Source organism: Hylobates moloch, unplaced genomic scaffold (assembly GCF_009828535.3).
Source record: "Hylobates moloch isolate HMO894 unplaced genomic scaffold, HMol_V3 SCAFFOLD_9, whole genome shotgun sequence".
Classification (NCBI taxonomy): domain Eukaryota; kingdom Metazoa; phylum Chordata; class Mammalia; order Primates; family Hylobatidae; genus Hylobates; species Hylobates moloch.
Genome location: NW_026652284.1, coordinates 11,461,125 through 11,584,175, shown reverse-complemented (window position 1 = coordinate 11,584,175; position 123,051 = coordinate 11,461,125). Strand labels below are relative to the sequence as shown.

General features: G+C 51.0%; 1 protein-coding gene and 1 non-coding gene across 8 annotated transcripts; one reads left to right on the top strand and one right to left on the bottom strand.

The window, feature by feature from the left end:
* Nucleotides 1-21,817: 21,817 nt before the first annotated feature.
* TNFRSF8 (TNF receptor superfamily member 8) lies at nt 21,818-102,851 on the bottom strand. 7 transcript variants are annotated; one of them, XM_032758961.2, is made up of 15 exons: nt 102,410-102,851; nt 82,361-82,448; nt 70,184-70,300; nt 62,879-63,031; nt 57,782-57,872; nt 57,234-57,397; nt 55,433-55,549; nt 51,739-51,891; nt 43,817-43,910; nt 43,368-43,480; nt 40,592-40,693; nt 40,408-40,461; nt 30,793-30,818; nt 27,635-27,842; nt 21,818-23,782 (listed from the first exon to the last, which is right to left on the bottom strand). In XM_032758961.2, exons 1-15 carry the CDS (start codon nt 102,470-102,472, stop codon nt 23,538-23,540), a joined length of 1,788 nt encoding a protein of 595 aa, XP_032614852.1. In that variant the 5' UTR covers nt 102,473-102,851; the 3' UTR covers nt 21,818-23,537. The 7 variants fall into 7 exon arrangements, with proteins under 7 accessions (XP_032614852.1, XP_032614853.1, XP_032614855.1 ...); XM_032758962.2 differs by having other exon boundaries at nt 27,635-27,839; XM_032758964.2 differs by lacking the exon at nt 102,410-102,851 and adding an exon at nt 102,245-102,305.
* On the top strand, nt 88,870-88,973 carry LOC116813950 (U6 spliceosomal RNA). Its single transcript, XR_004371074.1, has one exon. It is a non-coding gene; the product is annotated as a U6 spliceosomal RNA (small nuclear RNA).
* Nucleotides 102,852-123,051: the final 20,200 nt, after the last annotated feature.

The window sequence follows — 123,051 nt, the reverse complement described above, 5'->3', positions numbered from 1 at the left end:
CCCTTCTCACAGTGAGAAGACTCTGCACTTCCCTGCTCAAGTCTCCTGCCCAGGCAGTGGGCAGATGAACAGAGGCTGGGAGAGAATGTCACCAGGGAAGCTGCAGGGCCCTGAGGGGCTGCTGAGACCAGGCCCAGGACAGCTGGCTTCCCCAGGATTTACATCATGACCAAGCACCCATTCCAGCTGCAATCTGTCCCCCCATCCCCACTTTGAGTGCCAGCCCTAATACGGGGCCAGCCCTGCGGGGCCAGAGCACATTCCTCCAGCCCTGGATTACGGGGGTCCGAGCCCCCAGCACATAGGGCATTTCTAAGGGTTGGGGTGGGCTGGGTGGCAGGAGGCTATTCTGTTCCCCGTCTTCTCACTGCAGGCTGCCTGAAGAAGTACAGAGACCCTCGCTCTGGGCCACCAGCCCCACAGTGGAGCCTGCAAGGATGGTGCTTCTCGGAGCTGAGTGCCGAGTGAGAAACTGGGAAGTGACTCCCTGGGGATGGAAAACCCCACCTCCTGACCAGGAGGCTGGGAAATCACCTGGTTTCCACATGTTTCTGTGACATGGACCACACTGAGGGTGTGGCTGGTATGACCCACAGACTTAACTCGGCAGAGCCGCTGGACAGGCATGCAGAGCTCTCCTGGCCCTTACAAGAATTGCCTGGGAGCAGCTCCAAGGACTCCCTGATCCCTAAAATAGAGCCGAAGGCAGGAGGGAGCTGTCACCTGGTAGAAGCAGGGGACAATAGTTCTCTCTAGTTGTCCCACACACACCTCAAGATTAATGGGTCCAACAGACTCTCCGCACCCCCACCCCTCAACAACCGGCTCCCCCTGCCAGTTTCCCTATCCCAGTGAATGGCACCATCACCTCCTGAAGGTGGAGATCCTCCCAGGCTTAGGTCCCATCCTGAGAGCGAATTCAAGCTTAATCTCTATGCAACACGGGGCTTCTCCCCTTCTCCAGGCCGACCCAGGCTTGAGAGCAGGCGACTTCTCTCTGAACTCTGCCAAGTGCAGTTCTTGACTCCAGGGTCAGGCCCAGGGGTGAGGGTTTGGGAAGGAAAGGGCACAGTGTTCCATGGCAGCCAAAGTTGTCACCCATCTGGCATTGGGGACTTTGGGGACAGTTTCCAGCTCATTCTCTCTGGGGCTCTAGAGCAGGTTTCTTGGAGACCTTCTTACTGACTCCACTGGCCACAGCTCCCCAGCACCAGAAATGCCTGCACCTCCTGCTGGCCACAATTCACCACCCCCCCTTCAGCTCCTACAGGATGGTGCCCTCCTGGCTTCTCCTGCTGAGGCCGCCTCCCCTACTAGGAAGCACTTTGGGATGGAGATGGTCAGGCTGGCCCCCTCGCTGGGGTCCATGGTTGCCCTGCCATTTGCTGCGCACCTATAGCAGCCCAGCTAACTCTCCGTGCACCCTGGCTCGCTCCAGCAATGCTGGCTCAGGTCCATCCAGCCACAGGCTCCTTTATTAAGCACCTACTGTGTGCCAGCCCTGGAGTGCTGGGGACTCAGCAGTGGACAAAATAGACAAGAATCTCCCATCTGTGTTGTGGTCCTTAAACTCCTGGGATATGAAGCTCCCAGATGGGTCCCTCGCATCCCCTCCTGCTTGGCCCAAGGTAAGAGGAAGTGCCCTCTCCTCTCCAAAGGGCAGCAAGGGGCACTCAGCCCAATGGATCAATTGGGATCAATCCCTCCTTCCCCAAAATCCTCTCTCTCGGCTTCTCCAACCCCACATCTTGTTTAGGCTAGGGGTGGCGATGGCCAGTTCTGGCTGAACCAGTTTCTCTCTCCACATGACCTGCACACGTGGTCTGGGACTTTTTCTTCAGTGTGGGGGGTGGGGGATTGATCTTGACACTCACCATATTGTACCTGCCACTGGGGAATCTGGTAAAACTCAGTGACAGCAGAGGCAGTGTGGAGGGCCTGGACTCTCTCCTTCTGCCCCACAGCCCAGCCCTGGCTCTATCTCCCACCCATGATGCTCTGGGCCTCCCAATGAGTCTCTGGCCTTCAGTCTCTGTCCCCGAATCTGCCTCTCCATGGAGTGGTCAGGCCCAGCCCTGCAAAGCATAATCCACTCATACCACTCTCCTAGCCCAGGATTTCTCAACCCAGAGATCATTTTACCCCCTCTCCCACCCCAGCACATTTGGCAAAGTCTGGAGACATTTTGGGTGGTCACAGCTGCAGGGGGCAGGGAGAGGTGCTGCTGGCATCTCGTAGGTAGAGGCCAGGATTCTGCCAAACATCCCACAACGCGCAGGACAGCCTCATCCACAGAGAATTATCCAGCCCAAAACGTCCAGAACGCCGGGGTTGAGAAGCAACCTAGCCCATGGCTCCCCATGGCCTTTAGAACTGATTTCAGCCTCCTCCACAAGACAGAGGAGGCCTTCATGTCCTGCCCCAGCTGGCCCACCAGGCAGAGCCCCACCACGAACCCCAGCTCTACACGCTAACTCCCTGGGCATTCAGGGCAACTCTGAGTTCCCACCTCCATGCTTTTGTCCATGCACGTTCCTCTGCCTGAGGTGTCTTTTCTTCTCTGTTTGTTTGCTGATCACCTACTTGTCCTTCCAGTCACAGCCCCACTAGCGCTCTTCTGTGAAACCACCCTTGACCACACGCCAGCAAGCTGGGCAGGATAACATGGTATGTCTACAGACTATTAGCATAACACTTACTCGGTATTAGTTGCTTACATGGCCCTTGCCTCTCTTAGTAATTGTGATACTAGCGGTTATGGAAAGATGACTTACACACTTTGTCTTGCACCAGGTGGGGGGCAAGCTTTATGGTATGCTTATCCAGCTAATACGGGGTACAGCGGGTTCAAACCTGGTTTGGTGGCCTCTCCATAGCCAAGGGGCTCTTCTCAGCATGGAGCTCTCACACTGCTGAACCGTGTGATACCCGAGGGTAGGGGGACTTGCTCTTGGTCCCCTCTATTTCCCTTGATTGAGCCCCTTCTTGTGCATCTCCTGTATGTTCTAGCCCAGGAGATACCTAACAGGAGGGGCTTGATAAAGTTGAAGTGAATAAGGACCAAATACAGGATGAAGGGTACGCAGGAGGCGATGAAGGGATGAAGACTTGAGAGAATGAATGAATGAATGAATGAATGGGTACATGGATGTCCGGGTCAAGGCTCAGGAACCCAGTCCAGCCCAATCACTCCCAGGCCCTACATACCCAACCCAGACTCCCAAGTCATGCATCTGGTAGACTCCCAGCCCCACAATGCAGAAAAGTCCCCATTTGCTCCTTGTTGACAACACAGACTTCAAGCAGAGATAGAACTGTGGCCCTCAGGTCCCCAACTCAGGGGCTGCATGTGCAGAATCTGAACTCTTGGCCGGATGCTCCCTGGAGCCTCTCTCTCCTCACTTCCCAGCTCAGTCTACAGCCCTCGGAGGTCCCCTGCCATCTCCCACCCCAGTAGGTGGATGGCTGCCCTCCTGCAAGCGAGGGTGGAAGAAGGCAGGGCCGCGGGCAGGCCACGTGTGCGAGGACAGCCGGTCTGTCCACTGACAGTGATTGAACACCTACTGTGTGCCGGGCATTCTAGTGGATCTTTTGGAGGAGTGGCTTTCCAGGTTCAACCAGCATAAGAATCATCTGGAAGGCTTGTGAAACATGCAGAGTCCTGGGCCCCACGCCCATGTCTGTTGAGAGCCTAAAGATCTGGCTTTTTAATGGACCCCTCGGTGACTGAGGGGCACCTGCTGAGAAACCGTGCAGAGGGTTGAGGTGCAGCAGGTGCTGTGTGTGGCTGAGGGCGGTTTGGAAGGCTGAGCTGTGGTTGTGCTGGGAGGGGCTCTTTCCACCATGGGGAGGTCTCCATGCAATATTCTTTTTGGAGTGAGCTTTCAGAGCCAGCCAAAAAGCCAACTCCTTCTGACCTGGCCTCAGGGTCCCATTGGGAATCTATCTTACAGGGTTGCTTGGACAGCGGGAGCCCTACTCCTTCCCTACCAAGTCTGGCCCACAGCCAGGGCAAGTAACCTTTTCTTGTCCCTCTGTCCTGCTTATCTCAGCGCCCTGAATGTGCGGGGCCAGCCCCTTGATGACTCATGTCCTAAAATCACGAACAGGAAGTAGCATTTGGTGTTAGCCACAGCCCTACAACTGCCTGCTTCATCTGGCCCTCCCACCGGTCCTCCTCCCTTCCCTGGGGCCACATCTTGGGCTGAGCTGGCCATACCATGCTGTGGGCTGGGAGCACCGAGAAACACCGGCTCCTGTCCCCAACTCCTTCCAAAGAAGAGGAGGGCCTAGGGGTGCATCTCCCCCTCTCTCCCAGTACTCAAAGAGGACCACAGGCAATTTGGGGAAGGAAGCCAAGAGAACCTCCAGGCCTCCTCCTCTCCTTGCTTCACTAAAACCTCCCTATTCTGAGTGGCCTCTTCCCAGGACTCAACCCCAGAATCAGCCCCAGACCTTCTGGAGAAGACCCTTGGTTTCTAAACCCAGCAAGCGGGACCAGCTAAGACTCAGGAATCCCCATTCTAGCCCCCTTCCTGTGTGACCTTGGGCCAGTGCCTACCCCTCTCTGGGCTTCAGAGTCCTCATCTGTAACATGAAGAGTTGGATTTCAGGGGAGGCAGGCTTGTTTCACCCTATATGCAGCTCCACTTCGTGATGGCTGCCTAGGGCTCTGTGTTGAGAAGGACTCTGAGCCTGGGCTCTGCAGGAAAGGATGCAGGATGGAGCAGCCCGGTGTGCCCTGGGCGGGAAGGGGCTGGCCTCAGCGCAAACACCTGGCCTTTGCCATCTCTGGATTAGACCAAGTGTCCCTCTTGTCCTGAAGTTGTGTGCAGTGGGGTGCAGATGTGTGGGGTGGGTGCACCAGATGTGTGCGGTGGGTACAGCAGATGTGTGCGGTGGGGCACAGCAGGGCTAGGCTTGACTCCAAACCCCTGCCTTTATCGGCACAAGGCAGGTCTTGCCTGACCTGTGGGAATGATTGCCCAGGTAGGGGGTGCACAGTTTGCCCTTTATGCAGGGCCTTTTCCTGACGGGAAATTCTCCTTTTCATCCTGCTGCAAACCACGCTGCTGTATTTTACACGCAGCAGTAACATGTTTTTTTTTTTTTTTTTTTTTGAGACAGGGTCTCACTCTGCCACCCAGGTTGGAGTGCGGTCGCGCAATCACAGCTCACTGCAGCCTCAACCTCCTGGTCTCAAGTGATCTTCCCACCTCAGCCTCCTGAGTAGGTGGGACCACAGGCACATGCCACCATGCCTAGCTAATGTTGTATTTTTTGTAGAGACGGGTTTTCGCCATGTTACCCAGGCTGTTTTCGAATTCCTAGGCTCAAATGATCCTCCCACTTCTGCCTTCCAAAGTGCTAGGATTATAGGTGTGAGCCACCATGCCCAGCCTTTTTTTTTTTTTTTTTTTTTTTGAGACAGAGTTTCGATCTTTCGCCCAGGCTAGAGTGAAATGGCTTGATCTTGGCTCACTGCAACCTCCGCCTCCCCCAGCTTCAAGTGATTCTCCTGCCTCAGCCTCCCAAGTAGCTGGGATTACAGGTACCCACCACCATGCCTGGCTAATTTTTTGCATTTTTTTTAGCAGAGACGGGGTTTCACCATGTTGGCCATGCTGGTCTCAAACTCCTGAGCTCAAAAGTGATCCACCCGCTTCAGTAGCCTCCCAAAGTGCTGGGATTATAGGCATGAGCCACCATGCCCAGCCTTATTTTATTTTTTAAGTTGTATTCTAGTTACACTTTGTCTTATTATTTTTAATAGTAAAGAAGGGTTTCACTATGTTGCCCAGGCTGGTCTCAAACTCCTGAGCTCAAGCGATCCACCCACCTAGGCCTCCGAAAGTGCTGGGATTACAGGCCCCACTGCACCCAGCCTCCCAGCAGTAACCTTTGTAACCCTACATTATCTTTGTTTAGATTTTTTTTTTTTAGAAATTAAAAAAATTAAAGCATCATATAAAAAAATCCATATTCCACTACCCAGAACTGACCAGTGGTAACAGCCAGCGTTGCCCTCACTCCTCCCTGACCCCTCTGGCCTGGCCGCCCTTGCTGGAACACACAAAGCGTTCTCCCACCTTGAGGCCTTCGCACTGGCAGTTCCCTCTGCCTGGATCACCTTTCCTCCAGATACCTGCATGACTCACTTCCCCTTATCAGTCTCTGCTCAAAAGCCACATCCTCAGAGAGGCATCCCTGGCACCCCGCCCCCGCCCCCCCCCACCAAAATAGCTGCTTTACTTTTCTTAATAGCAGTTGTTATAATTTCTCTTTGGATCTGTTTATCATCTGTTTCTCCCATGAAGGCAGGGACCTTGTCTGTTTTGCTCTCTGCTGGGTCCCCAGCACCTAAGAAGCTGCACAGATATCAAATATTTAGTTATGCAACCTCTGCCTCCTGTTCAAGTGTTCTCATGCCTCAGCCTCCCAATGTGTGATTACAGGATGTGCCACCATGCCTGGACTGAGTCTCGCTCTGTCGCCCAGGCTGGAGCGCAATGGTGCGATCTTGGTTCACTGCAACCTCCGCCTGCCAGGTTCAAGCCATTCTCCTGCCTCAGCCTCCTGAGTAGCTGGGATTACAGGCACGCGCCACCACGCCTGGCTAATTTTTTGTATTTTTAGTAGAGACGGGGTTTCACCATGTTGGTCAGGCTGGTCTCGAACTCCTGACCTCGTGATCCACCCGCCTCGGCCTCCCAAAGTGCTGAGATTACAGGCGTGAGCCACCTCACCCGGCCTTCAATTAGATATTTTTAAAAAAATAGTAGGCTCTCAGTAAACATATGTTGATTATTTTTTGCTTCAAATACTTTTATAATTCAAATGGAAGTCCTTGACACCCAGCCAAAGTTGTAGTCCCCTTGATTCAGCCCCCGAAAGAGCAATTCCTCTGGGTTTGTGGTGTTTCTCTCCAGTCTGTTTTCTGCTTCCACACACCAATGTAGAGTGTTATTCTAGATACACACGTCTACATCTACACAAACGATGAAACACCAGGTGCACCGTCCTGCCCCTTGCTTTTTTCCCCTCAGCTGTGTTTCTGAGAACTTTCCATATTGATGAGTTCAGATCCGCTTATTGTTTCTACCTGCTGCTGCTGCTACTCGGTGCTGGGCCTGACTGGTGCCTGTCTCACACCTTGCTGCCCCACTGCCCTGGAATGGGCCTTTGGGGTGTTTGTACTTTGGCTCCGCAGCACACACTGAGATGTGCGTTCCTGCAACTGTCTCCCGGGGCCCGAGGTTGAATGTTTCTCAAGGTCTTAAACCTGGAAAGTAGAACTGCTGGGCAGTGGCAGGCCGTGGGTTTGCATGTTTTCATTTTCACCGGGCCCTGCCAAATTCCTCTCTCAGGGGGCTGCACCCCTGGACACTCCTGCCAGCAGCATGTGAGAGTCCAATCCCCACATCTGCAGCAGGGGCGTTTGATCTTGTCACTGGGTTTCCTTTTACAGCCCTTTGTATTTTCAAAGGGCTTTCAATTCTCCCTTTCAATTCTTTTCAATTCTTTCAGCCTCATCGTGGCCCTGCCAAGTGAGTGTTACCCTTTCCAGGATCCTGGTCTCTCCACCTCTAACTCCCAACCCGTAACCCCTCCAAACCCACTTTCTGTCCCCCTTCCCCAACCCCCACTTTCCAAAACCCCACCCCACCAAAGCCTCCCCATCTCACTGGTCTCTCCTAGTAGCAGCTGGGGCCATCTGTGGACCACAATTCTCTAGACAAAGTCTCGAACATAAGCAACAGCTGCCCTTCCACCATATATTCTATGAACTCTGGCCTCAGTTTCCCCGCTGCCCCTGAGTTCCCCTTTTTTCCTCTTTACAAATAAGGCCACTCTGGCCTGGGGAGGAACGTGATTCCCCTCATGTAGTCCCTCCTCCTCCCACCCCCTTCCTCTTTTTTGTCAATAAAGCTTAGGTATTTCAAAATTTGGGGGCGAGTCTTAATGGAATCTTTTTTTTTTTTTTTTTTGCCTAACTTCTCTCTCACTCTCATATTTTGAACCTCACGTACAGAGAGTTGAGTGAATCTACTGCACAGATCTTGCCGTACGAAGTTCCTCTCTGGCTTGATTTTTTTCCTCAATCTCTGTTCCCATCCTCCTCCGCACCTCTCCAACAATCAATGTGTCATAAAACATGTGGTGGTCTTTGCAGGTGTTTGAATTTCTCTGGCGCAGGACTGCTGGATCGGTGAGTATTTGTGTACCTATTTCACTAACACTGCCAGAAATTTCTCCGGGACTGTGTTCTTGATGTAGAAGCTGGTTTTTAAAAAAGAAAAGAAAAGAGAATTTCTGCAGGATGACCACCACCCCAGTGATGCCTCCACTGTCGGGACTATAGGGTTTCACCACTCTCTTGCCCCGAAACTCATCATTAGCCAGTGTTCTGATTTGGGCCGATCTGATGGGTGTGAAGTGGAGCCCAATGTCATTTCATTTGCATTTCTCTGAATATCCGTGGGTTTGAGCACCTCTTCATTACTTGTTAGTCATTTGGGTTTTCCCTTCTGTGAACTGCCTATTCACATCCTTTGACCATATTTCTATTATTTCCTGTCTTTTTCTTGTAGCTTTGCAATAATTCCTTGCATACTCTAGATATCAATCCCTTGTCATTTTTAGATATCACAAATACTTCCTCCACTCTGTCGTCTATTTGGTATCCTTGCTGATGGTGTCCTTTATTGTTGGCAAAAAAAATCCTTAATTTTAATGCAATGGAATCCATCAATGTTTTGCCATTTGAATCACATTTGAATTCCCTACTTATGGATAATGAAAGAAAATATAGAAAAGTATCTTCATGACCTATAGGTAGAGCTACTCATAGGTCATGAAGATACTTTTCTATATTTTTCTTTCATTAGCTTTATAATTTTCCATCTCATGTCTAGGTCTTTAATACACTGAGACTGTATACGGAGTATAAAGTCTGGAGACCAACCTTTAGTTCTCTCCATAGAGTGAGCCAGTTTTTCCTAAACCATCAGCCAAACAGTCCATCCCTTTATTCTTTATCATAAATACCTGGTTCTGTCACTGAACAGTCTATTTTTTTTTTATTTTTTTTGTTTTTTGTTTTTTGAGACAGGGTCTTACTGTGTCGCCCAGGCTGGAGTGCAGTGGCATGATCACAGCTCACTGCAACCTCTGCCTCCCAGGCTCAAGCCATCCTCCCACCTCAGCCTCCCAAGTAGCTGGGACCACAGGTACACACCACCGTGTCCAGCTAATTTTTGTATATTTTGTAGAGATGGGGTCTCGCCATGTTGCCCAGGCTGGTCTTGAACTCCTAGGCTCAAGCGATCTACCCACACTGGCTTCCCAAAATGCTGAGATTACAGGCACGAGCCACCATGCGTGGCCACTTTTCTATATTTTCTTTCACTAGCTTTGTAATTTTCCATCTCACATCCAGGTCTTTAATAATCAGGATCGTATATGAGGTGTAAGGTTTAGGGAGCCACCTTTATTTCTCTCCATAGAATGAGCCAGTCTTTCCAACCGCATCAGCCCAAGAGTCCATCCCTTCATTCTTTATCTTAAGTACCCGGGTCTGTGGCTGAACAATCTATTCTGTTCCACTGGCCTTTTGTTCCTGGGCTAGTTTCATATGGTTTTTATTATTATAGCTTTAGAGAACATTTAGTATTTGGTAGAGTGAATTTCCCTTGTTTGCACTCTGTTTTCAAAATGGACTAAATTATATTTGGTTTTTATTCTCCCTCATACTTTTTTTTTTTTTTTTTTTTTGAGACGGAGTCTCTCTCTTGTTGCCCAGCCTGGAGTGCAATGGCGCGATCTCAGCTCACCACAACCTCCACCTCCTAGGTTCAAGTGATACTCCTGCCTCAGCCTCCTGAGTAGCTGGAACTACAGGCGTGCGCCACCACACCCAGCTAATTTTTGTATTTTTAGTAAAGATGGGGTTTCACCATTTTGGCCAGGATGGTCTTGATCTCTTGACCTCATGATCCACCCGCCTCGGCCTCCCAAAGTGCTGGGATTACAGGCATGAGCCACTGTGCCCGGCCTCTTCCACATACATGTTTAAATCCATTTGCACAACTCCAGCTGTGATTTAATTGAGATTTCACTGAGTTGATAGGTGAATTGGGAGAACGGACATCTGTGCAACATTAATTTATCCCATCCATGAACATGGCATACGCTTCATCTGTTCAGAGCTTCTTTGTGTCGTTCAATAGTTTTCACTTTTCTCTGGGTGTTCGGGGGTGGCAGGGATGAAAGGTGTCAGCGTCCCTCCCTAACCCGTCACCTCCCTACCTAGGCCCCCATTTGACAGTCACACTAACTCCAGGCGAGCCCAGTGGTAGGGCCTGATCATTCTATTTTATAGACCACTTTAAGCAACTCCCCCTAGTCCACACAGCCAGCAGAGTGCAGACACAGAAAACAGGACACATCTCTCTACAGTAAATCTCATTATAATCTCAAACGTCTGTTTCATGAAGGATTTGCCAGGCCCCAAGGCAAGGGCTGCTAGTGCAGTTGTGTCACTCAACACAAAGAGGTTCCACTTCACAGAGGGAGAACCTGGGGTTCTTCATGCGCTCTGAACACAAGGCTTTCTCCAGGGCTGGCTCTTGGAAAGGGGTGAATTACCAGGAGCCTCTAGCTCCATCCGTCACCGGCTGCCTATGCTCAGCCCGAGCCAGCCAGCCCTAGGTCTGCAGGCAGCCCAGCCAGGCTGCAAAGGCCTCACCCGGCCTGTCTCCCTCTGGCCTCTCCTAAGGCAAACAGCTTTCTGAGCCTGTCTTCACCTCACCTTCCCCAGATGCTCCCTCCAAAGCCCTCCCCAGAGGTCCCCCACCTAGACCCCCAGGCAGTTCAGATACAAACAATCCCCCACAATGAAACATGACCCCTTGCCATTCCTGATGCTGAACCATCTTTCACGGCTCAGCTCCAACCCCACTGCCTCCTTAACGCCGTCCAGGATCTCTCCAGCCCACAGGGTTCTCTTGCCCTGGCTGCAGGTGGTCTGGCATTGGAGAAAAAGCACTGGAATGAGCTAAACCAAAGATTCTCAAAGACACTTCCAGCCATGAAACGCTTTCAAATGAAATCTTAGGATGGAGAGGTAACAGCTTTCTCAGATTGCTGGTTCTCTGGATCTAGATCCCAGCTCTAGGGCAATAGATCAAGACCCTATCTCTAGAAAATTCAATAAATAGGGCCGGGTGCAGGTGGCTCACTCCTGTACTCCCAGCACTTTGGGAGACCGAGGCAGGTGGATCATGAGGTCAGGAGATCAAGACCATCCTGGCTAACACAGTGAAACCCCATCTCTACTAAATATACAAAAAAATAAAATTAGCCAGGCGTGATGGCAGGCGCCTGTAGTCCCAGGTACTCTGGAGGCTGAGGCAGGAGAATGGCGTGAACCCGGGAGGCGGAGCTTGCAGTGAGACGAGATCGCACCACTGCATTCCAGCCTGGAAGACAGAGCAAGACTCCGTCTCAAAAAAGAAAGAAAATTCAATAAATAAATAAATGATTGAAGATAATTTTTAAAAACTACTCAGAAAGGAGGGAAGAAACCAAAATGTTTAAAGGAGTTTCATGGATGATGGGATTGTGTGCAATTTTTTTTTTTTTTAAGGAATACTGATTGTTTTACTTTTCTTGTTGTTGTTGTTGTTATAAGGTCTTGGTCTGGCTGCGTCACCCAGGCTGGAGTGCAGTGGTGTGATCTCAGCTCGCTGCAACCTCCGCCTCCTGGGTTCAAGTGATTCTCATGCCTCAGCCTCCCAAGTAGCTGGGACCACAGGTGCACACCATCACGCCCGACTAATTTTTGTATTTGTAGTAAAGATGGGGTTTCACCATGTTGGCCAGGCTGGTCTTGAACTCCTGACCTTAAATGATCTGCCCATCTGGGCCTCCAAAGGTGTTAGGATTACTAGCGTGAGCCACTGTGCCTCGCCAAGATTGTGTGTAATTTTTATTATATTTACCATATTCCTTATACTTCATTTCTTCTTTTATTCATCTTTTCCATTTATAAAGTTTGTTTATTTTTATCTTTAAAGTACCAGCAAACTGGGTGCTTGTCCTGAGGGCCACGGAGTCTCTGTGTGACCTCAGGCACATCTCTCGCCTTCTCAGGCCTCAGTTTCCCCATCTATACTCTCAGAGGGAGGGGCTGCATAAGGCTATGAGCCCTGGGAGTCACACATCGCTCGTGCACATCCTCCTTGCCCCGTGCACTCTGTTTCCTCCAGGCCATGCTCCCCGCTGGGACCTACCAGCCTGGCCAGCCCACAGAGGCATAAACCAGCACATTTTTTTCTCATTAGTGAGATTTCAGCTCAGAGCGAGGGCAGTCAGGGTAGAGGCTTAGCGCGAGGACAGAGAAGGGAGTGACACAGTGAGATGGGTAGTTTCCTGCCAGACTGGACGAGACACAGCTCTGGGCCCATTTCCTTGACGCACTACCCAGCCCTCCCTAGGAAGGCAGCACGTGAGACCGGCCCTCTGCTCATCAGTAAGGAGCATCACCACGTCACTGACCTCATTTCCCCAGCAACATTTCCCCTCCCCAATTCAAAAGAGGAAGAAATAAGTAGTTTTTCCCTGGTGCAATTTCCCAGTCTTCACTTATTCAGACTTTTACGAGTATGTGTGCCTACCGCTGCCCCCGCGAGAGCTGGGCAGGGCTGGACGTGGATGAGTCAGAGTGGGCACACTCCCTGCAGGAGCTTGGGTAGGGTGGGCAGGCGACTTAGAAAAGGGACCAAGCCACCTTGGCTGGAGTGTCCTGGCGGCTTCTTGAAGTAGATGGCAGTGATTCGGCCACCTCTCATTTGTCCTTCAGGTGAAGTTGGTCTTGAGGCTCTCACTCCCAAGAAACTGGACCTCCCTCCAACCCAGGCCTGTCCTGCCTGCCCTGCAGACTTACTGAGCACCTACCGTATGCCAGACAGAGCAGCTACTGCCCCTCTGCCAACAGATCGAGATCCTGCTCCTAGACATATGCCCCAAGGAGGAACCCAGGAACCTTTAGCCCCTAGGAATGAGTGGTAAAATTTCAAACACCAAGAGGCCTAGCAAAAAAAAAGGGTTGCCTTAGACAGTTGGGGTATATCAAAAGGAGAAATAGCATCAACTTTGCCATCACCTAGACCTGGGTTCAAGTCTCTGTTCAGGCCATTGACTGGTACGCAACCATGACCTTGGACAAATCACTTTACCTCCCTGAGCCTCTATTTCCTCATCTGTAGAATGGGGATAAATAGCCTCTGCTTTACGGGGTGCTGTAAGGATCCGAGATGGAGACTCTACAGTGCCTGGCATCTAGTAAGTGCTTAATGAGTGCAGACCCAAAACATGATGGAGGCCATGTATTCTGCCTTTCCAGAATGCAGCCCAGGTCCCCTAGAGTACAGGAGAGGGTTTCCCTGAGAAGTTCCCAAAGTGCCCAGCCTTGCTTTTCCTCTTCACCCTGGAAGGAAACCCCCTTGAGCTCCAATTCCCCTGCAGTTCCCCACCCGTCCTGAGGCTGTTGCAACGTCCCACCAAGTAGCCGGCTCAGCCCTGCCAGCCTCCCTCCCCAGCTCCTGTAGAACAATTTCCGCCCATGAAATTCTCTCCATCACCTTGCCCCTTTCTTCTGTAGAAACCTAGAGATGCAAATGCAAGGATGGGGCGATGTCTACCACAGACTCATGATCATTACTAGTCACTTCCCCCTGCACACCCTGAATCGCTACATTCTCCCAGACCTTTGTACAGCAGGTGCTACATCCCCAAGCCCTGGCTACACACCACTTTCTTTTTTGTCTTTATAGCAATTACCACCAGACAACGTTATCCCAAATACTCTTTCTTGTCACTGCAGAGGGGAGGGCTGTGTGTCCCCAGCACCCCAGCACAGAGTTTGAGCTTGACAAATATTTATTGAACAAAGTAATGGATGAAAGTAATCCTTACAACACCTCTTTGGGGTAGGTGCTCTTATTAAACCCATTCTACAGCGGGGAAAGCAGAGACCTCCCTCCATCTAGGCTAGGTGCCATCCACTGGGGTCATGAACCCCAAGTTTCTCTCCATCAAAGCAAATATCATGCTCTAGGCCATGACCAGCCTCTAGGTTGGTCTCCCAGTTGGGCTGTGACTCCCTGACAGCAGTACTGTATATCCCTGCCACTGCCCCACTTCACTGTGTTCCCCAGCGCCAAGCACAGTGCCCAACACATAGTAGGTGTTACACACAGATCTGTTGCTTGAGTGACTACATGAGTGGCTGTATGAATGAAAGAATGCATTTATCCAGAGAGATTTTTTGCAAGACTTCTGGAACTTGGCCTCCAGTCCCCCTTCACAGTCAGTGTTTTGGGAGCTCGGAGGTCCTGGGCCTGGGTGTCCTGGAAGGGTTTCTGGAGGAGGAGGAGAAAGATGAGGTTGGAAATTCAGGGGTTGGAGAACTGAGCAGAGATTTCATGACGAGGATATGCCCTCTGTATTTGGTGACTGAGCGGAAACAGCTGGGTCTCAGGAGGGGTTTGGATACGGGAGCTGTGGAGGTAGCAGCAAAGCTGGGTTGGCAGACATTGGCCTGTAGGCACTAGGGAGCCATAGAAGGTTATGTGAGGGAGAGGCCTGGCCACAGCTGGGCTTTGGAAAGGAAAGGTGGGATAAAAGCCAAGAGCAAATTCCATTACCTGTGCATTTACTGAGCCCTACGGATGCCTCCACAGTGTTCTACAGGGTCTGGGACTCAGGGCTGGGGCCTCAGCACAGTGTTGACCTCGGCCTGAGCCACAATGGAGCAGCATGGCCAAGTGGGTGAGGACGCAGACTCCAGCCAGGTGGCCTGGGTTCAAAGCCTAGCTGCACCACTTAGCAGCTGTGTGACCCTAGGGAACTGGCTTAGCTACTCTGCGTGTCGGTTTCCTCATCTGTAACATAGGGGTAATGTAATAACTACTTCCTAGTGCACTGTGAGGTTTAAATGAGAGCACATGAAAGCCTCAAGTACAGTTCTTGTCTTTCTTACTAACCTGTGACTCCATGCATGGCAGGAATAAAGCCTCTTCAACTCTATTGTCAAAGCCCAACCCAGATGGGCACAAAGAGGCTCTTGGGGAACTTTTGATGAATGAATTTGGCCCAGAGGACCCAGGGTCACCCAGCGAGTGCCCCAGTATTCACAGAAGGTCTTCTGCACAGGGTGAGGAACCCTCCCTCGATATGTGCAGAAGCTGTATTTCCTGAGTGAAGTGTAATTGCAGTGAAAAACAACATCCCTCCCGACAGCCTGTACTTGCATAATCTGCCCACAACTCTCTGTGACTTCCTGACATGGTTCTGTGCAACCCAAGTTGGGGGCCCCATCCTGCCCTGGAAGGTCCCAGACCCTGCCCTCTTCCTCAGGGGAGGCCTGGCAAGACCTCTCAGAGCCTTGATCTCCCTATCTAAAAACTAGATAGGGCCTAGTTTGTATGGGTACCAAGCTCAAATGTTCTCTAATCAGACAGATGTGAGCTTGCTTTCCAGTCCTGCCACATTCTGATTGCATGGGTCCCTGAATGCACAGGTCAGCAGCTCAGTCCAGAGCTCACACTCTGGAGACAGACCAGCTTGGATTCAAATTCCAGCCAGATGAACTTGGGATTCCACCAGGTTATTTAGCTTCCTTGAGCCAACTCCAAGGACAATAATGGCAAAATTACCGAGAGGCTAAAATGAGACAATATGTGAAGTGTTCATGCTGACACGTAAGATCTCAAGATTCTTTGACACTCCTCCTAACGAGGGGTGGGATCTGTGTCCCCTCCCCTTGAGTCTGGGCTCTGTGACTACCCAGAATGTGGCAAAGGGGATGCAGTGCGTTTCCGGGGTCAGATTTTATGATGCTGGCAGTTTCCACTTCCTGCCCCTGGAGTTGTTGGCTCCAGGAACCCAGCGGCCATGCTGTGAGGAAGCCCAAGAAGCTCTACAGAGAGAAACTGACAGCCAGTACCAATTTGCCAGCCCTCTTGGAGGTGGATTCTCCAGCTCGTTTCATCACCCCCGCTGGTACTATGTGAGTCAAGATGTGCCTTCCCTGCTAAGTCCAGGCCACATTGCAGATTTGTGAGCAAAATTAATGACCATTGTTTTAAGCTATTAAGTTTTGAGGTGATTTGCTATGTAGCAAGAGATGGCTGGAACAGTTACGTCAGTTACTGGTCATTTAACACTTTTTAAAAATGGGGACATGTGTGCTCATCTATAAGGTCCCTCTGAGGTCACATGACAATAGAGATAAAATGCTTTGGCACTGAGTGAATTCTGAATTAACAATTTCCTTGCCCCCATGCAAGATCAGCTACATAATTTGTAGAACTCCATGAAAAATGAAAACACAGGGCCCCTTGCCAAAAATTATTAATCACTTTCAAGATGGCGACAGCAGAGCATTAAGCCAAGCCCAGGGCCCTTCTGAACCTGGGGCCCTCTGACTCCACGGATCAGTAGCTTGTAAAGCTGCAGAAGCCCAGCTGATGGGATATTTTTGTCTACTCTGTTTATTCTTGCAAAGCTGCCTTGTAAATAAGAACCCAACCCTCTCACCACAGTTACCTTTAGCATCGATTTTTTTTTTTTTTAAAGGAAGAATGAAAACCAGCATGTCATCTTTACTGCTCCCTTGGACTGGACAGTGACTTTCCCCTACCCCAGCCCCAACTGACGCCTAGACTTAGAGCTGTCTCCATGACACAGCACCAAGCTGGGACCCTGGGAAAACCGTTTTGTCTCTATGGGGCTCAGTTTTCCCATCTGTAAAATGGGGGGCTTGTTCTTGATCGTCTTCCTTCAGGGAGCCTCAGGTGGGGCAGTGAGTAGGATATGAGGTGTTACTGGGGATGGAAAGGGCAATTCCACTCTCAGGCAGTTCTCCCCCAGAGATTCCCTGGACTCAACCCAGCCCTGAGTCTCCCCGGACCTCAGAATCACACACCTGTAATCCAGCACTTTGGGAAGCCAAGGTAGGAAGATTGCTTGAGCCCAGGAATTCAAGACTAGCCTGGGCAACATAGAGAGACCCGTCTCTACAAAAAAAAAAAAAATTAGCCAGGCATGGTGGCATGTGCCTGTGATCCCAGCTACTTGGGAGGCTGAAGCAGGAGGATCGCGTGAGCCCAGGAAGTTGAGGCTACAGCGAGCTGTATTTGTGCCATTGCATTCCAGCCTGGGTGACAGAGGAAGACCCTGCCTCAAAAAAAAAAAAAAAAGAAAGAAAAAGAAAAAGAAAAATTACACACACCTTTGAGGAAAGCTGTGTCAAGGAAGGAGGCCCTGGCTGGGTTAGCTCTGTGTCCTTCCTGTCTGGTCAGAGCAGTCAGAAAACCACACCCAGCCTGGAGTTTGACCTTGGGCAGGTTACCCTGCCTCTTGCAACTGTCTCTGCCTTCCCATAAAGGGAGGAATAAAATCAGCCTCTATTCTATCTCTTGATTGTGGTGACTTGAAGATGAAAGGAAACTTATCTAGAAGGCATAGTGCCAGGGGATGACCACAATACGAACACAACCCCTGACCACAGAGGCAGCCAGGCCACCTGGGCATGGGGAGGGATTTAGAATCACAGAGTTGGGGGTTGAACTCTGGCTCTGGGACTTCCCAGCTGTGTGGCAGTGGGCCAGTTGCTTCGCCCCCCGAGCCTCAGTTTGTAAAAGGGAGTGCTGCCACCCAGCCTATCTACTGTCCAGGGTTCTATTAGGAAGCCCAGATGCACAAAGAATGCGGGAAGGCCTAGGCGAACTCTCAGCTCTTAAGATGCTGCTCTTGATGGCTGTCGTTTACTGAACATGGCATACGTGCCCAGACCTGGACTTCTACAGTCCTTCTCAGCCTTATAGGTCCTTTTTTTTTTTTTTTTTTTTTTTTTTTAAGTCTCGTTCTGTCACCCAGGCTAGAGTGCAGGGGCACGATCTCGGCTCACTACAACCTCCGCCTCCCAGGTTCAAGCAATTCTCCCACCTTAGCCTCCCAAGTAGCTGGGATCACAGGCACGTGCCACCATGCCCAGCTAATTTTTGTATTTTTAGTAGAGACGGGGTTTTGCCATGTTGCCCGGGCTGGTCTCGAACTCCTGACCTCAAGTGATCCACTCGCCTCGGCCTCCCAAAGTGCTGGGATTACAGGCGTGAGCCACCGCGCCTGGCCTCATTAGGTCCACTTTGCAGACCAGAAAACCCACATTGAACGCACATAAGGGCTTTGCTTGGGACCAAGCAGCTGGGAGCTTGTCGAGCCGGAAGCCACAGCTCCATGCCACCATCATGAAATGGCCACTGCCTCCATGAGGGCTAAAGGGTAAAAAGTAAGCACAGGCCACCGCTGTCCCTGTGATACTGAAATAATCCCTCTGCCTCATGACCGGGAAAACAATCACCACACCAAAACACAAACAAAGGCCTCCAGGCTTCCCAGGGTTTTTCAGTTTGGTTTTTACTCTCTGGAAGATACCCAGAGAAAGGGGGAAGCTAGACCGGCAGACTCCTAACCCTACCCATAGCTACAATTATCACCAGGAATGCTGTCTTAGTTCTTTCTGAGAAAACCCATCTAACTGCTTCCTGGCTGCCAGCAACTGCTGCCTGTTTCCCCAACTTCCCTCCAAAATAGGTTAAAACAACCTTTGCTGCCCCTAGTTTGGCCTTTCTCACTCATTGCTGAAATAATACCAGGATGTTTATTGTTCTACTAGGAAGAAAACAGAAATAAACATAGACCAGTACTTTTATGATAAAATCTAGGTGCCTAATCACAATGGCCCACCAGGCCCTCCTCCCCAGGCCTTCCCCCCTCACCTCCTTTTTTCCCTCGCCCACTGTGCCTCTTCCACCACCATGTTCTTCCTGGAACTCGAGGCAGGAGTGTGCCCACTTCAGCTCCTTGCCTTCCAGACCTCGCTGGCTTGTGACATCACTCAGGCCAAGTTCAAAGGGCACCTTCTCAAAGAGGCTTGCCCTGACCAGCTAGCTAGTGGTGGCCCTCCCCTCCCACTCTGCCACAGTACCTGGCTTGGGCTTCTTGTGGTTCACAGCGTGATCTGACTCTGAAATGACCTTGTGTACTGATTTGATGGTGCCACCGTCTGTCCCATCCACCAGACACAGGACCCACGAGAGCAAGCCTGTGCCCCACGAGTCCTCAGCAGCTAGACTTGGGCCAGGCTCATCAGAGGTGTTTGTGGAAGGAAGAGAGGAAGGAAGGCCACTCTTTAATTGAGGAAAGACCTTGAACAGCAATGCGGTGCAATCTGGAATGTGCTAGAACCACGAGTGAGATGTCCCTCTGGAGGGACCCGCAGCACTTTGCCGACATATCCAGAGTTACAGGCATCGAATAATGAGCCAGTCCTATCACTGTGATTTGAAGGGTTCTTGGGGTAGCCCACAGAACAAGAAGAGGCCTGCCCACTGCGGGGCTTCCCACAGTAAGTTGGCCCCAAGGGCGGCTAGGTTCCCAGGCTGGCCTGAAAGCTCTGATTAACTTTGATGGGCTGAATTCGGCAGACACAAGAAGGGCTCGCTCTTAGCAAGTGGCCACGAGGCTGGAATAAGGACAGAACCTGCCACTCAGCACAAGCCACACACCAAGTGGCATGTCAGGGAAGCCCCAGAACCCCGTCAGGTAGAGACTGACACCCCCATTTCATAGACAAGAAAACCGAGTCTTAAAGAGATCATGGAACATAGCCAAGCTCATGCAACTGATAAATGGCAGGGCTGGGATTCGAGCCTGTCTATGACCCCGCGACGCCATCACCATCCGCACGCTTCTGTTGTGTCTGGGCTGCAGAGAATGGCAGGCAAGCCTCTCTGCCCTGTGCCTGGCTCACACCCATGGCCCCAACATTAAACACCTGCTCCCCTGGGTCAGCCAGGGGCAAGGGTTCCAGGGTGTTTGGCCAGCATGGGGTGCCGGCTCAGGAGAAGGGGCCTGGCAGTGGGGCCTGGTGGAGGGTGCAGGGGCCTGAGGTGTCCTCAGCAGCTTCTCCTTCAGCCCAAGAGCCACCTTTGAAGCTGAACAGTTTCGCCTTAACTAAGCTTTTCTCTTGGGCCCTGGCTGTGAATCTGATGTCCCCACACATTCTGGCCCAAGCCCCCCCCGCCACCCCACACTTGCCCCCCACTGCAGAGGATCGAGGAAGTGGGTGGAAGAGAGAAGGCACCCGAGGAACTGTGGCTGGGGAGCCGCCTCTCATCCTCACACAGGCTTTCATTTTTACTTAGCCCAACCAGTCAGTGCCTGGTGACCATGGGACAAGGATGACCAAGACCCAGTCTTGGGTCTTTAACACCTCACTGTTGGAGGGTGAGGTCGTGATGGAGTGAAAGATGCTCTAGGGAGGTCCCCTCGTTCCATTTTAGGGACTGACCCGAGCCATGGAGATTCTGCGAACTGTAGAATGGTTTTTACCACCTACAAAAGTGCCTTGGGAAACAATGGCTTTTCTTTGAAGGCAACAGCTTCCATCTGATACTTAGCACTTGCTGTCCCTCTCTGATCCCAAATGTTTAGGAAGAGGTGTGTGGGGGTGTCATCACAGCCTGAGAATTGCTACCTTGAGTAGCAGGGAGCTCTGTCCATCTGCCAACCTGGACATGAGCACAGCCAGAGAATAGAAGGGGTCCGCTCGTCGCTGGGCAGGAGGGGGAAATTCACCCTGGCTCCTGGTCTGAGTGCATGGCAGGCAGTGGCTGGTTCAATGGCTGGGCTGATGTCTGGGTGTGGGCTGGAGTCTTAGGGATGGGGTGGGCAGGGTCTGTCCATGGCTGTGGGTTTCCTCCACCTCGCACAAGACACACAGTCAGAGGGGGCCTCGGGCTGGCTGCCTGGGGTGGAGGCTGGCCCTAAAGTGCCACTAAGCTGTGCCCAGGGAGGCAGTCTGGGCTCCTCCCAGCTCAGACACAGAAGCCCAACACTCCCAGATACCTGTGGTCCTCCCCCTGCCTCCCAAGGCTCCCAGATACCTGTGGTCCTCCCCCTGCCCCCCAAGGCTCCCAGATACCTGTGGTCCTCCCCCTGCCTCCCAAGGCTCCCAGATACCTGTGGTCCTCCCCCTGCCTCCCAAGGCTTGGGCACTCACGCTGTTCCTTGGAGAATCCCTTCTCCAAAGCTGTGGGGCTGCTCGGCCCAGCCCAAAGGGAAGAAGGCCGTGGGGAGGCCCAGAAACCTTTCTACAAATACCTAAAGGGAGCCTTGTGACAACAGTGGCATTTTTTTTTTTTTTTTTTACTCGAGGCGGCGCGCGTCGCCCAGGCTGGAGTGCAGTGGCACGATCTCGGCTCACTGCTGCAACCTCCACCTCCCAGGTTCAAGCGATTCTCCTGCCTCAGCCTCCTAAGTAACTGGGATTACAGGTGCCCGCCACCACACCCGACTAATTTTTATATTTTTAGTAGAGACGGGGTTTTACCATGTTGGCCATGCTAGTCTTGAACTCCTGACCTCAGGTGATCCACTCGCCTTGGCCTCCCAGAGTGCTGGGATTACAGGCGTGAGCCACCGCAACTGACCGACAGTGGCTTTATTTAACTGAGTGTCCTCAAAGGGCAGCCTTTGGACCAGGGAGTGGCAATTACATGGAGAAAGAATTCGCCTCGAGTGATAAGGAAAATCTTCCAGCAATGAGAAGGACTGCCCCAGCAGAAAGTGGGCTCCCGGCCCCAGAAGTATCCAATCTACCAGAGACTGGCCACCTTAGTGCCTGGGGGTTCAGCGGGAATCCCTGCCCTGCGGGGAGACTCCCAAAGGCACTTCTGCTCGGGGGTTCTATTAATAACATATTCTCAATTTCAACGATCATGTCCTCAGCCTTACAGTTCTTTAAGGATTTTATGGATTTTTAGAGATTCAAAAGTTGTGTGAAGGGCCTCTAGGTGAGGAAGTGCATTATTTTGTCAAAACATGTCAATCCCTCCCATCATGGGCACCAGACTGCCCTGCCTGGCAGGCGTGTGCCTTCCAGTGTGCCTTACAGCTGCGGCTGTGGGTGATGCAGAGACACCCACTCCATCCTTGCACAAACACTGGGCAAACAGTGTCTGCCCACTTAAGCTTCTTCTGGCCAATGTCCAGGTTCTGGTGTAACCACCTCTCGCAAGGTCACAGCTTCTCCAACTTTCCCCAAAACATCTGAGAGGTTTCAGAAACTACCACTTCCTCCAGAGAGCACGTGGCTGGCCGATGAGTAAACAGCAGCTTTCCTGGGCCTGCCTCCAGGCGGTAAGTCCACGAGTCTCCAGGCTGCCCGCAACTCCAAGACTCATCCTTATCCATCACTCATTTGCATACACGTCTGAAGGCCCTAGGGAGTCAGCTGGCCAGCCGAACGGAAGTCAGGGCCGCTTTACTCCTTAGCGTGAAATGTGAAAAACCCAAAATCCGGATGAAACCTCCAAACAGTCTTGTTTCCTATGGTCCAGAGTAAAACAGATGCCTGGGTGAGGCCGTGGTGCCTCTCGACGTCCGCACCCCAAAGGGTGCAGAGCCGGAACCAGGTGGTGGGGTCGGTGCTGGTGGATTTGCAAGCAGGGCAGATCTAAGGAAGATGCTTCTTCATTTCCCAGGACAGAGTGGGTGGGGCCCACAGAGAGCGGTCAAGGACCCCAGGCAGGGCCCGAAGTTCCCCATGTTCACGTGGGGAGGAAGTCCCTGGGCAAAGTAAAGCAGGTTCTCTGGGTTGTTGAGGGTCGGTCTGCAGCTGCTGAGGGCTGCAGACATCTGGGACCCGAGGCGCCTGCTGTGGTGGGGATTGGTGGGGACATTCTGAGATGAGTGACTTGATCCTGGGCCCTAGGCCCTGGGTCCACTGAGGGGGCTATAGGACAGGGAAGGTGGGCAGCACCAGGAGGCTCCCGCAGCCCAGGCAGGGGCCCTCATGCCAGCGCAGAGTACAGTGTGGCCGCTGCAGCAGAGACGGTGCCAGCTGACGACACCCCATCCCTCGACTTCCCTTTTGACTCTGGAGAAACAACCACAGGCACTGGCTCCATGCCCACTGAGGGCCACGTTTACAGTAACTGAGGGCATGCCGGAAGCGCCCAATGGGTGTCACCTCTGAGGTCCAGGGAGAGAGGAGAGTAGGGTTACAGGGGCACTGGGAGCCGGCCTCACGACCTCTCCCTCGCTGGGCTCTGGGCCTGGTGGTGAGGGTCTGATGCCCAGGGCTCTGGGACCAATGCTGTTCTCGGCAGTGCCCATCCTGCCATCTGTTTGCTGCCTCAACCAACATCACTGCTGGGATCCGGTCCCCTTGGACTGTCTCTTCTGTACAAGCCCCGGATCCCCTAGGCTCTGGGTCGGGGACAGGTAAGTGGGGGATGCAAGCAGAGACCACCAGACCCCTGCAATGACCAGCCAGTCCACCACTAGATGCTGGAACCTCAGTTCAGGCCAGATGGGCCTCTGCCCCCAACCTTGGTGCCAACAGTGCCATCCTGGCCTCCCAGAGGCCACCCTGCTGCCCTCCTAGCCCCAGCCCAGCCCAGGCCTCACTTTCCAGAGGCGGCTGTGGGCAAGGGGTCTTCTTTCCCTTCCTCTTCCACTGAGAGCATGACATCGCTGCAGCTGCCCAGAGGTGGTTCTGTCTCCTGCTCGGGGTAGTGGGGGGTATGGTCCGCCTCCAGCTCCGTCTCCAACTCAGGCTCTGCTGACCCTGCCAGGCCCCGGCCCTCGGGCAGCTCAGCCTTCACGGTCCCCACGATCACGGTGTCAGCCTTCATGATGTAGATTTTCTCTGCAAGGCAAAAGGATGGATGAGCGAGGGAGGCCAGAGCACCAGCCAGGATGGGAGTAAAGAGGCAGAGAAGGGCGGAGGCCCAGTGCTGATACACCTGCCGGGTGGCTTCAGGCTGATGGCACAGCCTCTCTGACGCACCTTACAGGCGTCCTGGGGGCTCAAAGGAAATAGAACAGCTAGGAGCTGGGCCTTGAGGATTTAAGAACCAGCCCACTTGTACTTAGGATTTTCTCAGCACTTCTCTGGGGATGGGTAGGGAAGAAGAGGACAGGGTGGGAAAGACAGTAAACTGTAGACAAAAACAGGCAAAGCCGTGGGTAACCAGAGCACGAGCAGACACAGCAGAGCTGAGCAGTTTCCACACCCCCGCTCCTGGGTCCCCAGCCCTCCTGCAAGGTGGACACCATCAAGATTCCCATTTACAGATAAGAACCTGAAGCCTGGAGAGGTTAAATGACCGGCCCAAGGTCGCCACGTAGTTAGGAGAAATCCCGAAAAAAACACCCGCTCCTCCTGGTGGCCCTTGCTGCTCCTATCCGTGTGCCTGCAGCCAAAACCCAGGGTGACCAACTTGTCCAGCTTGCCCGGGAACATTCCTGGTTCTAGTGCTGCAAGTCCCCATGTCCTGCGAGCCCCCTCGGTCCGGGCAAACCCAGCCAGCCTATCACATCCTGCAGAAACCCAGGCCCCCTCAATAGGTCTCGGCAGCCCATGATTGAGACAGCCTGGCTCAGGCCATGAATTTCAGGGCTTACTGCTCAGAGCCAATCTCCTGCCTGCAGCGCGCATGGCTGTGCTGCGAGCACATGGTGGGAGCTTGGACGGATGGCCGGTCCTCGCCACAGTCTGATGTGGGGGCTTCTGGTGTGGCCTTCTGATAGAGGGGACACGGAGGCTCAGGTTCAGTGGCCCAAGGAGCTGGGGAGTGGGGAAGCCTGGCCTCTGCCCAGCTGATGGTGTCTGGCTCAGGGTGGGCTGGCTCCCAGCTGTTCTGCGCTGGACTCTGGAGGCCAGAATGGGGAAGCTCAAGAGGGAACTTGAGAGCTGGGGTGGGGTGGGGGTGCAGGGACCCCTGCCTTTCTGGGTAATGCAGTTATACCCCTCGGATTCAGGAACCCCAAAAAGGTTCTCGAGTCCCCCACACCCTCAACCCTATTGCATGACGCTGGTTCTTCTATTCTGGTTTTGAACACCCCCAGGAAAGACAGAAGTGCGCCAAATGGCAGCAAGAGGAGAAGGCCCAGAGTGTGGGACAGGCTGTGGGCTGGGTGTCCCCACAGACCCCAAAACAGAGCAGGGCCTCAGCACTCCCCACACCTCCATCAAGGCCTGTGGGCTCCCGGCCCTAGGAGCCCTATAGAGGGCTGGGAAAAAGATGGGGGCTGGGGGTAGTGAGAGAGGAGACCCCAGGAGGGGAGAGAAGGCCCAGAGGGGGATGGGCAGAGAAGATGAGAGGCGGGTAGGGTCAGGTGGGAGGGAAGTGGGGGTGGGGGTGCTGGATTAGAGAGAAGGAGCCACAGCTGGGGACAGGCTGGTCCCCTCACATTCCTCAGGGAAACGGGCAGGAGTCCCCAGGAAACCGGGAATTAACTGGATTCAAGGAGGTGGAATTGGCTGCTCCGGGTGAGGAAGAAGCTCCCACCGAGCTCAGAAGTGAGAGAGGGGTCTGGAAATTTCAGAGCCGGCCATGAGGGGTCTGCCCCACTCTGGCTCTGCCCCCATCACAGGCTGCCCACCCCCCAGGCTGTGGGGGTGGCTTCCAAGGGCTGCATGGATTTCTTGCCCCCTCCTCAGAGCTCCAGAGTTCAGGGAATCCGTCTTGGCCAGGTGGGGAGGGCAGGTAAGGAAGTTGGGGAGAAAGAGGTTCTTCCCTTGCCTGGTTCCCAGGGGGAAAGGGATGATGTACAGACCCCAGTGTGACCCCTCTTGGGAACTGGATGGGAAGGGGGAACGCTCTCCTGGGCTGGCATCAGGAGGACAAGGGGGTTGCCTGTGTCTTGGGTGCCCAAGAGAACCTCCAAGGCCTTCTCTTCCCACCATGGCGGAGGTGGCCCCCGATCCACTCACCAGCAAGGCCTGCAGGCCATGCCAGGGGAGGGAAGCCCACACCTGAGCCAGCTGCCTGGGAGCCTGGCACTTCCTTCTCCTCCCCATCAAATACCCTGTGAACCCCACCCCTGGGATTCCCGGCTCTGCCCTCAGTGTGGACTCAGATGTTCCAATTAGGACTTCTTAGGAATTCTGAAGAAGCCTTTGATGCTGTTTCCCAAAACACATACTTTTCAAATAAGACTTACTAAAAGCTACCATTTCAAAAGCTTCAGTTTGTTACAAAAGACTGCCCAGGCTGGGCATGGTGGCTCATGCCTATAATCCCATTACTTTGGGAGGCCAAGGCAGGCAGATCACCTTGAGGCCAGGAGTTCCAGACCAGCCTGGCCAACATAGTGAAACCCCGTCTCTACTAAAAATACAAAAAATTAGCCAGGCACGGTGACACTCGCCCATAATCCCAGCTACTCAGGAGGCTGAAAAAATAAAGAGAAGATGACTGCCCTGAAGAGTTCCGGCCACCACTGTCTGCCATAGAAATGCACAGGACAATTACAAATGACTCTTCAGTATTATCCCAGTGCCAGTTACCCTTCCAGAAGTGACAGAGGGGGGGTCCACCAAGGCCCTGCCCACAGGGAACACAAAGCCAGGTGGAGGTGGAAGAAGGCTATAAACACGCAGTCACACCGCTGGGTGCTAGGACACTGGGTAGGGGAGGCCTGGGTTCTTAGGGAGCATAGCACAGTGGAGAGGGCACAGAAGGCTTCCTGGAGGAAGGGGCAAATAAGCAGGGTCCCCAGGATATCCAGAATTAACTGGATTCAAGGCAGTGGAGCTGGCTGTTTCAGGTGAGGGGGCAGCTCCCACTGAGAAGCTCAGAAGTGAGAGAGGGGTCTGTAAATTTGGGAGACTGCCATGAGGGGGAGGGACAGACTGTGGGGTCAGAAGGTAGGTGAGTCTGGTGGGGGAGCTACAACTTGCTGTCAGCCTTGACTGCCGGAATGAGAATGCTGGAATTCATCCCACAGGGAATGGGAAGCCGCTGGAGGCTTCTCAGCAGGGGTGCAATAAGGTCAGGTATATATTTTGGGGAAAATGCCGTACCAAGGTGACAAGAAGCAAGAGAGGAGGCAGGGAGGCCCCCAGGAGGCCAAAGCCAATGTCTGTCCAGGCTGGCAGCAGCTGCCGTTGGGAAGCTCTGAACATCTGGGCCCCATCTGGCCTCCTGCTTCTGCAGAGGGTGGGTGGTAACGTGGACAAACCAAGAGCTTCAGGGCCCAGCAGACGCAGGGGCGAGTCCCAGCTGTGCCACTTAGTAGCCATGCGATGGGGAAAATCACTTCACCCTCTGAGCCACAGTTTCCCCAACTGTAAAATGGGGAGAAAGACACCATCCAAAGAAGGTGGTGAGACCATCAGAGATGAAGAGATGGCACCTGCACAGTGCCTGGAATGTACCAGACAAGTGGCAGGTCCTGTGACCACTGGCACGTCTTCCTCCTGTCCCCTAGGGTGCTCGGTGTTAGGGGCTGGGGTGGCGTTCATTTTTTACGTAACAGCAGGCACCTCATGCGCGCTGGCTCATGAATTCGCACAATGGCCTACGAGGTAAGTACCCTTGCTGTCCCTACTTACAGAAACTTAAATTGGGGTGAAGAATCTGTGCCTCTCCTTTCCTGGGCCTTTCAGCTCCAGGGTCTCCAGGTCCCTTCCAGGGCCCAGGGCCCAGGGCCCCGTATGCATCTCCCATCTGCCCCTGGGCTGCAGAGGACCTCCCAAAACAGGCTGACTCACCAATCTTGTTATTGGTGTGCTCCGTGGACACCCGGGGCTCAGGAAGGTCCCTGGGGGACGAGGGGCCCCCGGCCGGGCTGGCATCCTGCAGCGGCAGGCTCTCCAGGTAGGCTGCCCCCACGTTGTGGCAGGTCTCCGTCAGTGGCTGGTTCATTAACCCCAGCTCTTCCGCGCTGGGTTCTGTCACCGACGCGCCACTCCTCAGCTGCTGTGGGAGGGGAATGGGTGCTGCTGCAGGGTACCCCCAACCTCCCCGCCAGTCTCTGAACTGGGAGGCCCCCTTTTTTTTTTCATCTCTACAGACCCCAGTGAGCCTCCCTTTCTGCTTTAAAGCTGCCATGAGCTGCCCCAGGCTTCTCAGCTTTCTGGGTGAAGTCTGTTGCTTTTAATTTGTACTAAATAGTAGAGGTAACAGTCAGCGACTCACAGGGTGCTCACCATGTCCGTGGCCCTGTCCTAAAGTCCTTGACATATGTTAATCCTCACAACCACCGTATGAGGTGGGTAACAGCCCCCTCCCCATTTTACAGATGAGGAAACCGAGGCACAGAGGAGTCGAGTAACTTGCCCAGGGTTATACCATCAGTAAGTATCTGAGCTAGGCCGGGCGCAGTGGCTCACGCTTGTAATCCCAGCACTTTGGGAGGCCGAGGTGGGCGGATCACGAGGTCAGGAGATCGAGACCATGGTGAAACCCCGTCTCTACTAAAAATAAAAATAAAAAATTAGCCGGGCGTGGTGGCGGGCGCCTGTAGTCCCAGCTACTCGGAGAGGCTGAGGCAGGAGAATGGCGTGAACCCGGGAGGCGGAGCTTGCAGTGAGCCGAGATTGCGCCACTGCACTCCAGCCTGGGCGACAGAGCGAGACTCGGTCTCAAAAAAAAAAAAAAAGTATCTGAGCTAGGATTTGAACCCTGGCATCTGGTCCATAATCCATACTCATAAGCACCAAAGTCTGTAAGTACCAGCTCCAGGTCCCCCACCTCCTGGAGCAGCCCCTCCAGCTCCCCAGCCCCGACATCCTGGAAAGTAGTCTTTTATAATCACACTCAAGTATTCTAAAAACAGACTACTGTTAGTTGCAGTGACAAGCCCGGTGACCTCTATACTATATAATCTAAATTCATGTATACTATTAATAAATATTTTCTAAATGCTAAAAAACAACAAAAAAGGCCGGGCGCGGTGGCTCACGCTTGTAATCCCAGCACTTTGGGAGGCTGAGGCGGGCGGATCACGAGGTCAGGAGATCGAGACCACGGTGAAACCCCGTCTCTACTAAAAAAAAATACAAAAAATTAGCCGGGCGTGGTGGCGGGCGCCTGTAGTCCCAGCTACTCGGAGAGGCTGAGGCAGGAGAATGGCGTGAACCCGGGAGGCGGAGCTTGCAGTGAGCCGAGATTGCGCCACTGCACTCCAGCCTGGGCGACAGAGCGAGACTCCGTCTCAAGAAAAAAGAAACAACAACAACAACAACAACAACAAAAAACAGCTATGTCATGAGGAAAGTGTCAGTTTAGTTTTTGACTTTTACAGGTAAGGGCAAAGAAGTGGCCTCGTGAAATGTCCTGATGCCTTCAAAATGGAGTGAGTTTGAGTAATTCAGAGGAGGCAGGGATGCCCATGCTGACGCAATGATTCTCAAGGCACAGAGAGCATATCTTTTAGATTGGTGCAAAAGTAATCACGTTTTTGCGATTATTATTATTATTATTTTTTTACTTTTTAAATGATTTTATGTACAAATAATGAACATATGTTATACCCATAAATTCTACTTTCCCAAAACAGGCGCTTTTTAAAAGAAAACCACATAACAAGTTTTAAAAGGCGCTGAGATTCCTCAGCTTCTAGATCACTGCTGGGCTAGAAAAATAAAGTTTGTTCTACTGGGAATCACAAGTTAGAACTAAGTATTCTTCAAAGTGGAAATTCTAGAGTGTGGTGTCACTCCAGGCAAAGATTATTCAGTTCTCAACCCCAACATCCACAACTACCTATCAGAAGGGTTAAACCAGGTTTGCCATTACTTTTAATGGCAAATGGTACCAACCTTAATACATAATCTTGAATACTCTTTCATAATGATATGAAGGCTAAAAGACTGCTTTTTTTTTTTCCCCCCACAGAGTCTCACTCTGTTACCCGGGCTGGGAGAGCAGTGGCGCAGTCTCGGCTCACTGCAACCTCTGTCCCCCAGGTTCAAGCGATTCTCCTGCCTCAGCCTCCCGAGTAGCTGGGACTACAGGCATGTGCCACTACACCTGGATACTTTTTGTAGTTTTAGCAGAGACAAGGTTTCACTATGTTGGCCAGGCTGGTCTCGAACTCCTGACCTCAGGTGATCCACCCGCCTCAGCCTCCCAAAATGCTGGGATTTTAAGTGTGAGCCATCGTATTCAGCCAAAAGACTACATTTTAAAACAAGTTACTATTAATGCATTGGTCTATGCAGCAAAAACATATTTGATCATCTTACAAATTGTTAAATACCTCTTTCATGAAATTTCTTAGTATTGTAACAGCCACTGTCATATCCAAGCATATTTGAATGTGATCTCACATAATTTGAAACTGAACTAGCATTATGGTTCTGTATATTATATTGAAAAATGAAAGGATAGAAACCCTTCTTAATGTATGAATGCTTGAATTAAAAGAAAGTAATGGAAGAATTGATACACGGAAAAAGAAAAAAAAAAAGAAATGGACCATAGCCACCTGCTCTGTCATCCAGCTTGGAGGATGAGATTCATGGAAGAGTAAAGAAAAGGGGAAAATGAACACAGTCTTCCTCCTGACCAGACCTGGTACCCAAAAGTGGCCCAAACCAAATCCACTGTGTGCAGGCCCTTCTGGAAATTCCCGGCAGGCTGAGCCAGGAGCTGGAGGCTGCTGTGAGGGTGGGGCTCTCCATCCTTAGCCAAGGCCTGGCTGAGGCCCCAGGCGAGGCCCCTGTGCACAGAGGTCCCTGTGGGGTGGCAGACTCAGCCTGAACTTACAGCACGGGCCTGCACCCTGGGCACTGTGGGAGGGGAATGGCCCTTCTGTCCCCTCCCTCTCCCTTCCCCCAGCAGCTCTCAAAACTTCAGATCTGTTAGGGAAGGAGTCAGATTTAGGGGCACAAAGCTGAGGTGGGGGCAAGAGAGGGGTACTTACCGTTGAGCTCCTCCTGGGTCTGGAATCTGCAAAAAGCAAGAGCAGCAACTTTACCAAGGAGAGTCTGGCAGCCCCCGGCCCCACCCACCCCATCTATTGGCGAATGGTCCTCCTAGATAACAGGGGGTGCTGAACTCAGCCCAGGGGTCAGGTCCTCAGTCTGGAGAGCCCTGGATGGGTTTCAGAGTCAGCGCCCACCCCAGCTCAAGGCAAGGGGGCTCACTTCTCCAGTGGCAGATGGAGGACAGGGGACCACCTCTATCCCCTGGCCACTCTCATTCCTTTTTTTTTTTTTTTTTGAGATGGAGTCTCACTCTGTCACCCAGGCTAGAGTGCAGTAGCACGATCTCGGCTCACTGCAACCTCCGCCTCCTGGGTTCAAGCGATTCTCATGCCTCAGCCTCCCAAGTAGCTGGGATTACAGGCTCGTGCCACCAACCCCAGCTAATTCTTTTGTATTTTCAGTAGAGACGGGGTTTCACCACGTTGACCAGGCCAGTCTCGAACTCCTGACCTCCAGTGATCTGCCCGCCTCGGCCTTGCAAAGTGCTGGGATTACAGGCGTGAGCCGCCACACCCGGCTGCCACTCTCATTCCTAATGACTAAACCAATGAACACGCTGAACCGCTCTCCCAACCCCCACCTCCGCGCACATGCAAGGATTGGTTCACGAGAAGCACAGGCCCAACCAGAGCCCAGGAGGCTTCCACTGGGTCAGAGGCTGGTCTGTAGCTGCTGCCCCCACCTTGCTGTCTCCAGGGTGTGGAGAGCCCCGAACTCTCTGGAATACCAAGCAAAACCCACATGGAGGACCTCAAGGCGGGTCATGGAGACAGGATGACGGATCCTGCAGATGCTACCTGGACCCTTCCTGGGACACGTCTGAAGCCAGTCTGCCGTGGAGCCCTTCTGACTCCAGCTGGACTTCGATTTTCTCTTTCTTGTGCCTGAAAGCACCCAGGTGGCAGCCTTTGAGGAGGACAACTGCTCTCGGGTCATCTCATTTCCTTCAATCCCATCCTTTTGTGGGCTCAGGAGGTGCTGAGGCAATGATTCTCAAGGCACAACCTCTATCTTCTCATCTCAAACCTCTACCCTCCACTCCCATTGTTCTCCCATATTAAACAGGGGCCAGGTCACGCCCCAGTGCATATTGACATTGAACATTTAACCTTGGTTCACTGGCCATTTGAGAAAGGTGAGAGGGCATCCGGGCATCTAGCCCATCCTGGAGCAAGTCAATTCCCAGAGCAGACCATCCTCCGGGGATGCCCAGCCTTTAACCACACCCGAGAACGCTACCTACGGAGATCTGGAATATGCTGTTGTCAGGCACGCATCCCCTGGCTAGACAAATCTGCCACCAAGATGCCCGTATGCCAGCCACGCCACCTCCTGCACACATCTCTGACTTCAGCAGCTCTGGAGAGCCACCAGCCCTGAGCCCTCACAGATAAGCTCACCAGTGCTCAGTCAACAAGTAGAATAAAGTACACACAAGACTGACCATTTGAACATGCTGTGTGGACACTAGGTGAGTTTGGGAAACACTCTTAGGGGTACTTTTTTCTTTTTTTGAGACACAGTCTCACTTTATCACCCAGGCTGGAGTGCAGTGGCACGATCTCGGCTCACCGCAACCTCCGCCTCCCAGGTTCAAGCAATTCTCGCAAGTAGCTGGGATTACCGACATGTGCCACCACTCCTGGCTAATTTTTGTATCTTTAGTAGAAACAGGGTTTCACCATGTTGGCCAGGTTGGTCTCGAACTCCTGACCTCAGGTGATCTGCCCGCCTCGGCCTCCCAAACTGCTGGGATTACAGGCATGAGCTACCACACCCGGCCAGGGGCAATTTTTTTTTTTTTTTTTTTTGAGATGGAGTCTCACGCAATCTCGGCTCACTGCAACCTCCGCCTCCTGGGTTCAAGCGATTCTCCTGCCTCAGCCTCCCGAGTAGCTGGGATTACAGGCGCACGCCACCATGCTCAGCTAATTTTTGTATTTTTAGTAGAGACAGGGTTTCACTATGTTGGCCAGGCTGGTCTCGATCTCTTGACCTCGTGATCCACCCGCCTCGGCCTCCCAAAGTGCTGGGATTACAGGCGTGAGCCACCGCGCCCAGCCGAGGCACATTCCTTTCGATGATGTCAGTGAAACTAAATCATGGTCCCTCCAGAGTGATTTTGAGTTTTACAAGCAGCCAACTGTTCTTTGGTACCAAGTCACTGGGAGTGGCCAACAGAATGAAAAAAAAAAAAAGTGTGACAAAGTAACAAAACAAAATAAATAAAAATGACACAACTCGGCCTTGAAGGAGAAATGGGTGAACAGGACCACAGAGCTGCCCATGCCCTGCAGGCTGGTTCCATTTTTCTAAAGAGCCATCTGGCAACAAAAACCTCACACTCTTTACCCAGTCACCCCTCTTGAGGGAACACACCCTCAGGAAATAACCCGAAAGAAAACAAAAAGGCCAAGCACAGCAGCGGGTTTCTAATAACCCTCAAATTGAAAACCAGCCAAATGTCAAAAACAATGAGGCCACTCAGCCACCCTGGAGCAGGGGCCTCCTTAGCGGTGAAACTCAGCACAATATTAGTTCCCTTCTCTGAGCCTCTGTCCTCCTAGCTGGAAAATGGGATGAATCACATCAACTTTGGGGCTTGTTGTGAAGATTAAAAGAGATCTCAAAAGTGATGGTGCCCAGTGGTAAATCAGGTTGATTTTTTTTTTTTTTTTTTTTTTTTTTGAGATGGAGTCTCGCTCTGTCACCCAGGCTGGAGTGTAGTGGCACGTTCTCAGCTCAATGCAACCTCTGCCTCTGGGGTTTAAGTGATCCTCCTGCCTCAGCCTCCCAAGTAGCTGGGATTACAGGTGCGTGCCACGACACCCAGCTAATTTTTGTATTTTCAGTAGAGACAGGGTTTCACCACGTTGGCCAGGCTGGTCTCAAACTCCTGACCTCAGGTGATCCACCAGCCTTGGCCTCCCAAAGTGCTGGAATTACAGGCATGAGCCACTGCACCCAGCCAAGATTTGATGTGATGAGCATGACATTTCACCTCTGTGATCTTCTTCCCCCAACGCATAACTCCAGTCTAATCATGGGGAAGACATCAGACAGATCCCAGGAGACAGGCGTCCCACAAAACACCTGATCAATACTCAAAAACTGCCAAGGCCATCAAAGAAACTGGTCTTGAGAAACAAGATCTGAGAAACGGTCACAGGCCAGAGGAGCCTAAGGCGACGTGATGACTGAATGTAACGTGGGCTCCTGGATGGGATCCTGGAACCTTAGGCAACGCAAGGGAACCCTGAACACAGTGTGGGCTTTCATTCGTAATCCTGTGTCAATAACGGTTCACATGTTTTGACAAATGAACGATGCTGGTGTAAGATGCTAATCACAGAGGAAACTGGGTGTGGGGCATGTGGGAACTCCTGTGCTCTCTTCTCCAATTTTCTGTACATCTAAAACTATTTTTAAAAATGAGACTGGGTGCAGTGGCTCATGCCTGTAATCCCAGTACTTTGGGAGGCTGAGGTGGGCAGATCACAACCTCAGGAGTTCCAGACCAGCCTGGTCAACCCCATCTCTACTAAAAATACAAAAATTAGCTGGGCATGGTGGCGCATGCCTACAATCCCAGCTACTCGGGAAGCTGAGGCAGGAGAATTGCTGGAACCCAGGAAGCAGAGGTTGCAGTGAGCTGAGATTGCGCCATTGCACTCCAGCCTGGGCAACAGAGCGAGACTCTGTCTCAAAAAAAAAAAAAAAAAATGAGGAAAATGAGGACTAGCTGGGCACAGTGGCTCTCGCCTATAATCCAAGCACTTTGGGAGGCCAAGGTGGGCAGATCACTTGAGCTCAGGAGTTCGAGACCAGCCTGCACAACAAAGGGAGACCCGGTCTCTACAAAAAATAGAAAAGTTAGCTGGGCGTGGTGGCGTGTATCTGTAGTCCCAGCTACTGGGGAGGCTGAGGGATCACTTGAACCCAGGAGGTCAAGGCCGCAGTGAGCCATGATTGTACCATGGCACTCCAGAGTGACACCCTGTCTCCAAAATAAAAATAAATAAAACTTAAAAATAAAAATGAAGGCCACTTGGAATGTTTTTTTGTTTGTTTGTTTGTTTTGACACAGAGTCTCGCTCTGTTGCCCAGCCTGGAGTGCAGTGGTGCAATCTCAGCTCACCGCAACCTCCACCTCCCAGCTTCAAGAAATTCTCCTGCCTCAGCCTCCCGAGTAGCTGGGATTACAGGCGTGTGCCACCACGCCTAGCTAATTTTTTTATTTTTAGTAGAGATGGGGTTTTGTCTTGTTGGCCAGGCTGGTCTTACACTCTCGACCTCAGGTGATCTGCCCACCTTGGCCTCCCAAAGTGCTGGGATTACAGGTGTGAGCCACCACACCTGGCCTACTTAGAATTTTTTTTTTTTTTTGAGACGGAGTCTTGCTCTGTCGCCCAGGCTGGAGTGCAGTGGCGCAATCTCGGCTCACTGCAAGCTCCGCCTCCCGGGCACGCCATTCTCCTGCCTCAGCCTCTCCAAGTAGCTGGGACTACAGGCGCCCACAACCACACCCGGCTAATTTTTTGTATTTTTAGTAGAGACGGGGTTTCACCATGGTCTCGATCTCCTGACCTCGTGATCCACCCGCCTCGGCCTCCCAAAGTGCTGGGATTACAAGCGTGAGCCACCGCGCCTGGCCTTAGAATTTTTAAAAATTAAAATATTTTAAAAAGAAGGTGTCCAGGATGCTGTTGAACACACAGCAGGTCCAGGAAAAGCCCAGGATGGTAACAGGGCTCTGCACTCCGACACACTGAATGGAAAGTCAGAGTTCGATACCGACTCTCCCAAACAAGTGTAAAATCACAGAGGTAAAAAGGCAGAATCTGGAAGGCTCTGACATTGACTAGAGCCGTGTTACAACCCATGAGGATTTTGATAAAGACCCAGAACAAATCTTGCCAAGTACAGAGGTCAGATTTCATAACTGCTCTTCCCCTAAAAATGTTGATTCAATCTGCTAGTCTTATTTGTTGGTTTCCTTGCTTTTTGGAATAACCACTGTCTTCTCGTAAGCCTGTCTGGTACCCCCAGGACACAAGTCCAGGACCACGCTGGGCAGCAGCGGGCCGCCTGGCAGAAGTGCATGGTGTCACAGGCTGCTCTGAAGGCCACGCTCACGGAGCACATGCGTTCTGATGTGTGATATAAAGCTCTTGGTCCCTTCCATCCCTGTTATTCTCCACTTTTAATCCCCTCCCCTCTCTGGCCTGTGATTCCCCAATGCTGTGGGAAGCAGAACAGGCCCAAGGGGGGAGTTCAGCATAGAGGTTCAGCTAGGCTTTGGCAACAGGTACCCCTAGATGCAAACCCCGGGCTCCTTGGAGAGAGAGCTGATTGCAGGGCCGGGGCAGGAGCATACAAGTTAAGCTGGGAACATCTCAGAATAGGAACGTGCTCAAAGCACAGGATGAGGATACGCCAAAGCACACAAGAGCCGGCTTAAAGGGGCTCTCCCTGACCTCATCTGGGACCATTTGAGCATCAAAATAAAAAATGATGGTAAGAGATTACAACCCATTGAACAGAATAGGAACCCATGAATCCATACAGATGTAAATATGTAAGTGAAGAAAATAAAGTTCTGGGCTGGGTGCGGTGGCAGTTGACGCCTGTCATCCCTGAACTTTGGGAGGCCGAGGCGGGAGGACCACTTGAGGCCAGGAGTTTGAGACCAGCCTGGCCAACATGGTGAAACTCTGTCTCTACTAAAAATACAAAAAATGAGCCAGGCATTGTGGCACACGCCTGTAATCCCAGCTACTCGGGAGGCTGAAGCAGGAGAATTGCTTGAACCCAGGAGGCGGGGTTTGCAGTGAGCTGAGATCACATCACTGCACTCCAGCCTGGGTGACAGAGCCAGACCGTGCCTCAAAAAAGTAAACAAATAAGTAGAGAAAATGAAGGTCTGCTGAAGAATGGGCTATTGACATAGTCTCAAAGTAACGCCCCTAGAGACTTAGTAATGACCGAGGAGCAAGTGGAGACCTCACAGTGGAGAGGCCCGGCAGACATCACCTCCGTCAAGCGCTCAAAGTGCACAGCACCAGGAAACGGACACATCGAAACCTGGCAGGACGCCCTGAGAGAGGAGAGGCCAGCATCACTCCTGGGACCTTCCAGCCCAAGATGCATGACCCGAATCCACTCAGGAGAACACACCAGACAAACCCAAAGCAAGGAGCATCCACGAATCACCAGCCTGTGCTCTTCCCAGAAAGTGAAGGAAATGCCTGGGGAACGGATCCGGACAGAAGGAGACTCGAGAAACCAGACAAGCAAATATAACACGTGGCCCTGAGCTGGAGTCCTCTGCTATAAAGGACATTAGTGGGACAAATAAAGAAACTTGAACAGGGCCTGAGAATTCGTCATGGTCATGTATCAGTGTGAATTCCCTGATTCTGACAATCCTTACCACATCGTGTAAAATACACCCTTGTCTGTCTGAAACACACACTAAAGTTTTCGGGGTGAGAGACATCCAGTCAGTCAGTTACTCTCAAATGGTTCAGGTTAAAATAAATTCTTCATACTTATACCATTTCTATAAGTTTGAAACTGTTTCAAAACAAAAAAGAATTTCTTTCAACCTAAATCTCCCTGGAATAATAGAAAATGACTCAAGTGCTCATAAAAATGAAGGATTAAAAGAATTTTAAGGCCAGGCATGGTGGCTCACGCCTGTAAACACAGCACTTTGGGAGGCCGAGGCAGGCGGATCATGAGGTCAGGAGTTTGAGACCAGTCTGGCCAACATGATGAAACCCTGTCTCTACTAAAAATACAAAAATTAGCCGGGCGTGGTGGCGGGAGCCTGTAATCCCAGCTACTCAGGAGGCTGAGGCAGGACCATCACTTGAACCCAGGAGGTGGAGGTTGCAGTGAACCCAGATGGCACAGTGCACTCCAGCCTGGGTGACAGAGCGAGACTCTGTCTCAAAAAAAAAAAAAAAAAGAATTTTAGACCAGTGGTTCTCAACCAGGAGTTTTTCCCCAGGGGCCATGTGGCAATGTCTAGAGACATTTTTGGTTGTCCCAAGTAGGGAATGTTACTGGCATCTAGAGGAGCTGCAGAACATCCTATAGGATAGCGCTCCACAGCAAAGAATGATCCATTCCCAAATGTCAACAGTGCCAATGGTGAAAAATCTTTTTACAAACATCTCAACAGCCACAATAAAATCCCTGTCCTACCGCTCACCCAGCACGTGGTCTTAAACAAATTACTTCATCATCCTGTGCCTCAGGCTGCTAATCTGTGCAACGGGGATAACAGTAGGTACCTCACAGGCCACTGGAGGAGTGGATGAGAACACGTGCGTGCTTTGCAAATGCCTGTCACCGAGGACACACACGGGAAGGTCGATCAACTCGAGGGCTGGTTGGTGGGCATCTCATTGCACCTGCACGGACCACAGATCCTTTGTGCTCACTGCTCAAAGGAACCAAGAGCACCCTGTGCCCCAGGTCTGGGATGTGGGAGGCCAAGGGGCGCACACTCCCCTCCTGCCTGCCTTTGGCCTCTGTGGGCAGTTGGAATTAGTCTAAAAGCTTGGAGGGGGCTAGGACAGCTTCTGGGCCCAGCACAGAGCCTGCACGGAGGAAGTACTCCATGAAGACCATGTGAATAGATGAATGAATGAACCAACGAACCGGTGCTCCTTCCCTCCTTCACCACCCACGGCTCAGGAGGGAAAGGGGCATCCGGCCAGCTCGGTCCCTTCTCACCCTGTGCCCTGTGAGCTTGCCTGTCTTGGCTTCACTTTCTGTCCATCTTGAGCCTGGGAACCCAGATCCCGAGGTCCCACCAGAAGCTAGAGGGTCAAAAACGACCTGAGATAAGACGTCCGCCATTGAGTGTCAGGGCTCAGGTCTTTATAGATCTGGTTTCTTAGGGGAAGGTGTTTTCTTTCTTTCTTTTTTTCTTCTTGTAACAAAACTGCTCTCACAGAGGTTTGAAGAAAAAAAATAAACTGACGGCAATGGAAATTCTAATACTAGAAAAATGTCAAGAAAGCAAACACTGGTTTCAATGAGACACTCAGCCTGACAGGTCATGGAAACAGGCTTGAAACTATCAAAACACAAAAACCCCCCTTGTACAGGGACCACAGTGCTTGCTTGTGAAACTCATCAAATTCAAAACATGCCTCAGTGGACTGTGTTTTTGTGCCCAAGTCAACAGTCAGCCTATGCAAGGGCCTCTCCAAGGGTCCTGGGGAGATCGGGGGACGGGCCAGGGCCTGGCCTTAGGCTGAGCACGCGGCTCTTGGGTAGGCATTGCAGTGGTGGACAGAGCTGGCGGGGAGAAGGAAGAGGGGACAGGGCTGAGCCCTTTACAAACCAAAACCCCTAGGGCCAGTGCCTGAGGCTGGCTGTGCCACTGCCAGGCTGTGTGGCCCTGGGCCAGCCGTCCACTTCGCTGAGCCTGCCTCCTCCTTGCAGAACAAAGGTTATCACTGGGGGAGTACAGGAGGCCTGTATGGGGGCCCACCTTGCAAATCAGAAAGGAAGGCTCAGACGATTTCCCCCATCAGAGCTCAGCACAGAGCAGGCACTCAATCCATGCCATGCAGTGCTGAGGAAGACCCTGGCCTGCCTTGAAAGGGCTGCCCAGGAGAGAGAAGGTGCTTGGCACAAGACAGCTGGGAGCCCCCTGCCCCAGGTGAGAGCTGGAAGACACGCACTGTATAGACGCCCCTGCCTGGACAGGTGAGGAGGGTCCCAGCTCCCAAGGGCTGCCTGGAAGAGCTGGCCCAGAGGCTGGGCAGGGATCAGAGTGCAGGGACCAGGGAGGGGGTCAGAAGCAACCAGGACTTAGGAAGGCCTGAAGCTTCCAGGGAGGAAAAAGCCCCAGGCACAGGCCAGCCTGTCAACAGGCAGCAGCCACCGACTGCAGGCAGGTATTCCATGATGCACTTAACAGCCCGACCTCGACGAATCCACAGGCCAAGCCTCTGAAGTAGGTTCTACCACCTGCATTTTCCAGATGAGGAAACTGAGACACATAGCAATTCAGTAACTCACCCGGGGTCACACAGCTTGTAAGTGGCAGAACCAGAGTCCCTCCTGCCCCATGTGCTCCTTTCCCCTCCTGCCCCTGGGCTGACTTGCTGGGTGGTAGAAGAGGGGGAGAGAGGGGAAAGAGAAAGGGAAGGAGGGAGAGGGAGAAAGGGAGGGTAGAATGTAGAGAGGATGGGAAGGCTGGCAGAAATGCCCCCTGGGGGTGCTGGAGGAAAAAGTGAAAGACAAGATAGACTTTTAAACATTCATGCCAGCATCCATCCAGGTGCTGCTCTGGGCAAGCCACACAGTCGTCACACCCAGTACAGTCTTCACCTCGTTGCATTCTCCACACACATGAGTTTTCACCCGCATTGCGTCCCTACAGATGTACAGAATGCGACAGGAGCCACAGACAGGGAGCCTCGAGGATGGGGTAGAAGTTCAGTCTCTGGAGCCCACGCCCCAGGCCCAGAGCTGCCCTGTGTTCCTCGGGCTTGGGCAGCCCCTTTGGACGGCTGGACACTCACCCACAAGCTCTAGCTTGGGCTGGGAGGTCTGGACCGGGTAGCACAGGTGGAGCTCTGAAACGACACCAGGAGGAAGGCTGGGGGTGGCGGCCTCAGAGGGCAGGAACAGGCGGGGAAAGGACCCAGGCCAGGCTGGCAGAGAGCAACCTGTCCTCCCCAAGACCCCAAGGACACAGCCACTTACTCTGCCGAATTCGCTTCCTGCAGGCCCTCCGGTGGCACAGGAGGAAGGCGCTGGAGGCGACCACCACGGCCAGCACCAGGATCACCCAGAAGAGCACTGGCCCTGGAACACAGAGATGCCCCGCACTCTTTGCCTCACTGCAACCACACAGGACAGCCCCAGCCCCAGACTGCTTCCTCCTTCTCCTGGGACACAGCTTCCATCATGGCTAACAACAACAGGTCCTTTCCAAGCCAAGGCTCTATCTCATCCAGCCCTCCCTCGCCTGGCTCCAGGAAGCTGATCAACTATTTAAGGCTGAGAGAAGGGCAAACTGTGTCTACAGGGTGAGAAATTGAGGCATCTAGGAGCCAGAACAAAGGAATTGAGGTCCAATAGACCAAAATTTGGGGACTGCGGAGGAGGGCCCGGTGTGACCGGCATCTGGCAGCGCTGCTGGTGTGGCCGGAGTCAGGGTGGGGAGGACCAAGCCGTGAGGGGAAGGAAGGGGTTGAACCCAGTCCCCTCCCGGCCGACCCTCTAGACCTGCTTGATGAGGGCAGGCATGGAGTCCCCACTGCACATAAACACACCCCACAAGCGTTCCCTGAATGAATGATCCCAACCCTATGCCCTAGGCACCGTCACTACCTTCAGTTTAAAAATGAGCGGAGCTGAGGTTCCCGAAAGTTCTCTAACTTGTCCAAGGTCACCCTGAGACTAAGTGGTAGAGCCCCAGCCCAGGCCAGGCCAGGCCAGGCGGACTCCAGGGCCCACGCTCTTAACCCCTATCTGGATCTACTTCTTCACACCTCGGTACTAAACTCGCTTCCTTTTTCCCTTTTGTCACTTACAGAGATCACAGAGCTAGTGATTGCACTTTATTGAAGTCCATGTTTAGATGTTTAAAAAGTAGTATATGCCAGTTAAGTGCTTTTCAAACGTTAATGTGCCTATGAGTGCCCTGGAGATCTTGTTCAAGTGCAGTTTCTGATTCTCTAGGTCTGGGATGGGGCCTATAATTTGCTTTCCTAAGAAGTTCCCAGCCGGTGCCAATGCTGCCAGACAGGACCGCACTTTCAGAAACTCTGGCCGGAGCACTACTGCCACCTCGTATCAGCCACTAGAACTGCAAGTCCTAAGATGAGTAACCTGGCATCTTTCCCTAAGAGCTAACTCTTGGGGGTTTTGTTGTTTTGTTTTGTGTTTTGTGTGTTTTGTTTTGTTTTGTTTTGTTTTGTTTTGTTTTGTTGACTGATTCTCACTCTGTTGCTCAGGCTGGAGTGCAGCGGTGCAATCTCGGCTCACTGCAACCTTGCAACCTTCGCCTCCCAGGTTCAAGAGATTCTCCTGCCTCAGCCTCCTGAGTAGCTGGGATTACAGGCGCACGCCACCATGCCTGGCTAATTTTTGTATTTTTAGTAGAGATGTGGTTTCATCATGTTGGCCAGGCTGGTCTCAAACTCCTAACCTCATGATCCACCCATCTCGGCCTCCCAAAGTGCTGGAATTACAGGCGTGAGCCACCATGCCCGGCCTAAGAGCTAACTCTTACAGAGGCCGTCCACAATGCTACAGATGAGACAACTGAGGCTAAAAGGCTCAAACAACTAGTCAAAGTCATGAAATCAATCAACAAAGACCTATTTTCTGAGTAGCAATTATGAGCCATGAGGATGAAGCTGTGAAAAAAAATTCCTGCCTACAAGAATTAAAAAATAGTGCACTTTGGGAGGCCGAGGCGGGCGGGTCACAAGCTCAGGAGATCGAGACCACGGTGAAACCCCGTCTCTACTAAAAATATAAAAAAATTAGCCGGGCGTGGTGGCGGGCGCCTGTAGTCTCAGCTACTCGGAGAGGCTGAGGCAGGAGAATGGCGTGAACCTGGGAGGCGGAGCTTGCAGTGAGCCGAGATCACGCCACTGCACTCCAGCCTGGGTGACAGAGTGAGACTCCGTCTCAAAAAAAAAAAAAAAAAAAAGAATTAAAAAATAGTCACTAGCAGCCAGGCGCGGTGGTTCACACCTGTAATCCTAGCACTTGGGGAGGCTGAGGCAGGTGGATCACCTGAGGTCAGGAGTTTGAGACTAACCTGGACAACATGGCAAAACCCCGTCTCTACTAAAAATAAAAATAAAAAAAAGCCAGGCGTGGTGGCAAGTGCCTGTAAACCCAGCTACTCGGGAGGCTGAGGCAGGAGAATCTCTTGAACCTGGGAGGTGGAGGTTGCAGTGAGCCAAGATGAGTGCCACTGCCCTCCAGCCTGAGCGACAGAGTGAGACTCTGTTTCAAAAAAAAAAAAAAAGAATAGTCACTAGCAAGTGCCAAAGCCACAGCACCAACTCAAGAAGCCAGAGCTGGGCGCGGTGGCTCACGCTTGTAATCCCAGCACTTTGGGAGGCCGAGGCGGGCGGATCACGAGGTCAGGAGATCGAGACCACGGTGAAACCCCGTCTCTACTAAAAATACAAAAAATTAGCCGGGCGTGGTGGCGGGCGCCTGTAGTCCCAGCTACTCGGAGAGGCTGAGGCAGGAGAATGGCGTGAACCCGGGAGGCGGAGCTTGCAGTGAGCCGAGATTGCGCCACTGCACACCAGCCTGGGCGACAGAGCGAGACTCCGTCTCAAAAAAAAAAAAAAAAAAAAAAAAAAAAGAAGCCAGAAACCTGGGGTCAACCTTGATCCCCCTTCTCAGGCCATACCCACAAAGGAGAAGCTCCCTCCTGGCTCCCCCGATCCCCATTTCCCCAGGAGGAAGCCCCTGCTGGGAGTAGGGGTGAGTGGGCTGGGACCATTACCTGCATCCAGAACGGGCTTCCCCGTGGAGGAGAGAGCGACAGGAGCGCTGGTTGGGATGGGCAGCGTCTTACTGGCCTGGGACTCCACCAGGGAGCTCTGAGTGGGGCTGGTGCTGCGGGGAGAAGTCAAGGCAGGAGTGATGGAGATGGGAAGAGGGAAGTGTGTCCTCAGGAATAATTCCCTTTCTCTAGAGACTGCGCAGCCAGAGCCTGGGCCCCTAGATCCTCTGCCCCGAGTCTCTGCCAGGCATTTTGAGGGCAGGGACTGGGTTTCAAGGCCTTCTGGCTTTCCAATGGTGTCAGCACAGAGATGGGCACACATTTAACAAAACAGCAGCCCAGGCCCCACCTCCACCCCCAGCCCAGCTGCCTCCCAGGCATCCCCTGGGCATGGCAGGGACAGCTCCCTCCCGCAGCAGCCAAACAGAGAGAAGGGACGGGGGAGTCACCTGGCAGGCGCCTCGCCATTCTCTGGGGTGGGGTTGCAGTCAGGCTGGGTCCCCAGGGGTGGCACCTCAAAGGTGGTGTCCTTCTCAGCCATATCTGCAGAGGGGAGGTAACATCTGAGAACCAGCACCAAGGAGGCTGGTGTCTCCAGGAAAGAGTTAACCAGCAGGGACTGGTGGCTTCCAAGCGAGGCAGCACCATGGGAGCTAAGGTAGTCAGATTTGTGTTTCAAAAGATCAAAGTGGAAAAGCTGGCCAGGCACAATGGCTCACACCTGTAATCACAGCATTTTGGGAGGCTGAGGCAGGAGGACCACTTGAGGTCAGGAGTTCGAGACCAGCCTGGCCAACATGGTGAAGCCCCATCTCTACTAAAACCACAAAAATTAGCCAGGTGTGGTGGCACACCCCTGTAATCCTAGCTACTCAGGAGGCTGAGGCAGGAGAATCGTTTGAACCTGGGAGGTAGAGGCTGCAGTGAGCTGAGATCATGCCACTGCACTCCAGCCTGGGCGACAGAGCAAGACTCAAAATAAATAAAACAAAGTGGAGAAGTTGCTACTTATCTCTAACAGCTGTGGTCACCCAGGAAGGTGGCACCGTGACGCTAGACCTTTTGCTTTTAAGAGAAACCTGAAATCTCCTAATGTTTAAATACAGCCTCAATTTTTAAAGTTTTTTTTCTTTTAAATCAACTTTATTAAGGAATTATTTATTTATTTACTTTTAATTTTTTGAGATTGAGTCTTCCTCTGCTGCCCAGACTGGAATGCAGTGGCACGATCTCGGCTCACTGCAACTTCTGCCTCCCGGATTCAAGTGATTCTCCTGCCTCAGCCTCCTGAGTAGCTGGGATTACAGGTGCCTGCCAATATGCCCAGCTAATTTTTGTATTTTTAGTAGAAACAGGGTTTCACCATGTTGACCAGGCTGGTCTCGAGCTCCTGACCTCAAGTGATCCGCCCACCTCAGCCTCCCAAAGTGCTGGGATCATAGGCGTGAGCCACCACGCCCAGCCTAAGGCAAAATTTATATACAAGAACGTATCCCCTGGCAGGGTAGGGTGGCTCCCGCCTGTAATCCCAGCACTTTGGGAGGCTGAAGCAGGCGGATCACTTGAGCTCAGGAGTTCGAAACCAGCCTGAGCAACACAGCAAGACCCTGTCTCTACTTTTAAATAAGTAAAAATAAAAAAAGAAAATATCCCTAAGTGTGTACAGCCTGATGAGTTCTGACAAAAGTAACTAACTCCAATCAAAATACGGAACATTCTCATCCCTCCAGAAGGTTCCCTAGTGCCCCTCCTCACTCACTCTGCCCCCACCTCCAGATCCAGGCAACCACCAATCTGCTTTATGTCACTATAGAGGAGTGTATCTGTTCCAGAATTTCATGTCGACAGAATCATGCAGTATGTACCCTTTGGGGTCTGGCTTCTTTCACTCTACATAATGTTTTTGATAGTCATTCAGGTTCATTCCTTTCTGTTGCCAAATGGCGTTCTGTTGTACAGATGAACCACTGTTTACACACCCGTTCCCTAGTTGATGGACATTTAGGTTGTTTCCAGTTTGAACTATGACAAACAAGGCAGCTATGAGTATTCTTGTCCGTGCCTCTGTGTGAACATATAATTTCATTCCTCTGGAGTGCCTAGGAAGGGTGGGTGGATTGCTATGCTGGCCAGACAGAATGTCTCTGAAGGCCAGTTCAAAGCTGGCCACCACTGGTCTGACCCAGCCACCTTGTTTTACAGATGGAGAGAGCCACAGGGCTGGAGCTACAGCCAGGAAACAGAGATGGCAAGTTCCAGCCCAGAGCACTCTCCTCTGGACGGCACTGCCTCCTGCCTGGGGACTGGGCACCTTCTTCAAAGCTTCCTGCTTTTCTGGGGCAGGAGAATTTGGCCCACATTAGAAGTGGGTTATGCTCAGTCACTACACCTCTCCGCCCCCAGAGCCCTGGTGGAGGCACCCCTTTTTGATGTGGTACAAAGCAACCCCACACACATACCCACATCTCCCCTCTAGAAAGTGTTCGTGACGCCTCTCAGATTTTTCCTCAAATAGACAAAAAAGGAAAGCCAGGATTAATTTATTTCTTGGGTTGTAGGGTTCTGAGGAACCCTCCTCTTTGGGGAAGGTCACTGGACTCTTACCTGAATTAGTTGGAGCCTGGAGGCTGGAGACTATGGGGAAGATGATGCGATGTGTTATGATGGTTCCTATATATTCATTAATCAGTATTTGAATCAGTGTTTGAAATGTCATTGGGTTTCAGTGAACACTTACTTTGAGCGGACTGGAGCTCTGGTGCTCAAACCCATTAACTGTGGCTATTCCCAGTTAGCATCATGAGGAGAAAGCCCCCTGCCCTCTCTCCAAGGCAGCCTGATGTAACTAGACAGGCCCATGGTCTCAGCTGCTGCTGAAACACCTGCTGAAATCCAGCGACAGATCTGCTGTCCCTCCTGTATGTGCAGAAGGGGGGGACCTAGTATCCCTTGGGTGCCTCTCATCCCGTCTCTGAATATACTATACCTCACTTGTAACTTTCCTTCTTCCTCCCTGAGTTAGTGATCCTCCCCTTTTCCTCCTCTTTGGATTTGAAGGTGAGGAGAAGGCATTGTCTAGCCCCTAGTTAGTCTGCCTGTGTTCTCTGGTAATGGCCTACTGGAAGAGAAAAAAAGAACCTGACTACTCAGCCTCCATTTAAGAACTAAAAAAAGATATTATTTACCAGATGGATACATTTCTCTTTAAATCCAAACACCCAGTCCTTGGGCCATTTAAAGAATCGTCTCAGCATCAAGGCCAAATGGATTCTCTTTTTGTACATCCAGCAATCGCTTAAAATCAGGTGAAATTTCATCTTCATATTTGGACTGTATATTTCTTGTCAGCTTTTTCTTTTCCCTAGAGTTTTCAATTGCCTTTCTTTTTCTTGTTGATAAAAGGATAGTGTGCCCTCACCATATCCTCAGGTTTTTCAACTCTACTAATCATGAAATTTACTACAATTCTCTCTTCTATTCCTGGGAACAATTCCTTGGAGCCTTCCTTCCATTTTCCTGCTCTGATCTGGCCCAACTGGTCTATACCACATCATTCTGGGACTCCCCTTCCTTGTTCTGCTAGGATGGAGTACTGGTCTCTAGATTCCATGGCTTCCTGTTGTTTTTCTTTTTTGCCCCCTCACTTAGCTGAATTACATCTTCAAATAACTTCCTAGGAGAGGATATACATAGAAAAGCTTTCTGGACCTTTTATGTCTGAAAATGTTTTTATGCTGCCTTCAAACTTGATTGTAATTTAGCTGAGGTGACTGTAATTTAGCTGGGTAAGTTCTAGGTTCAGAACTAAGAAGGAGGTGGGTGGGTGGTGTCTTCCAGTGGAAAGTACTCTGGGCTGACCCTTGGGATCCCTGCGTTTCAGCTCTAGCTTCGGCCCTGTGCTTCTCTCTGGGTGTGAAATGAAGGGGTTGTATCAGACCAGAATATCCAGCTTTGACTAGTCCTCAAAAACATTCTATGTGACCAGCACAATGACCTAGCCACTCCTCCTAGGTATTTACCCATGAAAAATGAAAATATACATCCGCCCAAAGACTTGTACAAGAATTGGCCAGTCATGGTGGCTCATGTCAGTAATCTCAGCACTGTGGGAGGCCGAGGTGGGAGGATCGCCTGAGCCCAGGCGTTCAATGCTGCAGTGAGCCAAGATCATGCCACTGCACTCCAGCCTGGAACATAGAGTGAGACCCTGTCTCTAAAAATAATAATAATAATAAAATATAAGATAAATTCATACATATTAATAAAAAAGAATATTCACAGCTGTTTTCATTCATAATAGTCCTAAACTGGAAACAATCCAAATGCCATCAACTGGCAGGTAGATAAAATTATGGTGGTGCATCTATCACATGTAGCGTGGGTAATTTCCATTGATCCTGCTTTGCTCTGGTAGGTCCTTTTGACCTGATGTCTACACTTCTGGTCAGGTGCACAGAGAAATTGGGGTTGCCACTGTGGGGGAGACACCTGGAACACTTTGGGGTGCCAAAGACCTGCGGCTGGTGGGGGATACACAGAGGGAATCAGGGAGTCAGGACACTTTTGCAGACATGAGGCCTGGCACATGCCAGTGTTTGCATTGGGAGAGTCACATCAAGGTGGTCACCAGGCCAGGCAGCAGGAGCAAGAAGAAACAAATGGCCGGGCACGGTGGCTCACGCTGGCAATCCCAGCACTTTTGGGAGGCCGTGGCAGGCGGATCACGAGGTCAGGAGTTCGAGACCAGCCTGACCATCATGGCGAAACCCTGTCTCTACTAAAAATACAAAAATTAGCCAGGCGTGGTGGCACGTGCCTGTAATCCCAGCTACTCGGGAGGCTGAGGCAGGAAAACTGCTTGAACCTGGGAGGTGGAGGTTGTGGTGAGCCAAGATCGCATCACTGCACTCCAGCCTGGGCGACAGAGTGAGACTATGTCTCAAAAAAAGAAAAAACAAACAAACAAACAAACAAACAAACAAATGCAGCCAGAAGCCTCCTTCCTCCTGCGATGGCCCTCTAGCGCCCTCTGCTGGCAAGGCTTAACTGCATGCTCCCTATAGAGGAGAAACGCAGAGCCCAGTCGTTGACCGCAGGGCAGGGATGGAAAGGTGAATGAAGAACCTAGAGACGATGGGCCGATCACAAGCACACTTTCTAAAAAGCCTTTTCTTGTCCTCTGATCCCATATTGTTCCTTTTTCATAGCATTCTGTGCCCACATTATGGATGTAACGAGTTCGTGAATTTTTCTGCAGACACAAATTTAATGTTGCTAAGTACTCTTCTATTCCTGGATTTATCACAGCTTCATGTGTGGTAATAATTTCTGGTTTCGTATCTTTTTATTCTCCTTCGTAGGGCTGGTTTTCCTTATAAGTCTCTGCTCATTCATATTTATTTTAAAAGGGTTATGCTTGGCCAGGTGCAGTGGCTCATGCCTGCAATCCCAGCACTTTGGGAGGCTGAGGCAGGCAGATCACCTGGGGTCAGGAGTTCGAGACTAGCCTGGCCAATGTGGTGAAACCTTGTCTCTACTAAAAATACAAAAATTAGGCATAATTCCAGCTACTTGGGAGGCTGAGGCACAAGAATAGCTCAAAACCCAGGAGGCAGAGGTTGCCACAAGCCGAGATCACGCCACTGCACTCCAGCCTGGGCAACAGAGCAAGACTTTGTCTCTAAAAAAAAAAAGAGGGGGGGAGGTTATGCTGCATCCACCAATAGATAAATGTGGCATCTATACACAATGGAATACTACTCAGCCATCATAAGGAAAGAAATCAAGTCGGCCGGGTGCAGTGGCTCACGCCTGTAATCCCAGCACTTTGGGAGGCCGAGGCGGGCAGATCACGAGGTCAGGAGATCAAGACCATCCTGGCTAACACGGTGAAACTCCGTCTCTACTAAAAAAAAATACAAAAAATTAGCCGGGCGAGGTGGCGGGCACCTGTGATCCCAGCTACTCGGGAAGCTGAGGGAGGAGAATGGCGTGAACCCGGGAGGCGGAGCTTGCAGTGAGCTGAGCGCCACTGCACTCCAGCCTGGGCGACAGAGCGAGACTCCATCTCAAAAAAAGAAATCAAGTCTTTTGCAGCAACTTGGATGGAACTGAAGGCCATATTCTTAAGTGCAGACATTCAGATACAGAAAGACAAATACTGCATGTTCTCACTTCTAAGTGGGAGTGAAATACTGTGTCCATACGGAGGTGGAGAGTGGAATAAAAGGCAATAGAGACTTAGCGGGGTGACAGGGTGGGAAGTGTAGGTGGGTGGATCATGAGAAATTATTTCAGGGGTACAATGTATGCTATCTGGGTGATGGATACCCTAAATGTCCTGACTTCACCACCCGATCTAAGCATGTAATAAAATTACACTTGTACCCCATACATTTATACAAACAAAATAAAATCCTAAGGACTCTACTGAATATTCCAGTCACTGAGCGGGGAGAGTTTCTTCTGCTGTGTTAGTATGTCCTGTTTGCAATGGGTCTCTTCCCTGAGTAGGAAGTTGGCCAGGGAACCCTGGGCCCATGGGTGGAGAGTGTGAGCTGGCAGCCTCCATTTCGGGGTGATGGGGTGTGGCTAGCCTGTTGACAGGTGCACTTCCAAATATCCAAGTAAAGAGGGCTTTACAAACAAAGTGACAGCACCCCACTAATGGCCCGAACTTTCCCTGGATATTCCTTCAATGTTCTGACTCAAAAAGACGATTGTTGGCCAGGCACGGCGGCGCACGCCTGCAATCCCAGCACTTTGGGAGGTGGAGGAGGGCAGATCACTTGAGGTCAGGAGTTCCAGACCAGCCTGGCCAATATGGCAAAACCCCGTCTCTACTAAAAATACAAAAATTAGCTGAGTGTGGTGGCGGGCACCTGTAATCCCAGCTACTCGGGAGGCTGAGGCAGGAGAATTGCCTGAACCTGGGAGACGGAGGTTGCAGTGAGCTGAGATTACACCACTGCATGCCAGCCTGGGCAAGACAGCGAGACTCCGTCTCTAAAAAGAAAAAAAAAAGACAATACTGGGGATTAAAAACTCAGGCATCATCTGTGCAAACTGGTCAGTGGCCATGCCATGCCACTGTAATACATTTTGAAGTTGTGTTTGAAGATGCAGTAGTCACAGGCCACTGCACCTCACAGCTCTCCACTTCCCTCCCGCTCTTCATCTGCCTGCCTCTTCCAAGCTCAGAGCCTCTCTGGGGGTCCTAGAAGCAAGTCACCCCTCACTTCTCCGGCAGCCCTCACAGTCACATTGGGTGACCTTTCCTCCACTTGGTTTTTTTTCTTTTTTAGGCAGAGTTTCGCCCTGTCACCCAGGCTGGAGTGCAGTGGTGCAATCTCGGCTCACTGCAACTTATGCCTCCCGGGTTCAAGCGATTCTCCTGCCTCAACCTCCTGAGTAGCTGGGACTACAGGTGCCCACCACCACACCCAGCTAATCTGTGTATTTTTAGTAGAGACGGGGTTTTGCCATGTTGGCCAGGCTGGTCTTGAACTCCTGACCTCAAGTGATCCACCTGCCTCAGCCTCGCAAAGTGCTGGGATTACAGGCGTGAGCCACCATGCCCGGCCATTCCCCTTGGTTTTGTCATCACTCTTCCATCTGTTTTAAGCCACCTGGAAATTTGTTAAAATCTCTCAAAGCCCTTTAAAAAAAAAAAAAAAAACTGTCAGGGTTTTAGTTTCCTGCACACTGGTAAAGCCAACCATCCTGTTAGAAACCTCTTCAGAAACCTGATATTCATCTCTCTAAGTCAATAAAACAGCCTTGCAAACAGGTCAAGATTTTACCAGCCCGGGGCCGAGCATGGTGGCTCACTCTTGTAATCCCAGCACTTTGAGAGGCCAAGGCGGGCGGATCACCTGAGGTCGAGAGTTTGAGACCAGCCTGGCCAACATGGAGAAACCGCGTCTCTACCAAAAATACAACATTAGCTGGCTGTGGTGGTGAATGCTTGTAACCCCAGCTACTCGGGAGGCTGAGGCAGGAGAATTGCTTAAACCCAGGAGGTGGAGGTTGTGGTGAGCCGAGATTGCACCATTGCACTCCAGCCTGGGCAACAAGAGCGAAACTCCATCTCAAAAAAAAAAAAAAAAAAAAGATTTTACCAGCCCAATAATTTCAGGAATAATTTTTTTTTTAATCAACAGAATCTCTTACCAAAATGCTAAAACTGGATTTTATCATTGCATTCACTGGGTCTGACTACTCAAAGGATAACCAGAACCCAAACCTGACCTAATTAACAGCCGAGGGTGTAGGTCATTTTCTCCCACCCCTGGCTGTCGGTGGGGAGAGGCACAACAGTCGGGGCACAGACTCCACCCCGTGGTCGAGGCCTGGGGTGAGAACTGCTTACCCTGGGGCTTGGTGACCGTCTCTGCTGCACAAATTGGGTAGGAGACACAGCGGGCACAGGAGTTGGTGGCTGATGTGGCACAGATCATGCCAGGTCGACATTCGCAGATGCGGGAGGAGTTCCATGCACACGGCGTCTTCTCCACAAGGTCATCTAAGGGACACAGACGAGGGTCATGGAGAAAGATCAGGATGGCAAGGGCAGGGGGTGCAGAGAGCCCCCAGGAGGACAGAGAAGCAGTTGTCCAAGGGTCATCCAACAAGAAAATAAATGCTCGTCTGACTATGCCGTAGAGCAGCCCTCCCAGCATGCTCGAGATAATTGTGCAGGGTGAAAGAAGGCAGGCCAAAAGGGAGGGCATTCTGTATGTCGCGTTTACACGAAATTCTAGAAAATGCAAGCTATTGCATGGTGACCATAAGCAGGAGGTGGGAAATGGTGACAAGGAACCCGAGGTAACTTTTAGAGGGGGATGGTTGGTTGCTCAGCTGCATGCATTTGTTAAAACTTATCAAATCACATCCTTTAATATATGTACTTTACCACATGCCCACTACGCTCCATACAGCTGTTAAAAGAAAGTCCTCCAGGGGATGGGGTGAGTGGTCATGGGTGCAGAGGAGCCGAGACTGGCCATGACTCCATAACCGTTTAAAGCTGGGTGATAGGACATAGCTATCTCTGACTCACTCTACATCTGAATATGTTTGAAATGTTTAATAATAAAAAGATTTTTTGGCCAGGTGTGGTGGCTCACGACTGTAATCCCAGCACTTTGGGAGGCCGAGGCAGGCAGATCACAAGGTCAGGAGTTCGAGACCAGCCTGACCAACATGGTGAAACCCCGTCTCTACTAAAAATTAGCCAGGCCTAGTGGCGTGCGCCTGTAATCCCAGCTACTCAGGAGGCTGAGGCAGGAGAATCACTTGAACGCGGGAGGCAGAGGTTGCAATGAGCCAAGATAGTGCCACTGCATTCCAGCCTGGGCGACAGAACGAGACTCCGTCTATTAAAAAAAAAAAAAAAAAATTTTTTTTTCTCCAAAAGCAACAAAATAACATGTTAGTAGAGGTATTATTTTTAATAAGTGTAATAATGCATTTGTATGTGTTCGGGAATATTTTGCAACACTCCACTTAGAGGTAAATTCAGAATGACTGCATCAGTAGATTAGGCAAATGCGACTTCTCCTCAAGAGTAGTTATCAATCAGCAAGATACTTAGAGACCCAGCATGATAATGATAAGGGCTGGACAGTCTCTTCTTACAACCTCCAGAGCAAGGAAACTGGGCAGGATTTGGGGAATTTGTGCAGAGGGTGCGCGTGAGCTCAGCAATGAATGAAACCATTTGGGACAATGGCAGCTATTATCATTATTATAGCTCTTAAGATAACTGAGTATATGTGAGACAGTAGTCTCAGCACTCTACCCAGATTAACCTACAATCATGTATTTAATTCTTACATGGTTCTCTGAGATAGATAATACTATGCCCATTTTGCAGCAGAGGAAACTGAGGCACAGAGAGGTTAGGAAACCTGCTTGAGGTTATAGGCTATCAAGCGGGAGAGGCGGAATCTGAAGCCGGCACGCAGGTTCTAGAGCTCATGCCTTTAGCTACTAATATGCCACTCCACTGCCTCGTAGGGCTTCAGTTAGGAGAGCTGAAGGAATTACTGGGCCCAGAGCCAACTCCTCTTTCTCCATATGTCCACATGGTGGTTGTGGCAGACTGTATTTTCCCAAAACATATCTACAGTGATGTTTCTGGCCCTTCCAGAGCCTTTGCCACCTACCTGTCAAGAAGTACAACTGTTTTCCTTCCTTCGGTCTCAAGTGAGATTTGTAGTTGTCTCAACAAACTGAAAGTGGTGGAAGTTCTGTGTGATTTCTGAGGCTAGGTCATAAAAGGGGATGTGGCTGCTGCCTCTGTCTCTCTGTCTCTCTCTCTCTCCCCGTTCTCTCTCTCCCTCTCCCTCTCCCTCTCTCTCTTTATGTCTCTCTCTGTGTCTCTTTCTGTCTCTCTCTCTGTGTCTCTTTCTGTCTCTCTCTCTGGTGCTCTTTCTCTCTCTCTCTCTGTCTCTCTCTCTCCCTCTCTGTCTCTCTCCCTCTCTGTCTCTCTGTCTGCCTCTCTCTCTCTCTGTGTCTCTCTGTATGTCACTTTCTCTCTCTCCCTGTCTTTCTCTCTCTCCCTCTCTCTCTTTCTCTCTCTCTTCCTGTCTCTCTGTCTCAAGACTTTTATGGCCAGGCGCAATGGCTCACGCCTGTAATTCCAACACTTTGGGAGGCTGAGGCGGGTGGATCACTTGAGGCTAGGAGTTTGGGACCAGCCTGGCCAACATGGTGAAACCCCATCTCTACTAAAAATACAAAAAAAGAAAAAAAGAGAAAAAGACCTCGCCTTTAGAACCCAGCCACCGGACCATGAGGAAGCCCCAGGTAAGACACGAAGAGGCTGACATGGAAAGGAACCAAGGCTGCAGCCAGGAGCCGACATCAACCCCAAGGCAGGTGAATGAATGAGGCTTCAGAGGATCCTGAATCGCAGCTTTTGGGCTTTCCAGCTAAGACCCCGGACATTGTGGAGCAGAGACAAGCTGTCCCCGCAGTGCCCTGTCTGAATTCTGACTCACAGAATCTGTGAGTACAAAGAATGGTTTGTTTTCACGACTAAGTTTTAAGAAAATTTGCTATGCAGCCTTAGGAACTAGGACAGAGACCTCCAATGACAACAAACAGTGTCTGTGGTTCTTTTTGGCCTCCCCTGACCCTTCGCTCTGCTTTGCTGCCCAAAAGAAGCTCTGGACAAGGAGACAGACTCACACATTCCCAGTGACCTCCGTGAATAGCCAGGGCCTCTAACAGTCACAGCAGCCTGTGGCTCGAGCAACACCCCCTGCCCTCATGACCCTCGGGGTGCTGCTGGCGCTGGGAGGTTGTGATGGGCTGGGCACAGGGAAGCCCCACACCCGCATCGTGCTGTGCCTGCGCACTCAGTAAGTGCTTGTCAAAGCAGCTCACAGGCCAGGCGTGGTGGCTCACGTCTATAATCCCAGCGCTTTGGGAAGCCAAAGTGGGAGGACCATTTGACTCCAGGAGTTCGAGAACAGCCTGGGCAACATAGTGAGACCCCCATCTCTATGAAAAAAAATTTTTTAATTAAGCCAGGCATGGTGGTGTGTGCCTATAGTCCCAGCCACTTGAAAGGCTGAGGCAAAAGGATCATTTGATCCTGGGAGGTCGCAGCTGCAGGGAGCTATGATCGCACCACTGCACTGCAGCCTGGGTGAAGGAGTGAGACCCTGTCTGGGGGGAAAAAAAAAAAAAGAAGTGGCTCATAGGGGCAGCGAGTGCAGTGGATGAGAACCTGGAACCTGGTGGCACTTGTCTGGGTTCAAACTCCAGCCCACAGCCCTTGGAAGTTCCCTGACTTCCCAAAGCCTCCGTTTCCTCCTCTGTAAAAGGGGAATGATCACAATCCTTGAATCACAGAGTAGTTACAAACATTAATGAGCCGAGTTTGGAACATGTGGGTGATTCACAAATGCTTCCTGGAAGGAAATAATATGCAAATAGAAGCCCTCTGAAAAGAGGCAACCCCCATCAAAAACCCGCAAACATGAGGGGGAGTTACTGGAAGTTCAAAAATCCAGAGAGGTAAACTGAGGTCCGGGGAGGGACGAGGCCCTTACCTCGAGAACAGCTCACGCAGGCCGTGCAGCGGCCGGCCTCGTCCAGGTAGTAGTCGGGCTCACACTGCTTCCTGCAGTCACCAGACCCCTGTGGGCATGGCTGTGTTGGGGACAGACCTGGGGAAAGAAGCAGAGAAGCTGCAGGCCAGGCCGCCTTGGCAAAGTCCTCACTCCCCACCCAACCCTGAAGCCCCCCATCCCTCACCGTGGCCAGCTCCCAAACTCCGCACGTCAGCTCAGTTCGGCCTTTCAGAGGGAGTCCTGAGGCTCAGAGAGGACAGGAATGCTGCGTGCATTCCACACGAGAGGAGGGTACTCACTGCCCTGCAACCAGCCCCTGCCCACTGTTCCTCCTGAGGCCACCATGCCACAGCTTCCCCCAACCCTGTCTCACGGCTCTGTCACTCCCCTGCTCAAAACTTTGGGAACAGCTTCCCTGAGAGCTCAGCACACTAGCGTAACTCCTGTTCAGAATGGTATTGGGCGGGGAGGGGTTGGGTGCCTCCTATCTCCCTCTTTTAAAGACCCGTGTGGGCCGGGCGCGGTGGCTCACGTCTGTAATCCCAGCATTTTGGGAGGCTGAGGCGGGTGGATTACTTGAGGCCAGGAGTTTGTGACCAGCCTGGCCAACATGGTGAAACCCCGTCTCTACTAAAAAAAAAAAGTAGCCAAGTGTGGTGGCAGGCACCTGTAGTCCCAACTACTCAGGAGGCTGAGGCAGGAGAATTGCTTGAACCCAGGAGGCGGAGGTTGCAGTGAGCTGAGATCGCGCCACTGCACTCCAGCCTGGGCGACAGAGCAAGACTCACCTCAAAAAAACAAACCACAAACAAACAAAAGACATCATAGAGAGAATACGCAAAGCCATGGAGCGGGAGAAGGTACAACTATAGGAAAAGAGCTCCAACCCAAAATTGTTAGAAGTCCCACAAATTCATTTTTTTTACAAAACTGACCCAAGAGAAAGGAAAGCACATGCACGCAAGGATGTATTTTTCATTCTTCATTATAGCCAAAGGCAGAAACAACCCAAATATCCAAAAACTGGATAAACAGAGCACGGCATATCTACGCCATGGAGGGCTATTCAGTAATAAAAAGGGAATAGGCTGGGCGCGGTGGCTCACACCTGTAATCCCAGCACTTTGGGAGGCCGAGGTGGGCGGATCACCTGAGGTCGGGAGTTCGAGACCAGCCTGACCAACATGGTGAAATCCCATTGCTACTAAAAATACAAAGTTAGCCAGGCGTGGTGGTGCGCACCTGTAATCCCAGCTACTCAGGAGGCTGAAGCAGGAGAATCGCTTGAACCCAGGAGGTGGAGGTTGCAGTGAGCCGAGATTGCACTATTGCACTCCAGCCTGGGCAACATGAGCGAAACTCCGTCTCAAAAAAAAAGAAAAAGAAAAATGACTGAGGGTCGACCCTTCGCCATGGGGACCAGGAGGGCATCAGATGGACACGTGCAGAGGCTGGCCAGCTGAGTTGCAAGTGTCACAACAGCAGAGTGGGACCCATTTCCCTCTGACAAACCAACATAGAGGGAAATAGAGGGAGAGATGGGGCACCGGTGCCCGGCACAAGGCAAGCCCTCTGCACTGCTGGCAAATGAATGAGCCCTCTGGTGTCTACCTCTGCCCCTCGATGCTTTCAGCCCTAGATTATACCTTGCCACTGTCTTCTCTCCCCACCAGGAAAAGACCACAGATCAGTGCCCACCTGCTCCAAACACCCCCACTCATGGGCCATCCACCAATCGGGCACCCCAGGGAGACGACCCACAGCTTCACGGGGAAATTACCTGGATGTGAACTAGGCCTTCCCACAGAGGAGGCAGAGTCTGGAGCCCTTGTCAGTTTAGAAGCAGCTTCCTGGGCGAGGCGGGTGCCCCCTCTTAGAGGCATGGTGCTGGCACTGGAGGTTGCTGGGGACACCGGGGTGGGCTTGGCCTGGGGGATGGTGCCACTGGGGAAGAAGCCAGAGATGGGACTGATAATTCTGCCAATGGGGCAAGGGAGTCCTGTGCTCACGAATAACAGTTTCCACAGAGACGGGGTCCCAGGCCCTCGGCCCATTGCCTCTGGCGGGCCCACTGTAAGCTCCTGGGAGCAAGGCCTGTGTTTTCTAAGCCCTGTGGGTCTCCCATGTGCTCAGGGCAGGGCTGGGCACACCCTAGGGCCTCAAATGATCTGAGGGGCTTGGCAGAGAGGCACCCCGAAGTCCTGACACCATGGGCTGAATCTCGCTTACACCCCCAGCCCAGTTGTACCATGGGCATCCTGTGGGGTGGGGCAGCCTCATCTGAAAGCCAGCTTGGGGGAAGAGGACGAGGCAGAGCCAGGGAGTCACCTGGAGGGTTCCTTGCAGTTTTCTGGGCTGGCACAGGCAGGGCTGACCCCTGGGGAAGCCGACTCACAGACCGTGTTCTTCTGCGCCGTGCCTGCAGGGGGGACAGCAGTGCCTTCAGAATCAGTGTTGGGGACCCAAAGTCTCCCGGAATACACCCTTCACTACCACAGGCCAGAGTTGGAGATGGGGCCATTGGAAAACGCAGTAGTCATCTGGAGGTGGCACCTGCCTGGCACCCATTCCTCTTCGGAGCAAAGCAGCCTACCTGGGGAATTACTCTCCCTACCTGGGGAATTACTCTTCCTCTGATCTCAGCATCTGTGGTTAGGGGTCAGGACCGACTGAACCCCCTTTCCCGAGTGGCCATGAGACCAGGCTGGACCAATCAATCCATTCCATTCCTCTGGCCACGATAAGCCAGTTCAGGGACGGACATGTGACCCAAGCCTGTGAGGCAGAATTTAAAGATTCTGGTTTGGGATTTAAAGGTTTTGGTTTTGGATATTAAAAATGTAAGAAAGGGAAGCTGTCTTCCCACTGGCGCTGGGCAGAGCTGCTAGTAAGTATCTTGCCGACGAACCAACAGAGAGGGAAACAGAGGTGAGAGATGGGGCAAGATGGAGCCCTGGATCCAGCCATGCCTGAAGCTTCTCAGAGCTATCCCCAGACTTTTAAGCTACATGTGCTAAAAAAAATTGGGGATTTTGCTACTTGCAATCCAAGGAGTCCTGAAGAATGCTGGACGGAAGCAGAGTGGAGAAGAAAACACACACATCGTCCATCCAGTGCCCCTGAGTTTGCCTGCTATGTCCTAACTGTGCCAGGAAAGTCCATTTTATTTACTTATCTATTTATTTATTTGAGACAGAGTCTTGCTCTGTCGCCCAGGCTGGAGTGCAGTGATGCAATCTTGGCTCACTGCAACCTCTGCATCCCAGGTTCAAGCAGTTCTCCTGCCTCAGCCTCCCGAGCTGGGATTACAGGCGCCTGCAACCAGGCCCGGCTAATTTTTGTATTTTTAGTAGAGACGGGGTTTCGCCATGTTGGCCAGGCTGGTCTCAAACTCCTGACCTCAGGTGATCCACCCTCCTCAGCCTCCCAAAGTGCTGGGATTACGGGCATGAGCCACCGTGCCCAGCCCAGTCAAATGATTATAATCATACACTCTTCACCAGGCTGTCATCAGGATAAACAGAAGAGTACACGTGAGGTGCCCATCACACTGCATGACATGTGGTAAATGCTATGTCCTTACCCCCATCTGGACTCCCATCCCATCACTTAGAAGGTGACCCGTATGTTGCCGGGCACGGTGGCTCACACCTGTAATCCCAACACTTTGAGAGGCCGAGGTGGGCGGATCATGAGGTCAGGAGTTCGAGACCAGCCTGGCCAACATAGTGAAACCCCATCTCTACTAAAATTACAAAAAATTAGCCGGGCATGGTGGCAGGTACCTGTAATCCCAGTTACTCGGGAGGCCGAGGCAGGAGAATCACCTGAACCCAGGAGGCAGAGGTTGCAGTGAGCTGAAGATCACGCCATTGCACTCTAGTCTGGGCGACAGATCAAGGCTCCGTCACAAAAAAAAAAAAGGGGGCCTGTATGTGTGAGACTTCGCTCTGAAGGTTTCCGTGGAGGTGAGTGTGAGCAATGCTGACCTCTCGTGTTCTGTGGCACGGTGGAGGGACAACACCTAAGCTTAGACATTTCCTGCTCTGTCTCTGCAGGCAATTTACCTCCCATCTCTAGACCTCGACTTCCACACCTGGAAAATGGGGCTAATACTGTCTGTCTTATGGAGACTTGAGAATTTCAGGAGAGACAGCCAGTGAAGGCTCTTAGCCTGGGGCTTGGCTGACTGGAGGCAGAAACTGCTTTCTATTTTACAGCTGGAAAAAAACCAACAACCCCCGACAGCTGCCCCATGGGTGAGTCCACAGGGGACCCCAGAGATTAACCAGGGTTTGGCAGCTGAGATTAGAACACTTCTAAAACAGTGCTGTCCAACAGAAATATGTGAGTCACACAGGTCAGCTCAAATATTCTAGGAGCCACATTTTAAAAGGTAAAAAGAAATAAGTGCAATTAATTTTCATAGTATATTTATTTAACCCAGTATATCTAAAATATTACCATGTTTGCAGGCAATCAATATAAAAAGTAATTAATTATATTCTTGTTTATACCAAGTTTTTGAAATCCAGTGCATATTGTACACACAGCACTTCTCAATACGGACCTAGCTGCATTTTTTTTAATTTTTTATTGGGTTTTTTGGAAACAGAGTCTAACTCTGTCGCCAGGTTGGTGTGCAGTGGCACAATCTCAGCTCACTGCAACCTCCATCTCCTGAATTCAAGCAATTCTCATGCCTCAGCCTCCCGAGTAGTTGAGATTTCAAGCGCCCACCACCACACCTGGCCAATTTTTATATTTTTAGTAGAGACGAGGTTTCACCACGTTGGCCAGGCTGGTCTCGAACTCCTGACTTCGAGTGATCCACCTGCCTCAGCCTCCCAAAATGCTGGGATTACAGGCGTGAACCACCGCACCCGGCCCCTAGCTGCATTTTAAGTGCGTGGCCAAGTGCGACGGGCCAGTGGCACTGCATTGGGCGGCTCGGGTCCAGGGGCAGCAAAGGGAGGCCTCTGGTGCCCACCATGTGGCAGTCTCAGGAACACCGCCCAGACAGTCCCTCCAGCAGGAAGCCTTGGCTGGAACAGCTGAACTCAAGATGTTTTTCACAAAGATGCAAAAGTTTCTGAGCTGGAAACTTTTTGGAAGTCTGGCCTTTTTGGAGAGGCCCCCAAGGCCTTCAGTTACACCTCCTCATTGACAAATGGGGAGACTGAGGTCCAGAGACGGGTGGGAACATGTCCCACAGTTGCAAATCTTTGCAAAATCCTACGTATCTGCCGCCCAGTCCACTGCAGCACTCTCCCCTGCTTATGGGTGGAGGCCTCCATCATTCCTTAGCAGAGCGCTCTCCCCTGACCCTGGAATTTGACCAGATTTGAACTCCACCCACCCCCAGCTTGGCTCTCCCTGTCAGGTGCCTCCATATCTTAATTCAGCGAATTTCTATGGGGAGCAGGTGCCATGCCTAGCATTTGATCGGGCAGTGGGGAGGTGCTGATGAACACCAGGGGCATGGTCTTTGCCCTCAGGAAGCTTCCAGCCAGGGAGGGAGACAGACATTGATCAAACCAAGAGACAGACAGAGGTATGTATCCACATTTGCAAAGGACACAGTGCTACCAGCTTCCCTAGTGAGAGGCCAGGGAAGGCCTCTTGAGGAAGTGGGGTGGAGAGCTCAGGGCTGAGTAGGATTTGACTAAGTGAATGTGGAGGGAAGGGTGTCTCCGACAGAGAGAACAGCACGTGCGGAGGCCGGGTGGGACAGAGAAGCGCACACGTCCTCCGACCTGGAAGAAGGGCAGCGCAGGTGGAGCCCAGAGAGTGAGGGCTTGGTGCTGAGAGCTGAGGCAGGGAGAAAGGAGGGGGCTGTGTTGGGATCACATCCTGAGACTCTGATTCTGGGAAGATGGCACAGACACATTTTCCCCTCATCCTCCCGCCAAGAACCGCTGAAAGCCCTGGACGTTATGTACAAAATAAATGTAAGAAGGCTCTGAAAGATGAAGAGAAGAAGGCAGGTCAACTGGGGGCCTTGGGACCTGAAGGACCCAATGGTGAGTCCCTGGAGTTTTCTTTTCTTTTTTTTTTTTTTTGAGACGGAGTCTTGCTCTTGTCACCCAGGCTGGAGTGCAATGGCTCAATCTCAGCTCACTGCAACCACCGCCTCCCAGGTTCAAGTGGTTCTCCTGCCTCAGCCTCCTGAGTAACTGGAATTACAGGCACCTGCCACCAGGCCTGGCTAATTTTTGTATTTTTAGTAGAGATGAGGTTTCACCATGTTGGCCAGGCTGGTCTTGAACTCCTGACCTCAAGTGATCTGCCTGCCTCGGCCTCCCAAAGTGCTGGAATTACAGGCGTGAGCCACCGCACCTGGCCTTGTGTCCTTATCTTTAGAGTAACAGGAAGATACTGAAGCATTTCAGGTATATATCCGTGTGTGTGTGTGCGTGTGAGAGAGAGAGAGAGGATTACATTCAGATTTGGTCTTGCAAGGGTCATTCTGGCTGTCTGCCATGGGGGCTGTACAAGAGAAGGAATTCGGGGTGAGAAGGTGGGGAAGATAATTGGAGGCCAAGTCTACAGGACTTGAGGATGGGCTGGCTGTGAGGGATGAAGGAAGCGGGGAAGGACAAAAGGGGCAGGCACTGGTAGCGATGGAGGTGACTGCCAATCCCCAGGTTTGCACAACAGGGCATGGGACTCCAGAGAAAGACCTGGTTGGGGGAGGGACCACAGGTACTTTGTGGCACTTTTCTCCTCAGTGGACACAGGGCTGCCTCTGAGCCCATCTCCCCCGCTCCATACAGTCTGCAGCTGCGGCAGCCACTCTGTGCTGTGCTCCAAAGCCCGCCCACTCCTCATGCCTCCCTTCTGGAAGATGGTCCCAACGCCACCCAGACAGGTTCTGTGGCCCATACCCCTTCTCTGGTTAAGAGCAGCCCTGACACCTTGTGCTATCAGAGAAGTAGAAGTCAGAGAGGTAAGAAACTTGTCTGAGGTCACACGATAAGTTGGAAAAGAAACCCAAAGTTTCTCAAGTCTTGAGCCTGGGGCCGGATCTCTCAGCACCTCTAACTCCCAATGCCCTGAACCTGAAAGGGGGACGCCAACACCAATCTTCTAGGGAACTCCCAGGACAGAGACTTGAGGTTTCCTTCTTGTTTATGGGGCATCAGATAACTTCTGCCTTGAGCCTCAAACCAAAGCAAGACCTCCTCCAGCCAGGTCTATGCCAGGGGACGGCAGGGTCTCTCTGCACCTGGAACACAAGGTGGGGGAGGGCAGCAGAAGGGCTGGGTGCTGGGTACATCCCTGGCCCATCACCAAAGGAGACATGATCTGTCCAACGGTCTCCGGGAAGCAGGAGGTTGGAAGTCAATAGTGCACTGGGGTCGGTGGAAGGTGCAGCAGGAACAGCATAGATCTCTGTCCTGAGTCAAGGGTGGGGACACTGACCTGGGAACTTGACAATCATCCCTGCTGGACAGACAGAATGGAAGAAGCAGCGGGCACAGGAGTTGACGGCAGACGTGCCACAGAACATGCCAGGTCGACATTCGCAGACACGGGAGGAGTTCCATGCACACGGCATCTTCTCCACGAGGTCATCTAAGGGACACAGACAGGGGTCACAGAGGGGAACAGAAGGAAGGCATCTCTCCAGAGAGCTCTTGAGATGAGGGAGAGAGGGCAGGCGCAATGCAGCCTCCACCTCCCAGCTCAACCCCCCGGTGACCACTAAAATTGGATTAAAAATTAAAATAAATTAATGTACCAATGTTTTAAAATGCAAAAAAATAAAAAAAAGACATGGAGGAAACTTAGATACATATTGCTAAATGAAAGACACCAGTCTGCAAAGGCTACACACTGTCATTCCAACTACATGACATTTCTGGAAAAGACGAAACTATCGAGACAGTAAAAAGATCAGTAGCTGCCAGAGGTTCAGGGGAAGGAAGACATGAACCGACGAGCTTAGGACACATTTAGGGCAGTGAAAATATTCCGGATGCCACGGTGATGGTGGGCATATGTCATCATCCTTTTGTCTAAAGCCCTAGAATGGGCAACACCAGGAGTGAACCCTGCTGTAAACTATGGACTTCAGTTAGTAATAATAAGGCATCATTATCGGGTCATCAATGCTAACAACTGTGCCACACTAATGCAAGGTGTTCGTGACAGGGGAGGCTGGGTGCAGTGGCTCACGCCTTCAATCCCAGCACTTTGGGAGGCCGAGGCAGGAGGATCATTTGTCCTCATATGGCGACATGGTGAAATCCCATCTCTATAAAACATGGGCAACATGGTGAAATCCTGTCTCTACAAAAAAAAAATACAAAAATTAGTCAGGCATGGTAGCACATGCCTGTAGTTCCAGCTACTTGGGAGGCTGAGGTGGGAGGATCGCTTGAGCCCAGGAGGTTGAAGCTGTAGTAAGCTGTGATTGCACCACTGCACTCCCGCCTGGGCAACAGAGTGATACCGTTTCAAACAAAAAAATAGGGGAAACTGTGGGAGACTGGGAAGGGGGTAAAGCGTATATGGGAACTCTGTGTATTTTCTGTCAATTTTCCTGTAAACCTAAAACTGCTCTAAGAAATAGTTTATTAATTTTTTTTTTTAAGACAGAGTCTCACTCTGTCACCCAGGCTGGAGTGCAGTGGCACGATCTCGGCTCACTGCAGCCTCCGCCTCCTGGGTTCAAGCAGTCTCCTGCCTCAGTCTCCTGAGTAGCTGGGATTACAGGCGCACAACACCAAGCTCAGCTAATTTTTTTGTATTTTTAGTAGAGACGGGGTTTCACCATGTTGGCCAGGATGGTCTCAAACTCCTGACCTCAGGTGATCCACCCGCCTCGGCCTCCCAAAGTGCTGGGATTACAGGCGTGAGCCGCCGCGCCCGGCCAGAAATAGTTTATTAATTTTTTTAATGGACAAAGGATTGGAATAGACATTTCTCTAAAGCAGATACACAGCTGGCCAAAAAACACATGAAACATGTCCCACACCGTTAGCCATTAAGGAAATGCAAGTCAAAATCACAGTGAGATACCACTTCACATCCACTAGAATGACTAGAATCAAAAAGACAGATAATAACAACTGCTGGCAGGAAAAGCAGGAAATCACAGGTTGGTTAACAGACATAAAAAGTACAGCTAGGCCGGGAGTGGTGGCTCACACTTGTAATCCCAGCACTTTGGGAGGCCGAGGTGGGCAGATCACCTGAGGTCAGGAGTTTGAGACCAACATAGTGAAACCCTCTCTCTACTGAAAATACAAAAATTAGACGGGTGTGGTGGTGTGCGCCCGTAATCCCAGCTATTGGGGAGGCTGAGACAGGAAAATCACTTGAACCTGAGAAGTGGAGGTTGCAGTGAGTTGAGATTGTCCCACTTCACTCCAGCCTGGACAAAAGAGCGAGACTCCGTCTCAAACAAAACAAAACAAAACAAAAATAGCACTGGTAAAACTGATCATTAATTTGTAACAGGCCTGGAGACCAAGAAGGGGCAACCTCGGCAGATCAGAAATGAAGACAACTCCCCGAAATACGGAAGGCAGAGGACAGATGAGATCAGACTGAAGGAGACCACAGCCCAGAATGCAGCCAAGGGGGACTCGCTGAAGAAGGGGGAAAGGCGCTGGATAGCTCCTCATCGACTCATGCCACAGAGCCAGAGGCCACGTGTCTCCCCGCAAAGAGACTATTGCAGCCCCACCTGAGCCCCATGGCCCTCAGAGGTGGGTTTCAGAAGCCCCATTCGCAGACCACCTGCATCATGAGATATGACGTGCACAGAACTAGAAGTCACCAAACATCAGAGGAAAACCAGCGCCAAGGAAGAGGAGCTCTGAATGCAAAGAGAACTAACACTCAAGGAGGCAGAAAAGAGGGAAAACAGAACAAAACATTAGAAATGATACCTTCACGCACCACAGAGCAACATCTCAGTCAACAATGGATGGCATATATGATGATGGTCCCATAAGATCATAATGGAAGCCGGGCGCGGTGGCTCACACCTGTAATCCCAGCACTTCGGGAGGCCGAGGAGGGCAGATAACCTGAGGTCAGGAGTTCAAGACCAGCCTGGCCAACATGGTGAAATCCCGCCTCTACTAAAAAAAATACAAAAATTAGCCAGGTGTGGTGGCGCATGCCTGTAATCCCAGCTACTTGAGAGGCTGAGACAGGAGAATCACTTGAACCCAGGTTGTGGAGAGCCGAGATTGCACCATTGCACTCCAGCCTGGGCAACAGAGCGAGACTCCATCTCAAAAAAAAAAAAAACAAAAAAAGAGATTATAATGGAGCTGAGAAATTCCTATTGCCTAGTGATGTCATAGCCACAGCAATTGGTTATCATAGCATATGCGTTACTCCCATGTTTGTGGAGATGTTGGTGTAAACAAACCTACTGCACTGCCAGTTGTATAAAAGTGCTGCGTAGCACACGCAATTATGGATAGTACGTAATACTTGATAATGATGATAGAAAGCTATATTGCTGGTTTATGTACTTACTGAACTATACTTTTTATCCTTTTTTTTTTGAAACAGGGTATTGCTCTGTTGCCCAGGCTGGAGTGCAGTGGCACGATCACGGCTACTGCAACCTCAACTTCCTGGGCTCAAGCAATCCTCCCACCTCAGCCTCCTGAGTAGCTGGGACTACAGGCGCATGCCACCACACCCAGCTAACTTATTTTATTTCGTGTAGAGATGGGGATCTCACTGTGTTGCCCAGGTTGGTCTCAAACTCCTGGCCTCAGGTGATCCTCCCAGCCTGGCCTCCCGAAGTGCTGAGACTGCAGGCATCAGCCACCAAGCCGGCCTTGTCATTATTTTACAGTGTACTCCTACTTATTAAAAAAAAAAGTTAACTGTAATACAGCCTCAGGTAGGTCCTTCTGCAGGTATCCAGAAGAAGGCATCGTTATCACAGGAGATGGTACTCCATGCATGTTACCGCTCCTGACGACCTTCCAATGGGACAGGATTCGTTTCTTTTTTTTTTTTTGAGACAGAGTCTCGTTCTATTGCCCAGGCTGGAGTGCAGTGGCGCAATCTCAGCTCACTGCAACCTCCGCCTCCCGGGTTCAAGCAATTCCCCTGCCTCAGCCTCCTGAGTAGCTGGGATTACAGGCACATGCCAACATGCCTGGCTAATTTTTATGTTTTTAGTAGCGACAGGGTTTCACCATGTTGGCCAAGCTGGTCTTGAACTCTTGACCTCAAGTGATCTGCCCACCTTGGCTTCCCAAAGTGCTGGGCTTACAGGTATGAGACACTGCACCCTGCCAATGGGACAAGATTCGGAGGAGGGAGACAGTGATTCTGATGATCCTGACTCTGTGTAGGCCTCAGATAATGTAGGTGTTTGTGTCTCAGCTTTTAATTTAAAAATGTTAAAAATAATAAAATAAAATTTTAAAATAGGAAAAAGTGTATTGAATAAGGCTATAAAGAAAATATTTTTGTACAGCTGTACAATGTGTTTGTGCTTTAAGCTAAGTGTTACAAAAGAGCCAAAAGTTTAAAAAGTTAAAGTTTATAAAGTGAAAAAGTTGCTTAATTTATTATTGAAGAAAGAAAAATATGTCTTATAAATTTAGTATAGCCTAAGTGTACAGTGTTGATAAAGTCCACAGTAGTGTATAGTAATGCCCTAGGCCTTCACACTCACCCACCACTTACTCATTGACTCACCCAGAACAACTTCCTGTCCTGCAAGCTCCATTCACGGTAAGTGCCATTTTTTTATCTGTACAAGTGTGCCATTTTTTTATCTTTCATATCGTATTTTTTTTTTTAAGATAGTGTCTCACTCTATCACCCAGGCTGGAGTGCAATGGCACGATCTCGGCGCGCTGCAACCTCCGCCTCCCAGGTTCAAGCAATTCTCCTGCTTCAGCCTCTCGAGTAGCTGGGACTACAGGCACGTGCCACCACACCCAGCTAATTTTTGTATTTTTAGTAGAGATAGGGTTTCGCCATGTTAGCCAGGCTGGTCTCGAACTCCTGACCTCAGGTAATCCACCCTCCTCGGCCTCCCAAAGTGCTGGGATTACAGGTGTGAGTCACTGTGCCCAGCCTAGATCGTATTTTTATTGCACCTTTTCTATGTTTAGATACACAAATACTTACCATTGTGTCACAGTTGCCTACAGTATTCAGGACAGTCACATGCTGTGCAGATTTGTAGCTTAGGAGCAAAAGGATCTGTCACAGAACCTAGGTGTGCAGTAGGCTACATCATGTAGGTGTGTGTTAAGTACACTAATCTAGGATGCTTGCACAACAACAAAATTGCCTAACGACACGTTTGTCAGAATGTATTCCTGTCATTAAGCAATACATGACTATAATTTATATCCTCAGAGACACACAAAAAAATTGTAAGTTGGGTGCAGTGGTATGCACCTGCAGCCCCAGCTACTCTGGAGGCTGAGGCAGGAGGAACACTTAAGCCCTGGAGTTTAAGGCCAGCCTGGACAACAAAGTGATACCCTGTCTTAAAATTTAAAGATAAGAAATTGGTCTGGGAACGGTGACTCACACCTGTAATCCCAACACTTTAGGAGGCCGGGGCGGGTGGATCACTTGAGGTCAGGTGTTTGAGACCAGCCTGGGCAACATGATGAAACCCCATCTCTTCTAAAAATACAAAAATTAGCCGGGCATGGTGGTGCGTCCCTGTAATCTCAGCTACTCAGGAGGCAGGAGAATCCAGGAGGTAGAGGTTGCAGTGAGCCGAGATCGCACCACTGCACTCCAGCTTGGGCAACAGAGTCAGACTCTGTCTCAAAAAGAAAAAAAAAAACAAAAATATAGGCAACAGACAAGCATCCTCAAACATGAAATAACAGAGAATATTGCAAAGATGAGCCCTTCTTGAAAAATCCACCTGACAGTGTAATCCAATCACTCAAATGGTGAATCGAAGTGAAAAACTCAGGAATGGAGAAGCTGTGCCAAATAAACTCATCATGAATAATAAAAAATTTTAAGGCTAACATGCCAACGGACTTATGGTTGCAGATGAGAATATAAACATTATAGATTATGACAAAGTAAAAATTGTGTAAGGAATAAAAGTCAGGAAGAGGATGAGGAGGTGGGAAAAATAATTACTCTGTTCTTCATTACAGGGAGTCAATCTATTCTCTACTCTCCAAAACTCAAACTAAGCAGATTGTGCCTTTACTGCAAGAGACAGTAGATTCTGAAATGATTATTAACCACGTACTGATTTTCATAACCTCCTTTCTTAATTTTAGAGTGTTTTTTTTAAAGGAACTGCAGTATCTTTTGCTGAAAATGTATTAATCTGACTGAGGTTTGGCATTCTTCTGTTTCACTTTGGTTTCTTTTTCTGATACTTTTGATTAAAATTAAATATTGTCATTTTAATGCCATAAATAATATGTTGCCATTCTCTTAAAATTCCTTCTTTGTAAGTGTGTACAGGCTGTCTGGTTACTAACCTACCCATCTTTATACAGAGAGGTTAGAGAGGCGTGTCAACCATCTAATGATAATAGTAGTTATCTATAGATGGAGGGCTGGGGAGGGCAATGTTTGTTTTCTTCCTTACACTCTTTGTATTGCTTGAATTTTAAATAATAAATGTTTATAATTTTCATTTCATAAAATGAAGTCATTACTTTCAGAAATTCAAAGATATACCAGATAAATGCTAATAAAAAGAAAGAAGAAATGGCAATATTATTATTACTTTTCTTTCTTTTTAACCTTTGCTACTTCTTGCAGGAAGGAATAGCAATATTCATGTCAAACAAATGTGAAATTAAGGGAAAAGGCATTACAAGGAATGGAGAGGTATATTCATGTGGATAAAAAGCCCAACCCACCAAAAAAACATAATATTCATGAACATTTATGTACCTAATAACATAGCTTTGACATATATGAAGCAAAAATAGAAAGAACACAATGAAAATCTAATAGATGAACAAGTATACTGGGAGATAAGATTTTAACATCTCTCAGAAATAAGGGTGATAAAAGTAAATAAGGGTACATATTATTTAAATAACACAATTAACAAGCTTAACTTACTAGATATATAGAGAACTTTATATGAAACAAACAGAATACACATTTTAAAACACCCATACACTGAACACTCTGAAAATACGTGATCATTTATTATTAGACCACAAAAAGATCTCAACAAATTTCCCCCACCCTACCCCCCAAAAAAATCTACACAAAAATAAACACTAGATAGCACACAGACCGCATTCTCCAACCATAATAAGAAACTAACAATAAAAGGTCATACTGAAACAGTTTTCCTGGAAGTCCTGTGGTCTTAGGAAAAGAACACAGCTCTTGGTGTCAGGCCACAACTCAAACTCCAGTTCTGCCACTTATCAGAGTTTTGTAACTTTGGAAAGGCCCTTAACCTCCCTATTCTCAAATTCCTCATTGTAAAGTAAGGATAAGCAAGAAATCCTCCCCTAGGGCTGTGGTGAGGATTAAACTCAAAAAAATGTGAGTCCTTTCCTTCAGGAAACATGTTAAGTCTCTGTGAAAGTATGGATGCAAAAGGTCATGGCTGATATCAAATCACAAATGCAGAGAGGTAAACTGAGGTACCAGGAGGACAATTCAGAGAACAGACATCAAATCATGATGCTCTCCACCTTCCAGATTCTTCACCTCCCCTCTGAGGACCCCTCATCTCCCTAGAAGGAGGCCCTGGAGAGAGAACAAGGCCCTTACCTCGAGAACAACTCACGCAGGCTGTACAGCGGTTGGTCTCATCCAGGTAGTGGTCAGGCTCACACTGCTTCCTGCAGTCAGCAGGCCTCTGTGGGCACTGCTGTGTCGGGAACAGCCCTGGGAAAAGAAACAGAGAAGCTCCAAGCCAGGCTGACTTAGCGAAGGCCTTACGACCCAATGCCCCACACCTCTCATCCCTGACGCCCCTCCCAGCTCCACCTCCAACCCCCGAAAACTGTCAGTCCAATTCTTGTGTTATGGATGGAAGCGCTGACACCCAGGAGGGGCAACCCTCGCCTAAGATCTCCTAGCAGGCAAGGAAAAGCAACATAGTTATAGAGAAGAGCTGGGCCTGGGATTCTAGGGCTGCCATTTGCCAATTGAGTGACAATGACCTTGTCAGCACTATTTTTGTGTGTGAGGGTACATAGTAAGTGTATATATTTAGCACTATTAGGTTAGTAATAAGACCCACCTCCTAGGGTTCTTGAAAGGACTGTGGACTGTGAAGATAAATATGTATAAAGTACTACGGCAGTCCCTGGCACCCAACAAGCACTATATGAGCACTGGTTGTCATCATTCTCTGCAGGGGTCTTATCTCACTGCAGGAATTAGGAGAGCCATAACTTTAGACCATGAAAGTCTAGACCAAGCTTGTCCGACCCATGACTAGCCGCATTCGGCCCAGGACAGTTTTGAATGAGGCCCAATGCAAACTCATAAACTTTCTTAAAACATTATGAGATTTGTGTGTGTGTGATTTTTTTTTTTATAGCTCATCAGCTACGAGCTAAAACACTATCCTTAGTGTTAGACTAAATTCACTTCTTCCATACTAACACTTCTTCTTCTAATGTGGCCCAGGAAAGCCGAAAGATTGGACACCCCTGCCACTAGGACCCTAATCCAGCCTGATTTAGAGATAAACAAGTCACCCAGCAATCGCTGCCTACCTTGCTTCCAGGATGAGCACATGACCCAAGCAGGCCAATCAGAATACTTCTTCCCATCAATATAATTGGCTCAGGATTGCCACATGACCCAAGCAGGCCAATCAGAGTACTCCACATTCCTCAGCACTGTGATTGGTTTAGTATGGGCACATGACCCAGGCATGCCAGCCAATAAGCCTTATCTCTGAGAGTTTCACAAAAGCAATCCAGAAAGATGTCCTCCGTTTATCTACTGGATTCCTGGCTGAACGGGCCGGTTAAGTCCAGAGCTGCCCAGGTCATCACGGCCTGTGCGTGGGCATGGTGTGGGCAGGACTTGCCTAAGAAGGAGGTAACTCAGAAGGCAGTAGAAGCCAGAGTTGGAGAGAAATGGGCTCCTGAGGACATCATTCAAACATCTGAATGTAGGGTGTCCATGGACTTCTGTTAGGGAGCCAATTATTTCTCTTTTGTCTTATTTGAGCCCTTCTGCCAGTTACAATGAAAGTAGACCAGGGGATTCCCAATATTTCTTGTGCCCCAATCATTCTAAGGAAGCCTGTGGACACTGCACAGAATCATGAATTCATGAATAAAATATGTAGGAATGCAGAGGAATCCAGCTACATTGGAATATGGTTATCAAAGCATTAAACAAAATAACATATAGTAACAGGACAGGCACGGTGGCTTACGCCTGTAACCCCAGCACTTTGGGAGGCCGAGGTGGGTGGATCACATGAGGTCAGGAATTCAAGACCAGCCTGGCCAACGTGGTGAAACACCGTCTCTATTAAAAATACAAAAATTAGCCGGGTGTTGTGGTAGGCGCCTGTAATCCCAGCTACTTGGGAGGCTGAGGCAGGAGAATCGCTTGAACCCGGGAGGCGGAAGTTGCAGTGAGCCGAGATCGCGCCATTGCACTCCAGCCTGGGATAGAGTGAGACTCTGTCTCAAAAACAAACAAACAAACAAAAAGCTAGCTTCATAGCTGTCGCTTTTTAACTCAGACACTTCAGTAGTTCCCCAGTAGTCTTTCCAAGAGTTAAATCTGACCCCATCACTCCTTGCTGAAAACTTTTAAAGTCTTCTCATGGCTCCCGGGATGGGTCCTTACCATGGCTAGTGAGGTTCGGCTCACCTGTGTCCCCCTTGCCCTCTGATCTCTAGCCACACTGGCATCTCCCTGTTCCCCAAAGGGGCCATGCTCCCTTCTGCCACCCCAGAGCCTTTGCACAAGCTGGTCCTCTGCCAGGAATGCTCCTCTCCCCTAGTAACTCCCACTCAGCCTTCACATCATAATCAAAGCATTGCTGTCTCAGAGCCTTGGTCGCGATGCCAGTAAAAACAAAGACTCATTTCCTTGCCCTTCAACATCTAACTGTTGTAATCACACATTTATTTGTGAGCTCAATCTTCACAGTGTCTAAATTCCCCATAAGAATGTCAGCTCCATCGGGTGCGGTGGCTCATGCCTATAATCCCAGCACTTTGGGAGGTTGAGGTGGGGGGATCTTTTTTTTTTTTTTTTTTTAGGCAGAGTCTTGCTCTGTTGCCCAGGCTAGAGTGTAGTGGCAGGATCTCAGCTCACTGCAACCTCCGCCTCCCAGGTTCAAGCGATTCTCCTGCCTCAGCTGAGATTACAGGCAATCGCCACCATGCCCGGTTAATTGTTTGTATTTTTAGTAGAGACGGGGTTTCACCGTGTTAGCCAAGATGCTCTCGATCTCCTGACCTCATGATCCGCCCCGCCTTGCCCTTCCAAAGTGCTGGGATTACAGGTGTGAGCCACCGCACCCTGCCCAGGTGGATCATTTGAGGTCAGGAGTTTGAGACCAGCCTGACCAACGTGGTGAAACCTCATCTCTACTGAAAATACAAAAATTAGCCAGGCGTGGTGGTGCACACCTGTAATCCCAGCTACCCAGGAGGCTGAGGCAGGAGAATCACTTGAACCCAGGAGGCAGAGGTTGCAGTGAGCGGAGATAGCGCCACCACACTCCAGCCTGGGCAACAAAGCAAGACCCTGTCTCAAGAAAAAAAAAGTCAGCTCCTTGAGGATGAGTCTTTCTATGTCCGCTCACCAATGCCTCCCCTATCACAGGGCCTCACACATATTTCATTAAAACATGTTCTGTCGACCTAATTCATACGGCATTCCCCAGCCTGCACTCCCAGGCCTCACACTGTGTCTCCATCTTCCCAGTCTGGCATTCTAGAACATTGCTCACTTCATGCACTCTCTACTACAGCCAGTCTGGGCATCTTGATCTTTTCTCTAGCACCCCTCATATATCCTGAATGTTGGTATGGATTAAATTGTGTCTCCCCAAAAAAATATATATGCCGGAGTCCTAACCCCCAGTACCTCAATATGTGACTTTATTTGGAGATAGGGGCTTTAAAGAAATAATCCAGTTAAAATGAAGCCGCTAGGGTGGGCCTAATCCAATCTGACTGGTGTTCTCATGAAAAGGGGAAATTTGGCTGGTGCGGTGGCTCACGCTTGCAATCCCAGCATTTTGGGAGGCCGAGGCAGGCGGATCACCTGAGGTCAGGAGTTCAAGACCAGCCTGGCCAACACAGTGAAACCCAACATAGCGAATCTCTACTAAAAATACAAAAATTAGCCGGGCATGGTGGCATGTGCCTGTAATCCCAGCTACTCGGGAGGCTGGGGCAGGAAAATCACTTGAACCTGGGAGGTGGAGGTTGCAGTGAGCTGAGATTACACCACTGCACTCCAGCCTGGGCAACAGAGGGAAACTCCATCTCAAAAAAAAAAAAAAAACAGGTTGGGCACAGTGGCTCACGCCTGTAATCCCAGCACTTTAGAAGGCGAGGCAGGCAGATCACGAGGTCAGGAGATCGAGACCATCCTCGCTAACACGGTGAAACCCCGTCTCTACTAAAAATACAAAAAAATTAGCCGGGCGTGGTGGTGGGCACCTGTAGTCCCAGCTACTTGAGAGGCTGAGGCAGGAGAATGGCATGAACCCGGGAGGCGGAGCTTGCAGTGAGCAGAGATTGCGCCACTGCACTCCAGCCTGGGTGACAGAGTGAGACTCCGTCTCAAAAAAAAAAAAAAAAAGAAAGAAAGAAAAAGAAAAGAAAAGGGGAAATTTGGACATTGTCAGGCATGGTAACTCATGCCTGTAATCCCAACACTTTAGGAGGCTGAAATGGGAGGATCACTTGAGGCCAGGAGTTTGAGACTAGCCTGGGCAACATGGCAAGAGACCCTATCTACAACAATAGAAAATTAACCAGGTGTGATGTGCACATCGTACTCCTAGCTACTCAGAAAGGCTGAGGTGGGAGGATCACTTGAGCCCAGGAGTTAGAGGTTGCAGTGGGCTATGATCGTGCCACTGCACTCTAGCCTGGGTGACAGAGCAAAACCCTGTCTCTAAAACCATACAATACAGTACAGATGAAATAAAATAAATAAGAAAAGGGGAAATTTGGACACAGAGACAGATGTGCACACAGGGAGAACGCCATGTTCTCCAGGGAAGACTGGAGTTATGCTGCCACAAGCAAGGAGTCCCCAGTCCCCAGCCAGGGACCAGTACCAGTCCATGGCCTGTTAGGAATGGGGCCACACAGCAGGAGGTGAGTGACGGTGAGCGAGCATTACCTCCTGAGCCCCACCTCCTATCAGATCAGTGATGGCATTAGATTCTCATAGGAGCCCAAACCCTATTGTGAGCTGCACGGGCAAGGGATCTAGGTTGTGCGCTCCTCATAAGACTCTAATGCCTGATGATCTGAGATGGAACAGTTTCATCTCAAAACCATCCCTGACCCCCCTTCGTGGGAAAAATCATCTTCCACAAAACCAGTCCCTGGTGCCAAAAAGGTTGGGGACCACTGGTTTAAGCCACTCAGCCTGCGGTACTTTGTTACAGCAGCCCCAGCAAACTAACACAAATGTTCTTCCTGCAGGCTAAGTGGCTTCTCCATCTCCACTTCCACCCACTGGGAACCCTTCACACCCAGCCAGATTAGGCTGAAATACCACCTTCTCATGGAACTTTCCTGATCATCTGACCCCACCCAGATCCTTTCTCTGGGTCCCTTTAAAATCACCCTCTCAGAACACCCAGAGCCTGCTCTGCCAGAGTGTGGCAGGCCAGACCTACCAAGATGTACCACCCCAGGATCAGCTCCACCAATGGTTGATGGGCATTGGCATATAAATACCCCAGCCCCCTCACCCTCAGCTATTCTGCACTGGCTCCCAGAGGCCCCCAGAGGGATTAAGCCCCGGTTGCCCACAGCAGTAACTAGCTTTCTAACACAACTTTATAAGCTGTCTTCCCTTCCCTCTGCCACTTCCCTACTTCCAAATTGGTGTTTCCAGGCATCACCAACTGTACTCAGATCATTGCCTCAAGGTCTGTGCATCAGTCTGCTCAGGCTGCCATAACAAACTACCACAGACAGGGTGGCTTAAACAACAGAAATTCATTGTCAGTTCTTGAGGCCAGAAGTCCAAAATCAAGGTATGGGCAGGGCTAGTTTCTTCTGAGCTCTTTCTCTTTGACGTATAGATGGACTGTGTTCCCCACGTCCTCCCACAGTCTTATCCCTGTGTATATCTGTGTCCTAACTTCCTCTTATAAAGGCATCAGTCATATTGGATTTGGGCCTATCCTAGTGAACTTATTTTAACTCAATTGCCTTTTTAAAGACCCATCTCCGAATAAGGTCACACTCTGAGATTCTGGGGTTAAGACTTCAACATAGGAATTGGTTGTGGGTGGGCGGGCACGATTCAGCCCATAACAGTCTACTTCTGGAGGAATTCAAACTATGGCATCCCCTTTTCTTATAAGCAGATAGAAAAGTCTCAAACTAGTATAATATTTGTCTTATTGAGATTGAGTTTCTGAGGGCAAGATGATAGCTGCCCCCCCATGGTTGAATCTCTAGGGTCTGATAGAATGCAAATACACAAAACATATTGGGTGAATCAATGAATGAATGAGTGGGTAGATGGGTGGGCAAATGGATGAGTGGGTGGGTAGATGGATGGGTGGATGGATAGATGAGTGGGTGGATGGGTGGGAAGATGGGTAGATGGGTGGATGAGTAGGTTGGTGGGTAGATGGATGGATGAATGAGTGGGTAGGTGAATGGATAAATGAGTAGGTGGATGAGTGGGTGAGTGGATGGATGAGTGGGTGGGTGGATGGATGGATGGGGGAAGGGTGGATGGGTGGGTAGATGGGTGGAGATGGGTGGATGGATGGATGGGGGAAGGGTGGATGGGTGGGTAGATGGGTGGATGGACGGATGGGTGGAGGAACAGTGGATAAGTGAGTAGATGGGTGGATGGGTAGATGGGTGGGTGAATGGATGGATGGATGGGGAAAGGTGGATGGGTGGATAGATGGATGGGTTAGGGAAGAGTAGATGAGTGGGTAGATGGATGGATGGATGGATGGATGGGGAAGGGTGGATGGGTGGGTGAATGGGTGGATAGATGGGTGGATAGATGGATGGGTTAGGGAAGAGTGGATGAGTGGGTAGATGGGTGGATGGGTAGATGGATGGGTAGATGAATGGATGGATGGATGGGTGGATGCAGACCAGTGATATGGGGGCTTTTCCTCACTGTAAGCTCCCATTCTTCCTCCTTTGAAACGATCTTAGCACAGATACCCTCTGGAGTATCATATATATATATATAAGCATGTCACCTCCCCTACTAGTGGGTTGCTCCCAGGAGGCAGGACCTTGTCCTTCTCTCCCCCAAATGGGTTATTTCCAACATATATAGGGTTATATCCAACAGAGCTCAATAAATGCTTGCTGCATTGGGCTGGTCCTATTTCCTTCTACTGCCTTCCATTTCCTCCCTTCCACACCCACATACTTCCTCCTACATAAAAGAACCCTGGTGGATTTTTCAGGCTTACAGAAAGACAAGACTAGTATGTACCTGTGAGTGGGATGGGCAGGAGAGAGAGGCTGATCTGACTTCAGCAGAGGGAGGTGCCAGGGGGACAATGGAAGCTTGGCCCTGTGAGGCAGCGGCTGGCTGTCACAGAAGAGTATGCGGGGCAAGCCAGCCATATTCATTCATTCACCTATTCTTTCAAAAATTGAGTATCTATTATATGCCAAGCCCTGGGCTCAGGGCTGGGGATCCTGCAGGAAGACGATAGACAAGTCATGACACACGGAAGGAGTGTTGGGAAAGTGGAACCATGGGAGACACCAAGAGCCCAGAGCCAAGACCTTTGAGCTGGCTTGGGGTCAGGGAGGGCCATCCCTCCATCCATCCATCAAACGTTTATTTCTCTTTTTTTTTTTTTTTCGAGATAGAATCTCGTTCTGTGGCCCAGGCTGGGGTCAGGGAGGGCCTACACTTAAATGAACCCTGAGGAATGCAGAGGTGTGAGTCAAGCACACAGGAACAGTGGGGGGCCAGGAGGTGCTGTGAGGGGGCTCTGCTGGGACAGTGTCGGAGGGCACAGGGGAGCCCAGCACACTCAGCTGAAGCCCAGGATGAAGAGGGACTGGGCGGGGGGTGAGGGAGGGGGAGGCGGCAGGGGCAGCAGCTGTCATGCCAAGTGGGCGTGTCCATGCACGGAGCTGGGCTTTACCCAAGGGCAGCGGAAGCTGGGGGAACCCACAAACCCCTCCTCCTCCTCCTTCCTGTTCACAGCCTTTGGAGGAACCCTCAGCTCCTGGGACAAGATGGAATACACCTGCCATGCTCCCTACCTAACACGTGGCCTGGCCTCACATCCTTCCCCTGAACCTGGGCAGGCCTCAAACATCTGGAGGAGAGACCCCTTCCTGTGGGGAGTGAGTCTGCACACAAAGGGAGGGTGGTCCGGGAAGATGGAGAACAGGAAGGGCTCTGTAGCCCCCGCATTAGCTCTTCACTCGTAAACTCTTCTGCCTCCCAAATTCGAGGCCTTGGAGGTCAGTATCAACCACAGCTGAAGAGCTCAGGAGACTGCGCTAGGTGGTCATGTTCATGGCCCAGCTGAGCCACTGATCCGCATGTGGCCTTGTACAAATCCCTGAACCCCCTGATGTCCAAGTTTCCTCTCTTGGTTTCTTATCAGGATTGAAGGAACTAAGGTGGGTAAAGGGCCCAGCACAGTGGCCAGCACATAGCGTGCTCCACTGGTATGAATCGTGGCCATTGTTATGAGTCAGTGAATGAGCTCCCCGTCACCAAGAGTATGTAAGCAAAGGGCTGGGGACCTGCTCTCAGGAATGCTGGAGAGGGCATCACAGGCCTGGGTGCAAGAAGGGATTCGATGACATCTACAGTTTTCAATCTCAAAGGTCCCTCAGCTTCCTTCCTCCACCAACCTGCCCACATGCAAACCCAGACACACAGCTGAGTGCTGGCTGCAGAGGGTGGGCAAAATGTCAAGAAATTTCCCCAAGAGATCAAAGAAGGGGTTTTTGTGGGTTTTTCTTTTTTCTTCTCTGGCTACCCGGAAGCACAAGGTCAATAAAACACCAGTAAAATGCCCCACCCACCATACCAATATGGAGTATTCAGCCCCAGCCAGCACTGGGCCTTGGAGAGGGGAAGTGGGGAGCAGGGAGCCCCCTCTTCCTAAGTCGCAGCTTTTAAGTGGAGGGAGCCTGGGACCTGAGATGTCATTTTTCTCTCCAGCCACTCCCCATCAAGGCCCTGCCAGGCTGGGGTCAAAGGGGCCAGAAGAGGATGAGAAGGAAGTGTCTTTCTCCTTGTGGCTGGGATTGTGGGTCCCATGAAAAGTCATAGAGCACTGTGGGCCACTCCATTCCAGAGGATAAAAACCACAGCAAGCAGACCCGGGGAGAACTGAGTGGGAACCACCACTAAGCATCAGGCTAGCAAGGGAAGGCCTCATGGAGGAAGGGGTTCCAGAATTGCAGCAGGAAAGGACGGAGGGGAGGGCATCCCACATGGGGACAGGCATGTCCAAAGGCCCAGAAACTAGGCCCGGCACAGTGGCTCATGCCTGTAATCCCAGCACTTTATGAGGCCAAGGCGAGCAGACCACTGGAGGTCAGGAGGTGGAGACCAGCCTGGCCAACACGGTGAAACCCCATCTCTACTAAAAATACAAAAACTAGCTGGGTGTGGTGGCACATGCCTGTAATCCCAGCTACTCAGGAGGCTGAGGCAAGAGAATTGCTTGAACCTAGGAGGTGGAGGTTCCAGTGAGCCAAGATCGCACCACTACACTCCAGCCTGGGCAACAGAGTGAGATTCTATCTCGAATAAATATGTAAATAAGTAAAAAGGCCCAGAGACTTGAAAGCATGCAGCAGTTCCTGTAGAATGACCAAGGGAGAAGAAGCTGGAAAGGTGAAAGGTGACCCCATTATAAGAATGAGAAGCTGGGCGTGGTGGCTCAAGCCTGTAATCCCAGCACTTTGGGAGGCCAAGGCCGGCGGATCACCTGAGGTTGGGAGTTTGAGATCAGCCTGATCAACATAGAGAAACCCCGTCGCTTCTAAAAATATAAAATTAGCCAGTCATGGTGGCACATGTCTGTAATCCCAGCTACTCGAGAGGCTGAGGCAGGAGAATCACTTGAACCCAGGAGGCGGAGGTTGCAGTGAGCCAAGATCGCACCACTGCACTCCAGCCTGGACTACAGAAAGAGACTCTATGTCAAAAAAAAAAACAAAACAAAGAGAGAGAGAAATAAACGTTTGTTGGATGGATGATGAATGGGTGAATGAATGGATGGAAGGAAAAGTAGATGAGAAAATGGCCAGAAGAGGGGTAGGTATATGGATGGGGGGGTGAATGGGAGGATAATTGGAGGGATATGGGAAGGGGATGGTGCTATGGACTGAATTGTGTCCCCCACAAAGTTCATAAGTTAAATGTGTTGAAACCCTAACCCCCAGTGTGACTGTATTTGGAGATAGGACTTCTAGGAGATAATTAAGTTTAAATGAGGTCATAAGGATGGGGCCCTAATCCAGTGGGATTGGTGGCCTTATATGAAGAGGGGGAAAGAGAGAGAGAGACAGAGAGAGAGATCGATCTTCCCACCATGAGAAGACTGTCATCTGCAAGCCAAGAAGATAGCCCTCACCAGAAACCAAACCCTGCAAAAACCTTGATCTTGGACCTTCAAGCCTCCAGAACTGTAAGAAATAAATGTCTATTGTTTAGGTCATCCAGGCTATAGTATTTTGTTATGGCAGCCCCAGCAAACTAATACAGATGGGTGGATGGATAGGGGCTAGATGAGAAGAAAAATGGAAAGGGGATGGGAGGGGTGGGTTAGTGAGTGGTTAAAAAGATGGGTGGGTGGGCAGGTACATGGATGGATGGGCAGGTGAGGGGGGCAGGTACTTGTATGGGTGGGTGGATGGCCGATCAGTGAAGCACTGAAAAAACCAGGGGACCCACCTGATGGATCATTCAAAATCAACACTAAACCAAAAATAAAAGCAAGAAAGTCCAATAGCACCCAACCTATTACTTTCGCCCGTACAATGACTACTTTGAATCATTGTTGGAAATACAAATCAAAATCAAATACAAAACATCAAATTCTTTCCAAAAATGTTTCCCTCTGTCCTTTGGTGGCCTGAGCACGAGCCTGGTCTGAATCTCATGGGGGAGTTAAGAGGCCACAAGTCTAGGAACTGACTGACCTGGGTTCCCGCGCAGCTCCAGTGGAATACCCCGATGGCCATAACCTGTCACCACCCTCCAGACAGCACAGCTGGGTGGATGGGCCCCTCCGCCCCCACTGTCGGAAGCCCTCCAGACGATGCCCGCCCACTTGCAATGGCCTGCTGTCCTCAAAACAAGAAGTGGCGACAATGAACCAGACACACACAGACTCCCTCCCACCCTTGCTGGCACAGCTAAAGGCTGATGTCCCCGTGACAGTCTCTGTTCCTGGAGGTCAGAGACCACGAGGGCATCGTTATGTCCTGCCCCGCCCATCTAAGACCACTGGTTGTGCCTCGAGGCTTTTGATAATAACCACAGGGGCAGAAATGCCTCATGACCCTATTCCAGCTGCTTATCTCCTCAGGCCTAAGCATCATCTGCAAAATGGAAAGAACAACACTCACCCTAGCTCCAGAAGGATTTCCTGGTAATCGACTAGAAGTCAATCAAGGTGCTGGGGGTTGGGGAGCATTCCAGAAAGGGAGCTCTGGTCCGGGAGACTGGTCTCAGAGAAATCTATTGTCCAGGTTGTCCCGGGATAAACGTGTGTCTGAGGTAGGGCAGTCAAGAACTGCAAAGAGGCCAGGCATGGTGGCTCATGCCTGTAATCCCAGTGCTTTGGGAGGCTGAGGCAGGAGGACTGATTGAGCCCAGGAGTTCAAGACCAGCCTGTGCAATATAGTGAGACCTTGTCTCTATTTTAAATACAAAAAAAAATTAGGCCGGGCACGTTGGCTCACGCCTGTAATCCCAGCACTTTGGGAGGCTGAGGCGGGTGGATCACCTGAGGTCAGGAGTTCGAGACCAGCCTGGCCAATATGGTGAAACCCTGTCTCTACTAAAAATACAAAATTAGCTAGGTGTGGTGGTGCATACTGGTAATCCCAGCTACTTGGGAAGCTGAGTCAAGAGAATCGCTTGAACCTGGGAGGTGGAGGTTGCAGTGAGCCGAGACTGTACCATTGCACTCCAGCCTGGGCAACAAGAGCAAAACTCCATCTCAAAAAAAAAAAAGAGAGAGAGAAAATAAAGAACTGCAAAGGGCTTCCAGGCCCCAGAAATGAAGGGTGGTCAGAGGATGTTGACAGCCCAGGCTTTGAGGTCTCTGAGCCCTGGGCCCCAGCCCTGATCATTCCACTATCTCCCAACTGTGTGACCCTGGTCATCAAGGGAAGTAGCTGGGACTTAACCTTGCCAAGCCCCAGTAGCCTCATCTGCAAATTGAGTGTAATAAAGGATCATTGCAAGCACTTAATGAGATGATGCAGTGCATATAAAGATCTCCGACTCATGGATAGTAAGTGTCCAATAAAGGGCAGCTCTAAGTTAAAAATAAAAACTCATGGAGATGGACGTTCTTGTAGCAGCAACAAACACAGTCTCAATTCTACAGCCCTAGCCTTCCGAGAGAGTCCCTGGACTCTGCGACGCTAGGAATGACCTGCAGAAAACTGTAGCCAATTATGACAATGATGGGTGGCTCCAATTTCCCCACTCATCAATCCCCCAAGAGGGTCATCAATTGAGGACAAATTGCCCCCCTTCTCCCCACCCCCAATGCCCCCCACTCACCTGTGGGGCAGCGGTAACAGCACCTCCTGACAGCCTTGTCATAGTAGTGGCTGGGGTTTCCGTGACAGGTGTCCTCGAAGGGTCGATCCTGGCAGGTCAGAAAAGCTGGTGAGGCCAGGTGGATCCCAGATATCCATACTCCCTCTGTCCCCACCAGTCCCAGGAGGCCTGAGATGGAGCTTTGTATTATAGGAGAGAAATCAGGACAAGAACTCCTGATTCCACAAACCCACACCGCCCTTGGTCTTCCCCCTGCTACTCCAGCTCAGGCCAGAAACTTTAGCGTCTCCCTTGACTCTCTCCTCTCAAACAACCTATCAGCAAATTCTCCTGGCCCTTTTCATACCATAATCATCAGTACCTTCACCTGGGGCTAGTCACCCTCCCCTCGCCCTGGGATTAACATAGTTGCCTCCTACCTTGTCTCTGGGATGGGCCCAACAATACAAATTTCTGATAAACGTATTTGTTGAAGTCTAACACACCCGTACAAAAAAGTGCACAGATCTCAAGTTACAGCCAACTGCATTTTTACAAGATGAACGCACCAGGCAATCAGCACCCAACTCATCAAACAGGACCTTGCCAGCCCCAGCTCCTCCGTCATTCCCCCTCCCACACACTCCTCCCAGAAGGCTGATTTCTATCCCTCTATTAGTGTTGACTGCTTTTGGATTTTACATAAAGTAGAATTACACAGTCCATTCCCCTGCAATCGGCCTCTTTAATTCAGCATTATATTGTGAGACTCATTCGCACTGTTGCAAATAACAGTTGCTCATTTCTGTCCATTGCTTTGCAGTATAGCATTGCACAAATGTGCACAATTTGTCTAGTCTACTCTCTTTTTTTTAATTTGTTGAGACAGAGTCTTGCTCTGTTGCCCAGGCTGGAGTGCAGTGGTGCAATCTCAACTCACTGCAACCTCCGCCTCCTGGGTTTGAATGATTCTTGTGCCTCAGCCTCCCAAGTAACTGAGACTACAGGTGTGTGCCACCACGCCCAGCTAGTTTTTGAATTTTTAGCAGAGACAGAGTTTCACCATGTTGGTCAGGCTGGTCTTGAACTCCTGACCTCAAATGATCCACCCACCTTGGCCTCCCAAACTGCTGGGATTACAGGTATGAGCCACCACTCCGGACCTGCTCTCGATAGACATTCCACTTTTTGGTTATTATGATAGTGCTGCTGGGAACATTCCTGTACACATGTTTTAGTGTCCAAATGTACATGCTTTTGTTGGTTATATACCTAGGAGTGGAACTGCTGGGGCATAAGGCATGTTCAGTTCTGATAGATTCTCCATCCAGGCTTCTAAAGTAGTCGTACTAGTAGGCACTTCCCTGCAGTGTCTGAGAATTCCAATTGCTCCACATCCTTGTCAGCACTTGGTGATGTCAGCTTTTAAAACTTTAGCCATCTTGTTGGATCTGTAGTGATACCTTATTGTGGTTTTTATTTGCATTTCTCTGATAAGTAATGTTGTTGGGCACCTTTTCCCATGTTTATTAACCATTTAGGCATTCTTTTTTGTAAGATGCCTATTCAGGTCTTGTGGCCATTTTTTTTTAATTGGGTTGTCTGGCTTTTCTTATTGATGTGTGGGGTTCTTTACATATTCTAGATACACGGCTTTTGTTGATTATTTGTCCTGCAAGTATCTTCTCGCATCCTCTGGCTTGCCTTTTCACTTTCTTTATGGAGGCTTTTGATGAACAGATATTCTTAGCTTTAATAAATTACATACAATAATCTTTTCTTTTATGGTTAATGCCTTTTTTTGTCCCGTTTAAGAAATATTTGCCCACTCAGTGTCACTTAGATATTCTCCTACATTAACTTCTAGATGAGATTGTTTAATCGTTCATATTCAAGTTTCATTCTTGTGCATGGTGTGAAGTAGGGGTCGGAGAGGCTCACTCTTTTCAGGAAGGTGTGGTTTTTGTTTTGTGGGTTTTTGTGGGGTTTTTTTGTTTTGTTTTGTTTTGTTTTGTTTTGTTTTGAGACAGGGTCTCACTCTGTTGCCCAGGCTAGAGTGCAATGGTGCAATCATGGCTCACTGCAGCCTCAGCCTCCCAGGCTGAAGTAGTCCTCTCTGTTGCCTCAGCCTCCCAAGTAGCTGAGGCCACAGGCTTGCACCCCCACACCCAGCTAATGTTTTATTTTTTTGTAGAGACTGGGTCTTGCTATGTTGCCCAAGTTGATCTCAAACTCCTGAGGTAAAGTAATCCTCCTGCCTCAGCCTCCCACAATGTTGGGATTACAGGCGTGAGCCACCTGGCCTGGCCTCAGGAAGATGTGTTTTTAACAAGTCCCCCGTGTGTTTCAAGGGTTCTTTGAAAGTGAAGCCCCATCATAAGAAAGGGTTCAAGAGAGAAAATTCTTTGTTGAGATTCCAGGGAAGGAGTTTTGTCTTTCCAGATGGAATGACAGGGGAACACCGTTGCACTTTTCTGGGGTGATCCAGGATGTGAAACTTCTGGAGTGGAGCGAAAGGGAAAAGAAGGGAAAGGGAAGCAGGAAGTGAGGCAAGAGAAGGGAAGCAGGAAGTGAGGCAGGAGGCAGGGAGGGAGCCTTGTAGCATTTCCATGTCTTCAGCATCCAAGATGGTGCCTGGCAGAAAGGAGGTGGCCCCTGGTGCAATGTGGGGCTTTCTTGGTTTAGGGAAGGGAAGCAGAAGCCACTTTCCCCTAGGAGAGAGGCCTGGCTGGCCTAAGGGGCTGCCTGACTCTTCTCTCCACTCGAGGGAACAGTGAAGCTTCCAGCATGTTCAGGAAGCAGCAGAGAGCAGCAGCGTGGCTGGAAGGTGGATAAATGGGGTGTTGGTTACATCATTCTTTTTTTTTTTTTTTTGCATGTCTGAAACATGTCGCCATATTAATTTGAAATAATACATGAACCTGATATTTGCCCAACAGTCACATGGCGCTTGAGTTGTCTCCCTTCTCGTTTAATCCAGAGCCCAGGGCCTTGAGGACACCCTCCTCCCTCCAGCAGGAGAGGAGAGTGTCCTCTCTTAAGTCACCCAGAGAGCTCCTGGTAGCCTCTTCAGGGGGGCAGGAACCTGCCAGGACACCCGAAGTGCTCCTAACCCACAGCATCTCATCAGGTGAGTTCAGTAGCCTGCGCCTGGGGCTGGCTGGAGGTGTGAGGGCTCACTGGCAAGGCCTGCTGAGTGTGGGAACATTCTGGGTCCTTGTCCTTGGTCTCCCCTCCCGGCCTGCCTGCTAATCTCACTGACAGCTCTGGAGTCTAATGGGGACCATGGGCCCAGGCCCTGCTCACTCTGCTGGGGCCTGGGGCACACCTGGGGGGCTCTGGCTGCCTATGTTTCCCTCCTGCCACCACACCTGGGTCAATGGAGGGGTAGGGGGCGCAGAGAATGGGGAGCCCATGGTATTGCACATTACTCCCTCAAGTCTGGCCTTGGGTGCCTGCTTTCACACAACTCCTCCTTTACACACTCCTAGCTCTTTGGGGCCAGATCACTACCCCATGTTACAGATGAGGAAACTGCAGCCCAGAGAGGTGTAGCCACCTGCCCAAGATCACACAGCAACTAAGTGCAGAGAGGTTTGAGCTTCACTGTGTCCCCAATTCTCCCCCATCTCTGGGCCACAGGCTACCCATCTTTAAAATAAAAAAATCCCAGGGCCGGGCACGGTGGCTCACACCTGTAATCCCAGCACTTTAGGAGGACAAGACAGGAGGGTCAGCTGAGGCCAGGAGTTCGAGACCAGCCTGGCCAACATGGCAAAACCCCGTCTCTACTAAAAATACAAAAAAATTAGCCGAGAGTGGTGGTGGGTGCCTGTAATCCCAGCTACTCAGGAGGCTGAGGCATGAGAATCGCTTGAATCTGGGAGGTGGAGGCTGCAGTGAGCTGAGATCGCACCATTGCACTCCAGCCTGGGCAACAAGGGTGAAACTCCATCTCAAAAAAATAAATAAAAATAGGTACTAAAAGCCCAAATATCCTCGAAAGAGCGTTCCCAGGAGAAACAAGCTTGACCACTCTGCTATCAAGTTCCCACTGACCACCGAGTCTGCCATGAAGAAGATAGAAGACAACACACTTGTGTTCACTGTGGATGTTAAAGCCAACAAGTACCAGATCAAACAGGCAGTGAGGAAGCTCTATGACATGGATGTGGCCAAGGTCAGCACCCTGATTGGCTGGATGGAGAGAAGAAGGCATATGTTCCACTGGCTCCTGATTACAATGCTTTGGATGTTGCCAACAAAACTGGGATCATCTTGGCTGGGCACGGTGGCTCATGCCTGTAATCCCAGCACTTTGGGAGGCTGAGGCCAGCAGATCACCTGAGGTCAGGAGTTCGAGACCAGCCTGGCCAACGTAGAAAAACCCTGTCTCTGCTAAAAATACAAAAATTAGCCAGGCATGGTGGTGCATGCCTGTAATCCCAACTACTCAGGAGGCTGAGGCGGGAGAATCCCTTGAACCCAGGAGGAAGAGGTTGCAGTGAGCCGAGATCGCGCCATTGCACTCCAGCATGAGCAACAGAGACCCTGCCTCAAAAAAAAAAAATAGAGAATTAAAAAATAAAGTAGTGATAATAATATGTGTATACATAAAGAGAGTGAGAACACAGGTGTACGAAGCCACACATGTAAATAGCGTCTAAAGGACACCAAATGCTGGGAGGTGGTGGCTTCAACAATTCTCGGTAAATCCATAGCTTGCCACCGGAGGGCAGTCTTCTTGCTGTGCGGAGGGGGCCCTGGGATCTCAGCTGGGATGTCCAGCCTGTGCCTCTCAAATCCCCTTGGAAGGAGGAGCAGAGGACTTGGGGCCCCATTTTCCATGTGAGGCTGAACGAGGAAGGGGCACCCCCTTCCCCTTACACAGGCCCTTCACTTGTCCCAGCTCCTGGTGGAGAAGGAGGCAAGGGCCCAGGCGTCTGCCCGCTGCCCAGAGAAGTCTGGCCCTGTGAATTTCCAGGCCCACCTTGCCTGGCTCATCAGCTCCCGCTGCCCTGGGGAAGAGAGAGAGGGGAGCTGGGATGTGCTCGGGCCCCTGCCTGGGAGGGAAGAAGGGATCAGAAAGCGAAGAGTGGGAGGGGGAAGCCCAAGGACTGGAGGGGGGGCTTTTGGGTGGAGTTCCCCCGCAGGTTCAAGGCAAAGTGAGGTGTCCACAAGGTAGTGAGCTGTGCAACCGGAGGCCCTCGGCCCTACCTTAGTGACATCAAGATAAAGAGAGGGTGGCCTAAAACCTTACCATTTTCAGGTCTGTCTATTTTCAGGTTGGTTTGGTTTTCCCTACAAGACCAGTTAAAGTTCACTTTCAAAAAGCCCCACCTGGTCTCAGCCGGACCATACCTGTGGGAGACGAATCTAGAAGTTGTGGGGTGGGCGGGGAGTCAGATCAAATGCAAAATCCCCGAAGGGGCCAGAGCTGAGCAGGGCCAGCGAGGTAAGCACCCCTCCCCTCCCTGTCTCCCGGGGATCTCCACCGCTGTGCACTCTATTATTCAAGGTGAGGCCCCCCGGCCAGCAGCGGGGGCACCACCTGGGAACTTTCTCAAAATGCAGAACCCCAGACCTCCCTAATTGGAATCTGCATTTTAACAAGAGCCCCATGGAGTTTGAGATGCGCTGGCCTAGCAGAAGCTGAGCAGAAAGAAGTGCAAATGCTGAAACGGTTTGCTTTCCATAGCAAAAGTAATTCTAATAGCCAACAGCTGTCAACCCATTTTACAGATGGGGAGACTGAGACATAAGGATGAGAAATCTGCCCAAAGTCACACAGCTGGTCAGTGTTAGAGCCAGGATTTGGCATGTGCTCTGATCGCCAGCTTCTGCGGCCTGGGGTGCGGGGGGGTGCTGTAGTCCAGGGCTCTGAGATCCCTGCTCCCCACTCCCCATGAGACTGAGCGTTTCTTTGTTTTTGTTTTTGTTTTTGTTTTTTAAGACAGAGTACTCGCTCTGTCGCCCAGGCTGGAGTGCAGTGGCGCGATCTCGGCTCACTGCAACCTCTACCTCCCGCGTTCAAGCAATTCTTCTGCCTCAGCCTCCCAAGTAGCTGGGACTGCAGGCGCTTGGCACCACACCTGGCTAATTTTTGTATGTTTAGTAGAGGCGGGGTTTCACCATGTTGACCAGGCTAGTCTCGAACTCCTGACCTCAAATGAGTCACCCACTTCAGCCTCCCAAAGTGCTGGGATTACAGGCGTGAGCCACCGTGGCTGGCCGAGACTGACTGCTTTTTGAAATGCTTGCTTCTCCCTGGCCCCCAACCTATCGCTAGTTCTGTCTGTTTAACCTGCAGTTTTTCCTCCACATCTACCAGCTCTTCCTCACCTTCCCGCCATCTGGACTTGACAGTGGCCACCTGAGGGTCTCCTCTCGTCCACCCCATCCACCACACCCAGCTCACAGTGCAGACAACAGACTGATCTTTTGAAAACACGATCTACTGTCTTCCCCTCCATCCTACTGAAGACCCTCAGATGGCTTCCAACCCAGCTATGAATAAAGCCCAAAGTCTTGTGTTCGCTTGGATAGCACGTATACTAAAATTGTAGCAATACAGAAATTAGCATGACCCCTGCATAAGGATGATACGGAAATTCATGAAACAGTCCATATTAGAAAAAAACAAACCCAAAGTCTTAACAGTGGCCCAAGAGGCCCTGCCCTCCTTGCCTGCCTGTGAAGCCCCTGGTACTCTCTCCTACGAGCCTCTTTTTGCCACTGGCACCCCATGGGCACCCCCCTCCCTGCAGCAGCCTGTGTGTGCTGTTTCCCTGCCTGCACTGGTCCCTAAATCCAGTGCACCCCCATTCATCCTTGGGACCTCACTCATGAGTGCCACTTCCTTTGGGAAGCCCTCTCTGATCACCGCCATCCAGGTCACTTGCTGTGTCCCTACCGGAAGCTTTAGGGGACTGTTGGTTTCCCTGCTCACTAAGGTTGTTGGCAGAATTCAGTTCCTTGTGGTTGTAGGACTGAGGTCTTGTTTCTTTGCTGACAGCCAACTAAGGGCTGTTCCCTGCTTCTAGGGACTGTGGCATCCTTTGGCTCATGGCCCTCTTACTCCATCTGCAAAGCCGGCAATGGTGGGCTGAGTCCTTCTCACATCACATCTCTCTCTTTGCCTCTATCATCTCTCTCTAACACAGCCAGGAAGGGTTCTCTGCTTTTAAGGATTCCTGTGATTAGACTGGGCCTGCCCTGATAATCCAAGATAATCTTCCTGTCTCAAGATCCATAGTCTCGGGTTCCAAGGATTAGAATGTGTGGACATTTGGCTGGGCACAGTGGCTCGCACTTAATAATCCCAGCTCTTTGGGAGGCTGAGGCAGGAGGATCACTTGAGCTCAGGAGTTTGAGACCAGTCTGGGCAACACCGCAAAGGAGAAAAACCTGTCTCTACAAAAGATACAAAAATTAGCCAGTTGTGGTGGAATGCACCTGTAGTCCCAGCTACTCGGGAGGCTGAGATGGGAGAATCTCTTGAGCCGTGGTTGGGCCACTGCACTCTAGCCTGGGTGACAGGGTGAGACCCTGTCCCAAATTAACAAAGTAGAATGTATGGACATTTTAGAGGACTATGCGTCTGCCGCCACACCCTCGCTCCTAAGCAACCACTAGACTATACCACCACATGCCGAACTCGGTCACCTCCTAACTGTAGGACTCTGAACCCCTCTCTCCACACTCAGTGCTCACTTGAGCTCCAGACCAAGAGACTACCTGAAACTAAAGTCATCCTCCTCCCCCTCTTTAAACACACCCACAGGTACACAGGGTCCATCCCTGGCCACAGGCAGCACCTCTCACAGTTGTCCCACCTGCAAGCAGGTGCTGAGTTGAGCTTCCCCCAGTTCCTGCACAGCTGAGAAAGAGCGTGCAGGGCCCCATGCTGCCTGGCCCCAGGGTTGGAGATAAAACCCAAAGACAGTGGACATGGAAACAGCATAGAGGGTGGAGCCTGGAGTCCCTGGCTGGAAGGAACTCAGGGACAGGCAAGCACCTTGAAATGATTTTTGTGTAAGAGTTGAAGAAAGAAGAAAAAAATATGAAAAACGGCTTACCAAAGACAGGTTTATTTTGGAGAATAAAACAGTCTGGGCGCGGTAGCTCAAGCTTGTAATCCCAGCACTTTGGGAGGCCAAGGCAAGCGGATCACTTGAGGTCGGGAGTTCGAGACCAGCCTGACCAACATGGTGAAACCCCATCTCTACTAAAAATACAAAATTAGCCGGGCGTGGTGGCTCATGCCTGTAATTCTAGCTACTCAGGAGGCTGAGGCAGGAGAATCGCTTGAACCCGGGAGGTGGAGGTTGTGGTGAGCCGAGATTGCACCACTGCACTCCAGCCTGGACAAGAAGAGTGAAACCCCGTCTCGGGAAAAAAAAAAAAAAAAAAAGAAAAGAGAGAGAGAATAAAACCGAAGGCCTTCTGGCCAATTTCGGTCAGCAGCATTTTTTTAATGGACTAAGGGTATTTAAGGGTTCTGGGATGGGGAGCTTATCGCAGGCTAGGAATGTTTCTGTGTGGAGGAGAGTTTTACTGTGTCCTGGGAATGTCTCTGGTCGGAGGGGAGGTTATCCAGTCGGATGGGGGTGTTTATCTTAGGCTTGGAATGTTTCTGGTTGGAGGTGTCATTTGTGGTTTATGGTCATGCTGACATTAGCTGTTAGGCTGATGTTTTGGGGCTGGATTTAGGCGGTTTTTAATCAAGGAGAATTTAAAACGGCAATGCTTGTCCAAGATGGTGACCTCCTGCTCTGACAGTTAGCAAGAATCATACCATCCTCACTGGGTCCCCAGGACCTAGAGTGATATATTCATATATGTGCTCATATACGTCACCTTACATGGCAAAGGGGAATCAGGGTGGTAGATGGCATTGAGGTTGTGAACCCGCTGACTTTCAGATGGGAGATTCTTCTGGATTATCCAGGTGAGCCCAGTGCAATTTAAGGGAATTTAAAAATGCAAGAGGGAGGCAGAAGAGAGAGCCAGGGAGTCAGAAAAAGAGATGAGTACGGAAGCTCTTCACTGTCATTTCCCAAATAGTGTTTCATCAAATGCTGGGGCTACAGGATGGTAACAGATGATAGGCAGAAGAATACGGCCAGGTGCAGTGGTACACACCTGTAATCCCAGCTCTTTGGGAGGCCAAGGTGGGAGGATTGCTTGAGCCCAGGAGTTCAAGACCAGCCTGGGCAACATAGCAAGACCCTGTCTCTATTAAAAAAAAAAAAATTTTTTTTTTTTTTTTTTTTGATAGAGTCTCACTCTGTCGCCCAGGCTGGAGTATAGTGGCATGATCTTGGCTCACTGTAACCTCTGCCTCCCAGGTTCAAGCGATTCTCCTGCCTCAGCCTCCCGAGTAGCTGGGATTACAGGCACATGCCACCACACCTGGCTAAGTTTTGTATTTTTAGTAGAGATGGGGTTGCACCATGTCTTAAACTCGTAACCTCAAGTGATCCACCTGCCTCGGCCTCCCAAAGTGCTGGGATTACAGGCATGAGCCACTGTGCCCGGCCTAACAAAAATTTTTTTTAATTAGCTGGGCATGGTGGCACGTGCCTGTAGTCCCAGCTACTCAAGGAACTAAGGTGGGAGGATTGTTTGAGCCCAAGAATTCGAGGTTACAGTGAGCTATGATTGCAACACTGCACTCCAGCCTGGGCAACAGAGTGAGACCCTGTCTCATAAATAAATAAACAAACAAACACAAATAATCACTGGAGTCCATTTGAGAGGTTTCCATTTTAGATCACCGGGCCTCTCAGCCTTTGATGTGGTTACTTACTCTCTGATTCTCCAAGGAAGGATATGGGGGCTAGTCAGAAAAATCTGCAATGTTTCTCAAACTTTGTTGGCCATAAAACCTTTTTTTCTCAGAACTGCCATTGCCAGAAACTGAGTTTCAGGCCGGGCGTGGTGGCTCACGCCTGCAATCCCAGCACTTTGGGAGGTCGAGGCGGGCGGATCACTTGAGATCAGGAGTTTGAAACCAGCCTGGCCAATGTGGTGAAACCCCCTCTCTACTAAAACTACAAAATTTAGCCGAGCGTAGTGGTACACGCCTGTAATACCAGCTTCTCAGGAGGCTGAGGTAGGAGAATCTCTTGAAGCCGGGAGGTGGAGGTTGCAGTGAGCCAAGATCACATCAGTGCACTCCAGCCTGGGTAACAGAGTAAGATTCTGTCTCAAAAAAAAAAAAAAAAAAAAAAAAAAAGAAAGAAAGTAACTTTGGGACATGTTGCCTTTGGCACTAGGGAAGCATTAAAGGGTTTCAGGATCATTAATGTGATGGGGAGGTGGACAGGATGGAGGAGAGCGAGTCCATTTTAGCAAGGTCACGTCTTGAGTCTGCATTTAGCAACTGCTCGATCCTCACTTCCCACCAAGAAATCCCTCCTGCCTCACAGCAATCCCGTGCCGGCCCCATGAGCCAATTGTTGAGACTGCAGGGATCCTGAAGGTTCCAGGGCCGAAGCTGCATCCTTAGCTACAACTAAGGATATTGGAGCTGCATCCTTAGCTACGGTTCAGGCGGAGTAAAACCCACCCAGCCCTGAAGTACATTCCTGGGCAGCAACAGCTGCCACGGGACATTGGCAGCTACAAAGAATAATGTAGTGGGCGGGGCGCGGTGGCTCCCACCTGAAGTCCCAGCACTTTGGGAGGCCAAGGCAGGCAGATTATTTGAGACCAGCTTGGCCAACATGGTGAAACCCCATCTCTAGTAAAAATACATAAAAATTAGCCAGGTGTGGTGGTGGGCACCTGTAATCCCAGCTACTCTGGAGCCTGAGGCAGGAGAATCGTTTGAACCCGGGAGGCGGAGGTTGCATTGAGCCATGATCTCACCACTGCACTCCAGCCTGGGCAACAGAGTGAGACTCTGTCAAGAAAAAGAAAAAGAGAAAGAGAAAGGGAAAGGGAAAGGGAAAGGGAAAGGAAAGGAAAGGGAGAAAGAGAAAGAAGAGAAGGAAGGAAGGAAGGAAAGAAGGAAGAAGGGAGGGAAGGAAGGAAGGAAGGAAGGAAGGAAGAAGAAAAGAAAGAAGAAAGAAGAAGGAAGAAGGAAGAAAGAAAAAGAAAGAAAGAAAAAGAGAGAAAGAAAGAAAAAGGGAGAGGAGGGAGGGAGAGAGGAAGGAAGGAAGGAAGGAAGGAAGGAAGGAAGGAAGGAAGGAAGGAAGGAAGGAGATGGATGTAGTGGACTTGAAGAAAAAGGAAGCAGGGCCCAGCTCCCCGGGAGTATTTGACTTTCTGATCCTCTTGGAGGTGCCTTAGGTTCCTGCGCCAGCCTCAGGCCACTTGCCCAGAAGGGGCTTGTGTATTTACTTTTTGTTTGTTTGTTTGTTTGTTTGTTTGTTTGTAAGACAGGGCCTCACGGTCACCCAGGCTGGAGTGCAGGGCTGCGATCATGAATGCGGCTCACTACAGCCTTGACCTCCTGGGCTCAAGTGATGCTCTCACCTCTGCCTCCTGAGTAGCTGGGACCACAGGTGTGCACCACCATGCCCGGCTAATTTTTTGTTGCCCAGGCTGTTCTCAAACTCCTGGGCTCATAAGATCCTCCTGCCTCGGCCTCCCAAAATGCTGGGAATACAGGCGTGAGCCTTGGTGCCCAGCCTGGTGTGTTTTCTTGCCCACCTCCCTCTCCCAGACTGTGTGTGGGGAAGGGGCGGGGCACATGCCCCCCAGACCATTTGGAGAGAAAGAAAACTCTTGGCCTGGACGCTGCACCCTGGCCTCCCTCACCTGAATCAAGAGTGGGAAGGGTGCCTGCCCAGGCTGGGAAGGTGAAGGTGGGGTTTAGGAGTTTCCTGGTCTCGGCAGGTTGGAACCATTTCAGGACACTCTGTGGAGGCCACACTATCTGTGCACACACTCTCTGAGAGCAGGAACCGTACCTGGCAGGCAGCAATCCGTCAAGAAAGTTGATGGTTGAAATGAAGCTGTGGGCGACACCTCTAGGAGTTCTTAGCCCCCTGGAGGACCCAAGAACCCAAGGGGAACCTGCTGGGTGGGGCTTCCAAAGCAGGCCCCAGGCTCGCCCCAACCACCCTCACTGATGTGCTGTTTGACCTCTGACCCCTTCTGCTGCCTCCAGAGCCCTGGGCAAAGCTGGCGAGGACAATGGCACCATCTGTGGTGCAGAGCCTCATCACTGCAAACTCTGGAGCCTCCTTCCCCCACTGACCCAGGCGGAAGTAAAGACGGACTCCTCTGGACTCCCGCAGGCCCCAGACAGTCCCCCCACACAGTACTGGCCACCCTCTCTTCTGTATTCCCCTTCCCACACTGCCACCCATCGAGGGCAAGGACTGGAACTGGTTCATCTCCATGGCTGTATCCACAATGCCCCGCATACAACAGGCACCTAATAAGGCTCACCTTTATTTACACAGCACTCACTATGTCCAGGAGCTGCTCTCAGCACTTGACACATATTAACTCATGTCATCCTTACACCAGCCCTACAATACAAGGTAGCTACTGTTATTAGCCCATTTTGTAGATGGGGAAACTGAGGCACACAGAGGTAACTTAACTTGCTCAAGGTCACCATCTAGTGTCAGAAGCAAGGGATAACCTTGACAGGCTGACAAAAAAGTTCATACCTTTAACCAAATGCTCTACTGTCTCTCAAAGGTGGCTCATGCCTATAATCCCAGCACTCTGGGAGGCCGAAACGGGTGGATCACTTGAGGTCAGGAGTTCAAAACCATCCTGGCCAACATGGTGAAACCCCGTCTCTACTAAAAATACAAAAATTAGCGGGCATAGTGGCACGTGCTTGTAATCCTGGCACTTTGGAAGGCCAAGGCAGGTGGATCACTTGAGGCCAGGAGTTTGAGGCCAGCCTGGCCAACGTGGTGAAACCCATCTGTACTAAAAATACAAAAAGTAGTCGGGCGTGGTGGCAGGTGCTTGTAGTCCCAGCTACTCGGGAGGCTGAGGCAGGAGAATCACTTGAACCCAGGAGGTGGAGGTTGCAGTGAGCCGAGAGATCGTGCCACTACACTCCAGCCTGGGTGACAAGGCGAGACTCCGTCTCAAAAAAAAAAGAGAGAGAAGAAATGTGAGGATGGAAGGAGAGTTCAGAGTGATGCAGAGCCAGGGAACAAGGAACACAGGCAGCTTTGAGAAGCTGGAAAAAAGCAAGGAAACATTTTGCTACAGCCTGTCCAGAAGAAAAACATAGCTCTGCTGCCTTATCATAGAGTTTTTTCTTTTTTTGAGACAGAATCTTGCTCTGTCACCCAGGCTGGAGTGCAGTGGTACAATCTCAGCTCACTGCAACCTCTGCCTCCCAGGTTCAAGCAATTCTTGTGGGTCAACCTCCCGAGTAGCTGGGACTACAGGCACGCACCGCCACGTCCGGCTAATTTTTAGCAGAGACAGGGTTTCGCCATGTTGGCCAGGCTGGTCTCAAACTCCTGGCCCCAAGTATCTGCCCACCTCAGGCTCCCAAAGTGCTGAGATTACAGACTTGTCATAGACTTTTGACCACCAGGGCTATAAGACAATACCTTCATGTTGTTCTAAGCCACCAAATGTGTGCTAATTTGTTATAGCAGCAAAAGAAAACTAGCATATACTGTAACCAGGATGAATAAAAGAGCCTATGCTTGGGTTGGAATTAATGAACAGGATAATGTGGGGGCCAAAAAAGGGGGTCTTGGACTAGGTTAATAGAAGTAAGGTGAGTCTACTGGGGACTGGTCTTTGGCCCAGGTGGCACCAGGACTTCTACAGTCAACTCTGATACTCAGAGATCCGTATCAGTGGCTTGAACTCTGTAGAGAGCTCCACACTTCAGCACCCAGCCCCCACTTGAGCATGGGCAAAATAGAACTTTTCTCCAAAACACTTGTTCTATCCTTCGCTTGTTTTTTCCCACATCCCAAAATGACACCTCCATGCAGCCAGATACTGAGCTCCCAAATAGAGACAGGATCCCTGATTTCCCTCCTGCCCTCTGTGCTCCCACCAGACCCACCCACAGGTCCTGTTGATTCTAGCTTGAAAGCACATTCCAGCTGGGCACCGTGGCTCATGCCTGTAATCCCAGCAATAGAAGGCGCAGGCAGGAGGATCACCTGAGCCCTGGGAGTTTGAGACCAAACTGGGCAACATAGCGAGACCCTGTCTCTACATAGGCGGGCGGATCATGAGGTCAGGAGATCAAGACCATCCTGGCTAACACGGTGAAACCCCGTCTCTACTAAAAATACAAAAACAAAATTAGCTGGGCACGGTGGCGGGCGCCTGTAGTCCCAGCTACTTGGGAGGCTAAGGCAGGAGAATGGCGTGAACCTGGGAGGCAAAGCTTGCAGTGAGTGGAGATCACGCCATTGCACTCCAGCCTAGGCAACAAGAGAGAAACTCCATCTCAAAAAAAAAAAAAAAAAAAGGCCAGGCGCAGTGGCTCGTGCCTGTAATCCCAGCACTTTGAAAGGCCGAGGCGGGTGGATTACAAGGTCAGGAGTTAGAGACTAGCCTGGCCAGCGTGGTGAAACCCCATCTCTACTAAACATACAAAAAATTAGCCAGGCATGGTGACGTGCGCCTGTAGTCCCAGCTATTTGGGAGGCTGAGGCAGGAGAATTGCTTGAACCCGGGAGGCAGAGGTTGCAGTGAGCCGAGATCGCACCACTGCACTCCAGCCTGGGCGACAGAGAGAGACTCCATCTCAAAAAAAAAAGAAACTAGATTTCAGCATATCATGAAGATCGTCTAAATGCCAAAGCTAACCCAGGATGGCGTGAGCTGCCTCAGCAAGGAGCGAGCATCCTGTCACGGGGGGCATACAAGCAGAGGCTGAATGAAAGTCCCTGGAGCCATGCCCGACCCAGAACAGCTGCTCATTTCAGATCTGCTGAATGCATGCATGCATGAATACTTGCATGTCACCAAAGGACTTAGGCATGCAGGGCATAACTAGACTGAGCCATGTATAAAAAGTCCCTCCCCACCAGTGAGGCCACGAGAATGCCCAGTGGTTTTCAACCATAGATACCGGAAGAAGGTCCCCCACCCCCACCCCAGTATCCCCTGGGCGGACCTGGGAGGGGAGAGAGAGAAGTGGAGAACTGGTGTGGCCCAGAGCTGCCTTTTTTTGACATTCTGCGTGTCTAGTCTGTGGCTTAGGTGGGCTCTACCCCAACCAGTCCTGGAACTGTAGGCAAGACTCTCCCCTACCTCTGGGCCTCTGCACTGAATCCTTGTCTGTGAAATGAGGACCGTGATCACAGATGGACCACACCCAGGGTCAGTGCACCGGCTGGACAAGCTGGCCCAGGCTGGGCTGATCTACCGTCATTGCCAAGGACCCTCGAGCCTCCAGGACTCCCCCAGCCCAGACACAGTCATCCTTCAGCCCCATTTTCCTTCTGATGATTGTCGTGATGTGAAGAAGGGTGATGAGGGAGTATGCAAACCTTGGAATGAATCACGATCTGCTCAAGAAACGAGTCTAAGTCAGATATGAGTGGGAGCAGAAGCAGAAACTTACAGTAAACGCCCCTCCTTCCGGCACTCACTGCTCTCAAGCTGAGTAACATGACTCCCTGACCCCAGAGCACTAGTGCTGCCCCAGGAAGGGATGGCTTTGACAAGCCAGACCCTCCTTCCACTCCTTCAGGGTCCCCTCCTCTCCAGGTCCCCCCATCCTTGCCTCCCTGCAGGATTTGAGCAGCCCTGGAAATGTCCCCTTTGCAAAACAAAACCAGAAAATCTCTCCTGCCCTCTTGCCACTCCCTGAAATTCCACCATTAGCACTCCACTGTATGGGGTAACTAGCTAAGCTTTTAAAGTTAAATCGCTAGGTGGAGGAGTCACACATAGAGCTTTTCTATCACCCCAGCTAAAATTCCTCTTTTTTTTTTTTTTTTTTTGAAACACAGTCTCACTGTCACCCACGCGGGAGTACAGGCTCACTGAAACCTACGCCTTCTGGTTTCAAGCGATTCTCCTGCCTCAGCCTCCTGAGTAGCTGGGATTCCAGGCACCTGCCACCATGCCCAGCTAATTTTTGTATTTTTAGTAGAGACAGGGTCTCACCACGTTGACCAGGCTGGTCTCGAACTCCTGGCCTCAAGTAATCTGCCTATCTTGGCCTCCCAAAGTGCTGGGATTACAGGTGTGAGCCACGGCGCCCAGCCCCAGCTAAGATTCTTTCATGAGAACCTTCCTGGTCCCAGCCTGCACACTAACCCAGAGCAAAGATGCTTACATCTGGCTGGAATTGGGGATATGTGGATGTGGGAGGAAGGCTTGTTTAGCCTTAGCACTGGCAAGGAACATGATGTTGGGGGAATTCTAAGTCTACAGAGTTCACAGGAAGGCTGGGGCTTCCCCCGCCCCGCAACCCCACCCCGTGGTGCCTGGATGAAAAGGATGGAGCTATGGGGGAATAAATTTTTCTCTGTGGATATGCACCAGTTAATCCTGGGTCGTATTACAAAAAACACAATTGCACAAGACAGTGATATGAGGCATCAGAGGCCAACTCTCAGATGGTGAGAGCTAGCAAGAAAGCATTCCTGCCTCAGAATACCAGGCGAAAAATGATGGAGTCTTGGGAAAAATCAAGTAGAGGTGAAAAAAGAACTTCAGGATGGGCATGGTCGCTCACGCCTGTAATCCCAGCACTTTGGGATGCCGAGGTGGGAGGATCACTTGAGGCCAGGAGCTCGAGACCAGCCTGACCAACATGACGAAACCCCATCTCTACTAGAAATACAAAAATTAGCTGGGTGTGGTGGCAGGCGCCTATAATCCCAGCTACTCAGGAGGCTGAGGCAGGAGAATCACTTGAACCCAGGAGGCAGAGGTTGCAGTGAGCTGAGATCGCGCCACTGCACTCCAGCCTGGGAGACAAAGTGAGACTGTCCCAAAAAAATTTAAAAAAATTTAGGCCGGGGGTGATGGCTCACGCCTGTAATCCCAGCACTTTGGGATGCCGAGGCGGGTGGATCTCCTGAGGTCAGGAGTTCAAGACCAGCCTGGCCAACATGATGAAACACCATCTCTACTAAAATACAAAAGTTAGCCAGGCATGATGGCGAGTGCCTGTAATCCAAGCTACTAGGGAGGCTGAGACGGTAGAATCGCTTGAATCCGGGAGAGGGTAGTTGCAGTGAGCCAAGATCCTGCCACTGCAATCCAGCCTGGGGGCAAAAAGGAGTACTGTGTTGGGCAAGTAGCCCCTTCCCCAAAGACTCCCTGACTCCTGCCAAGAAATGACCTAGTGCCTGAGCCCAGAGAGATGCTCAGCTTCCCCGGTAGGCGAGAAATGCAAATTAAGGCAACAAGGATATAACCCTTTTCACTAATCACATTAAGAAAAATTAAAATGCTGATAAGATCAAATGTCGGTTAGGATGTGGGAAAGTTACTACTCTCTTGCACTGCTAGCGGGAGGGTAAATTGTCCAGCCACCCTGGAAGGCGGTTCGGCGGTGTCTTTTAATTTGAATGCATTTTCACCCTGCAACCTCAGTATTCTCTTCTCAGTCTCTTGTCTAGGAAAGAATCACAGACATTTATTTCCAAAAGCATCCATATAGGGCTGTGCACTGTAATAGCGAAGAAAGAAAGAAAGAAAGAACAACGGTGGCAACCTTAGCACCCATCCATCCAGGACATAAATAAACTATGAAACATCCAATTTGGCAAAAGATCACATAGCATTTTAAAAGATAGGCAGAGGATCTGTAAGTTTCAGCATGGAAAGCTCACCAAGATGCCTCATAGACATTATAAAGCCAAATGAAGAACCATATGTACCGTAGGGTATAGTATATGGAAAACTCTATATATGTCTATTAAAACAATATAAATACGGACATGCATTTATAAAGGTCTGCAAAGGAAACACACCAAATCAATTATGGTGGTTACATCTTTGAAGGGATCAGGATGAGGCGGTGTCAAAAGACTTGGCTTTATCTGTAGCGTTTATAGTTTTGCTTTGAGAATATATTTATATATTCCTTGTGCAATTAAATATATAGTATTTTTATTTTAAAAAGGGTATGGGAGGCTGGGTGCGGTGGCTCACGCCTGTAATCCCAGCACTTTGGGAGGCTGAGACGGAAGGATCACTTGAGGTCAGGAGTTCGAGACCAGCCTGACCAACATGGTGAAACCTCATCTTTACTAAAAATACAAAAATTAGCAGAGTGTGGTGGCACATGCCTGTAATCCCAGCTACCTAGGAGGCTGAGGCAGGAGAATCACTTGAATCCGGGAGGCAGAGGTTGCAGTGAGCCGAGATGGAGCCATTGCACTCCAGCATGGGCAACGAGAGTGAGACTCAGTCTCAAAAAAAAAAAAAAAAGCCAGGCACGGTGGCTCACGCTTGTAATCCCAGCACTTTTGGAGGCCGAGGCGGGCGGATCACAAGGTCAGGAGATCGAGACCATGGTGAAACCCCGTCTCCACTAAAAATACAAAAAAAAAAATTAGCCAGGCGTGGTGGCGGGCGCCTGTAGTCCCAGCTAGTCGGAGAGGCTGAGGCAGGAGAATGGCGTGAACCCGGGAGGCGGAGCTTGCAGTGAGCCGAGATCGCGCCACTGCACTCCAGCCTGGGCGACAGAGCGAGACTCCGTCTCAAAAAAAAAAAAGGTTTGGTATGAGAGTTCAGGCTGCAGTGAGTTATGATCGCACTCCAGCCTGGACAACAGAGTGAGACCCTGTCTCTAACATAAAAAAAAGTGGAGGGGGCTTCACTCTACAGAAAGGAAGCACATGAGCTTCAGCCGCCAAACCAGCAAAGCCCCCCAAGCCCCTCTCACATCCCTTCCTTCCCTTCATCTCCCCAACACCTTAGCACCCCAAACTCTTACCTTCCCCCAGGTGAGGGCTTGCAGAGCTGGGACAGGATGTCTCTAGCCAGGGCTTTGTCCCCTCTGCCCTCTCGGGGGGGAAGGGGGGAATACCTCACATTGCCCATTGGAGATGGAAATGGGCACCTGGCTGTCCCCTTTGCTGCATAGATCCTCCCTCCTGCCTAAAGCCCACTCTGCCACTCTCCTCCCACTGCCTAAGGTTCAGATGACTAGAATTGATCCATAGCATGGAGTCCTCTCTTCCTGTAGGATTAAAGGGGAACTGGGTCTTCCCTCTCCCCCACTGTGACCCACCGCTGGACCAATAGCCTGCTCCTTCCTTTCCCTCTGTATCATTCAGCAGGCATCCACTCACACCTACTATGGTTCTATGCAGGGGTCCACCAGGGTCCTGGGTCAGCTGAGGGCCTCTCTCTCCAGCAACCCTTGGGCTCAGTGAAACACGCCTGGTTACTTTGCGTTCTCCCCGCAGTGATTAATTTGGCGCTGGCCACTGGTAAGTGCTGTTTTCCTAAAGCAGTCCCCAAACTCAATTCTGAGGCAACCCACCACAGACTTCAGCCCCACCACTGACCTTCTTCCAGGGACAAATGCCCACCACGTGCTCCAGCGAATTCAATCCACAGCGTTGCTTTGCCGGGCGCGGATTGGGGAAGCTAATCCCGGTGGTCCTGCACCCTCACCCCACTCTCACCCACAGCCAACTCTCCCTCCTTTCCGTGACCCTCCAGCCAGTGGCCAGCTTAGGGAGGGGGCAAACAGGGGACAGCGCACACAACAGGGTAGAGCGCAGACGACCAACCTCCCATGGTCGAGGGAGGCTCCATCTGGCCTCCCGGCTACTCCCACGGCCTCACCTGATCTGCCCAGGACCCGGACGGGCCCGCAGGTAGGCGGGATAAAGAGCGCCTCCCGCGTATGGCAGTGCTCTCAGTCCAATTCACACTGAATGAATGAATCAGTCCCAGCCATCGGGGCGGGGGGGTGAGGGGTGAAGCAGGCGCCCCCCCCCACTAGCCCTTCAGCCAGCCTCCCACCTGTGGGTGCTTGCATATTCCTGTGTTCCTGCTTGTCACCCGCGCCCCCTCACCGCAACTGGGCAGGGAACGGGGTGAGGAGTGTCCTCCCTTGCGTCCCACGCACCCCACACTGTCCGGGCTCTGGACCGCCGGGGCCTCCCCAGGCGCCTGTCACCCGCTTACCTGTGGGAAGGCTCGTAGCGCCCCCAGGAACAGCAGTCCCAGCGCGGAGAGGAGGACGCGCATCCCCGGGGCCGGACGGGAGGCGGGCTGGCGGCCCGCGCCCACCTGGGAAGCGGGGGAAGCGCGCGGCGCCCACGTGCGGTCCCGGCGGTTCTCAGCCGCGCGCGTGGACTTCAGGCTCCAGCACACTCCCGCCGCGGCCACCTAGTCCGCACCCAACGCACGCCGCGAAGTCACTTCAAAAGTGGTTGTTCCTCCGAGGTTTCAGCCTTAATTCTCCCGTATCAAATTGGTTCCAGGAACACTTAGCTACAAGTAGCGAAGAAAAAAGGGGGCAAACACGTGCAGAGATGACTCAGGAAAAGGCACACTAGGAGACGCCTCTCTTAGCTGTTTGAATGGCCCGCCCCGGATTTGACGGAACTAGTGGTCCTGGCTCTAGGGAGTGTGCTGCCCGCCGCACCTGGGCTGCGGGGAGCGGAGGCAGGCAGCTTCTGGCCCTGGAGGTGGGGACTCAGGATATTAGGAGGCCCCAAGGGGGTTCCAATGCCCCCACCTCCACTCCTGCCCCAAGAAACGGTGAAATGTGAGTAGTTTCCTGTCCCTGACACGGTCAGCCAGGACTTTCTCCCATGCCCTTGAGATTCTTTGGAAGGGACAACTGGCCTAGGGAGACTGCAGAAAAAGCACCCATCACCCACCCATCCCCATTCATAAGCATTTGCTGCTGTAAAATGAATCAGTGAGTGGATGATAAATTGGTGGATGGATGGATGGATGGATGGATGGATGGATGGATGGATGGATGATGGATGAGCAGGTGGGTGGGTAAATGGGTAGGTGGATGGATGGATGGATGGATGGATAGATGGGTGGATGGATGCGTGGGTAGGTGGGTGGGTGGATGGATGGATGGATGGATGGAGAGGCGAATAAATGGATGGATGGGTAGGTAGGTGGGTGGATGGGTGGATGGCTGAGTGGATGGGTAGATGGGTGGATGGATGGATGGATGGATGGATGGATGGATGGATGGATGGATGGAGTGTGGATGGATGGATGAGGTGGATGGATGGATGGATGGATGGATGGATGGGATGCATAGAAGGATGCATGGATGGATGGATGCATAGATGGATGCATGGATGGATGGATGCATAGGTGGGTGGATGGATGGATGGATGTGCAGCAGGTGAGTGGGTAAATGGGTGGGTGGATGATTATATGGATGGACTGAATGTTGGAGGAACTGATGGGTGGTATAGATCATTTGATTTCCCTGAGCCCTGACCCTTTAGAGTTTTCTTCCTGGAGGAGGCGGCTGGCACTCTTACCTAAAAGAAAGGATTCAAGCCTCCTCTTATTATGTTCTCATTTGCTGGTGAATGATTTTCCCTTCCAGTGCTTCCCCATCCCCTGGGTTCTCTCTTTGCTCCTTTCATTCCTCATTCCATGTGTCTGTGTTGAGTATCTGCTGGGTGGGCCACAGGTCAAGGGTTCTTTTGACTGATTTTGTTTGGTTTTCAGATGTGAAAGCCAAGGCTCAGAAATAGGCAGGCAGTCCTAGGTGCTCTAATGAAGGGTGGGCCAGTTATTTTCCCTGAGCCCAGAATAGCCTAAGGACACTCTGGCTTCTGTGTCTACCTTGATCTGTCCTGCAATGTACCAGGCCTCCATCAGGTGAAGGCCCCGTAGGGTGGGAGTGCTAACCTCCCACCAGGAACTTCCCAGCAAGGTCTCCACAACTGACCACTCCACGCTCAACCCTCCTGGGGCTGCTGGACTCCACTTGGGAAAACTGCTCCATCATGCCCCTTCCCAAGAGACCCACTTCCAGACACTCCTCTGGATGTACCAGGCCCAGTATCTTAGGCTGTCTGAGCTGGGACTATGTTAAACAATGAGGTAAGCAATTATGGAAGTGACCTGCCTGTGATAATGACAGAACCAGACAGGGACAGGAGGAACCCAAGACACCTGCTTCCCAGTCCAGAGCTTTCTACTATAGAAAAGCTGGCAGCTGGGTGACATGGCTCATGCCTGTAATCCCAACACTTTGGGAGGCCGAGGTTGGAGGATCACTTGAGCCCAGTTTGAGACCAGCCCGGGCAACATAGCAAGACCCCATCTCTATTTTTTGTTTAATTAAAAAAGAGAGAGAGAGAAGGGCTGGTGTTTTGAATAAATAAATGAACAACAGCATCAAAATAGCTTGCACAAGGAGAAATACAAATAAAAAACAATTACAAGTTTTATAAGTTTAACTTTTTAGTAATTGAAGAAATGCAAATTCAAGCAACATTTGATAACCTTTTAGATCTATTCAATCATCGTTTTTTTTTTTTTTTTTTTTTGCTTTATAAAAACAATTTTGGTAAATCCAACCCCAAAGTTGTGGTGAGACCAGAATACTCATTCGTACTCTGCTGGTAAATGTTACAACCTTTTTGAGAAAGCAGTATGGCAATTCTTAGCAAAAGCCAAAAAAAAAAAAAAAAATGTTTACTACTTGTGAGTGGCTTAGTAATTTCACCTCAGTGAAAAAAAACTAAGGAAATAATTTAACTGGAAAGCTAGAAAAAGAAAAAAGAAAACTACACAGTAATGTTTCCTTATACATTATTTATACATTTTTGAAATACTCTGAGAGTCACAACAAGAAATGATTAAGGAAATTGTGGTACATCCATTTAGTGGAATATTGCACATCCATTAAAAAGGATAAATCTATAGATGCTGTGGAAACTTGTCTCTCTCTCAAATCCTTCCCTCCATGGATTTCCAAAGAGACCTTTCTAGTACACACATCTCACCAAGACACTCCCCTGTACAGAACCCTTGCAGAAGTATGATGTGTGTTTTGGCAGAGGACCCACACCACGTAGAAAATTACATTATTCATTTAATGATAACAATAGCAGCTACCTTTGAGTGCTCATTTTGTGCTAAGAGTTTTCAGGCTTTGTTTTCTTGTATCCTCACGAAAACCCCATGAACAAGGTCCTACTTTTATGCCCAGTCTGCAGGAAAAGAACCAAGGCACAGAGCAGTGGCTCCCCTGGGTCAGGGTCACCCAAATCCAAGGGTGCACAAGTCTGCTCACAGCCTGGTGGGGGCTGACTCCTCCCTTGTGCCGTTTTACTTCTCCTGGACCTATACTCCAGCCAAATGTGCAGCCTTCTCACCCCTGCCAGCCTTTGCCCACGCTGGCCTCCACCTGGGACACAGAGACTCCTGATCATCTTCCTAACCCGTTCCAATGCCACCTCCTCCTTGTTGCTTTCCTGGCAGTGTCCCCCGTCCCCCAGCCCTCTTCCCAGTCAAAAAGTGGTTTCTGTCGTTTTTTGTGCCGCAATTCTAGATCTGATCTCATCGTGTCATAACCATAATGACTGGTTCATGTATCCCTCTGCCCCAGGAAACTGTGTACTCCTGAGAACCAGAATTCCCCCAGGGCGCCCAGGAAGGTAGCTGACATATGGCTTAAGTGGAGGGAAGGCACATTTTGTGGCCGGGGAGCCAGCTGGATCCCAGGGGGAGTTGGGCTGGTAGCAACCAAGGAAAACAGCCATTCATGGGACTCTTAAGAGCAGGCAGTGGACAGAGCCCCCCGGTGCCCCCGGCAGGTTTCAGGCCGTATGAAAGCGCTTTGAAGAGTGGAAGGGGAAGTCCCTAGGCTCTGTGCAAGGCACAGCAGCAGTCCTTGTTGTGGGGTCGCGGGGCCCTCCAGAGCAAGCTGTGGAAGGAAGCCAAGCCCGAGGGGCTACAGGAGACTGGGGAGCGAGGAGCGCTTGCTCACACAGTCTCAGCTCCGCAGGCTTCTTGGAGGAAAGGTGAGGAAGGTGAATGCAGTAGGAAGCCATCCAAGGGGAATCGGGAATCTGTGTCCCCAAAGTGATGCTGAGCAAGACACAAGGTCCCAACTTGGTTCAGGAAATTCAGGGACTTCCTCCAACAGCTGGGAACCTGAGTCCCAAATGGCCCCAAAATACCCTTAGCAGATAAAGGGTTCTTTCTTGCCCAGGCAGCAGCTGTTAGGTAGGAGGCTGGAAATCAGAGAGCGGAGCCTGGGGCCTTTCTTCTTCAATAGGTCCAGGTGCACCTTTTCTTTCTTTCTTTCTTTTTTTCTTTTCTTTTTGAGATGGAGCCTCACTCTGTTGCCCAGGCTGGAGAGCAGTGGTACAATCTCGGCTCACTGCAACCTCCGCCTCCCTAGGTTCCAGCGATTCTCGTGCTCAGCCTCCCAAGTAGCTGGGATTACAGGCACGCATCACTGTACTCGGCTAATTTTTGTATTTTTAGTAGAGACAGGGTTTCACCATGTTGGCCAGGCTGGTCTTGAACTCCCGACCTCAAGTGATCCGCCTGCCTCGGTCTCCCAAAGTGCTGGGACTACAGGCGAGAGCCACCGTGCCCGGCTGCAGGTGCACCTTTTCTGAGCAACTTTCTTGGGAGCCTTGGTAGCAGTAGGACTCTCCATTAGGCTTCTCTGGTCACCCTTGGCCTCCACCAGTCCTAATCGGCAGGACCCATGTCAGGCTCCCTCCAACTCACATCCCCAGATCTCCCTGCCCTTTTGAGGCACCAACATTAGGGGTTTTCAGCTGCCTGGGTGAACCCCAGCAATACACACCACAAGCACGACACCCCTAGACCAAGCCTGGCTGGAAACTAAGCAAAGGGGCACTGGCTCTCCAGAACTAGGGTTGTTGTGCCCCTTCCCACGGGCAGGAGGGAAGGCTGTGAGGCCCTCGGGGACGCTCTTAAAGATTCTCCACAGTAACACTAACAGTGTCATTCATTGAGCTCCTGCTGTGTACCACGTCCTTGGTCAGACATTTAATGCTGGCATCAAGATTTCAAGTCAGCATTGCTATCCCCATTTTATAAATGAACTGAGGCTCAGAGTAGTTAAGTCACTTGCCTGAGGTCACACAGCATGAGGGTGGCAGGGCTAGGATTTTACTCCAACCCTGTCTGACTCTGAAGCCTCAGCTGCCTTCTCTTCCCTCCCCAGGCCTCTCTCACCCTTGCTTTCCGCAGGAGAAAGAGCACTGATGTATAATTCCTGGTCTGGCCATGTGACTTTGGGAAGTCATTTCTCCTCTCTGAATGTATTATTATCTATTGCAATGTGCCTCAAAACCTAGTGGCTGAAAACAATAAACATTATATTGCACTGTTTCTGTGGGCCGGCAATTTGGGAGAGACTTGACAGGGGGATGCTGGCTCAGGGATTGCCGTCGAGATGTGAGCCAGGGCTGCAGTGGTCTGAAGGCTCGAGTGGGGCTGGAACATCTGCTTCCAGGATTAGCCACTCCCACAGCTGTGGGCAGGAGGCTTCAGTCCCACGGGGCCGCTTGAGTGTCCCAACAACATGGCTCTGGCTTCCTCCAGAGCAAGTGACCCCAAGTGAGCAAGACAGAAGTCACAATGTTTTTGATGAACTAGCTTCAGAAGTCACATTTTGTCATTTCCACAGTATTCTGTTGGTTATACAGGGTGGCTCTCCCCAGTGTGGGAGTGGACTGCACAAGGGCATGAATAGCAGGGGCTGGGGAACACTGGGAGCATCAGCTTCCCCTTCTGCCAGATGTGCATTGAAGCATGACCAGGCTGCCCTCTGAAGGTTGCAATGGCCTTGAATAAAACATGGACATAGAAAGCTCTTGGAAATGCAAGGAAGACATGGAAAGGGCTCTGCTTCCCTTTGCCCCTCCCACTGCCTATCCAGGCCCCTGCTATGGCCCCAGACCTCCCATTCCAGAGCTAAAATGCTCATGGCTGGGGGTTCCCGTTTCTGAGAAACATGCTATCATGACATTCACTGTTCCAGCCAAGGGGTGACTCACGCAGGGCAGGCCCACAGGAGGGAACCTTGGGGGTCTGGGGCCTTTCCTGGCCCCTCAGGTGATGTCAGGTGGGTGACCACTTCCTATGCCTCTGTGGGCCAGCCTGCTGGTCACACAGTCTCTGTGGGGCCACTTCCCCCAACCTCTGGCACCAGATTTGGGCTCAGTCTTGGCTCCAGCTTGATAGGTGTGGAAAGACTAGATGGAAAGTCAGGAGCCCCAATTTGGCCCAGGTTGGCATTTAGCTGCATGACTTTCTCTTGGGGGGCCTCAGTGCCCTCATCTGTAAAATGGTGGGGGGCTAGGGTCAATGATCTGCTTAAAAGTCCATTTGTTGCAAGGCCCCAGTGGGGAAGAAGGGGAGGCCTGGATCCCTCTGGGCCTGGCGGCTCCTGCAGAGCATTTACAGCTAGAACCAGACAGCCCTGGTCAAATGCTATCTCTGCCATTTACTAGCTGTGTAAATTGGGCAAGTGACTCACCCTCTCTGAGCCTCCGTTTCTTCATCTATAATGTGAAAATGATAATATCTACTGCAAAGGGCTGGGGAGGATTAAACAGGTTGATGTGACTAGCACCATGGGAAGGCCATGCTCTCTCGGTTGGAGCCTCAGGAGGGGGCCCCCGTCCTCCAAGCCCCTCCCTTAGTGGCAGCCAGCCTCCCAGCTCAGGCACCTTTCACCTAAACTTGGCCTCATGGCTGTGAACCCTCATGAGCTCCTGGGCCTAGCAGCCAGGCTTTCCAATTTCCAATATTTCCTTCCATCCCCCAGAGACACGAAGAAGGAAGCTAAGACCAGAGAGGGAAAGAGACTTGGCCAAGGCCCACAGCCTGGTGGGGATGACCCTGTGGGCTGAGAGTCCCCATCGAGGAGTCCCCGTCTTCCCCAGACCTTCTTGCTCATCAGGGCCGTTGTAAATGGAGGTGAGTCATTTAGACTCTCAGGAAACCAAGCCTAGTCCAATATTAATCATGGAACCAGAGACACTGAGTGCAAGAAGGAAACGGAACCAACTGATGGTGGCAGCAGCTTCACCGGAGGGCCAGGCGAGGAGAGTGCACCCATGGGTGTGTCCATGCAGGCAGGTCTGAGAGTAAAAGTCCACGGGAAACCGCGCACGGTGGCTCACGCCTATAATCTCAGCACTTCGGGAGGCCAAGATGGGCAGATTGCTTGAGCCCAGGAGTTTGAGACCCACCTGAGCAAGATAGCAAAACCTCATCTCTACTAAAAATGCAAAAATTAGCCGAGTGCGGTGGCACATACTGTAATCCCAGCTACTTGGTAGGCTGAGAAAGGAGGACTGCTTGAGCCCTAGAGGTCAAGGCTGCAGTGAGACGCGATTGCACCACTGCACTCCAGGCTGGGTGATAGAGCCAGACCCTGTCAAAAAAAAAAAAAAAAAAAAAAAAAACCCATGGGAAAATGGATGCTCAGAGAAGAAATCGGCCTAAGCCATCCAGTAAGTTCTAGATTCAAACCCAGGTTTGTGAGTCTAGAGTGAGCCTCTGCCCTGGTGGTTGCAGTTGCTGAAACTTGCATCCCCAAATCCCGTCGTCCTGATGGCCAAAGGACAGCCCACATTTCTTGGTGGCCTGGGACCTGCTCTCTGCTCCCCAGAGCCATCTGTTGTAAGGGAGTTTGCTCTAAGGGGATTGGCCTTGTGTTTCCCGTTACCCACCCTCCCTGCCTCCTCCACATGGGCCGAGTCTCTGACAATCAGGCAGCAAGAGCCTCCGAGCCCAGGACCAGCGCTGGAGGATTGGAAGGGGCCACAGGCACCCCTGTCTTCAAATAATGACTTATAACTCAGAATTTTCAAGAAACCAGCACACCTGATCCCATGAAGGCCGAGAACGTAGAGCCCTGAGGAAGAAACTGATCGAGGCTCCATCCAGGTCTTGAAGCTCCATCACTAGTCACTCCTTTGGGTCAAGGAATTGAAGGTCCCAGTTAAAATGTAAATCATTCTTGGAGAAACCCCTTGCTAAGTCCCTGGCAGATGTCGCAGGGGCTGGTTTCTCAGAAGAGCCTTGGTGGAGAGCAGGCCCTGGGATTCTGATGGCCCAGTGTGGCGAGAGGGTGCTGAGGAAGCGCTTAGATTCAGACCTGAGCTCAGCACCTTGGCTGAGAAGGCCCCAGGTGGAGGACTGGCCACCCCGTCACACTCCCTAGTGGCCTCCTTTCTCTCCTGGTGCCACCAAGCTTGTCCCTGCCCCAGGGCCTTTGTGCTCGCTGGTCCCTCCGCCTGAAACCTTATTCCCCCAGCCCTGCAAAGTGTTGTCCCTCTCAGAAAACTTCTGGGGTGACAGATATAGTGGTCATCTTGGTTGTGGAGAAGGATGTATATACATGCCAACACTTACAAAATGGTATACTTTAAATTGGTCAAGATTACTGTGTGTCAATTATACCTCAATGAAGCTGTTAACACACACACATTTTAAAACCGCAGCCCCTGCTCATCTTCAGGTGTTGGCTCAGATGAACCTCCTCAGAGAGGCTTTCCCTGACCACCCCAGCTGATGTTGCCACTCTCTGCCACATCACCCTGCTCATTAGGGACGTACCACAGTGGGGAGCAGGGATTGTGTCTTTCTGGTCCACTGACATGAGCAGGGCTTGGCTTCATGAATCTTTATTGGATGACTTCAATGACCAAGGACAGGGGTCCTAGCAGACATGGCGGACGTCGACTCGCCCTTCTGGGGCTGGTCTGGGGGTGTTCCAAGAACACCAAGCAAGGCTGAGAAGGGCAGGTACTGCTCTGAAAGTGAAACCCGGAACACAGCCATGCTGCCGGCCCATCTGCGCCATCATCCATGCTGTGGGTGCCTGCAGAAAGTGCCGGCAGGAACCCTGTTCCTAGCAGGAGCTGCCCATCAGCATATGGCATTCATTCAGAAAATCCCTCTGGGATCTCCCCGGTCATTCCCTCCATGTGGCTGGGAGAGGGTCTGCCCCACACCCGGAATCATCCCTCCCTCCAAACAGGAGGCAGGAGGCCTGAAGGCCCAGTCTGGCCTGGGGCTCACCAGACACAAAACCCTGGCAATGTGGGGAAACTAAGGCGTGGCCACAACTCAAGCCTCAGCTAGATCTGCAGACTCATGGGGACCCCCTCCTGAAGACTGGAACTGTGATCTGGCCTGAGAAAAACCCATCAGTTACCATCCATAACCCCCATCGACTCATGGTGATTTCACTGGGTTCTAGTTTGCATCAGACGCTGGCCAGAATGTGGGAGCTGAGGTGGGGGTCGCCGCATCCAGCAACCGCTCCCCTACCCCAGTTACACTGACCCTGAGGCCAAAGTCCCGCAGCCAGTCAGTGCAGGGACAGCCCCCAGGCCCCAGCCTCCTGAGCCCCCATTTGGCCCCTCTGCCCTCCCCCGGCTTTATACTGTGTGTATTTGCTGCTTGCGATCATTTTCCTTTTCCAGGCCTGTCACCAGGGGAGCAAAGCCGTGACCCCAAGCTTTCAGACTCTGGCAAGGGAGGCAGATGGCAGGGGTCCCAAGGGTCTGCTTGGCCATGACTGCAGAGGCTGATGGAACATCAGGGCTTCAGGAGTGGTCAACAGCCTGTTTCAGTGCTGCACACACACACACACACACACACACACATATGCACACACACATGCACGCATCTGTGTGAGCACATACTTGCCTCCCAGACTCAGCATCCATCATCCCAAATGCCCAGCCAGCTTATCTACCCATTACCTGAAAACAATCCTGTTATCTGTCCAAGGAGATAGTGTGGAAATAAATGCTTAGCAATAAATGGACTGTGCTGTCTACCCCACATCCACCTCCTGGGGGGCCTGTGTGTTCTGGGGGTCACTCTTGCATTTCAAGTGACTCCAAACAACGTCCCCAAAGCAGCAGCCCACCTTGTGTTTCCTTGAGGCCTGAGTCCGGCCACTGGCTGGCATCCCACTCTCATGCTTGGCAGTGGAAACAGCAGCCACTGCCTTGGCTTGGACTGACACTGCACAGGCGCCAGGGTTCTTTCTGAGCCAGGGCTTCCGGCTCTGCAGGGGCCATTGAACTGAGCCAAGGAAAGAACGTATTGGTGGCGGCCAGGCATCATGGCGCACACCTGCGGTCCAAGCTACTCAGGAGGCTGAGGCGGGAAGATTGCTTGAGCCCAGGAGTTCAAGGCTGTAGTGAGCCATGATTATGCCACTGCACTCCAGCCTGAGTAACAGTCAGCCTGGCCCTGACTCTAAAAAAAAAGAAAAAGAAAAAAAAAAAGAACCTGTTGATAGCATCTACGGATATGGGTAAACACTGAGCCCTGGGGTCCCTTCCTTGTATTCCAGGGACCAGCATTTGACCATCCAGGCCTGTGTGGTCTGTCATGGAGACCCGGTGCCCAGCAAGACCTGGGGCTCTGCCAGGACCACCTCCTATGAGACCTGCTCTTGCTGCAGTGTCTAATGTGCCTATAGTAGCAAGAATGCTTGGATGAAAGGGACACATCCCTGCTTAAGAGGCAATGCCATGGATTAATATTCATTTAAACAAACACTTCTACAGGCATATGGGTACCAGGCCCCAGGATAGGTGCTGGGGTTCATCAGTGAACAAGGCTTTTGCCCTCAGAGAGATGGGAGCAACTGAGAAGTTTGGATCAGGAAGGGGCATGGCCTGACTTGGGTTGTCTTGGTCACTCCAGCTGCTGCGTGGGAAATAGATGGCCCAGGAAAAGAGGGGGAGGACGAGAGAGGGGAGAGTAGACAGGGGCAACTGAAGCATCCAGGGTGGAGAGGGTGGAGGCTGGGGCCAGGAGGGAGCTGTGGGAGAGAGAAGGGGCCGGATTAGGGGTGAACTTTGGGGATGGGATTTACTGAAGGACTGGATGTGTGCGAGAGTGAGGCAAAGGTTTGGCCTGGGAAACTGGAAGTGTGATTTCCTTCAGCTGGGGTAATGAGGGACTACTGAGGGAGGGCAGGGGCTTTAGGAGCACCTGTCAGCGGCCACCTACCCAGACTGTGGTGGGGTGGATGCAGTGGTCAGTGAGGGCTTCCCGGCAGAGGTGACGCTTAAGCTGAGACCTGAAGGAAGGAGCAGGCTGGGGAGAAAGGGGTAAGAACAGCAAAGAATGGGACTGCTGGGAAGAGCTCACTGAGGGTGGCTGGGGGAACTTTCCGTGGCCCCAGGGGGGCCCGAGGGTTACTGATGGGGAAGGGAGAGAGCTCCAGATGAGGCCAGAGGGGGCAGGATGGGTCCAGGCTGCTTACTCAGCACCAACAGGGAGGGAGGCTTGGCCATGAGCAGCCCAATCAGACCGAGAAATGGAGACGGGTAATAAATAGCCACAGATGAGTCATCTCAAGCCCCAATTCTGAGCCTGCCTCGCTGCTCTCCTGGGCCCACAGCCTTCCTGGGAGGGGCCCCTGATTTCAGAATGACCAGGTCAGGCAGAGCTCAACTCCCAGGGCCCCTGTGCTGGGAGCTCAACCCTGCAAGGCCCCAGGTGGCAAGACAGCTTTGCCTTGTGGCAGCTGGTCCCATCGCCTTCCTCAGCACCCAGGTCAAAATAAGCAGCACACAGAAAACATTTTTTATGTGATCATTGCTTCAAACTTTTTTTTTTAATCCTAGTATTAATTAGCCAGGTATGTAGGACTAATACAATGCTCACCTGCGGTCCCAGCTGCCTGGGAGGCTGAGGCGGGAGAATTGCTTGAACCCAGGAAATCGAGGCTGCAGCGAGCTAGGATTGCACCACTGCACTCCAGGCTGGGTGATAGAGTGAGACTCTGTTTTAAAAAAAAAAAAAAAAAAAAAAAAAAAAAAAGCTGTATTAATAAAATGTAATTAGAGGTATCCAGATGTTGGGGGAAAAAAGCATTTGGTAAAGTCAGAGAAAGCTGGGTTCAAATCCCGCCTCTTACTGCAGCCACAGCTGAGCAACTTGGAGCCAGCTGGTTAACCACCCTGGGCCTTGCCTTTCTTATCCATCAAATGGGAATAACAATGGCACTGACTTCACAGGGTTATGCAAAGATCAGAGATGCTAAATGCTTGGCACAGTACTGAGCACACAGGAAGCTCCAGGATACCCAGCTATAATACCACAAAGACAGGGATCTATTCTAAATTTGTGGCCATCTAGTCAGGGCCCGGCCATAGGACAAATGAGGCCACCATTTTCCCTCCAGGCCCCCAGGTCTCCTGGGCCTCAGATGCCGGAGCACAAAGCCTCACTGTATTTGCCCCTGGTTCATGCAGCCCCCTGGAGGCTCTAGACTTGAGAAGGCAAGCTCCCTGAGGGCAGGGAGTTTCTCAATGCTAGTTTCTCAATGCTTTATTACCAGGTGCCCACTGCAGACGAGACCCCATCTCAAAAAAAAAAAAAAAAAAAAAAAAAAAAAATAACCATCCCGAATTAAAAAAAAAAGGCTGGCACGGTGTACTTTGGGAGGCTGAGGCGGGCGGATTACTTAAGGTCAGGAGTTTGAGACCAGCCTGGCCAACATGGTGAAACGCCGTTTCTAATAAAAATACAAAAAAATTAGCTGGGTGTGGTGGTGGGCACCTGTAATCCCAGCTAATCAGGAGGCTGAGGCAGGAGAATTGCTTGAACCTGGGAGGCAGAGGTTGCAGTGAGCTGAGATTGTGCCATTGCACTCCGGCCTGGGCAATGGAGAGAGATTCAGTCTCAAAATAATAATAATAATAATTTTTCAAGCAATTAGTTCGGCTTGCCATATTCTCATAATTCAGATGCTAAGGAGACAATGGGCCCAGCTAGATTTAAAGGGTTTACTACTGGCCTGGCATGGTGGCTCATGCCTATAATCCCAGCACTTTGGGAGGCCAAGGTGGGCAGATTCCTTTAGCCCAGGAGCTGCCCATCCTGGGCAACAAAGTGAGACTTCTCATCTCTATAAAAAAAAAAAAAAAAAAAATTAGCCGGGCGTGGTGGCATACTCCTGTAGTCCCAGCTACTCGGGGGACTGAGGTGGGAAGATGGCCTGAGCCCAGGAGGTCGAGGCTGTAGTGAGCCATGATCGCACCACTGCCCTCCAGCCTGGGTGACACAGTAAAACCCTGTCTAGAAAAAATAAAATGAGGGTCTACTACCTGCAGCCCTGCACGTAGCATGAGCACTGAATTTGCACTGCTTGCCCTTAACATCCCGTCAAGTAGAGTGAGGAGCCAGCCCAGGTTGGTGCTGAGCACACACCGTAGGAGACCCCCAATCTCATTAGGGGCTGCTGGCAAACCTATTCAACCTCTGTCCTGAGAAGACATTGTCTTTATCACCCTGGAATAGCCATCTGCCTAGGGGACGGGAGGGAGTCCTTACCGTCCTGGAAAGTAAATGCATTTGCTCGCTGGCCCAGTGGGAGATGCTACCTCCAGTTTCCAAGACTGTTTGCTATGCAAACAATAATCACGGCTAACATTGATCAGCAGCTCCTAAGATGCCTACCAGCCATTGCAATAGCAGCCCCTGTATTAGTCCACTAGGGCTGAGTGTAATAGAACAACACACACTGGAGGGCTTAAGCAACAGAAATTTATTTCCTTTTTTTTTATTTTGAGACAAAGTCTCATTCTTGTCACCCAGGCTGGAGTGCAATGGCACAATCTTTGCTCGCTGCAGCTTCCACCTCCTAGGTTCAAGCAATTATCCTGCCTCAGCCTCCCGAGTAGCTAGGATTACAGGCATGTGCCACCACACCTGGCTAATTTTTGTATTTTTAGTACAGACGGGGCTTCACCATGTTGCCAGGCTGTTCTCAAACTCCTGATCTCAGGTGATCCACCCGCCTCAGCCTCCCAGTGTTGGGATTACAGGAGTGTGCCACCGCAGTCAGCCCAGAAATTTATTTATTTTTATTTTTATTATTATTTTTTGAGACAAGTCTCACTCTTGTCGCCCAGGCTGGAGTGCAATGGCACAGTCTCGGCTCACTGCAACCTTCATCTCCTGGGTTCAAGTGATTCTCCTGCCTCAGCCTCCCGAACAGCTAGGATTACAGGCGCCCGCCGCCACACCCAGCTAATTTTTGTATTTTTAGTAGAGACGTGGGTTTTACCACGTTGGTCAGGCTGGTCTCAAACTCTTGACCTCAGGCGATCCACGCGCCTTGGCCTCCCAAAGTGCTGGGATTACAGGAGTGAGCCACCACACCCAGCCCAGAAATTTATTTTCTTATCATTCTCAAGGCTGTGAATCTGAGAGTAAGGTGTCAGCAGGTTTGCTTTTTCCTCAGGTCTCTCTCCTTGACTTGAGGATATCACCTTCTTGCTATGTCTTTGAGGGACCTTTTCTCTGTGTATGCGTCCCTGGTGTCCTTTCTCTTCTTAGGAGTGTGACAATCCCATTAGCTGAGACCCCCACCCTTAGGACCTCGCTTAACCTTAATTACCTCTTTAAAGGCCCTGTCTTGGCCAGGCATGGTGGCTTACGCCTGTAATCCCAACACTTTGGGAGGCCGAGGCGGGGGGATCACAAGGTCAGGAGTTTGAGACCACCCTGGCCAACATGGTGAAACCCCGTCTCTACTAAAAATACAAATATTAGCAGGGCTTGTTGGCACGCACCTATAATCCCAGCTGCTCGGGAGGTCAAGGCAGGACAATCACTTGAACCCGGGAGGCGGAGGTTGCAGTGAGCCGAGATCATGCCACTGCACTCCAGCTTGGGCGACAGAGAAAGACTTCGTCTTAAAAAAAAAAAAAAAAAAAAAAAGAGGCCCTGTCTCACTGGGGGTTAGGGCTTCAACCTATGGATTTGGGGGCATGAACTTGGCAGGGAGAAGAAGGCACAGTTCAGTCCATAACAGCTCTTCTCTACATAAGTTCATTTATTTCCCATATCCACAAGGAGGCTTAGAAAGAGATGAAGTTGAGTTGTGAGGTGACTTGTCCAAAGTCACATGGAAAAAAGAAAAAAGCGAATAACCGTATCCTCTGTGCCTGGGCTCAACTCCAGAGAACTTGGAAGGAAGAAGGGAGTCATGGATTTGGATCTGAAAGATTCCTAAGCAGGAAGAATCTGCTTCATCCCGGGAATTGTTCTAAGACTTTTTTTTTTCCTTTGTCTTTTTCTTTCTTTTTTTTTTTTTTCTCTCTTTTGAGACAGCTTCTGGCTCTGTTGCCCCGGCTGGAGTGAGGTGACATGATCTCAGCTCACTGCAGCCTCAACTTCCCTGGCTCAAGCGATCCTCCCACCTCAGCCTCCTGAGTAGCTGAAACTACAGGCACGCACCACCATGCCCAGCAAATTTTTGTATTTTCTTTAGAGATGGGGGTCTCCCTATGTTGCCCAGGCAGGCTGGTCTCCATCTCCCGGGCTCAAGTGATCTGCCCACCTCAGCCTCCCAAAGTGCTGGGATTACAGGTGTGAGCCTCCACACCTGGCAATGCTCTAAGACTTTTCAAACCTAAGGACCTATCTAACAATCCGCATACCTCTGGGTCACCCTCTTTTCCATGGGAGGGGACAGAGCACCTTGCTGAGTGACTCTGCTGGCAATGGTGAAGCTAGACTTGAACTCAGTCTGAAAGACTTCACACAGCTGCAGGCAGTGGGTATAAATGCCAGCTTGGAGCCCCCCAAACCTGATGGCTGGGAAAGGGGCAACACAGCTGGGGCTCCCAGGTGTCAGTGTCCCCTGGGAGCCTCTGGGATCAGCTGTTGACCCCAACTTCCCCGGCAGGGGCTCCCAGCTGTCACGTCAGAATTCATCTGCCTAAGCACTAAAGAAACTCCAAGATGACGCATTGGTGCTCTGGGGGCGGCGGGAGGGGGTTGGCGGGGGCCTGTCCGCAAACCCCAGCCCCTATGGTGACGTCACTTCTCACCCCCACAGTTCTTTCTCTCCACCTTCCATCTCGCAAACTGCTGGGCAAGCAGCTGGGCTGACAAGCAGGGAAGCCCTGGGCTTCTCCCAGCCAGAACAGACCGATCGGAGAGGCAGGCGGTGGCCCTGGATGCTTGAGGTTTGAGCTGTACCCGCTGGTGCTGTTAAAACCACAAGAGATTGAAAAAAACTCCTTGCCAGTCAAAATGAAAAGTGAGACTGAGAGAAACTGAGTGAGAAGATCTCGGTAAAGAAGAAGCCAAGTGTTGGCTTCCATGAAAGAAACATGGCACAGTGGGTCATTAAATGACTAAGTTCTGGGGCCACACTGACAATGACAGGGCCTCCTGCAGCGTGTGTGTGTGTGCATGTGTGTGTGTGCGCGCGCACGCGCGTGCATGTGTGTGTGCATGTGTGTGTGCGTGTGTGTATGCATGTGCACACATGTGAGGGAGTGTGTCTAAGGGAGGGAGTGTGAGGCCGTGCAAGAGGGCTCGTGCCCTTAAAAGTAGGGACCTGGGGGCTCAAGGCTGTGGGTCCACAAGTGTATGAGAGTGGGGTGTGTGTGTGAGCCAGTGTACACACAAGTGTGTCTAGGGTGTGTGTGTGTATAAGTGTATGAGTGTGTGAGAGCAGCGAGGGCTTGTGCCGGAGATTATGTGTGCATGCACGTGGTGTGTGTGCACAAGGATGTGTGTGTGAGGTTCTGAGTGCTTGAGGTTGTGTGTGCAAATGTGTGACGATGTGTGGCTGTGGGTGTGTGCATGTGGGTGGGTAGGTGTGTGCTCAAGGCTGTGTATGTAAGGGTGTGTGTGTGCAAGTGTGCCAGGGTGTGTGATCAGCAAAGCATTACGATCCCCTTCCCCCAACTTCACAGCAAGTGGGGCAGCGACCCCACCCCTAACCCCTGTCAGCCAGGGAGGAAGGGAAGGAAGGCCCAAAGCTCAGCGTGAGGTTATGTAGTGCGGGGCCACGCAGGGGCTCACTCAGCCCAATCCAGGCTTTGCCACTCCTCCTGGCTAAGCTGCCTCCCGAGGAAAATAGATGTCCACCCCAATACCAGCCGAGGAGGAGAGAAACGTCAGCACAGATGTCTACCAAGGGGCATGTGATGCAGCTCAAAAGGATGGACTCTGGAGTTCAGGGTGGTCTGAGTTCGAATCCTGGCTTGGTCCCTTGCTAGCTGTGTGGCCTGAGACAGTTCAGTTAACCTCTGTGCCTCAAATGCCCCATCTCTAAACTGGGGATAATAACCTTAAATTACAGGATGGTTTTGAGAGCTTGAAGAGTAAGAGATATGGAGCTCTTAGAATAGTGCATGGTGGGGCCGGGCACAGTGGCTCATGCCTCTAATCACAGCACTTTGGGAGGCCAAGTTGGGCAGATCACGTGGTCAGGAAATCAAGACCATCCTGGCTAATACAGTGAAACCCCATCTCTACTAAAAATACAAAAAATTAGCCAGGTGTGGTGGCACGTGCCTGTAGTCCCAGCTACTCAGGAGGCTGAGGCAGGAGAATCGCTTGAACCCAGGAGGCAGAGGTTGCAGTGAGCCGAGATCGCGCAATTGCACTCCAGCCTGGGGGACAGAGCAAGACTCTATCTCAAAAAATAAAATAAAATAAGAATAGTGCATGGCACATGATACCCACTATCTAAATCTTCCTCTTAATGGCCAGGCACAGTGGTTCACGCCTGTAATCCCTGCACTTTGGGAGGCGGAGGTGGGTGGATCACCTGAGGCCAGGAGTTTGAGACCACCCTGGCCAATATGGTGAAACCTTGTCTGTACTAAAATTATAAATATTAGCCAGACGTGGTGGCACGTGCCTGTAATCCCAGCTACTTGAGAGGCTGAGGCACAAGAATCACCTGTGCCCGGGAGGTGAAGGCTGCAGTTAGCTGAGATCATGCCACTGCACTCCAGCCTACGTGACAGAACAAGACTCCATCTCAAATAAAAAAAAAACAGAAAGAAAAATCTTCCTCTTACTACCGTAAGTGATGCCTGCAAGCCATGAGCTCCCGAATTTAGTACACCTAGGACAGATGAACCCCCAGGATTATAAAACCCGAAGATACATCAGATGCTGGAGGGGCCAGACACCAGGGCCATGAGGCTGTCTCAGCTTGTCGGTGACCAGGGCAGAGCGTTGGGGGGACTGCCTGCTGTCCACCCCTCCCATCTATGGGAGACCTCATCTCCCCAGTGTGTCATCTTGAGAGGCTGCTTTGGCCAGTGAGACAAACCTGCATTTACAGCTTGGAGCACTGAGGTCGAGCAGGGGGAGCTTTGGAGTTCAGGAATCTCAGGATGGAGGGTCTGGGATGAGTTCGCTTCCTCCGACTCCACCTCAAGCCCAACAAGGAATTTTCTGTCATGATGAGCGTGTTAGTCTGCTCAGGCTGCCATAAAGTCCCGCAAATGGGGTGGCTTAAGCCACAGAAATTAGCTTCCTCGCACTTCTGGAGGTGAAGGTTGAGGCGTCAGCAGGGCTGGGATTTTTCGAGACCTCTCTCCTTGGCTCACGGGTGGCCGTGTTGTCGCTGAGTTCTCACCTGGACTTTCCTCTGTACGTGCACAGGTCTGTGGCCAAATTTCCCCTTTTTGTAAGCACACCAGTCGTATTGGATTAGAGTCCACCTGAAAGGCCTTGTTTTAACTTAATTGCCTCTTTAAAGACTATCTCAAAGGACTGTTGCATTCTGAAGTACTGGGGGTTAGGACTTCCACATATGAATTTGGGGAGGGACACAGTTCAGCCCAGGACACTGAGGTTTCTGCTTGCCCCAGAAAATTAATTCCCAACTGAAGCTAAGAGCTAAGCTGTGGACTTGACCGTGAGCAAACAGCCACCACATGGCCACCCCAGCGTCTCATTCATCATTCATCCAGGCAACTGTGACTGTATTCATTTTTTTTTTTTTTTTGAGTCAGAGTCTCGCTCTGTCACCCAGGTTGGAGTGCAGTGGTGTGATCTCAGCTCACTGCAACCTCTGCCTCCCAGGTTCAAGCGACTCTTATGCCCCAGCCTCCCGAGTGAGTGAGATTTCAGGTGCATGCCATTACACCGGCTAATTTTTGTATTTTCAGTAGAGATGGGCTTTCACCATATTAGCCAGACTGATCTGAAACTCCTGACCTCAAGTGATCCACCCACCTTGGCCTCCCAAAGTGCTGGGATTATAGGTATGAGGCACCGCGCCCAGTCTGTGTTCATTTCTTAGGGCCACTGCAGTAACTGCCCACAAACGTTGTGATTAAAGCAACTGAAACTTCTTCTAGCCTCTAGTTCTGGAGACTGGAAGTCCAAGATCAAGGTGTTGGCAGGGTTGCTTCCTTCTGGAAGCTCTGACAGAAAATCTGTCCCTCCTATGCCTCTCCCCTGGCTTCTAGTGGCTGTCCGCCATCCTTCATCTGTCCTCTCTGCCCCTGTCATCATGTCTCCTGCTTTTTTATTTTTTCAGTGAGATAGAGTCTTGCTCTGTTGCCCAGGCTGGAGTGCAGTGGTGTGATCTTGGCTCACTGCAACCTCTGCCACCCGGGTTCAAGCGATTCTCCTGCCTTAGCCTCCCGAGTAGCTGGGATTACAGGCACGCACCACCTGGCTAATTTTTTTTTTTTTTTTTGTATTTTTAGTAGAGACGGGGTTTTGCCATGTTGGCCAGGCTGGACTCAAACTCCTGACCTCAGGTGATCCGCCCACCTCGGCCTCCCAAAGTGCTGGGATTACAGGCGTGAGCCACCGCGCCTGGCCCATGTCCCCTACTTCTTTGTGTCTGTGTGGCGTGTCCTCTTCTGTATCTTAAAAGACACCTATTATTGGATTTAAAGCCCTCCCTAAACCAGGATGCTCTCATTTTGAGATCATTACCTTACCTTAATTACATCTGCAGAAAGGCTGGGCACGGTGGTGCACACCTGTAATCCCAGCACTTTGGGAGGCCGAGGCGGGTGGATCACTTGAGGTCAGGAGTTCAAGACCATCCTAGCCAACATGGTGAAACCCTGTCTCTACTGAAAATACAAAAAATTAGCCAGGTGTGGTGGCGTGCACCTATAGTCCCAGTTGCTCAGGAGGCTGAGGCAGGAGAATCACTTGAACCCGGGAGGCAGAGGTTGCAGTGAGCTGAGAGCGTGCCACTGCACTCCAGCTCAGGCAACCAGAAACAAAAAACAAACAAACAAAAAAAAGAAAGAAAAAAAGAAATTTATGTTGCTTAAGCCCTGCAGTCTGTGGCGTTCTGTTATATAGCCCTAGTTGGTGACAGGGTGAGACTGTCTCAAAAAAAAAAAAAGAAAAAAATTGTATCTTCATAGACCCTTATTCCAAATAAGGTCATACTCTGAAGTTCTAGGTGGACATATCTTTGGGGGGCCACCTCTGAACCCACATCAGGGACCCAGAGAAGATGCCGGCTCTCCCGAATATCAGTGGCCTCAGAGTCCTTTGGCAGCTAAGGCCCACAGGGAGGATCAGCACCTGGGAGACCCTTGTCCTTCAGAAAGGCCCAGCCCAGCAAGGCAAGAAGGCCCAAGGAACCCACCCATCCCAGTCAGGAGAACCACAGGAGGGTTTTATGGGGCTGGGGAGTCCACATGGCCAGGCAGGGAGACTGAGGAAAGGTTTGGGCAATCCGGCCTGAAGGCAGGACTTGAGCAGGTCTTACCCTGCAGGAGGAGTGGAATGGAGGTGTGGGTAACCACCCCCATCCTGCTCTGTTCCCACACCGTGTCCTACAAAGTCCTTAGAGTTCCCACCCAAAGATTCCTGGAAGGGCCTGAGTGGTTTTCAGGCCTCCGACCCTCCCAGGCATGGAGGCCCACAAGGCCCTACTCCAGCACAGACACTGGGCCAGCATCCTGTGTCCATCATTTCATGAAGAAATCACCTGAAACTTCCCCTGCTCCCACCTGGCTCATTCCTTACTGTGTATCTGGCCAGGTGGGGTGGACCGC

What these genes read in the sequence shown, in the direction of transcription:
- TNFRSF8 (XM_032758961.2), bottom strand. Translation starts at nt 102,472, where the DNA reads ATGCGCGTCCTCCTCTCCGCGCTGGGACTGCTGTTCCTGGGGGCGCTA. An exon ending in AATGGCGAGGCGCCTGCCAG is followed by an intron (nt 43,481 to 43,816) that starts GTGACTCCCCCG and finishes TTCTCCCCGCAG; the next exon opens with CACCAGCCCCACTCAGAGCT. An exon ending in GAAGCCCGTTCTGGATGCAG is followed by an intron (nt 40,694 to 43,367) that starts GTAATGGTCCCA and finishes TCTGTGTTCCAG; the next exon opens with GGCCAGTGCTCTTCTGGGTG.